General features: G+C 32.9%; 7 protein-coding genes, 3 long non-coding RNA genes and 1 other non-coding gene across 13 annotated transcripts; 6 read left to right on the plus strand and 5 right to left on the minus strand.

Annotated features, from left to right (window-relative positions):
• The first annotated feature begins 18,765 nt into the window (after window positions 1-18,765).
• On the plus strand, window positions 18,766-21,343 carry LOC128280844 (uncharacterized). The gene is made up of 3 exons (XR_008271028.1): window positions 18,766-18,884; window positions 19,357-19,439; window positions 20,882-21,343. It is a non-coding gene; the product is annotated as an uncharacterized LOC128280844 (long non-coding RNA).
• A 36,393-nt stretch (window positions 21,344-57,736) lies between these two features.
• LOC108454815 (nuclear intron maturase 4, mitochondrial) lies at window positions 57,737-61,613 on the plus strand. The gene is made up of 2 exons (XM_017753396.2): window positions 57,737-58,074; window positions 58,361-61,613. Exons 1-2 carry the CDS (start codon window positions 57,975-57,977, stop codon window positions 60,673-60,675), a joined length of 2,415 nt encoding a protein of 804 aa, XP_017608885.1. The 5' UTR covers window positions 57,737-57,974; the 3' UTR covers window positions 60,676-61,613.
• Window positions 61,614-62,306: 693 nt separating this feature from the next.
• On the plus strand, window positions 62,307-67,436 carry LOC108454367 (probable disease resistance protein At1g61300). 2 transcript variants are annotated; one of them, XR_001866715.2, is made up of 3 exons: window positions 62,307-62,616; window positions 63,346-66,610; window positions 67,035-67,436. XR_001866715.2 is itself a non-coding variant. In XM_017752805.2 (2 exons), exon 2 carries the CDS (start codon window positions 63,347-63,349, stop codon window positions 66,353-66,355), a length of 3,009 nt encoding a protein of 1,002 aa, XP_017608294.1. In that variant the 5' UTR covers window positions 62,307-62,616; window position 63,346; the 3' UTR covers window positions 66,356-66,999. The 2 variants fall into 2 exon arrangements, 1 of the variants encoding a protein (XP_017608294.1); XM_017752805.2 differs by lacking the exon at window positions 67,035-67,436 and having other exon boundaries at window positions 63,346-66,999.
• Window positions 67,437-67,929: 493 nt separating this feature from the next.
• On the minus strand, window positions 67,930-74,804 carry LOC128280398 (uncharacterized). Its single transcript, XR_008270571.1, has 3 exons — window positions 74,636-74,804; window positions 73,613-73,684; window positions 67,930-68,294 (listed from the first exon to the last, which is right to left on the minus strand). It is a non-coding gene; the product is annotated as an uncharacterized LOC128280398 (long non-coding RNA).
• Window positions 74,805-84,633: 9,829 nt separating this feature from the next.
• Window positions 84,634-85,406, plus strand: LOC128280843 (uncharacterized). The gene is made up of 2 exons (XR_008271027.1): window positions 84,634-84,746; window positions 85,017-85,406. It is a non-coding gene; the product is annotated as an uncharacterized LOC128280843 (long non-coding RNA).
• Window positions 85,407-90,055: 4,649 nt separating this feature from the next.
• Window positions 90,056-92,488, minus strand: LOC108454398 (40S ribosomal protein S4-like). Its single transcript, XM_017752847.2, has 5 exons — window positions 92,335-92,488; window positions 91,555-91,632; window positions 91,283-91,463; window positions 90,868-90,965; window positions 90,056-90,730 (listed from the first exon to the last, which is right to left on the minus strand). The coding sequence occupies exons 1-5, from the start codon at window positions 92,335-92,337 to the stop codon at window positions 90,302-90,304; spliced, it is 789 nt and encodes a 262-aa protein (XP_017608336.1). The 5' UTR covers window positions 92,338-92,488; the 3' UTR covers window positions 90,056-90,301.
• An 8,008-nt stretch (window positions 92,489-100,496) lies between these two features.
• On the plus strand, window positions 100,497-105,646 carry LOC108457194 (protein IQ-DOMAIN 14-like). Its single transcript, XM_017756106.2, has 6 exons — window positions 100,497-101,023; window positions 102,095-102,269; window positions 102,824-103,303; window positions 103,744-103,968; window positions 104,344-104,472; window positions 104,831-105,646. The coding sequence occupies exons 2-6, from the start codon at window positions 102,195-102,197 to the stop codon at window positions 105,455-105,457; spliced, it is 1,536 nt and encodes a 511-aa protein (XP_017611595.1). The 5' UTR covers window positions 100,497-101,023; window positions 102,095-102,194; the 3' UTR covers window positions 105,458-105,646.
• Window positions 105,647-105,968: 322 nt separating this feature from the next.
• Window positions 105,969-106,098, minus strand: LOC128281325 (small nucleolar RNA snoR86). The gene has a single exon (XR_008271537.1). It is a non-coding gene; the product is annotated as a small nucleolar RNA snoR86 (small nucleolar RNA).
• A 1,587-nt stretch (window positions 106,099-107,685) lies between these two features.
• Window positions 107,686-109,122, minus strand: LOC108456753 (shewanella-like protein phosphatase 2). Its single transcript, XM_017755401.2, has one exon. The coding sequence runs from the start codon at window positions 109,120-109,122 to the stop codon at window positions 107,893-107,895; it is 1,230 nt and encodes a 409-aa protein (XP_017610890.1). The 3' UTR covers window positions 107,686-107,892.
• A 138-nt stretch (window positions 109,123-109,260) lies between these two features.
• LOC108456755 (uncharacterized) lies at window positions 109,261-111,411 on the plus strand. The gene is made up of 3 exons (XM_017755404.2): window positions 109,261-109,524; window positions 109,910-110,047; window positions 111,034-111,411. The coding sequence occupies exons 1-3, from the start codon at window positions 109,396-109,398 to the stop codon at window positions 111,214-111,216; spliced, it is 450 nt and encodes a 149-aa protein (XP_017610893.1). The 5' UTR covers window positions 109,261-109,395; the 3' UTR covers window positions 111,217-111,411.
• A 417-nt stretch (window positions 111,412-111,828) lies between these two features.
• On the minus strand, window positions 111,829-116,838 carry LOC108456754 (cysteine synthase, chloroplastic/chromoplastic-like). 2 transcript variants are annotated; one of them, XM_017755402.2, is made up of 10 exons: window positions 116,409-116,829; window positions 115,025-115,134; window positions 114,576-114,633; window positions 114,208-114,471; window positions 113,994-114,131; window positions 113,707-113,758; window positions 113,494-113,573; window positions 113,250-113,309; window positions 112,786-112,866; window positions 111,829-112,172 (listed from the first exon to the last, which is right to left on the minus strand). In XM_017755402.2, exons 1-10 carry the CDS (start codon window positions 116,679-116,681, stop codon window positions 112,080-112,082), a joined length of 1,209 nt encoding a protein of 402 aa, XP_017610891.1. In that variant the 5' UTR covers window positions 116,682-116,829; the 3' UTR covers window positions 111,829-112,079. The 2 variants fall into 2 exon arrangements, 1 of the variants encoding a protein (XP_017610891.1); XR_008270622.1 differs by lacking the exon at window positions 111,829-112,172 and having other exon boundaries at window positions 112,821-112,866; window positions 113,447-113,573; window positions 116,409-116,838.
• Between the last annotated feature and the right edge of the window lie 5,058 nt (window positions 116,839-121,896).

Below are 121,896 nucleotides of genomic sequence, written 5' to 3' on the forward strand. Positions count from 1 at the left end.
CGTGACATGAAAAGAATAAGACTATGGTTGAAAGATACCATGGCAACATGACAGAAAATGAGTAAGACCATAGTTGAAAGACACTATGGCATCACGTCAAAGATAAATAAGACCGTGGATGGGAGACACTATAACATCTGTTGAACAATTGATATTCAGGTAAAATGTATCAGATGACGAATGGTTATATAAAATGGTTGTGTGAAATGTTTACAAGAACTGGTCATATGGAAATATATGTACAAAAGCGTTGTATGAAATAATTATGAAAATGGATAAACGAAATAAGTATAAGTACATGGAATATAATTTATGTTAAGTTTGATATAAGCTATTACGAATAAATATACATAAAATATATGGAAATGATGAAGCATAAAATATTGATATAATGAAATGAATGATATATGCTTGTGAAGAAAGCGGTAAGAGCATGATATGTTTCATGACATGTACATATATGATTATCTTTGATATGTTGATACAAGGAAATTATGTAATTGAGACTATTATTAAACTCAAGTGCGACATGTCGAGAAAATAGATATATCAATGTTGAATTTATATGAGATATGTGCAAATATACTAACAATGTTGTTGTTTGATGATTATACAAGTGCCAAACTATTGATTGAATGGTAATATATTTATTTTATATGATGCATTGAATCGGTAAGTATTTTAATTTTTTTTAAGTGATCTGCAAATGGTAGTAATGCTCCAAAACCCTGTTCTGGCAGCGGATACGGGTTAGGTGTGCTATAATAGATTAGTGTTTATGATTTTTTTTGGGGTTTAGGGTTTTAGGGGTTATATGACTTTTAGCGGTGTTTTATCGAAAGCGCCGCTAAAAACCAGAGCACTAGCGGCGTTTTACTGAAAGCGCCGCTAATGCTCTGGTTTTTAGTGGCGTTTTACTGAAAGCGCTGCTAATGCTTTGGTTTTTAGCGGCGTTTTTGGTAAAACGCCGCTATTATCTATGTTTTAAAATTTTTGCGGCGTTTTTTCGAAAAACGCTAAAAAAGCTCTATTTTCTGCGATTATGCGCAATCTAAAAACTCTATTGGTAGTGTATCAAATGATTTTCCTAAAAAATTATTGTACATTTCTTTCATTTTATTTTTATATTTAAAATATTAATTAAACTCATTTGTAAAATTAAAAAATTTATTACTAATGTATCAAATAATTACCCATTTTATATTAAACTCGTTATGATTACTAGTGGATTTGATTGCACAATCAACTGGTGAAATCCTACATTGGATGGTCCATTATCCATTAATATTTCAATTATTATTTTTGTAGACAATTTTTTCTTTTTAAAAAAAAGAAAATTTGTAATCAAGATATTATCATATGTTTATAAGTGTTATATATATATATATATATATATATATATATATATATATATATTAAGAAATAATGAAATATGTGATATTTTAAATGTCGTTTATAAAATTTTAAAAAAATTATATTAATGCATGCGATAATATCTTTAAAATGTAAGGGCAAAAAGAAAGGGATTAATATAGAAGATTAATAAGGAGATTAAAATTAGCAAAACAAGCAACTTGTGTAGAAAACGGGAATTCACTATTTGAACTTTATAAGCCACTAAAACTTGGAAAGATGTATGGAATTAAACGTGGAATCACTTCGAAAGCCCCAATATGAAATAATTTCAAGCTACACATCAATTACACTAAAATAAAATAAGATTTTATGTATAAAATTTACTTCAAATCTTGATTTACATTTTAAAACCCATGTCAAAAATCAAATCAAAAGTTAAATTGATAGAAGTTCTGAATCTATTGATTCAAGTTGGATTAATTAACCATAAAAATTAAGTGAGATGGTAAATATTTTTTTTACCTTAATCAGTAGTCGAGGATTCTGTTATCGTTCTGGATATAGAACGACTTTAAAACTCGTTACCAGTATTTACTCCCTTAATTAATTTATAAAATGTGAAGATTTAATTATTACACTAGCTCTGACATATCCTTTAAAAAAAAATTGAATTAATTTATTCAACTAAACTTAACAAATTTAATATTAAATAAGTAATAAAAAAGAATGTACAAATAATTTAATTTGTTTGGGATATTTAGAATTTAAAATGTATAAACGCAGGCCCCAACATTGCCATACCCAAAAGAATTGTCTAAACCAATATTATTAATTTCTGTCCTACGGAACCAAACACTCCCATTTGTTAATAATGCCACCCTATACGAAACCATTTTTCTCATTCTCAAACTAAATTATTATGATTTGAGTGGGTATAGGATGAATATCTTTAATTAATCAGCCATTGAGATTTAATTTGTTGATGTGTATGAAATTAATTTTTTTTTAAAATAAGATATATTCATGTTTGTCGTTTATGAAAATTAATCTTTTTAAGATTTATTATTGTTCCTCTCAATAATATTATCATTAGAGATGGCAATCGGGTGGGATGTTTTTTTGCCCACCTCAACCACAACTCTTAAGAAAAAAAAATCACCCCAAACCTAAACCCAAAATTTAATAGGAGATCTAATTCTGAGCTGACCCAACTCGACTATTTTTCTAATTTCATTCGATATAACCTGCATCGAACTTAATTTTCAAAAATAAAATTCGACAGATCAAGTCAGGTTAAAACCCGTTAAATTCAAGGTTCTTTTGCCATCCGTAACCATCATCAAGGCGAAGACAAAAGGAAAGTAGTGCCTCAAAAAAGAATAATAAATTTATCATTTAAACCCTTTAACATTTAAAAAATTTTAAGTTAATATAATTATAAAAATACATTTTGATCTAAAAAATTTATGACTCAACTCTATACTTTAAAATAATTTTTTGGGTTCACCCTCAAGTCCAACCATTCGTACTGCTTAGTAACATATATTATAGAAGCGTAACAAATTATTTATCTCTCCCATCACTACATGCACATAAGTGCATTCACTATTCCATGCAATATCTCATATGTCACATGCACAATACTTACGAACCAGGACCATCATCTTTTCTATATAAAGGATCCTCCACCTACAAACATTCCACACACAAAACATAATCATGGAATCCTTAAAGAAGATCGTTTTTCTCATCGTTGCTATATCTCTAGTTCTTCAAGCCACGGTGCCTCCAACTGCGTTAGCCGCTCGTAACGAGGTTATGTCCTCGGCCGCTGTATCGAAAGTGGCTAATGATTCCAACGGTTTGGCTAAGGTTTTCGAGAAGGTAGGCCCTGGCTGCAAACCTAAAGGTTCGTTTTGCTTGTTTGACCTACAGAGTTGCTGTAGGCCTTGCGGATGCCTTGCAGGGTGGTGCTATAACATTGATCATGATTGCAATGAGTACACATAATGGTCGCTACTGAGTTAAAAAAAGAAAACAGCTCTGAGTCTAAAACATGGGATTCGATTATAAATGTTCTATATATAACATATGTATTTGAATAAAGAATCTCGTGTTATGTCCCTGTTTGGTTGAGCTCTGCCTTTGTTGTAAGAGTTGATGTTTTTCGTCTTCTCATTGGTGTGTTGGTATTGTGTGTACCCTTGTTATTGGCATATGTAATGATAACTAAGTTCATGAGTATTTACCTATTTTCTTTTATGTATAATAATTTGATACTAATTTTGATTTTTAGAAAACAAACTTTTTTATGCACTTTTAACATGATTTGGTAAATTTTAAAACTTTTTCATAAATAAATTTAATAAATAAATTTTCAAGTAAATAAAAATAATGAATAACCTTTATGAAAATGGATTGCATGAAACTGTAATCATTATACATTTCTAATTGGAGGATGACAAATCAGATGTTACTTTCATTTTTAGTTTTTTCCTCCTAACAAATTTAAATTCAACCAAGAAAACTAAAAATCAAGTGAAAAATCTGATTTATTATTTTTTATTCGAAAAACATAAAAATAATATAAAATCACAGTTTTATACATTCATTTTATAATATTTTTCTAAAAACAATTTGAGCGTCTTACACAATTTTAAATATAAAATATTTATTTTATAAATTAAAATTAATTATTCGATTCGATTCAGGGTTTAGTAGCCTACTAGAGTAGATCCGATTAGCAAATCAACACTAGTTTATACGGGCTTCCTTTTGAACCGCTTCGAAATCAGCTCCAAAAAAGTGCTAGAAGCTCGAGCAACTTAAAAACCTCAAAAAAAAAAAATTATAGAGCTGAAAAGCACAAAAAATGCACCGTTGCAGAGGCAGGTGAGCTGAAAAACCAGCAGCTGAAAGGGACAAACCCGTCACGTGCAGCTCTCCAATAGCAGGTCATGGAGTTCAGTGAAGAAAAACCACAGCAGGCATAAGCAGCACAAAACCAGACACAAACAGCTCAAAAAACAGAGTTGAAACAGTTGATTAGACGCAAACCAGCTCGAATCAGTAGCATCGTTTTCTATATAAAGGGCCGCCTCCACCTACAAACCATTCCACACACAAAACATAATCATGGAGTGGTGCAAGAAGCTCGCTTTTCTGATGGTTGCAATGGCTCTGCTTCTTCAGGCCATGGTGCCCCCGACAGCATTAGCTGCTCGTAACAATGATATAGAATACAATCCATTGGCAAGCGTATTCTCGAGGGAAGGCCCTGGCTGCATCGCAAAAGGCGGGTTTTGCTTGTTTGACCTAACCAGTTGCTGTAGGCCTTGCGGATGCCTTGCAGGGTGGTGCTATAACATTGATCATGATTGCAATGAGTACACATAATGGTCGCTACTAAGTTAAAAAAAAAAAAACAGCTCTGAGTCAAAAAATGACACGGGATTCGATTATAAATGTTCTATATATAACATATGTATTTGAATAAAGAATATCGTGTTATGTCCCTGTTTAGTTGAGCTGTGCCATTGCTGTAAGAGTTGGTGTTTTCCGTCTTCTCGTTGGTGTGTTGGTACTGTGTGTACCCTTGTTAGTGGCATGTCTAAGAATAAATATATATGTCAATGAACTAAGTTTTATCTGCCTTTTTTATCTAATTCATGGACGGATCACATTTTATAAATTGAGCGAGGAGATGTTATTGTCGAGACTTGAATCCTGGACTTTAAATATTAACACATAGCTCTTAACTACTTGCTCAATTACGGTAAATATCATTAATAAATACTAATATCAACACGGATTTTGCCAACCACCACAGTTGGGTTGGGTGAAAATCAATATGGATGGAACGGTTGGGCGAATGACTGATATAGTGGCAGCAGCAGAAGTCATCAGAGATGATAATGTGAAGTGGCTGTGAGGCTGTTATAGCAATTTTGGTTCGTGTTCTGTGCTTCATGCTGAGTTATGGAGTGCTTGGAAGGGTTTCTTTCTGGCATTGAATTGCGGGTTTCGCACGGTGGTTTTAGAAATGGATAATGTAAAAATATTATGTTCTCAGGAGAATAAGGAATACACCGGTTAGCCATGGGAAGTGAAGATACAGCATGCTGTTGGTGAGGGTAATTTTATTCCAGAGGGTCTTGTAAACCTGCGGCTGAATTCGAATCCAGAAACATATGAACTTATCAGTCCACTAGACGAGATCTTGAGAGAATTACATGATGAAGCATGCCAAATTGGGTATGGCAGGGTGTCTTAGTTGTAACTTTGTATAGCTTTTTATTTTACTTCAGAAATTAAAAAATAATATAAAGTCAAGTAACTAAATAATATTGCTTAAAGTGGTATGAACTATGGAATATTGGGGAATTATTATACTTCTTTTTTTTTTTTGAATTATATTTTAAATTCATTATGTTTGTGGCGTCAATTGTTTATATAAAAAGGACTGATGTAATTATGCTGTCACTTTCATTATTGAGATTATCAATTTAGTTCGTTAGTTGACATATATGATTATTAGTTAACGTTAGCTTTTGAAAAAAAATATAAAGTTAGCAAGATTTATGTTATCTTATCAACTATAATATATATATATCATCTTGGTTTAGGGATGGCAACATGATAGGGTGAGATGAATTTTTGCTTGTCCGACTCGAATCTTGATGAATCCGTCTCGACCCCGATTATTAAATAATAATAAAAAAGCCCCAAACTCAAAATTTAATAGGAGATTCACTTTCGGCCCAACTTAAATTTTATTTAATTGTTTTATTTTTTTTAAAGATTAATTATTTTAAGTTTAGGCTTAAAATTTAGTATATACATAATTATATATGAGTGACATTTTTGTAAATATTTAAGAACGGATTAAGCGGATTTACCTCAAACCCAATCCCAACCCTACTATTTTTCTAAATTCATCCAATTTATTTTAAACTCGTTTTTTCAAAAGATATTCCTACCTTAATAAATCAATTCGGATCAAAACTGTAGGATACGGAAATTGTTTACATCCCTAATAAACCCAGTGACTTGTTTTAGTGCGGGGATTTGTTTTGTGTACACACCTCATCCATCCCGAGTCTGCAATCCGCAGGGGGAATTTTAGATCCTGTTACTAATTAGGGCTTTATCAGAAAAATAAGGTCATTGAATCCTTATTCTTAAACACTTGTTCATTTCGTGCCAACCAAATCGACGACACAACAGGTCAGCCACCAATGCCTTGAGGTACCAAACACGTTTCACCAAGTTACACGAAAATAATACTTGATTGGTCTCCTTGCCACACCAATTACACATACTTTGATTAAGATCAAAATGTATACCTCTCTTCATTAAGAATTCCTTAGTGGGGATCCTATTAAGCCGCACTAACCATAAGAAACCTTTTTTAGGTGAACTTTCAGCTTAGCATAGATTTGAATTTATTGAAATGCTTGGAGCAGAAGTCCATTTATTATTGTTACAGTATGCTTTTTTTTGTGCAAAGCTTGCTTTCGGATTGCAAAGAAAATCAATTGGATTTTGATAGGAAGCTTTACCTAGTATCTTTATTTTTGCAATTCCACGTTTATGGATTTGAATTTAATGGTAAAAGTACTAGGAATGTCCTTATATTTATGGGTAGACTGCATTTTAGTTTTTTTATTGAAAAAATAAGTAAATTAGTCTTTATACATTTTGAAACATGTAGATTAATTTATCCATTAAATTTTATCTATTAAATTATTACGTGGAACGTTAATTTAAATGGTTGATTTAAATGGTTGAATTTTATCTATTAAATTATGACGTGGAATGTTAATTTAAATGGTTGATTACTAATTTAATCTCGAACTATAGCTAAAATATCAATTTTTAAAAATTCTTAACAATAATTCTAAAAATTAAAAATTCTTAAAAATAATATAACTTATTAAAAATTATGTTAAAATATTTTAAAAATAAAAATATAAATAAAAATTCTAGAAAAAAACCTATATGTAAATTTTTAAAAAAAATTATCAAACTTTCGAGTCGAAACCTAGAAACCATCGTATTTTTTTACAAGACTTTCTTCCCCATTGTAAAAAACCCAAAAAATCAAAAAGATTTCTCATGCTTGATTGAAGTCATAAATAAATAAATAAAAGGGTAAACTACACCCATGGTCACTTTTGTTTACCTTAAGTTATATTTTAGTCACTTATGTATTGTAACATTTAAGTCACTGAGCTATTAATTGTCGCTAACAGTGTAACAGTAAGTTGACGTGACACGTTAAATCATAATTTTAATTAAAAATTTAGGGTAAATTATACAATCGATCATCACATTTTTTTTCGTTTTGAGCAATTTAATTTTTTTTATGTTCTTTAAATTTTTTATTCTTTATTTTCCATTATCTTATGTTTCTCCCTCTATTTTCTTACCTTCTCCATTTCTTTTAACATATCAAGAAGTCGAATTGATAGTGAAGAAATAAATAGGAAGTCGAAAACCATCATTGCCTATAACCAAAACCAATAAACCCATACCATGCTTTTTTCTTTACTGCCAATTATTCGACTTCCTAATATGTTGAAAGAAATGGAGAAGGTAGGAAAATAGAGGGAGAAGCAGAAGAGAATGGAAAATAATGAAAAAAAAGCTAAAAGAACATAAAAAATTAAATTGCTCAAAATGAAAAAATATCGGCACCAATTGTATAATTTAACCTAATTTTTTATTTGAAATGATGATTTAATGCGCCACATTAGCTTACTGTTATACCGTTAATGATAATTAACTGCTCAGTGACTAAAATGTTACAATACGATAACATAAGTGACTGAAACGTAACATTTCAAATATAAGTAACTAAAACGTAACCTGATGTAAACAAAAGTGACCATGGGTATAATTTAACCTAAATAAAAACTTGATTGAACCCAAGAAAAATTAACTAAAAGTTTTGACTACTCATTTTCAAATTTCTCAACTTTCATAAATATTCATTTAATCTTCATCACCTATCCTTCCAACTAAAATGTATATAAAAATTTATTGCAACGCCCCCTTTACCCGAGACCGTCGCCGGAGTCGAGCACGAGGCATTACTAAACTTATTTGAGCACTTAAACAAATTCAAACAATTTATATCACACTTTCCAGACAAGCTGTCCAACTGCGTTACAGATGAAAAAAAAATTATATCTCAAGTTAAAAAACTCGAAATCCAAATCCGTAAATTTTCCCAAAATCTAGGCTCATATATCTACTTACTAAATTTTTTCTAGAATTTTTGGTTGGGCCAATTAGTACAGTTTATTAGTTGAAGTCTCCCCTGTTTCAGGGTTCAGCTGCTCTGACCCCTGTTCACTACGAACCAAATTTCTCCATGTACAGAATTCAAATAACCAAGCCGTTTATTTTTCTTAAAAATAGACTCAATAAGGAATCCATACATATATCGTATGACTCCTAATTAATTTTTTACAATTTTTAATGATTTTTACAAATCAGAATAGGGGAGTTCAAAATCACTCTGACCTTGTCTCACAGAAATTCAAATATCTCCTGATATGAAAGCCTTTTGCTTACACCGTTTCTTCTATGTGAAACTAGATTCAATAAGATTTAATTTCATATTTTATTCAACCTCTAATTAGATTTTCATGATTTATGGTAAATTTTCAAATTCAAACTACTGCTACTAACCAAAAACTGTTTTAGTACAAAATGTTGTTAACTAGTTTATAACATCTTTACTTCATTTCATTTAAACTCTATACATACCATATAAATCTTCAAACATAAAACAAAAGCTATCGGAATTGATCTGGATAGTGTGCTTTGTTGTGTTGATCCGATCTACCCACTTCACTTCAAGTCAATCTACATAAAAATATTAAACACACACAAGTAAGCTTATTGAAGCTTAGTAAGTTCATAGGTTAAAAGTAATGCTTACCAAACATAATATTTCCAAACAATACCAAAACATTTACTAAAGTTTCCTGCGATTCACAACCATTGTTATAATAACTCACATAGTTGAGCTCAACAGTAACAACTACTCAATCTCTTTCATTTGGATCACTTCTCTTTTATTTCTTATAATCAAATTAGGAAACGGCTTACGAAATTGAGTACGTCGTTGCTCAATGCCACGATTCACAACTCAGTATGGTTTTCCTCATTGAAATACCATACCTTCATTTTTCAACTCGGTATGGGAAATGCCATACCTACATTTTTAACTTCGGTATGGATTTGATAATACCATACCTACATTTCATGACTCAAGATGGATAATACCATACCTACATTTCACAACTCAGTATGGATGATACCATACCTACATTTCACACTTTTCCATGGAGCGACCATGGTCTTATCCGTCAATTCATCACCGTCACGATACAAACGTACTCAATCCTGCGTTTTCCTAATTTGCATTTCCACATTTATTCTTTCATTAACAAAATCTACACAATCCCACAACAAATTAGTATATAATAACACATTATAAAATTCAATCATTCACAAATAAACATCTAATTCCAACCATATGAACTTAAGCGGCTAATTTGTAGAAGATATTGAAATTTAGGGACTATTCATAACTTTTTCTTTTCCTCGTTCTTCTTTGGATTCTTGATCTATAATATAAAATATTTCTACTCATTAGCATTTATTTGATTTCTATTTCACTTCACAATTTATGCTGTTCAAATTTCGAAATTGCACTTTTACCCCAAAATTTATAGTTTTCACAATTTAGTCCTGCTCAATTCACCCATCAATTGAACTAATTTTTCTCAATTAACACTTTATTTTATCATTATAAACTATTTCAAAACCTTTTATATTCTGAATTTCAACAGCAACCTTCAATTCACAATTTTTTCACAATTAGGTCCTAAATATCATTTCCTATCAAAATCACTTAATAAAACCACCTTAATATGAAATTAGAACTTAAATTTCATAATAATTCATCATAAAATTCCCTTATCCATCCAGGGTAACTTCCAATTTCACCCATAAAATCAAAAACTAATGAATTCTACAAGTGGACCTAATTGTAAAAGTCATAAAAACATAAAAATTATCAAGAAAAAGCAAGAATTAAACTCACATGATGTAAAAATATGAAAAACCAGCTTTCTCCAGACCTTCTATGGCGTTTTGGCTGAGAAAATATGAAGAAATGTCTAGATTTTTCAATTACATCATTATTTAACTATTAACTTTTATCTATTTCCAATTTTGCCCCTTGTTCACATTGTTTTCTTGCTTATTTCATACCCAAACCGTCCAGACATTAACCTTTGGGTCTAATTGCTCTTTAAATCCATCTTTTTAAATACTTAAGCTATTTACTCACAATTTAACAAATTTTATGCTATTTTCAATTTAGTCCTTTTTAATTAGTTAGCCATCCAAACGTTAAAATTTTCTAACGAAACTTTAATACTAACTCAATGACACTCCATAAATATTTATAAAAATATTTATAGCTCGATTTTCGACTTTGAGGTCTCGATACTTCATTTTTGACCCGTTTGACCTAATAAATTCTTTTAATTCACTAATTTCACCATTTCACAAATTCTTCTAAATTCTTACTTGACTCATAAATATTAAATTACTATCTTGTTCAATCTTATTTGTCGAATTTAGTGATCTCAAATCACCATTTTCGACACCACTGAAAATTAGGCCGTTACATTTATTTAATGTTTACTTTCTTCTACTTTAGTGAATACGCATTTCTGCATCTCCTGTGTTTTCATATCTCCTAATGATGTGTAATCATGTTATAAAATTTCGATTACTCATTTTCACATTCCCTTAGTTATTACAAACTTTCCTATTTGAAAAATCTTATTGTTTAATACCCTAGAAGCTTTAATCATTAATTTACTGGGTTTAATAATATTTGGTTTTGAATTTTTAATATAAATGTGTGGGTTTTATCTTTAAGTTTTAATCTTGTTCGAAAATTAGCAAAAATAAATACATTAAAAGCAAAAATTTAACTTGCTATCACACCCCGAACCTAAACCTAGAATTTAATAGAAGACTCAACTCTGAACCGATCCAACTCGACTATTTTTCCAATTTCACCCGATGTGACCTACAAAACCGATCAAGTTCACCAGGACGAATACAAGGGGCAAGTAGTGCCAAAAATATATATATATATATATATATATATATATATATATATATATATATCATTTAGACCTTTAACATTTAGGAAATTCTAAATTCATATAATGAGAAAATACATTTTAACATTTTAATCTCAAATATTTATGATTCATCTTTATATCGTTAAAGTATCTTTCTGGGTTCACCCTTATTACTCCAACCATTCATACTGCTTAGTAACAACATATAAACGTAACAAATTATTTATCTCTCCCGTCAGTACTACATGCACATAAGTGCATTCACTATTCCATGCAATATCTCATATGTCACATGCATTACGAACCTGGACCATCATCTTTTCTATATAAAGGACCCTCCACCTAATCATGGAATCCTTCAAGAAGATCGTTTTTCTCATCGTTGCTATATCTCTAGTTCTTCAAGCCACGGTGCCTCCAAACTGCGTTAGCCGCTCGTAACGAGGTTATGTCCTCTGCTGCTGTATCGAAAGTGGCTAACGATTCCAACGGTTTGGCTAAGGTTTTCGAGAAGGTAGGCTCTGGCTGCAAACCTAAAGGTTCGTTTTTCTTGTTTGACCTAACCAGTTGTTGTAGGCCTTGCGGATGCCTTGCAGGGAGGTGCGATATCATTGATCATGATTGCAATGAGTACACATAATGGTCGTTACTGAGTCAAAAAAAAAAACAGCTCTGAGTCAAAAAAACGACATGGGATTCGATTATAAATGTTCCATATATAACATATGTATTTGAATAAAGAATCTCGTGTTATGTCCCTGTTTGGTTGTGTTGTGCCATTGTTGTAAGAGTTGGTGTTTTCCGTCTTCTCATTGGTGTGTTTGTAGCATTTTTCTCAAAAACAAATTAAGTGCCTTTCACAATTTTAAATATAAAATATTTATTTTATTTATAAAAAATTAAAATTAATTATTCGATTCGATTCTGTGTTTTAACTTGAAAGCCAAAACGAGTGAGTAGTAGCCTACTAGGGTAGAATCAAATTAGCAAATCGACACAAGTTTATACGTGGTTCCTTTTGAACCGCTTCGAAATCAGCTCCAAAAAACTGCTAGAGTCTCGAGAAACTTAAAAACCTCAAAAAAGAAGAAAAATTATAGAGCTGAAAAGCACAAAAAATGCACCGTTTCAGAGGCAGGTGAGCTGAAAAACCAGCAGCTGAAAGGGACAAACCCGTCACGTGCAGCTCTCCAATAGCAGGTCATGGAGTTCAGTTAAGAAAAACCACAGCAGGCATAAGCAGCACAAAACCAGACCCAAACAGCTCAAAAAACAGAGTTGAAACAGTTGATTAGACCCAAACCAGCTGGAATCAGTAGCATCGTTTTCTATATAAAGGGCCTCCTCCACCTACAAACCATTCCACGCACAAAACATAATCATGGAGTGGTGCAAGAAGTTCGCTTTTCTGATGGCTGCATCGCAAAAGGCGGGTTTTGCTTGTTTGACCTAACCAGTTGCTGTAGGCCTTGCGGATGCCTTGCAGGGTGATGCTATAACATTGATCATGATTGCAATGAGTACACAGAATGGTCGCTAGTGAGTTAAAAAAAAAAAAAACAGCTTTGAGTCAAAAAATGACACGGGATTCGATTATAAATGTTCTATATATAACATATGTATTTGAATAAAGAATCTCGTATTATGTCCCTGTTTAGTTGAGCTGTGCCATTGTTGTAAGAGTTGGTGTTTTCCGTCTTCTCGTTGGTGTGTTGGTACTGTGTGTACCCTTGTTATTGGCATGTCTAAGAATAAATATATATGTCAATGAACTAAGTTTTACTGCCTTTTTTATCTAATTCATGGACGGATCACATTTTATAAATTGAGCGAGGAGATGTTATTGTCGAGACTTGAATCCTGGACTTTAAATATTAACACACAGCTCTTAACTACTTGCTCAATTACGGTAAATATCATTAATAAATACTAATATCAACACGGATGTTGGCAATCACCACAGTTGGGTTGGGTGAAAATCAATATGGATGGAACGGTTGGGCGAATGACTGATATAGCGGCAGCAGGAGGAGTAATCAGAGATCATAATGTGAAGTGGCTGTGAGGCTGTTATAGCAATCTTGATTCGTGTTCTGTGCTTCATGCTGAGTTATGGAGTGCTTGGAAGGGTTTCTTTCTGGCATTGAATTGCGGGTTCGCAGGGTGGTTTTAGAAATTGATGATGTAAAAATATTGTGTTCTCAGGAGAAAGCAGAGCACAATGCTATAGTCAGGAGAATAAGGAATTTACCGGTTAGCAATGGGAAGTGAAGATACAGCATGTTGTTGGTGAGGGTAATTTTATTCCAGATGGTCTTTAAAACCTGGGGCGGCTGAATTCGAATCCAGAAACATATGAATTACATGATGAAGCATGCCAAATTGGGTATGGTAGGTGTCTACGGAAAAAAATGGTAAATTAATATCTATACATTTCGGAACGTGTAAATTAATTCCCCATTAAATTTTATTTATTAAATGATATATGAAATATTAATTTAAATGGTTGATTCCTAATTCTTTTCTTATTGTAAAAATCTAAAAATCAAAATTAATTCTCATGCTTGATTGAAATCATAAATAAATAAATAAAAACTTGATTGAACCTAAGAAAAATTAACTAAAAATTTTGATTTCTCACTTTCAAATTTCTCATACTTTTGTAAATGTTCATTTAATCTTCATCGCTTATACTTCCAGCTAAAAGGTATAAAAATTTTATTTAATGTTTACTTTTTCTATTTTAGTGAATGCTCATTTTACATCTCTTATGCTTTCATATCTACTTTTGATTACTCATTTTCACATCCCTTAAGTATTACAAATTTTCCTATTTAAAAATTTTATTTTTTAATACCCTAGAAGCTTTAATTTTAAGTTACTGAGTTTTGAATTTTAATATAAATGTATGGATTTTGAACAATTTGAAAATTTTGAAAATAAAATATAAAAAGTGAAATTTTAATTTAAAATAAAATTCCATTGCGATAAATATGTCTCCAAAGGTGGAGAAGGAGTGAAAATAGTTCTTTGTCTTCATCTTATTCTTCTTTGTCAAAAAGATATGCAAAATTGAAAGATTTTGTTTTCTGTAAATGTGTTATTTTTTTAGTTTGATTGTATTTTAACATTAATAAAATCATTATTTTATTAGAATGGGTGTTTTTAGAATTGCCCTGGACAGCATCTTCAACAGATAATATTAGTGTCTCGTTGTATTAGATAGTTCTACTTCTCATCAAATTAATCAAGAATTTTATTGAAAATGAAAATGTTTCCCTAGTATTAAAATAGTGTTCAATTTTTCAAAAAATAAAAATAAAAACACCATAGTTCACCAAAAAGAACTTTTTGAATGTAAGTTTTGCATTAATAAATTTGAGTTTGATTTTATTTTAGCATTTTTTAATATTTTAATATATTTTGATAATTTTATTTATTTTTAAATTTTTAGAGCTATTATTTAAAAAAATTAAAAATCAAAATGATACCTTAACTATATTTCTAGAACCATAATTAATCATTTAAATTAACAGTCTAAATCATATTTTTTCAATAGAATAGCGGAAATGCAATCCACTACTTTTATCAAATTTATTACCTATTAAGATTCATTTTTATTTTAATCTTCAGCTGCACACGAAGGGATCTATTAAAATAATGTTATCCCACTTATTCTAAATTTTAAATTTCACGTAATCTTATGATTTTATAAGTTGTATGATTTAACCTAGACTACAAAGAAAAGAGAGAAATCCAATCACTGCCATGCAAGTCACGTAATTTGTCATGCACTCCACATGCTTATATATGCTTTTTTTTTTCTTTTAATTTTTTGCTAAGCCACTAATATATGTTCAGTATTTCTATTTAAAGCACCTCCATTTATACATTTCCATCAAATTTATGATCAGATTTAACACTAAGAAATGGAGTACCATAAGAGGCTTGCTTTGGTGTTGGCGATGATGGTTGTGGCAGCCACCACAATGGCAACCGCGGCTCGCAACGAGCTGACGGAAACTCTTTCCATCAAAGCAAGTTTGAACTCGAGCTTGACTAACATCATCAAGAAACCCTTGGGCAATATTTTCGACGTTAATGGCGAACCTGTAGTGGAATGCAACCCAGATGATCAAAACTGCATTAAAAAATATGGATTTTGCTTGTTTCAGAACAAGATTTGCTGTGATAACTGCACGTGCTTCGGGTTGTGCGTGCTTTGCGGACAAAAATAAAGACAGTGACTGATCAGGAAGGGATATCAGGAATCAATGTTTTATTGTTTTTCTTTTTATACCTAACTATGGTGCTTGCTGGTACTGTTTTCATGTTTTGTTGATGTTTGCGTACTTAATTATTAAATTATCAATAAGATCGCACTTATTAAAACTGAAGTATTTTTCCTCAGCTATATATATATTTGCTGGGAGAAGGCTTAGTCCGGAACCTCAATGGGTCGGTATGATCTCAAGTCAAGGTTTTTTTTTTTTTTTTTTATTCTGCAAAAAGCTTAAGTGTTTAAGGCATTAGATTCATAGAATCTTATCGAGATGAAACGATATATAGCGCACAGTTACCTATCAAAGAGATATATAAGCATGATATTTTTATTTAAGTTTAACTATATATTATATAAATATTAACATAACTATATATTATATAAATATTAACATTACAAGGCCATATCCAATGTTATCCTATTTAAATCAAAATCATTTTATTGAAAAATATGAAATAATTGAGATATGTGTTGAAACACTGACCGGTTTATTTCTATATTTGTGATATTGATAATTTATTGAATCAGATTTTTAGACTATGCTAATATTGTGGATCGTATTTAGTGCATCAATGACGATCATATCATTTGGGAAAACATATTTGGAGGATCGGATCGGATTTAATTTATCTAATCCCTTATATTAAGGAAATTAGATTGAAATGTTAAAGACTTAAGTTCTAATAGTCATTGTTTACCTTTTTATTATTATTCTATTGTATTCAACTAGTTTATTTATTATTTAATAAGGATTGATATAGATCTTATTATATTAATAAGTCTCGATAAACTCTATATATTTGAGAGACTTGTATAGGTCATTGTAATGATTATTGAGAGCACTTCATCTCTTGAAGTGAGGAACATGCTTTTTGTGTGAATGCATTACATTGTAACACATTAGTGTTGTAGTTTTACAAGCTAAGTTCACAGATGTGAAAGAGTGTATCAGTTTTAAAGGTACAAAAGTAATAAAATTTTAATAGTCTATATATTTATAATTTTAAAGGGCTAAATTAATTTTTATCATTTTGGAAAGTCAAAATGTAATTTTACCATTACTAATTTATAAATTATAAAGAGCCCAAATTAAAATTTTACCATTTTAGAAATAACCAGAACCCTTGGGTCTCCACTACACTTCGACATTGATGTCACATCTCTTAAAAACATAGCAAATAATATGTTATTATTGATAATATTTATCATTGCAACATCGACAATACATGACCACAGTAAGAAGGGCAAATACCAAGTCTTTTTACGACCAACAAAAGGCAATTAACATTTACCGCTTTTGAAATAAGTAATTAGATTATTAAACCAGACATGAAACACAATAAATATCATTATTTAGCTGTAAAAACCATTTGATTAATGACACACCCCCTTCATCATTTTTTCTTATACATTATAAACAATTACATTATACGGGGATGCATAGTCCGAAGCATGTGCAATTACTACAACATTCCTTTTTCGCAAACAAGCAAAACTCATACTTAGGGATGCAATTCGCATCAGGTTTTCCTTTAACGTCGAAAATGTTGGCCAAAGCGGTGGTTGAGCTTGAGTCGACGAGGAGAGCCACTGCCTCTTTGCGAGCGGCGGTTGCCATTGGAGGCAGGGTGGTTGCTAGGACCACTGCCATCGTAACCAAGACGAATCCAAATTTCTTCCACGATTCCATCTTTAATTGTATGTGTAAATTGATAGAAACGGGGTTGCTTTATATAGAAATGCCCAAAATATTTTAGTGGCTTACCAAATAAAAATAAAAATCATATGGATTGCATGACAAATTACGTGACTTGCATGGCTGACAAGCGAATGGAAATTTTGATACACATCCATCATTTCTCTCTCTCTCTTGTTTTTCATAGTTATTCTTAAACATCTAACTTAAAATTTTTAAAAGATTAAAATATAATCTAGGTGCTTGTACTTTTTGCATATTCAAAATTTAATCCATTTTACTTTTCAAATTTAAAAAATGTAAATACAATTGTTGACACAGTTAAAATTCTTCTATTAAATTCAAGTTCATTACAAAATCATTTTTTTGTTACATGGCTATTAAATGAGTATTACTTTTATTTCAAAATGTCATTCTAGAAAATTTAATAGAAGAATGTTAACAGTGTTAACAATTAGATATGAATTTTAAAATTTGAAAAGTAGAATGACTAGATTCTTAGAAAATAAAAGTAGGTGGACTAAATTCCAAATATATGAAAAGCACGAGGACTTGCAGTATATTTTAACCTATCTAAAATTAATTGACAATATGTGAATATATAAATGTAAATAAGACATTAGTTCAATTTGAAAGAAAAAATCTTAAATTTAAGGGTAAATTACATCCAAACTCACTAAATTATTAGTAAGTTCACATTTTGGTCATTCAACTTCAAAAAGTTACAAAACGGCCACTAAACTATTCGAAAGTTTTTATTCAAGTGATCATTGCTTGTCAATTTTTTTTTTAAAGTTTAGCTAGTGACCACCAAGCAACAATTCAACGATCAGTACAGTGGATCAGTACTCATCAATGGGTAGAAGAACATATCTTAAATCTAAGTGGATTTGATGATCAGTGTCAAAAATCTTGTAACAGACCGATTTTAGGCCTAGTCGGAACAGTGGTTTCGGGACCACTATTCCGAGGCCAGAGAAAATTATTTTATTATTATTTTATGTTTTATAGTATGATTTTATAAGTGCATGTTAATTTTGGTATATTAATTTTAGCGATTTCTAGTCCAATTTCGAAAAAAGACTAAATCGCGTAAAAAGTAAAAGTTGTGTTTTAATATCTAAAGGTGTTAAATTGCCTTGTATCTTAAATTAGGGGTCTTTAAAGTGAAATTAGGCCATTTAAAGTGTGATGGCCAGCGGGAGACAAAATAGTTGAAAAGTCAAAATTAGACAAAATAGTTTTATTATTAACAAATAAAAAAAAAAGAAAAGAAAAAGCTATCATTTTTCTCTTCCCCTTCACCGAAATATGCAGCAAAGAAAGGGTTTTGAAGCTGGAAAATTTCAGCAACATATTTCCCTTGCTTGTAAGTAATTTTAATGTCTTTGCTTAATGATTTTTATATTTTTGGAACCCCTAAAGCATAAGCTTTCATATGAGGGGACTTTTGTGTAAGATGATAAAGAGTCTAGGGTTTTGCCATGAATATATATGTGTTGTTTGCTGTGTTTTTATGGAAGATTATAAGTCCTAGTTGTCTAATAAACAACTTTTGTGAAAGAAATTGCATGAAAATACCTTAAAAAGGGCTAAATTGCTAAGTTGTAAAATGAGTTGTAAATGTGTAAAATAGTTGAAAATATGAGTTGCTATAGTTATGAAAATGGTTCATCTAGACTCAAGGAGTAAATAAATGTGATAAAAATTAATTTACGAGCATTGGGGCAAAAGTGCAAATATGCAAAAGTTTAGAGGTCAAAATGAAAATTTGTAAAAATATGATTTTTAGACCCATATGAATATTGTGACTGATTGGTAGGCTAAATGTGATGTTATAGATGATTAAAATTGAGATTTGGACCTAGAACGGAAAGAAATCGATTTATGGACGAGTATGTCTTTTCACCTTTGTGGTATCGAGGTAAGTTCATGTGTAAATAAGGTAGCATAATTGTTATTTTTAAGTTATTGATGTTAAATATATGATATGCTGATTTTTATCATGAAATATATGCTTTGTGGTTATTTTTGAATAAAATGCAAATTCAGTGTATTATTTGTTAAATATAAAGTGCTATCGAGTATTGGTTTCGGTATTTTAAGGAAAATGGCAAGGAGATGTGTTAGAGGAAAATCCCGTTTGAACCTTAGGAATAGATTGGGATACAAGTGACATGTCACTAGGATGGTTGAGCATCCGAACTCGTTGAGTTGAGTCCGAGTTCACTTATGGATGCGAATGTTTGAGCTCGTTGAGTTGAGTCCGAGTTCGTGAGATGTAACTAGGCATCCGAGCTTGTTGAGTTGAGTCCGAGTTCACTTATGGATGCGAACGCCCGAGCTCGTTGAGTTGAGTCCAAGTTCACTTATGGGCCGGTTACATGGTAGCTTGGCTACATATGTGGCACTTCTGTGCAAACTTTCCATGTATCCAAATTATATTCCGATGTGTTCAACGGGTAAAATTCTACTCAAATGGAGGAATACTCGAGATGAAAGGGACGTATTGGTAAATGTTGTGAAATGGATACTTTGAACAGGTATGTACTTAACCCTCGGGTTGAAAACTCGACATAACAACAATATGGTAAGATGGTAAATGAAAATGTGATATGAATGTCTCGGTGATGATTATACAAACGATGTTGTATTAATTTTGTGAACAATAATCATAAATGAGTAATTTAGCCTTGACAGATTTGAGTTACTGCAGTAGTGTAACTTTGAAAATACACTAAAAATAATGGAAAATGAGTTAGAGGCAGAATAAAATATGAGATTAAAGTTCAATGAGTCTATTTTCACATGAAAGAAACAGGGGAAGAAAAAGAATTCCATATTATGTGATATTTGAATTCTTGTGAAACAGAGTCTGAATGAATTCGAGATCCCCTGTTCTAACTTTAGAAATTCATCAAAAATTGTCCAAAAATTATTAAGAGTTATACCTTACATGCATGAATTTCTTATTGAGTCTATTTTTATAGGAAATAAACCGCATAGTCGTTGGAATTTTGTACAGGGAGAAATTCAGTTTGTAGTGCACAGGGGTCAGAGTGGTCATACCCTAAAACAGGGGAGACTTTAACTAATAAACTGTACTATTTGGCTTAACCAAAAATTCTAGAAATTTTATAGAAGAAAGGAAAATAAGTCTAATTTCAGGGAAAATTAACAGAACTTAATTCGGAGTTTCGTAGCTCCAGATATAAATAATTTAGTGACTGTTGCTCAGGAAGACAGCTTGTAGTGAACTTGAGAATATGTTGTAAACATTGATAAAACAAGTTAATGAGTTGCTTATTGTTTTCATATGAACTTACTAAGTGAAAGCTTACCCCCCTTCTTTCCCATGTTTTTTAGAGTTTCCAGGTTAGCTCGGGTTGGAGGCCGTCAGAGATATTATCACCCTATCGAGTTAACGTTATCGGAGTAAGTAAACTCAAGTGATTCGAGTCTATGGCATGTATAGGGTTTTAATGTGAGTATGTAATATTATGATTTAGCCAAAGGCATTGGCTTGTTATTAAGGTAGTATTAGTTATGTAAATTGGCCTATGTCGGCTAATATCGTTATGGGCCCATATGATTATTCTTATGCATTTATATTATTATTTCTTATGATGTGGCTTACAACATGTATGCCTAGAGATTGAATTGAGATTCATTGATGAGCTAGTAACTAATGCAGGATTAAGTGATTGGTAAATAGTTAATAATGCTTCATGAATGGTTTGTGATGTAATGATAGTTATGTCTAGTATGTGGTAATGATATGGGCAAATTCTATAATATTTATTGCATAAGAAAATAACTTGAGCATAACATGTTTGTAGATGTTTAAGAGCTCATTTATGTCACGTTGTATGTTATTGGATAAGTATGTATCTATGCATATGGTGTGAGAGTGATAAAAGGCTTAATAATTAGCCTATTTCTGGCCAAACGGCCTGAGCACATGGGCGTGTGAAGCCTTAACGCAAGAGATTTTTTTTAAGTTTTTCATGAGTTCTCGATTGGGTCCCGAACCACTCCAGATGTATGTTTTGGGCCTCGTAAGCCTGTATATGGGACAGATTGTATGTGAAAATAAAAGTTTTTAACTATTTGAGATTTCATGGCCTTGTTTAGTATGAAAGTATTAGTAAAAGTCAGGTAGCACCTCGAACCCCGTCCCGGCGTCGGATGCGGGCGAAGGGTGTTACAAATCTTAGAAGAAAGTTGTTTGGATTTTGATTTGTAGATTTGTGACGTTCAAAAATGTTGCATGAAAAAAAATTGAATTATAGAAGAGAAAGTGAAAGAAAGCTTTCGATTAGTGCAAGTAATGTAAAAAGAGAATGTCATATACCAACGATTTTAACAACTCAATGACTTAAATGAAAACTTTTGAATAGTGATCATTTTGTAACTGTTTAAAGTTAAGTGACCAAAATAACTTAATAAATGTAGACGTAGTTTACTCTAAGTCTAACTAAATCATTATTAAGTTGAGTATGGAATTAGTTTGCTATTTTTAAAAAATCATAGCCACGAGGCAAACATTGGGAATAAAGTTGTAATTCCCACTAAAGCATTGCGTAGTAGGAGGAGAGATGAGTTTCCTCCCCCAAATTCGGACTCAAATTTTGTAATCCCAACATAGATCACGTTTAACCATTAAATTAACGATTCTCTCAATATTTTTTATACATTTTTAGTGTAATTAATATTAATATATTAAATTTAAATAAGAAAAGACTTTATTATTAAAATATAAATTTAATTTGAGTCAATTAAAATTTATGAAACTTTTATTTTATAATTTTTATAATTTTAAATATATCTAACAAGTGTTAAGTATATATAATGATCAGATAAATTATATTTTAATAAAAGAATGTAAATTTAAAATTATTGAAAAGAAAAATTACAAATGCCAGTAAAATAAGTTTAGAGTACACTACAAATACAAAAGGCATTTAACATTTACGTTTATTGAAACAAGTAATTAAATTATTAAACCGGACATGAAACACAATAAATATCATTATATAGCTCTAAAAACCATATGATTCATGAGACCCCTCCTTCATTTAAGTAATTACGTCGGTGTTGTTCCAATAGGGTTGGAAGCGTGTAAATTATTGTACTAAAAAATCACACAAAGTTCAATTCCCAGGGAAGAGAGGTGGATCACAAGGACCTCTTAAGTACCAAGCCTTTCCTTAGTCAGAATATCCCTTCTATCGTAATTTAATAGTACAATTAAATACTACTGTTATACCCTCAAATATTGAAAGAAAAATAGGACAAGAAAAAACACAAGAGTTTTAACGAGGTTCGGTAAATTATACCTACGTCCTCAGGCACTAACACCAGATGATAACTTTATTATCTCCAAAATATTACAAACAAATAGAATTCCTTAAGAATTTTCAAATGGGAGAAGAGAGAAAACTAAGAGAGAAAGATTGGTTAGGATGGTTGAAATGAAAATGATTAGGCCTATTTATAGTTGAGGTTCAGGGACCAACTTGCAAATGGCCTAAAAAATTAGGGATCAAAATTGCAATTATCCCATTCAACTTTAAACAACTTGCCATCACTTTTTCTTTCGGTGCCAATTGCACCTCCCATTTTTGACTTTTCAACACCTCCTTAATTGACTTTTCAACAATCTCCACATTGAAGATTTGATTAGGATAATCACATCTTCACACACTTCCTTCAACTCCCTATATTCGATAAAGCTATCTTTTGTAGTGCCTCCAAATGCGCTCTCGAGTGCCATACACCTGAAGGTGCTCAAATTCTCAGGATGTTAATCAAGTTCAAACAATGATTAAACTTGATTGTTGTTACCACCTTGGTCATCATATCTGCGGGATTATCTGCATGTCGGAATCTTCAAGTAGAATTTTTCCTTTTCAAAGACTTCCGCAAAGTGATATCTTACATTGATATGCTTGGTTCTTGAATGATAGACTTGATTTTTCGCTAAATGAATAGCGCTCGATTGTCACAATATAGACTAATGTGACTTTGAACAACTCCCAAGTCTTTCAACAATCCATTAAGCCAAATAGCCTCCTTAACGACTTCTAGAATCGCCATATATTACGCCTCAGTAGTAGACACTACTACATGAGATATAAGGTAGACTTCCAACTCATGGGGCTTTCGCAAGAGTAAACAGATACCCGTAGTTGAGCAGCGTTTATCTAAATCACCAAGAAAGTCGGAATCAACATATCCAACTACAAACCCGACCAAGTGCTTCATCCTGTTAAAAATTAAACCAACATCTACGGTTTTTCGAAGATACCGTAGAATCCATTCCTGACTTGCCAATGTCATTTTCGAGGATCATGCATATACCGCTCACAACTCCAACGACTTGTGAAATGTCGGGCCAGCGTACACACCATCGCATACATCAAACTCCCAACTGCATTAGCATATGGGACTTTTGCCATATATTCTCTTTCTTCTTCAGTTTTCGGAGATAATTGAGCACTAAGTTTCAAATGAGAAGTAAGTGGGGTACTTACATGTTTTGTGTTTTCATTTACACCAAAACATTGTAATACCTTTTTCAGATATTGCTTCTGATTCAAACAAAGCTTGCCTCTCTGTCTATCTCTACTTATCTCCATGCCGAGAATCTTTTTGGCCTCACCTAGATCTTTCATCTCGAACTCTTGATTCAACTGAGCCTTCAACTTATCTATCTCTTTTTGGCTCTTCGAAGCGATTAACATATCATCAACATACAAGAGTAGATAAATGAAAGATCCGTCATGCAGTTTCTGCAAATACACACAATTGTCATCTTTGCTTCTTGTGTACTTCTGCCTTCTCATAAAGCTATCAAATCGCTTGTACCACTGCCTCAGGGATTGCTTCAATCCATATAGCTATTTGTTCAGCTTACAAACCCAATTTCTACCACCAGCATCTGTGTATCCTTCGGGCTGAGTCATATAGATCTCCTCTTCTAACTCACCATGCAAGAAAGTCATTTTAACATCAAGTTGAGCTAGCTCCAAATTCAACTGTGCTACTAAGGTCAACAAAATTTTGATGGAGGAATGCTTCACAACAGGGGAAAATACATCATTGTAGTCAATTCCCTCCTTCTGAGCGTAGCCTTTAACTACCAATCTTTCCTTGTAGCGAATATCTTTCTTGCTAGGAGATCCATCTTTCTTTGCGAATATCCACTTGCATCCGATTGCCCTTTTACCTTTCGATAATTGCGCCAACTCCCAAGTATTGTTCTTCTAGAGAGACTGCATTTCTTCATCCATGACGCCTTTCCATTTGTCACTTTCTAAGCTTTGCATTGCTTCTTGATAAGTGACAGGAATATCATCATCAACAACGGGAAGGGCATAGGCTACCATATCAGTAAATCGAGCAGGTTTACAAATTTCTCTCTGTGGCCTTGCAACTGCAACTGGTTCTGGTGTACTTAGTGGTTCTTGGGTCAGAACCTCTTCAACCTCTAATTCTTCCATTGTAGCTGGAGAATTAGACTTATTAATTGGGCAAATCCCCATCTGCTCAAACTCTACCTGTTTTGGAGTACACTCTACCTGCTGTGGAGTATCGCTTGTCTGAATATTTTCATCTGCTACCTTTTTCAATGTGGCAAATTCATCAAAGGTAACATCTCTGCTATAGATCATTTTCTTTGTGTCTAAGTACCAAAGACGAAATCCCTTCACTCCAGAAGTGATTCCCATAAAGAGAGCTTTCTTTGCCCTCGGATTTAACTTTGACTCCTTCACATGATAATATGTAGTGGATCCAAACACATGTAAGGAATCATAATCTGTAGCCAGTTTTCCAGACCATACTTCCATAGGATTTTTTCTTTCTGATGCAGATGATGGCAAACGATTAACAAGATGGCCAGCGTATGTCACAGCCTCAGCCCAAAATTGTTTGCCCAACCAAGCATTGGACAACATACATCGAACTTTCTCCAATAATGTTCGATTTATACGCTCTGCCACTCTATTCTGCTGTGGTGTATCCCTAACTGTGAAGTGTCGAACAATACCATACTCTTGGCACACATCGAAGAACGGATCACTTTTATATTCCCCTCCATTGTCCGTCCTAAGCCGTTTGATTTTCTTGCCAGTCTGGTTTTCGATCATAGTTTTCCATTTAAGAAAAACTCCAAGCACTTCATCCTTAGTTTTCATGGTATACACCCAAACTCTTCTGGAAAAGCCATCAACAAAAGTAACAAAGTAGTGTTTCCTCCCAACGAAGGTGTTTTGGAAGGCCCCTACACATCTGAGTGAACATATTCCAAAATACCTTTTGTATTATGGATAGCAGTGCTGAATTTCACTCTCTTTTGCTTTCCCAAAACACAATGCTCGCAAAATTTTAATTTGCAAGCCTTTGCACCTTTCAACAATCCTTGCTTTGCTAGAATTTGCAAGGATTTTTCACTGGCATGTCCCAACTTCATATGCCACAACTGCATTGAGTCCAATTCTTTGTTACCGGAAGCTACAGCGACTGCTCCAATAACTGTACTACCTTGGTAGTAATACAAGTTATTTTTCCTGATGCCCTTCAATATCACAAGTACGCCAGATGTCACTTTCAAAATCCCATCTCTCATTATAACAACTGAACCATTGGATTCCAAGGCTCCCAATGAGATGAGATTTTTCTTCAAACTGGGCATGTACCGAACATCAGTCAGAACTCTGGTTGATCCATCTTGATTCTTTAATTGGATTGAACCTATTCCAACAGTTTTACAGGTATTGTCATTGCCCATATAAACAACTCCTCCATTTAGTTCTACTAAATCAGAGAACCACTCCCGGTTAAGGGACATATGATAGATACAACCTGAATTCAATATCCACTCATCTGAATGGAACGACGATGATGATGCAACCAGTGATAGTTCAGAGTCACTGGTATCATTCTTTGCAACACAAGCATCTACAGTAGTTTTTCCCTTATTCTTCAGCTTTGGACAATTTTTCTTCCAGTGGTCTTTCTCATGACAAAAGGCACATTCATCTTTTTCGAGCCTGGACTTTGACTTTGATCTCCCTTTCTGAGTTTTCTTCCGAGCGTATGAACGACCTCGGACTACTAAAGCTTCTGTATCTCTGATTAAGTTTTTCTGTTTGTCTTTCTTTCTCTGTTCATAACTGTATAAGGCCGCACAGACTTCGCTCAGAGATATATCACTCCTGCCATGAAGTAGAGTAGTTTCTAAGAGCTCAAACTCCTCAGGAAGTGACCCCTACAGCATCAAAGCCAAATCTTCATCTTTGAATGTCTCATCCGTATTTAGCAAATCAGTGACTAACTGATTAAATTTGGTGATGTGATCATTCATTATGGTACCTGGGACGTAAGTGAAGCGAAACAGTCTTTTCTTCAAGTGGAGTTTATTTTGACTATTTTTCTTCAAAATTTTTTCTTCAAGTGCCACCCACAACTTATTTGCAGAAGTTTTCTTTGAAAAAGCATACCTCTGCTCTCGAGAAAGGCATGATCGAATTGGGTCACATGCCAACCGATTGATCACCTTCCAATCTTTCTCCTGTACATCATCTGGTTTCTCTTCATCAATGGCAATGTCTAGACCCTGCTGAAAAAGGGCATCTAGAACCTTACTTTGCCACATACCAAAATGGCCCGTGCCATCAAAGATTTTCACGGCCAATCTTGCATTTGCAATTGTCAGTCTTGTCCACATGGACGATGTTGAAGCTCCTACACCGACCGTTTTCTCCATAATCTTTCAATATACCTAAGGAAATCTTTTCTGATGTGGAAGATCAGTTTAAACTGCAACCACAGAGCATACTACGATTAACCTTCGGCTCTGATACCACTTATTGTTCCAATAGGGTCGGAAACGTGTAAATACTAAAAAATCACACAAAGTTCAATTCCTAGGGAAGAGAGGTGGATCACAAGGATCTCTTAAGTACCAAGTCTTTCCTTAGTCAGAATATCCCTTTTATCGTAATTTAATAGTACAATTAAATACTACTATTATACCCTCAAATATTGAAAGAAAAATAGGACAAGAAAAAACACAAGAGTTTTAACGAGGTTCGGTAAATTATACCTACGTCCTCGGGCACTAACACCAGATGATAACTTTATTATCTCCAAAATATTACAAACAAATAGAATTCCTTAAGAATTCTCAAATGGGAGAAGAGAGAAAACTAAGATAGAAAGATTGGTTGGGATGGTTGAAATGAAAATGATTAGGCCTATTTATAGTTGAGGTCCAGGGACCAACTTGTAAATGGCCTAAAAATTAGGGACCAAAATTGCAATTATCCCATTCAACTTTAAACAACTTGCCATCACTTTTTCTTTCGGTGCAATTGCACCTCCTATTTTTGACTTTTCGACACCCCCTTAATTGACTTTTCAACAGTCGGGATACACACTCCGTAGCATGTGCAATTACCACAGCATTCCTTTTCTGCAAATAAGCAAAACTCATACTTCGGGACGCATTCGGCATCAGGATTTCCTTTAACGTGGAAATTGACCAAAGCGGTTGTTGAGCTTGAGTCAGCGGGGAGAGTCACCGCCTCTTTGCGAGCGGCGGTTGCCATTCGAGGCATGGTGGCTGTCAGGAGCACCGCCATCGTAACCAAGATGACAGTAAATTTCTTCCAGGACTCCATCTTTAAGTTTGTGTGTAAATTGATGGACACGTTATACAAATGGAGGTGCTTTATATAGAAATGCCCAAAATATATTTTAGTGGTTTGCCAAATAAAAATAACAGAAATCATATTATAAACAAGTGGATTGCATGGCAAATTACGTGACTTGCATGGAAGACTAGTGAATGGAAATTTTGATACACATCCACCATCTCTTTCTCTCTCCCTCTCTTTTACTTTTCTTATAGTTTTTCTTAAACATCTAACTTAAAACTTTTGGGTAAATTAAACAAATAGCCACCAAACTATGCACACGTTCCTATTTTGGTCACCATCTATTAAATTGATAACGATATAATAGGTATAATAACAAATTCAGCCCTCAATAATTACATATTCTATTGATTTGATCCTAATTCTAAATAATTCAATAATTTTAACCCTTTACATTTACAAATGCCATCAATTTGATCCTCAAACTTCCTAACCAAAGCTTTCAGTTTTTAAAACAAAGGCATTCCACATCTATAAATTTGTAAAACCCCCCAAAAAAAGGGAAACAAAACTTCTTTTTGGGTTTTACAAATTTATAGATATGGAAAGCTTTAATTAGAAAGTTTGAGGATCAAATTGATAGAATTTATAAATGTGAAAGGTTAAATTTATTAAATTATTCATAAATAGGATCAAATTGATAGAGTATGTAAATATTGAGGACTAAATATGTTATTATACGAGTCAAATCGCTATCAATTTAATGGTGGGTGACTAAAATAGGAACAAATTCAAACGTTAGAGCCTAAATTAAAATTTTTTAAAGTTGGGTGACAAAAACATGAACGCGTACATAGTTGGGTAACCATTTGTATAGTTTACCCTAAAATTTTTAATAGGTTAAAATATACTTAATGTCCTTGTACTTTTTGCATATTTGAAATTTAGCCCATTTTACTTTTTAGATTAAAAAGTGTAAGTGTAATTGTTGAACCAATTAAAATTCTTCTATTAAATTCAAATTCATTACAATTTTAATAGGTTAAAATATACTTAATGTCCTTGTACTTTTGCATATTTGAAATTTAGCCCATTTTACTTTTTAGATTAAAAAGTGTAAGTGTAATTGTTGAACCAATTAAAATTCTTCTATTAAATTCAAATTCATTACAAAGTCTTTTTTATTATTATTACATGGCTACTAAGTGAGTATTTCTTTTATTTCAAAATGTCACACTAGAAAATTTAATAGAATAATGTTAACAGTGTTAACAATTAGATTTGAATTTTGAAATCTGAAAAGTAGAATGACCAAATTCTTAGAAATAAAACTAGGTGGACTAAATTCTAAATATATGAAAAGCACGAGGACTTGTAGTATAATTTAACCTATCTAAAATTAATTGACAATAAGTGAATATATAAATGTAAATAAGACATTAGTGCTGTAAAATACTCAAGTTCAATTTGAAAGAAAAAAATCTCAAATTTAAGGATAAATCACATCCAAACTCACTAAACTATTAGCAAGTTCACATTTTATCATTCAACTTCAAAAAGTTGGAAAATGATCACTAAACTATTCAAAAGTTTTTATTTAAGTGATTATTGCGCTATAAAATTCTTTTTTTAAAGTTCAGCTAGTGAGCTCCAAGCAACAATTCAACGATCAGTACAGTGGATCAGTACTCATTGCTGAGTAGAAGAACATATATTAGATCCAAGTTGATTTGGCAATCAATATCGGAGATCTTAGAAGAAAGTTGTTTGGATTTTGATTCGTAGATTCATAATGTTTAAAGCTGTTGCATGAAAAAAAACGAACTATAAAAGAGAAATAGAAGGGAAGCTTTCGATTAGTGCAAATAGTGCAAAAAGAGAATGCCATATACCAATGTTTTAACAACCTAAAGACTTAAATGAAAACTTTCGAATAATTTAATAATCATTTTATAATTTTTTAAAATTGAGTGATCAAAATGTAAAATTACTATTTATCTAATAAATTTAGCTATAATTAACCCTAATTTAACTGAATTATTGTTGGATTGAGCTGGAATATGTAATTATTTTGTTATTTAAAAAAATCATAGCCACGAGGCAAACATTGGGAATAGATGAAAAGATCGCATGGGGATATAATAACAATAATAATAAAAGTTGGTTTTTGTGTAATTCCCACTAAAGCATTAATGCGTGGAACCACGAGCGATGAGTTTCCTTTCCCAATTTGGACTCAAATTGTAATCCCAAAACTAACCATGCCATTGCCATGATGTATACCAACATAGATCACGTTTAACCATCCAACATATTTTTTATACAATTTTGGTGTAATTAATATTAATATATTCATGTTGTCAAGTTATTTTTCATATATTAAATTCAAATATAAGAAAAGACTTTATTATTATTATTATTATTAAAATATAAATTTAGTTTGAATTAATTTTAATTTATGAATGTAGGTTCCTACTTTAGAGGATAATGCTTTGACGTTATTCAAATTGCTGTGAGCAGGTATAAACCTGTTGATGAGAAGATTTGGCATTTTTGGAGACGGGGTGATTGTATGTGAAGTCCGGCTATTTGCTTGCTACAAGGTCGTTTTCTCGACTTGACCTTTCGTTTGATTTCGGTCCTTGGTTGAAACTTTGGAATAGTTCTCTTTCCCCAAAGATTAAAGATTTTGTTTGGAGGTGCCTCAAAGACTTTGTTCCGTGTGTATACATAATCGATCACTAAAAGGGTGCCTCTTGATCCCTCTTGTTCTAGATGCGGCTCTTTCGAAAGTCTAGATCATGTGTTTTTCATTGACCTATGGTTGCACTTGTATGGCAACTTAGTGGTATTCAACGAAGAGGTGACAGTGCATGGGAGTTCTTGCTTAATATTTTAGAAAGTGGCGACAATGATCTGATGGAGAAAGGCTGTGCGATAGTTTGAAGTATTTGGTTTTTCAGAAATGCTTATGTTTGGTGCAATCTGAATTCCTCTGTTACGCAGTTGCTAACTTTTGCTTTGAACTATTTACAGGATTGGAAGGATGCAAAGGGGCGGTGGAAACTTATCGCCAGGCAATAAATGGATGCCGCCCGAGGAGGGCTGCTGGAAATGCAACACTGATCTCGCTACCGGACATATGAATAGTGACTGGGGTTTCGGTGCAATTGTGCGGAATGAAAGAGGCGAGTATATCTCAGGGATTTTCGGCCGAATTGAGCCGGTGGAGCAGCCGATGTTGGCGGAAGCCCATGCTAATAAAGAGGTCCTCTCATGGTTAAAGGACTGCGACTTCGACAATGTGATTGTGGAAACTGAGTATCATGCCTTGGTCTCGAGGGAACCCGACAATTAGAGTTTGGTGTTGTAGTTGGTGACTGCATTAGTCTTAATAATCTTTTCAATTATGTGAATTTTAATTGGATGTGCAAAGATGCTAATACAGCGGATTATGAATTGACTAGGATAGCTGTATTTCATGCTCAACTGCATATTTAGAATTTAGTCCCACTTTTTTTAACTCGCATTTTGCTTTATGATTCGGCACTAACAAGGCGGAGCCTCATGGTCCGGGTTAATTTTCCATCTATTACTAGCTGGCTTGCTATGTTATGCTTTCTTTAATCAATACTATTGTCGATTATTTTCAAAAAATTAAATTAAATTTAAATAAGAAAATGATTTTGATATCCTTGAAAGGGCAAGTTTTGCCAACTCCTTTTTCATCTCTCCATAGGTTTATTCTAGTAATTATTGGAAAAATAAAAAGAGAGACTAAAAATGATAATTATATATTTTTTCAGTTAAAATGCAATTATACTATAATATTAATTTATAATTTCATAAAATTTAAATGACAAGCTTACTATTTAAGGGTATATACATTGCGTGCCCCCTATCTACACTTCTGATGTGTAGCATGAATTTTGGTGCAATCTCATGGGAGTTCATTTCTTTTGGATAACCATGTTTAAAGACAAACCTTTATTTTTTTTTAGTACAATACAAGCAATTATATTATAAGGGAAAAGGGGAAGAGTTTACAAACACAGGCATAATCCTAAACATGCACAATTTTCACAGCAAACTCTGGTCGTAAACATGCAAAATTCAAAATTTTTGAGGCATTTCTTATCAGGTTTGTCTTCAACATCTAAAATTTTGGCCAAAGTGGTTGTTGAGCTCAAATCGGCAGGGAGAGTCACCTCCTCTTTGCGAGCGGCGCTTACCGTTGGAGGCATGGTGGCTGCCAGGACTACCGCCATCATAGCCAAGACGAAAGTAAATTTCTTCCAGAACTCCATCCTTAATTTTGAGTGTAAATTGATAGAAACGTTGTACAAATGGAGGTGCATTATATAGAAATGCCCAAAATATTTTAGTGGTCTACCAAAAAATAAAATCATATTATAAACAGGATGATTGCATGACAAATTACGTGACTTGCATGTCAGACTACTTGATGGAAATTTTGATACACATCCACCATTTCTCTTTTCTCTTAGTTTTTCTTAAATATTTTAGTTAATATCTAAAATCAATTCACAATAAGGAAACTAAATAAAGATATTAATACTCGTAAAATACATATATTCAACTTGAAAAAGTAAAAATCTTAAAATTGCATTATTGAGTTGAGCAATTAACTTATTAAATCATGAAATCCATGAAGATAGAACTCTCAAATAAAGCAAAAGATGATTTTGTTTTAATTTATTTGGTAATATCTTAAAAGAAATTACGTAATTCGATAATTTTAATTGATTTCCTCGTCAATGACTTTGATTTAAAGAAAGATTGATGAGTATAATTTAAGATGTTCAACTTTAAGAAATAGTATTATATCTTAAATTATTTTAATTTATGTTTTTTAAAGTAAATTAAATTGACATTTAAAAAGTATTAAGTTACTTCTTTATTATTGTACCAACAACTACTTGGTGCAAGATAGACATGATCATGAGCTGGGTCATCCGTCTAAGCCCAAAGGTTCGCTTGAAAAATTATAGGGTTTAAATAAAAATATAGGCACAAAAAATGAGTTTAGACAAAAAATAATGCATGTTATCTAAACGAGTCGAGCATAGGGTAAGATTTTTTGGCCTAGCCCGAATTTGCCTAATTTTTTTCTTTACTACAATTTATTGTTATTTTGTTGTTATTTTGCTATAATTTTACTCTTATATTGTTATTGTTTTGATATTGTATAACTATTATTTCATTATTAATTTTCTTACTATTTTAGAGACATTTGCTTATTAAGTTATAATTATTTTAGTGTTTATAAAGACTTTTCTTAATATATTTTCAATTTGTTAGAAAATATTTATTTTAATATTTTTAATGTATTTGATGTATTATATTTTTAATTTATTTTTATATAAAAATTTAATTCGGGCGAGCTAGGCTTGAGTTTAGAATTTTTATTTGGGTCAGATTTAGGTAAAATTTTAGGCTAATTTTTTGAGCCGAGTCAAACCCAAACTTAAAAAACTGGCCTAAAATTTTATATCGACCAAACCAATAATCAAGTCTAATGCAAGTTAAAGTAAATTACACTCTTAAAGGAAATAAGTAAATTCAAATCTTAAAAACGATATTATTATAAATGAACCCTAAATATGAATCATAATATAAACTTGAAAAATACAATAAAATGACATTTCACCCCTACATAGAATCAAACACTAAATCCATCCCCGTCCAAAAAAAAAAAAAAAAAGAGTTGGTTTTCGAATAAAATTGAAATTCCCAGTAAAGCATTGCGTAGAATGAGAGATGAGTTTCCCTTCCCAATTTGGATTCCAACTAACCATGCCATTACGATGACCACGTATCCCGTCTACCAACATTGATCACGTTTAACGATTCTTTCAACACCTTTTTTATTTATTTATTATTGATAATATAATCATTTGTGTTATACAATTGATAAACAATCAATTGAATTTTTAAATTTTAGGGTATAATAAAATATTTAAAGAAAAAATACACATGATAATTTTTAAAATTAATTGTGAAAAAATATTATCAATATATCAATATTAACTATCATATTATATACATGTTTTTGTATAACATCTGGATTATGGCATGGTTTTAAACTCGATCATTTTATTTTCTTCTTCAATATTGTAATTCTAAAAGGAATTTGATATAATTTTTATTATTATATTCTGAAGTTATTTTTCAATCATATATTAATAAAAATAAGAAAAAAATTTATTATTATTGGAAATTCTATCACGTCTATACGTGTGTAAACTACGTATTTAGAACATAGAAGTTTATTTAAATAATATAACTAAAAATATTTTTAATAATTTCTCCTACTAAGTTGATGCTTGGTTGACTCGTAACACCAATATCGTCATAAGTTTAAATAATAGTACGTGTATATATATATATATATATATACAATTAATGGAGGTAAAAAGTGTGCATAATAAAATTAGCAAGTATAAATAACATTATATTAAAGCTTTGGTTTAATGCTAAATTTAAAGTTTTATTAATTCAATTGGTATAAGTTCAAATATAATCATATGTATATATTGTCGAAACCGCCCTTTCGGTTTAAAAATTTTAGGTTTAATAGAAAAAACGAGGAATCGACTGTTTGAAAATAAAACATGGGGTCGCCACCGATCCTTTTGTTTGGGTGTGATCGGATCACCTAAGAATTTGATTATTTTAATAAAATATTTTTAGTTTACTAAAACAACGATTCTGGTCTACGAAAATATGAGAAAACGGGCTCGGGAATCGGTTACGTATGAGGAAGGATTAGCACCCTCATTACGCCCAAAATTGGTACCAAATCGATTAAATACCGTCCTTATGTCTAAAATTAAAAATGTTTTTGAAATGCGGTTCTTGTTAATAACATTTGAATAACCCGAGTTGGTTGCCAAAAATCTTCTTGTTTCGACATCCGACAGTTTATAATTTGAAATTAACAAAAGGATGCCCAACTATTTGGTCCAACGAAAAATCGAAACCCAGCACAGTAGGGCACGATTCCTCGAATTTCTGAACATCGAACATTGCCTCACCTTAGAAAATACGAGTGAAATTCTGAAGGGATCTTCGATTGTTTTGAGCGAATGAAAAAGCGCAACCCAGCACGATAGGGCTCGATTCTGAAATCGCCAAACATCGAACATCGCCTTCGTTTTGAACGGTTTTTAATAAACATGAATGAAAACCTAAAGGAATATTCGATTGTTTTGAACAAACGAGAAAACACAACCCAGCATGATAGGGCATGATTCCCAAATTGTCAAACACCGAGTATTACCTTCGTTTTAAAGGATTTCTAGAAGACCTGAGTGAAATTTTGAAGGGATATTTGATTATTTTAAACAAGCGAGAAATTGCAACCCAACACGTTAGGGCACGATTCCACGAATTGCCAAATATCGCATATCGCCTTCGTTTAAGGGATTTTAAAATATATGAGTGAAATTTTGAAGTGATATTCGATTATTTTGAGCAACTGCGAAATTGCAACCCAACACGTTAGGGCACGATTCCGCGAATTGCCAAATATCAAATCTCGTCTTCGTTTTAAAGAATTTTTGAATGAATGATTATAAAGCTAGCTTAAGACGTATTAATTCGATTTGAAATAAGACGAAATTAATCATAAATTTAGGTTTTATAGAACCACATTTCAAAAATCAAGTGAAACGATGATATGTGGTAAAAGGCACATATGATGATACGATGCTTGATGAACAAGAATATTAATCGACTAGCGAGAATAAGCAATTAAAATATAATTAATTTAGAAATTATAGCCTAATTTCAATCATGTATGAATAATAATTGACATATCAACAGGATGAATACCATGCGATGGTAACATATATGCTACAATATAGAACAACCAACAAAATACATGCAAAACAAAATAGAATTTAAAAGTCAAAGTGGTATAGGATTAAAAACTCATGCTATATAAATTGACAAGTTTGAATAAAACTAGGAATATATATATAACTATTGAAATAGATATTAGAAAATGAAAGTTGAATTAAATTGTATGTAAAATAATTTAAACATAAATTCATTTAAAAGTTAACAGAATATATGATAATAAAAATATATGATACAAAAATACATAACAAAATATAATGCCCCAAAATAGATTTATAAGGAATGTACATATAATTTTATAAAAGAATGAGATTAATGATAATGTACATATAATTTTAAGTTGGTCTAAAACCATACATCCTTATATCAAAACATTTAAATAATAGGCTATATAAAACACAAAAAACAATGTAATATAAAGAAACATTAAAAAGATAATAATTTCATAATTAAAAAGTTTCTAAAATTATTTCATATATACATAAAGAAAATATTTGGTAAATCACAAAGTAAAAGGTGTTTTAAAATAAAAATCTATTAAAGTAATAAGTGTATTAATATGTATATATATACATATAAATCTAAAAGTAAATACGTGTAAATTTATATAAAAATGATAATATGTTTAGGTTTAGTAATGTATATGAATCAAATACATATACTAATATAAAAGAATATAAAATAACTTAAATCTTATATAAAATATATATACAAAGCATATTTGAATAGCAAAAATACGTATTAAAGTACAAGGATAAAGTCAAAAGCCATTATATGTATGAAAATACATTAACTTTATTATAATATATACGTAATATGTATAGTAATACAAAGGAAATGAACATTTAAAATGTACAAAATGTGATAATAACACTACAAAAAAAACGAATCTACAAGAATGAAGAAGCAATCATCAAGATTAATTAAAATGTACAAATAAAATAAAATAAAAAGGGGTATAAAACAACAAAAACTTAATTAAAATTAAACTAAAACAAAGGGATAATTCAAAAACAAACAAAAATAAAAAAGGACCAATATTTAATGCGCGAAAACGTCTGGGGACTAAAACTGGCAATATACCAGATCCCAAAACGTCAAGTTTAAGCTCAGGTTAGATTGTAAACGAATATAAATTTTTCGGCCAAATTTAAAAAAGGTAAATAAAACAAATGGGGCGCACTTGAGCACGCATACAAAAAAGGAAGGCTTTGCGCGCAAATAACCCTTCACTGCATAGGTACGCGGGTCCTGAGGGTTAGGAATCGGATCGGGTCAGGTGTACCAATACGACACCGTTTGGAAAGCCATTGGATAAGGCCTAAAACGGTGCCGTTCGTGGTCCTATAAAAAGGCCCCTTTTAGCCCACTCAGCCGAACCCTAGCCTCCATTCTTCTCCTCAGCCATAACCTGTGTTTTCTCCCTCTAAGAGACCAGCCCGCCACAAGGTATGGTGACCGGCACTCGCAGGCTTCGAAACATGGTTTCTTTCAGCCACCGGGTTCCTTGAACCCTGATTTCGACGAAGCAAAAGGGAATCCGCGGCCCAAACTCAAGGTAAGTCCCCTTTTTCTTTTCTTTTTTTGAATGAAAAATGACAAAAATAAAAAAAAAAGGGGAAGAAATAGCAAATAGAACCGAAGAACAAAGATCACCTTATCAAGAAGTGGCTTTCTGATTTTCAAGCAATGTGTATTGCGTATGTATTGTGTGTATTCGTTTATATTGCCTTCGTAACCATTACAAAGATTAAATCGTTGGCTTTATAGCCGAAAAGAAATCAAAAGATAAAAAATACAAACAAATTCCTATTGGCTGTCGTTCTCGCTGCTATTTTTTGTTTCCTTTCGTAGGTACAGGTGCGTGACGTATGTATGAGGTCAGTCTTGGCGTCTGAGCTATTGACGTGGAGGCCCGGCGTTGTCGACGCCTTTGGAGACTGCAGATGAATTCTTCTTGGCATAGCGAGGAGATGACCTAGGGTTTCTGAGGCTGGTAGGGAAGTAGGCCTATAGGGCTTGCTCCGATTTGGGTTCTAACATTAATTTGGGCTTGTAATGGGCATCGGGTTTGTCTTTGGATCATAGGATTGGTCTTTGTAAATAGGCTATGGGCCATATTAATAATTTTTGGACTAATGGACTGTAAAAGGACATTTGGGTTTTATGTTTATTATTTTTGGTTTGTTTTTTATTTTTTTATATGGGTCGGACAAATTTGGCCCACTACAGCTGCCCCTCTTTGCTCATTGTTATGTAACGAGAATAGAGCAAAGACTATAAAAGGACCAAATTTGCCCAGTCTGGCTAAGTCTCAAAATCTTGACCCTCATCTTCCCCAAAGGTATTCTGATGTCTTCAGGAGTGTCAAATTGGCTATCCTCAACTTGCTTCTTGAAAACTCGGGAACACCAATCTGTTATTTTCGATCTGCTCTCTGCCAATACAGAGATGCCAAATCTGCTATCTTCGATCTGCTCTCTGTCAATACAGAGATGCCAAATCTGCTATCTTCGATTTGCCCTCTGACAATACAGAGACGCCAAATCTGCTATCTTCGATCTGCCCTCTGACAATACAGAGACACCAAGTCTGCTATATTCGATCTGCTCCCTGCCAATACAGAGACGCCAAATCTGTTATCTTCGATCTGCTCCAAATCTGTTATCTTCGATCTGCTCCAAATCTGCTATCTTCGATTTGCTCTCCGCCAATACAGAGACGCCAAATCTGCTATCCTTAATCTGCTCTCCGCCAATACAGAGATGTCAAATCTGCTATCTTTGATCTGCTCTCCGCCAATACAGAGACGCCAAATCTGCTATCTTCGATCTGCTCTCCGCCAATGAGAGACCAAATCGCTATCTTGATCGCCTCGACAATACTGAGAGCGCCAAATCTGCTATCTTGATCCGCTCTCCGCTATCTGAGACGCCAAATCTGCTATCTTGATTTGCTCTCCCATGTCTGAGACGCCAAATCGCTATCTTGATCGCTCTCTGTCAACACGGAGATGCCAAATCTGCTATCTTTGATTTGCTCTCCTTAATCTGAGAGGCTTAAATCTGCTATCTTCAATCTGCTCTCTGTCAACACAGAGATGCCAAATCTGCTATCTTTGATTTGCTCTCTGCCAATACAGAGACGTCAAATCTGCTATCTTCGATCTGCCCCCTGCCAATACAGAGACGCCAAATCTGTTATCTTCGATCTCCTCTCTGTCAACACAGAGATGCCAAATCTGCTATCTTCGATCTGCTCTCCGCCAATACAGAGACGCCAAATCTGCAGGATTTGCCAATGTCGCTACATTGTCTTCTAAAGACATGATGTATAGAATGGGTTTCCTGTATCTGTGTATGTCAAATAACTAGGATGCTATGATCGAGATGAATCAAACGTCCCTAACTAGATGTAGTGTTTATGTCAAATAATTAGAATGCTATGATCGAAATGAATCAACTGCTCCTAACTAAATGAATGATTACGAATATAGAAATGTCATGAGAGTGATTCCTTTTTAAACGCTTAAGGTGTCATTGCTCATAATTCACCAAGGTTCTATTATTGATGTACTATCACGCCCTCTTACTTAGCCGTTATCTTCGATAGAAAATTTGAAGAAATAGTCACAATTAGGACTCTTCTTTTTCGAATGTTTCTAACTTTGAACCTGATTAGTCCTAACTAGTGGCCCTGTTTCAGGTTCTTGTACTATTTAGAGACTTTCCAGAGTAATATGCATAACATCTTTTGTGTGAATAGTACATGTCCAAAAATCGCGATTTCAACAAAAATGCTCGCAAGAGATTATCATAATGGACAAATGGAATTTTATTAAGCAAAATTTGACATGAATACATAGGATCACGAATATGATAAGGTGCAAAGAATGAGAAAAAGGTGCCCCAGATATCGCAGCACGAGTTTCACTATTCTAATTTCTCAAAGGCTCATTCGAACCAAATGTATATTCAGGAGATCCTGCGAATTTTGTTGATTCTCCAAGGTGTACTGTTCTTCTGTCTTGCTGATTTCGGGAGGACAAGACAACCATATGCCCCATATTTAAAATTTGAGCTGCCCGTTTTCGGGTTTTCAACTCAAAAGCCCCTTTGGTTCCAAAGTGCCCTTTGCAGGTTTTCACCTTGGCCTCTCCATTTTCTTTTTCAGAGTTCAGAGCGCCCTTTGCGGGTTTTCACTCTAGCCTCTCTTTCTTCAGGTAAAATACTTCTTGACTGAATCCGAGTTTACAGGATTGGGCAAGTTTCTACCATCCATCTCAGCTAGAATCAATACTCCTCCGGAGAAAGTTTTCTTCACCACGTAAGGTTCTTTCCAATTAGGCATCCATTTCCCTCGAAAATCCTTCTGTATGGGGAAGATCTTTTTCAAAACCAGATTTCCCTCGTGGAATTCTCTAGGGCGAACCTTTTTGTCATAAGCCCGCATCATTCGTTTTTGGTATATCTGACCATGACGAATAGCTTTTAGCCTTTTTTCCTCGATCAAGTTCAATTGGTTATATCGAGACTGGACCCACTCTGTTTCATCTAATTTTAGTTCCGACAACACTCGGAAGGATGAGATCTCAATTTCGATGGGCAAAACTGCTTCCATTTCGTAGACCAGGGAGAAAGGCGTTGCCCCAGTTGAGGTTCTGACCGATGTTCGATAAGTAAAGAGGGCAAATGGTAATTTCTCATGCCAATCTTTGTAGGTCTCGGTCATCTTCCCCACGATATTCTTAATATTTTTATTGGCTACTTCCACTGCTCCATTCATCTTCGGGCGATATGGTGACGAGTTGTGATGTCTGATCTTAAATTGACTGCAGACTTCCGCTATCGTACTGTTGTTCAAGTTTAATGCATTGTTAGATATGATCCTCTCCGGCATTCTATATCGACATATGATCTCTTTTTTCAGGAACCTGCTCACTGCTGACTTTGTAACACTAGCATACAAAGCAGCTTCTACCCATTTGGTGAAGTAGTCGATAACCAAAAAGATGAACCGATGCCCATTGAAAGCTTTTGGCGATATTGGTCCAATCACATCCATGCCCCACATAGAGAAAGGCCATGGGGAAACCATGACATGCAGCGGTGAAGGAGGCACATGAATTTTGTCTCTATAAATTTGGCATTTATGACACTTCTTGGTGTAATTGATACAGTTTCCTTCCATAGTGGACCAATAATACCCAAATCTCATAATTTGCCTGGCCATTGTGAAGTCATTAGCGTGTGTCCCACAAACGCCCTCATGGACTTCTTCCAATATTTTCTTAGCTTCTACAGCGTCGACGCATCTTAATAGCACTTGATCCTTTCTTCTTTTGTATAGGATCTCCCCATCTAAGACATAGTTGATAGCCAATCTTCTCAGTGTCCTTTTGTCATTTTTACTTGTCTGGTCGGAGTATTCACGATTCCTCACGTATTGTAATATATCATGATACCAAGGGTGATCATCTTTTTCTTCTTCCTTTTCAATATTATAACAGTGAGCTGGAGTTTCATAAATGCCCATCCGGATGGGTTTGACATCTTCTTGTTTGTTCACTTTGATCAGGGAAGCTAAGGTAGCCAAAGCGTCAGCCATCTGATTTTCATCTCGTGGAAGGTAGTAGAAGGTAATATCATCAAACTCTTTAACCAAATCCAGGACCAGCTTCCGATAATTGATTAACTTGGGGTCTCTGGTCTCCCATTCTCTATTGAGTTGATAAATCACTAGCGCAGAATCTCCATACACCTCTAGCATTTTAATCTTGTGTTCTATGGCTGCACGGACTCCCATGATGCACGCCTCATATTCCACCATGTTATTCGTACAATCAAAATCCAATTTACTAGTGAATGGATAATGATCTCCGTTTGGGGATACCAAGACGGCCCCGATTCCATTGCCCACAGCATTTGATGCCCCGTCGAAGTTCAATTTCCAAGGAAGTTCTTCTAGAGCACCTTCTTCATGGTAGCAACACATATTAGGTCTTCATTCAGAAAGTCGAAGTTCAAAGGCTCGTAGTCTTCCAAAGCTCTACTGGCCAGGAAATCTACTATTGCACTTCCTTTTACCGCTTTCTGGTTCACATAGACTATGTCGAATTCAGAAAGCAAAATCTGCCATCGGGCCATCCTTCCATTCAAGGCTGTTGACTCCATCATGTACTTTAAAGGGTCTAATTTTGATATGAGCCAAGTGGTGTGATACAACATATACTGTCTCAGCCTTCGGGTTGTCCAAATTAGGGCACAACACAACTTCTCTATCGGCGGGTACCTTGTCTCACATTCCGTGAACTTTTTACTAAGATAGTCAATAGCCTTTTCTTTCCTTCCTGACTCATCATGCTAACCCAATACGCATCCCATGGAATTCTCAAATACTGCCAAATACAGTATCAATGGCTTATCGGGGTTAGGTGGCATCAGCACCGGGGCGTTGGATAAGTACTGTTTGACTTTGTCGAAAGCCCTTTGACATTCTTCATCCTATTCACCTGGGTTATGTTTCTTAATGAGGAGAAAGACAGTGTCACATTTCTCGGTCAGTTGTGAAATGAACCGAGCAATGTAATTTAATCTTCCTAGAAAGCCTCGAGCCTCCTTTTGGGTACGCAGCAGAGATAGCTCTTGTATGGCTTTGACTTTGTCTGGATCAATCTCAATCTCTTTTTCACTAACCACAAATCTGATCAACTTTCCAGACTTGGCTCCGAAGGTACATTTGGCTGGGTTGAGTTTTAGCTGAAACTTCCTCAACCTCAAGAACAATTTTCTCAGGACTTGTATGTGCTCCTTCTCTGTTCGAGATTTTGCGATCATATCATCGACATAAACCTCGATTTCTTTATGCATCATGTCGTGGAACAGGGTTACCATGGCTCTTTGATAAGTTGCCCCCGTATTCTTCAGTCCAAACGGCATCACTTTGTAACAGAACATGCCCCACATGGTTACAAATGTAGTCTTCTCCATATCCTCAGGATGCATCTTGATTTGGTTATATCCAGAAAAATTGTCCATGAATGAAAACAGTAAGTGTCCTGCCGTGTTGTCTACTAGGGTATAGATATGAGGCAGCGGGAAATTGTCTTTCGAGCTGGCTTTATTCAAATCTCTGTAGTCCACACACATTTGGATTTTTCTATCTTTCTTAGGGACGGGGACGATGTTAGCTACCCAATCTGAATATTTTACCACCTTCAGAAATCCGGCGTCGAACTACTTTTGAACCTCTTCTTTTATTTTTAGCAAGACATCGGGCCTTATTCTTCGGAGTTTTTGCTGAACTGGCTTACATTCTTCCTTTATGGGGAGTCAGTGTCCAGCACAGGCATATCTTGGTATGACCATGTGAAGACATCTTTGAATTCTTGAAGTAATTCAATGAGGTCTCGCTTCATCTCCGTAGGGATACACGTTCCGATCTTCACCTCTTGTCCTTCTCCTAAGCTCATAATTTCAACTGATTCTTTGTGAGGTAAGATTTGTTTCTCGTCTTGTTCTACCATCCTCAACAAACCAGGAGATGGTTACAGCCTTGGTCATCTTCAAAATCCTGAGAATCCTCCATACACACATCTCGCTCGAAAGGTAATTCTGAGTCGCTAGCAGTGTCACTCGTATCATTAATATCTGGGGACCTGTTATGAGGATGAAGGCAGATACAAAGAATCAAAAGAATTCGAAACTTTTATTTGCATGGTATGATTATGAATGACGAATGAAAGAATATTTAGAAGAATGTTTCAAGAATAAAAGAATCCGAAAGTAATCATTTGTATGGTTATGAATGAAATTGAAAGGACGAGAGAACATTTGCTCAAAAATGATAATAACCGTGCATTTGATTGAAATAACGCTTTTAAATATTAGCCTATTTCACAAAAGATTCTTATTACTCCTAGGCCTAGAGCAATAAGTGTGTTTTGGACATTACTCTGAATCCGTTCTAAAAACTACAGGAATCTCTTCCGCAGTCCAGTTGTCCAGAACACTTCCAGGTGTGTAGGGGCAAATGTCTGACAAATTTTCTCTTTCAGTCTCCTCTTCGTATATGACATTGATGTCTAAGCTTTCCAAAATTTCTTCTATAGCTCCCATCATTGGCGTGTCTCTCTTAGGATAAATGATTCCCTCGGACAAAAATGTTTTCGATATATGGGGGAATATTATTGGTTCTCACTTGATTTTCTCCCCCGTTAACTGTGTTCTCCTTCTCTCTTGCTTCTTTTCTAGTTCCCTTCTCCTTTGTTTCGCATCTAGCTTAAATCCTAGGCCGAAGCGGTCTCTCTTGTCTTTCAATATTGGCGTTTCAATCCTTCATTGTAGATGTCTCCCAAGTCCTCTTTCGGGTAGGGCCCATTTTCCAATCGTCAACTGGAGGCTCATCCTCGTGGTTTTGGACAATTTTGGCACCAAAATTTTACTTCCCTCGGTGATGAACGTCGCATTAACAAATTTTAAAGATCGAAATGAGCATTCGATTGCTTCATCATCTGTCTCCAAATATGGTGCATTATTGCTCACAGTTGCAATGGTATCCTCTTCAGTCTTGATCGTTATCAGCCTCCCCTCTGATACCAGCTTCAATTTTTGATGCAACGAGGAATGCACTGCCCCAGCTGAATGTATCCAGGGCCTCCCCAATAAGCAATTATATGAGGGCTTGATATCCATCACGAGGAAATCCACCTCATATGTGTTTGGCCCGATCTGAAGAGGTACATCAATTCTGCCCATCACCTTCCTCCCCGTGCCGTCGAATGCCTTCACGATGTTCTGGAATTCCTTTATGTGAGAGCTGTCTATAGGTAATCTGTTAAGTGTAGTCAAGGGCAAAATGTTCAAGGCTAAACTATTGTCAATCAGTACGCCTGGCAGCGTATACCCATTACAGCGCGTGGTAATATGCAAAGCTTTAGTCGACCCCATGCCCCCAGGTGGTATCTCATCGTCATTAAAGAAAATAAAATCATCGGCACTGATGTTGCTAACCAAACGGTCCAACTTGTTAGCAGAGATATCATTGGCAACGTACGTTTCATTCAAGACCTTCATTAGCGCGCTACGATGAACTTCTGAGCTTAGAAGTAAGGCCAGCACCGAGATACGAGCTGGTTGTTTACGTAGCTGTTCCACCACACTGTATTCGCTATGCTTTAGGAATTTTAAAAACTCATTGGCCTCCTCTTCGTTAACTGGCTCGTTAACAAGTTCGGTTGCTTTTTCCTTCATTTCCTCGACCACCTGGGTTTTTCCTTTTGTAGGCTATGCCTCCTCATTTGCTGTATCGTAACGTCTCCCGCTACGTGTATAAGAGCCCCTATCTTGGTCCCTCTTGAAGCGTTAACCAGGTTCTCCTTTCCCGGTATCGTCACACTGCACTCATAATTCCATAAGACCTTTTTGCTATCTTTGTAGGGGAAGACTGCAGGTCTTTGGATTATGACCCTCGGTGGCACTTGTACTCTAGCTTCATTATTTTGGGGTCTCAAAATGATCACTACGGGATAGTTAGATGTTCGATTCTGTGCCGTTGATTCTCCCTCCGATGCGTATATATCTCCCTCTACGGGGTTTTTGGCTTCTTCATAAAACTCAATTTCCTTATTGTTCATCATGTTTTGCACTAAGGCTTTGAACTCCACGCAATCTTGGATTTCATGCCCCACCTCGTCGTGAAACTCACAGTAATTTCTCTCTTCTTCGGATTCTTCCCTCGAATCCAACGCGATCAATCCTCTCTTGGCCATCTCCTTCCATACCCGCCTCAACGGGGTCCTGACTTCTGCCACCTCATACTTGGTCTTCTTGTTCCTACCTTCACTTATCTCATTCACTCCTTGGTCAATATGATTGGGGAGTGGGTTTCCTGCTACATTGGGTGTGGCTGGGTCGTCAAATCTCACGATCCCCATCTTAATGAGTCTTTCGAGTACTTTCTTAAACGCAACGCAGTTTTCGATAGAGTGCCTGGTGATTTCTGCGTGGTATTCACATTGGGCGTTTGTGTCATACCATTTGGGATACGGGGGCTGCAGTGGCTTCAGGTAGAAAGGAGACACCACATGAGCTTGAACAGGTTCTGGTACAACTCCCTATACGTCATGGGTATAAGGGTGAATTGTGGCCTTTCTGTGTTCTCCCTCGCGTTGGATTCTTATTTTACAGAGCTTTGCTGATTGGTGGTCACCGTCTTGGGTTGATTTACGGTGAATGACTTGGACTGACCCTTGTTGAATGTGCTCGTGTTGTTCACTTCATTATCTTTTTTCCTCAGGGCTGACTTCCTAGCACTATCCTTGAATTCTATCTTACCGCTCCTTACAGTATTTTCGATAATTTCCCCGTCATCACTATGTCGGAGAAGCTCTTGGTGGCGCTTCCCAACATATGAGTGATAAAAGGGGCTTTCAATGTGTTGATAATGAGCATTGTCGTCTCTTTTTTTAGAAGCGGCGGCTGAACTTGAATGGCCACTTCTCTCCACTTTTGTGCATACTATCTGAAGCGTTTATTTGACTTTTTCTCTATATTCTGAAGAGTGATTCTGTTGGAAGTCATGTCCGTCACGTGGTTGTATTGTTTCATAAAGGCCTGAGCCAGGTCCTTCTATGAGTTAATTTTAGAGCGGCTTAATTGGTTATACAATTTAGACGTCGCCCCGACCAGACTATCTTGAAAGCAATGGATCAATAGCTAGTCGTTGTTAACATATCCCGTCATTCACCTGCAGAACATAGTGATGTGGGCTTCAGGGCAGCTTGTTCTATTGTATTTCTCGAACTCGGGCATTTTGAGTTTGGGGGGAAGGACTAAATCTGGGACCAAATTTATGTCCTTGGCATCAATCCCTTGATGATGATCCGCGCTCTCCATGGCTTTGAATTTCTCCTTAAGCCATCTACATCGTTCTTCCAATAGTTTTTGCGAATCTGCACTCGCCTTTTCTTCTTCAGCAACTTCATCCAAATCGGGAACGGGCGGATAGTTCGAGTTGTTGACAAAGTTAGAGCCTGAGCCGGCTTGGAAGTTATTGCTAGGGTATGATTGTGACAGATGGTTTTTGTAGGTTAATCTCGGGATTCATCAGTATATACATCGGAGTAAAGCTAGGGGGTATTGGAGATCCTCATTAATTTCTTCAACTTTGTCCATGGGGCTCTTTCCCTTATACATTCCTCCCAACAGCAATTTGGATAACTGGGACATCATTTCTCTCTGGGACTCCATCATTTGTTCCTTCATCTCTCGCTGAATCTTGGCTAGTTGCTATTGCATTTAAGACTACATTTGTTCTTGCATGTCCTTTTGCATTTGCTTCAATTTCTCAAGTCTCTTATCTATTGATTTTTTCCTTGTACCGTAAGGGTGCGTGGTTGGTTGGTTTTCGTTGGTTTCCAGGTTACTGAAATAATTTTTAAATAATTAATTAGAAAACTCTTATGGCCATTAATGCATAATGATATGATGTAATGCAAATGCATGAATGTAAATGAGGCATCAATTTTGATTCAATTGCCCTTAGAAATTTTCACTTGAAAATAAAATCTTTTTACATAAAGTTGAGTTACAAATAAAATTTCGCTTTAATACTCAAAGTCCTAATTTTTCTAAGCAACGGGCTAGCTCTTGTCCGCGATCCAATTCCAACTCATACTTCACGCTCAGTGTGTTCGCCTGAACCACTAAATTTTGCAAGTAGTCCGCTACCTCCCGAATCTGGGCTATGGCTTCCCTCATAAGGTAATCTCTATTTCTGACTTGGTCTTGCGCATGGTGAAGCTGCTCTTTCCAACGATCTTCATTTGCCTCGAAAAACTAGATCCGCGTCTCACAGTTTTGCAGTGACACCTCTAACTCTTCTATTTTTCCTTTCATTTCTTCTATCTTGCTCAAGCTTGCTCTCAATTCCATTGCAGTGTTGTGGTTTCGGTACTGATGCAAAGACTTCTCGAGTTCTGCCACTCTAGCCTTTAATTCACCTCGCTCATTTCTGCTATTCGACAGACTATTCTCCAAATTTTTGTTTCGTGTCTAAGCTTCTCGGAATTTTTTTTCCCACCGGTCGGTATTAGCTTTTTCTTCTCGAATTTCATGGCGCCATTGTTCGGAAGTCTTACCTAAACCTGCAGTTCTCATAGATAGGCGTAGCTTTTTCTAGTCCATCTTCAAGCTGTCTAGATCTTCTTCGGCCTTAGTTTTTCCTTTTCTCTACTTCTCAGCCTCTGACCTCTGAACATCAGCATCTAACCTTAAGTGCATCTTCTCTTCCTCCAATTGTTCAATCTTCTTCCCAAGCTCCGAACTCTTCTTTTCGAAGTCTTGTTTTATAATTTCCAATTCTGATAGGGCGACTCATAATTGTTCTTCGATAGGTTGAGAATTCTCCAAGCTTGGCCTAGGAATATTATCATTAACCCTCTTCTTAAACCACTCGTTATACTCAGGCGTTACCATGGAACCGATGGCTAACCTCTTCATCCAACAAGTTTGCTTCCAAGCATCCGATAACTCCCAAACTCTCTTCTTATAGTGAGCACCTTTAAACGAGAAATCACTCTGAGCAAATCCATAGGTCGCGGGTACAAACTACCTCAACTTATATTGCCTCAAGGCTAGCAATGGAATATACCCTGTAGCTCCCCAAATCCCTAACAATGGCACCCAATCTAAGTTACCATATCGGTACATGATCTCGTCAGGAACCATCCAATAAGCTCTCCACTCGATATCCCCCTCCTTGAGGTTCTGAAGAATATCCATCCACTTCTCCTCCAAGATATCCTCTCTCCTTTGTATAGCTACCTCTTCTTTTAACGTAGAATAACCCTCAGAAAAGACCCGATAGAGAACCTTGTCTACCTTCCAAAAGTGCCCGTGAAACCATGCCATCAATAATTGTGCACATCCAATGAACCGTCCTTCACCCATCCTCCGACATGAGCTCAAAGATCTGAATGTTTCTGCCAATATTGCCAGTACCCGTGTGATTCCCTTCTCAAGGCGATCAAATAAATCAATGACTGCTTCGTCCACGTGCCTCAAAGCCTTGGGAAAAATTACCAACCCGTAGAGGCTTAAGGCAAAGAGGTCGACCCTCTTTCTTTCGTCTGGATGCGTCAAGATCAAATCTCACAAATTCTCCCAAGGGATACATTTGCTATCTCCTTTTTGCTAAATCCGTGCGGTGACCCAAGGCTCCCTCGTCCGAGAAATGCTCATCCGAAAGTCTGACTACTAAAAACCCGGGCATAAGTCTTCCGGACCTGAATTTTTGGACACCTGAGCAAAGTAGTGTATTCCTCCATGGTAGGTACCAAATCCACTTCTTCAAAAGTGAAACACTTGTACGCAGAATTCCAAAACTGCACCAAGGCTCAGAACAAATGCTTATCTACTCTAATGTCTAACATGTAGGATATGTCACCATAGCTTTGGTAAAACAACTACTTGATCCCTTCATCCCAACTAGCCCAAATGCCTCTCAACTCTTGCAGCTCATTCTGTACTACGTTGACGCAAGTGAAATCCTACAGCTCCGATACATACCCTTCTGCCAAGCTATCCCCTCTCTCTGATTGTAGCCTTTCTGAACATGCACGAACGGCCGCATTATCCTCGACTTTACTAAGAAATTCATTCTCCATGTCAAACTTTCTAACTTAGTAATTGAATACAGATTAACACCTCCTTTAGTATGCAATGTCATGCAAAAAAAATCAAAACAAAACACAGGTTAGTATCACATGATAATGATAAAATGCAAGCACATAAACGATAATCGCAACGCATATACGGGTAAGTACTAAGGCTCGACGCGGCTCCACCCAAGGATAGCTCCTAAGGTTCACTATATGTGGTTTAGTTCTAGGGATAAGGTACCCGAACCAGCAGATTCCTCAATTCTCACCCATTATAGGCTCATATAGATCGAGTTCAGTTTGGGGGGATACATTTCCCTATGACCATGCGGAGATGAAAATCTCACAAAATCATAGGTACGGATGTACCCCGGAAGTAATCCACTAGCCCATGCGGAGGTGGAAACCTCACGAAAGTGTAGTTTCTTACTCCCACTTAGAAGGTACGACCACAGCGGTCATGCAATGAAATGCAGCATTATTCTACACGATCCAAACCATAATAACCATACAAACAAATGCATTTGTCATTTTAAAAACAAGTTTTCGATTTTTGATAGAAAGACAGTAAATAATCGATTTTTATGGCTCGACTCTCAAAAAGGTCCCCAGCGGAGTCGCCAAGCTGTCGAAACCGTCCTTTCGGTTTAAAAATTTTAGGTTTAATAGAAAAACAAGGAATCGACTGTTTGAAAATAAAACATAGGGTCGCCACCGATCCTTTTGTTTAAGTGTGATCGGATCACCTAAGAATTTGATTATTTTAATAAAACATTTTTAGTTTACTAAAACAACGATTCTGGTCTATGAAAATATGAGAAAAAGGGCTCGGGAATCGGTTACGTATGAGGAAGGATTAACACCCTCATTACGCCCAAAATTGGTACCAAATCGATTAAATACCGTCCTTATGTCTAAAATTAAAAATGTTTTTGAAATGCGGTTCTTGTTAATAACATTTGAATAACCCGAGTTGGTTGCCAAAAATCTTCTTGTTTCGACGTCCAAAAGTTTATAATTTGAAATTAACAAAAGGATGCCCAACTATTTGGTCCAACGAAAAACCGAAACCCAGCACAGTAGGGCATGATTCCTCGAATTTCCGAACATCGAACATTGCCTCACCTTAGAAAATACGAGTGAAATTCGAAGGATCTTGATTGTTTTGAGCGAATGAAAAGCGCAACCCAAAGACGATAGGGCTCGATTCGAAATCGCCAAACATCGAACATCGCCTTCGTTTTGAACGGTTTTTAATAAACATGAATGAAAACCTAAAGGAATATTCGATTGTTTTGAACAAACGAGAAAACACAACCCAGCATGATAGGGCATGATTCCCGAATTGTCAAACACCGAGTATTACCTTCGTTTTAAATGATTTCTAGAAGACCTGAGTGAAATTTTGAAGGGATATTTGATTATTTTAAACAAACGAGAAATTGCAACCCAACACGTTAGGGCACAATTTCACGAATTGCCAAATATCGCATATCGCCTTCGTTTAAGGGATTTCAAAAGATATGAGTGAAATTTTGAAATGATATTCGATTATTTTGAGCAACTGCAAAATTGCAACCCAACACGTTAGGGCACGATTCCGCGAATTGCCAAATATCAAATCTCGTCTTCGTTTTAAAGAATTTTTGAATGAATGATTATAAAGCTAGCTTAAGACGTATTAATTCGATTTGAAATAAGACGAAATTAATCATAAATTTAGGTTTTATAGAACCACATTTCAAAAATCAAGTGAAACGATGATATGTGGTAAAAGGCACATATGATGGTACGATGCTTGATGAACAAGAATATTAATCGACTAGCAGAATAAGCAATTAAAATATAATTAATTTAGAAATTATAGCCTAATTTCAATCATGTATGAATAATAATTGACATATCAACAGGATGAATACCATGCGATGGTAACATATATGCTACAATATAGAACAACCAACAAAATACATGCAAAACAAAATAGAATTTAAAAGTCAAAGTGGTATAGGATTAAAAAACTCATGCTATATAAATTGACAAGTTTGAATAAAAACTAGGAATATATATATAACTATTGAAATAGATATTAGAAAATGAAAGTTGAATTAAATTGTATGTAAAATAATTTAAACATAAATTCATTTAAAAGTTAACGAGAATATATGATAATAAAAATATATGATACAAAAATACATAACAAAATATAATGCCCCAAAATAGATTTATAAGGAATGTACATATAATTTTATAAAAAGAATGAGATTAATGATAATGTACATATAATTTTAAGTTGGTCTAAAAACCATACATCCTTATATCAAAACATTTAAATAATAGGCTATATAAAACACAAAAAACAATGTAATATAAAGAAACATTAAAAAGATAATAATTTCATAATTAAAAAGTTTCTAAAATTATTTCATATATACATAAAGAAAATATTTGGTAAATCACAAAGTAAAAGGTGTTTTAAAATAAAAAATCTATTAAAGTAATAAGTGTATTAATATGTATATATATACATATAAATCTAAAAGTAAATACGTGTAAATTTATATAAAATGATAATATGTTTAGGTTTAGTAATGTATATGAATCAAATACATATACTAATATAAAAGAATATAAAATAACTTAAATCTTATATAAAATATATATACAAAGCATATTTGAATAGCAAAAATACGTATTAAAGTACAAGGATAAAGTCAAAAGCCATTATATGTATGAAAATACATTAACTTTATTATAATATATACGTAATATGTATAGTAATACAAAGGAAATGAACATTTAAAATGTACAAAATGTGATAATAACACTACAAAAAAACGAATCTACAAGAATGAAGAAGCAATCATCAAGATTAATTAAAATGTACAAATAAAATAAAATAAAAGGGGTATAAAACAACAAAAACTTAATTAAAATTAAAGTAAAACAAAGGGATAATTCAAAACAAACAAAAATAAAAAGGACCAATATTTAATGCGCGAAAACGTCGGGGACTAAAGCGGCAATATACGGATCCCAAAACGTCAAGTTTAAGCTCGAGTTAGATTGTAAACGAATATAAATTTTTCGCCAAATTTAAAAAGGTAAATAAAACAAATGGGGCGCACTTGAGCACGCATACAAAAAGGAAGGCTTTATGCAAAATAACCCTTCACCGTGCATAGTACGCTGGTCCCGAGGGTTAGGAATCGGATCGGGTCGGTGTACCAATCGACACCGTTTGGAAAGCCATTGGATAAGGCCTAAAAGCGGTGCGTTCGTGGTCCTATAAAAGGCCCTTTTAGCCCACTCAGTAACCCTAGCCTCCATTCTTCTCCTCACCATAACTGTGTTTTCTCCTCTAAGAGACCAGCCCGCCATAAGGTATGGTGGCCAAGCACTCATGAGCTTGAAACATGGTTTCTTTCAGCCACCGGGTTCCTTTGAACCCTGATTTCGACGAAGCAAAAGGGAATCCGCGGCCCAAACTCAAGGTAAGTCCCCTTTTTCTTTTCTTTTTTTGAATGAAAAATGACAAAAATAAAAAAAAAGGGGAAGAAATAGCAAATAGAACCGAAGAACAAAGATCACCTTATCAAGAAGTGGCTTTCTGATTTTCAAGCAATGTGTATTGCGTATGTATTGTGTGTATTCGTTTATATTGCCTTCGTAACCATTACAAAGATTAAATCGTTGGCTTTATAGCCGAAAAGAAATCAAAAGATAAAAAATACAAACAAATTCCTATTGGCTGTCGTTCTCGCTGCTATTTTTTGTTTCCTTTCGTAGGTACAGGTGCGTGACGTATGTACGAGGTCTGTCTTGGCGTCTGAAACTATTGACGTGGAGGCCCGGCGTTGTCGGCCGCTGGAGACTGCGATGAATTCTTCTTGCATAGCGAGGAGATGACCTAGGGTTTACGAGGTGGTAGGAAGTAGGCCTATAGGGCTTGCTCGATTTGGGTTCTAACATTAATTTGGGCTTGTAATGGGCATCGGGTTTGTCTTTGGATCATAGGATTGGTCTTTGTAAATAGGCTATGGGCCATATTAATAATTTTTGGACTAATGGACTGTAAAAGGACATTTGGGTTTTATGTTTATTATTTTTGGTTTGTTTTTTATTTTTTTATATGGGTCGGACAAATTTGGCCCACTACAGCTGCCCCTCTTTGCTCATTGTTGTGTAACGAGAATAGAGCAAAGACTATAAAAGGACCAAATTTGCCCAGTCTGGCTAAGTCTCAAAATCTTGACCCTCATCTTCCCCAAAGGTATTCTGATGTCTTCAGGAGTGTCAAATTGGCTATCCTCAACTTGCTTATTGAAAACTCGGGAACACCAATCTGTTATTTTCGATCTGCTCTCTGCCAATACAGAGATGCCAAATCTGCTATCTTCGATCTGCTCTCTGTCAATACAGAGATGCCAAATCTGCTATCTTCGATTTGCCCTCTGACAATACAGAGACGCCAAATCTGCTATCTTCGATCGCCTCGACAATACTGAGACACCAAGTCTGCTATATTCGATCTGCTCCCCCTTGTCTGAGACGCCAAATCATTATCTTCGATCTGCTCCAAATCATTATCTTGATCCGCTCCAAATCTGCTATCTTGATTTGCTCTCATATCTGAGACGCCAAATCGCTATCCTTAATCTGCTCTCCGCCTGAGAGATGTCAAATCGCTATCTTTGATCTGCTCTCATGTCTGAGACGCCAAATCTGCTATCTTGATCGCTCTCCGCCAATCTGAGACGCCAAATCGCTATCTTCGATCGCCTCTAACAATACTGAGACGCCAAATCACTATCTTCGATCCGCTCTCCGCTATCTGAGACGCCAAATCTGCTATCTTGATTTGCTCTCCATAATCTGAGACGCCAAATCGCTATCTTGATCGCTCTCTGTCAACACGAGATGCCAAATCTGCTATCTTTGATTTGCTCTCTGCCAATACAGAGACGCTAAATCTGCTATCTTCAATCTGCTCTCTGTCAACACAGAGATGCCAAATCTGCTATCTTTGATTTGCTCTCTGCCAATACAGAGACGTCAAATCTGCTATCTTCGATCGCCCCGCCCTTGTCTGAGACGCCAAATCTGTTATCTTCGATCTCCTCTCTGTCAACACAGAGATTGCCTTCGTAACCATTACAAAGATTAAATCGTTGGCTTTATAGCCGAAAAGAAATCAAAAGATAAAAAATACAAACAAATTCCTATTGGCTGCCGTTCTCATTGCTTTTTTTGTTTCCTTCGCAGTGCAGTGCGTGGCGTGTGTCGAGGTATCTTGGCGTCTGAGTGATGACGTGGAGGCCCGCGTTGCCTGGCGCTGGAGGCTGCGCAGGAGTTCTTCTGCGCATAGCGAAGGAGGTGACCTAGGGTTTCTGAAGCTGTTAGGGAAATGGGCCTATAGGGCTTGCTCCGACTTGGGTTCTAACATTAATTTGGGCTTGTAATAGGCATCGAGTTAGTCTTTGGATCATAGGATTGGTCTTTGTAAATAGGCTATGGGCCATATTAGTAATTTTTGGACTAATGGACCGTAAAAGGACATTTGGGTTTTATGTTTATTATTTTTGGTTTGTTTTTTGTTTTTTTATATGGGTCGGGCAAATTTGGCCCACTACATATATTTTGTTGGTTTTTAAATAATAAGATTAAAATATCCTTAAATAATATAATTTATTTTAAATACGAAAAAAATATTTTCATAAATTTTTAATTGAGTTAATATTTAATTAACTCATAAAATTAACTCAACCGCTACAGCAAAACAAGTTTTTAGCGACGTTTTTTAGGAGTGCCGCTAAAAATATTTTCATGATTTTTTTAATTGAGTTAGTATTTAATTAACTTGTAAAAAATAATTTAATTTTTTGTCATTCTTATCAAAATCTCTTACCCTTAAACCCTAATATGCTAACTCCTAAAACCCTATCTATAAAAACACTAAACCCCGAATTATAAACCCTAAACCATTACCTTTTAAACACAAAACCATAAACCCAAAATAATAAACATTAAACCATAAAACCCTAAACCATAGACTTTAAACATTAAATTCTAAATCCTAAACTTTAAAATAAAATGATTTTTTTGCGGCATTTTTTTCATAAACGCTGCTAATGATTGACCTTTTGCGGCGTATTTCTCATAAACGTCGCTAATGCTTGACCTTTTGCGGCGTTTTTATCATAAATTCTGCTATAGCTCTAACATTTTATGGTGTTTACCTATTAGCGCCACTAATGTATAACTTTTGCAGCATTTTTGGTCCAAATGCCGCTAAAATCAGTTTTACTGTAGTAAACTAAGAGTTTGAATGATAGTATAGATTAAATATAAATTTAATTAAATATAAATTCGGTCACTAATGTTTTTATGTTTTGTTAAAATGGTCCTAATTATATTTTTGAGTTTTTTTTCCGAACAACTTTTATTCTTTTTGTTTTTTCATATTGTTTTTTTTAATGATTTGATGAAAGCATGGTTAAAAAGTTAACGAGGATGATGTGGAATTTTATATGTGAAATATTTTTAATGAGATGTAATCTATTATTTAGATAATCCAATAAGATAAATACACGTGAGAAATAATAAAATAAATAAATCATACATGAAATTTAAAAAATAAACGTAATTATCTAAAAAAGTTTCAAAATGAATGCATGGGTTTATTTAATGAGAGGTTTCAAAAGATAATTAATAAATCAAACAAAAATATTGAATGTGTGCATTCATTTTGAAACTTTTTAGATAATTAAATTATTTTCATTAAATTAAGAGTTATTTTTAACTTCATAAATTATTTATTTTATTCTTTTCACATGTAATTATTTTATTGGGTTATCTAAGTAATAAATTATATCTCATTAAAATATTCTACATATGAGATTCCATATCATCTAGTTAACTTTTTAACGGTATTTTAATCAAATCTATTAAAAAAAGTAATTTGGAAAAAAGAATAAAAGTTGATGGTAAAAAAAAGAAGAAAAAGGCTCAAAAATATAATTCGGTCATTTTGATAAAGCATGTAGCGTTAATAGTCAAATTTATCATGAAGCCAAATATTAGTGAATAGGTATATTTTAGTAACATTTAAAATTATATATAATAGTTGTTGAAAAAAATTATATATAATAAATGAATATTATATATAAAGAATATTTTAATATAAAATATATATTTCTTTAAAGATTAGTATGCTACAAATAACGTTTAACACAAACAAACTTAGGGTAGAGGTGTTCATAGGCGGGCGGGCCAGGTTCGAGTCGGGCTCAACTAAAAAATCATGCCTATTTATTGGGCTCGGGCCAGGCCGGGCCTAAAAAATGGGCCTAAAATTTTGCCCAAGCCCAACCCGGATAAAAATACTAAAACCAGTATGCCGACACCTGCCAGTATTAATTTTTATATTAATTTTTATTATTTTAAATATATATAATACATCAAAATACTAAAAATATCAAAATAAATATTTTCCAACAAATTGAAAATAAATTTTGAAAAATATGTAGACTTAAATAACACTAAGATAAATGCAACTTAACAAGCAAATGATTCTAAAATAATAAAAAATTAACAAATGCCTTTAAAATAATAAAAAAATTAACAATAAAATAAATTTTATACAATATCCAAACAATAACAACAAAATAATAGCAATATAATAGTAAAATGGTAGCAAAATATGGAAAAAAAAATAACATCAAAAATAAAAAAAATATGCAGATTTTTTTTGTCCTTTAATGAATTCGGGCCGGGCCTGGTCGGGCCGGAGCTAAAAATACCTTACCCGAGGCTCGGCCCATTTTTTTAACGGGCCTTATTTTTTTGTCCAAGCTCATTTTTCGGACCCATATTTTTGCCAAAACCCTCCCACATTTCGGTGGGCCATCGGGCCGGGCCGGATAGCCCAGCCCATGCACACCTCTAACTTAGGTACATTACCGGTATTTTTAAAAAATAATCCTTGTTTTAACCATAAAATTCATTTCTAACCATTATCAAGTTTAGATTATTTTGATCCATGAAATTAGACAAAAGTCCAAGAATTTGGGCCTAATATTTGGGTCAAAATAAAAACACTGTTCAATCTTCTCCTTCTTCCCAGCTACGAGGCCTTTCCTCACTTTCGATTATGTTTTAGACCCATAGTCCGTGTCGTGTACCAGACTCGGTGTCTCGTCGGCATCGGCACGCCGGCCATGAACAACTATTCCTTGTAAAAAAGGTCATAATAATGCGGTTTCGGGGTTTGTTTACTGTTTCCATAGGGAAGTTGAAGGGATTTTCCCTTTCTCAACCAATGAACTTAACACCAACTTTTTTCAGAGATGAAGGTATGCTTTTTTACAGCTTTGCGTTTGAATTTTATTTAGTGTTTGATATCGCTACTGTAATTAGTTATTGTCTAGCATTTGAGATTAATGCTTCGTTTGTAGCTTTGAATTTCATTGAGTAATAGATAGGTCAAAAACCATTGATGGGATTTTATGGATTGTATGTTTTTCTTACTATAATCTCATACATGTTTCCTGTGATGTAATAAATTGGCATATTTTTCTAAAAGGATGTTTGGGTTTTTTGTTTATTTGGTTAAATTCTAATAGTTAAACATTTTAATAGGAAAACCAGTTGAAAAGCTTCAAGCTTTGATTTGTTATTCTAGTTTTTCAACCAATGGTGACTTAAAGAAAGGCTATGAGAAGATGATGTTGGCAAAGGACTTGGCATGTCTTGTTGAGGAATCATCTCATAAAGATGAGAGGAACGTTAAGAGCAGGATGGAGCTTAAGAGGTCGATTGAGTTTCGCGTAAAGAAGAGAGTAAAGGAGCAATTCATTGATGGGAAGTTTCGTAACTTAATGGTCAATGTGATTGCCGTTCCAGTTACGCTTCAAGATGCTTATAATTGTATTAAGCTCAACTCAAATGTCAACATATCGGTGAAGGATGATTCTATATGTTTTAATTCCCTTGCAAAAGAGCTCCTTGATGGGAGTTTTGACGTTGGAGGAGATACTGTCTCGTTCTCGACAAGAGGTGTTGCCAAAAAAGTCCTTATCCTTCCAAATCCTAAGATGATAATTGTTCAAGAAGCTATCAGAATGGTTTTGGAAGTTGTTTACAGGCCCCATTTTTCCAAAATTTCACATGGTTGTCGAAGTGGGAGGGGTCATCTGACCGCATTGAGATACATCAAGAAAGAGGTTTCTAATCCAAGTTGGTGGTTCCCATTAATTTTAAACAAAAAGGTTGATGATAATATCATCGCTAAGCTCATTTCGAAATTGGAGGAGAAGATAGAAGACGATCAGTTATATGTTATTATCCGAAGCATGTTTGATGCACAGGTCCTCAATTTTGAGTTTGGTGGTTTCCCAAAAGGCCATGGCCTTCCACAGGAGGGAGTATTATCCCCGATATTAATGAACGTGTATCTTGACTTCTTCGATCAAGAATTTTATAGATTATCCATGAGATATGAGGCCCTTCATCAAGGAGATCATAAGGATGAAGGTAAGTCACATTCCAAGCTACGGAACTGGTTTAGGGGACAGTTAAAGGAAAACGATCTTAAATGCACAACTAATGACAATTCGGGCCCAAGAGTTTATTGTTGTCGTTTTATGGATGAGATATTTTTTGTAGTTTCTGGTTCCAAAGATATTGCTCTTAGTTTCAAGTCTGAGATTGTAGATTTTTTAAAGAATTCTTTGCGCTTGGATGTTGATGACGAGCAAACCGAAGTTCTACCTTGTGATGGGTCTAATGGTAGTCGCTTTTTAGGAGCTTTGGTTAAAAGACGTGTTCAAGAAGGTCCAGCTACAAGTGCTGTGCACAAGTTAAAGGAAAAAGTACGCCTATTTGCTTCTCAAAAACAAGATGCTTGGAATGTCGGGTGTGTTAGAATCGGGAACAAATGGTTGGCTCATGGTTTAAAGAAGGTTAAGGAGTCGGAAATTAAGCATTTAGCAGATAGTGGCTCTACTTTGAGTAAAGTTTCTTGTTTCCGTAAAGCTGGGATGGAGACTGATCATTGGTACAAGGTCTTAATGAAAGTATGGATGCAAGACATTAAAGCCAAAGCAGCAGAGAACGAGGAATCTATCTTGTCTAAGTATGTTGCTGAACCAGCCCTTTCTCATGAACTAAAGGAATCTTATTATGAATTTGTGAAGTGTGCAGATGAATATGTTTCTTCCGAAACAGCTACTACACTTGCTCTTTTACCAAATTCAAGCTCAAAGACTGGATCTGTCACTATCACTGAGATTCTTGCTCCAACTGATGCCATAAAGAAGCGACTGTTCCGATATGGATTGACCACCTCTGAAGGATATCCTCGTGCAGCTTCACTGCTCGTTTTACAAGACAGCATCCAAATAATTGACTGGTTTTCGGGAATTGTCCGTCGATGGCTTCGGTGGTATCAAGATTATGACAACTTCGACGAGGTCAAGCTTTTAATTTCTAGTTTACTGCGGAAATCCTGTGTTCGTACTCTAGCAACAAAATATAGGATTCATGAAAGTGAAATAGAGAAACGATTTGATTCGGAACTATGCCGAATCCCCTCGATAGAAGAGGTGGAGCAAGAGCTGGCATATGAAACATCGTATTCTCACCCATTTGATAATGACGAAGCATTGATGTATGGAATTTCATATAGTGGTTTGTGTCTGCTATCACTGGCAAGAATGGTGAGCCAGTCAAGGCCTTGCAATTGTTTTGTTTTGGGTTGCTTAGTGGCAGCACCTAGTGTTTATACTCTCCATGTTATGGAAAGACAAAAATTTCCGGGTTGGAAGACAGGATTCGCAAGTTGTATTCATCCAAGCTTGAATAAAAGGAGAATCGGATTGTGCAAGAAACATTTAAAGGACTTATATCTTGGTCATATATCACTTCAGTCTATTGATTTTGGGGCATGGAAGTAATGCTGTCAACAAAGCCAAAAAATATCATTTAAACAGTAGACTCTTGAGAAGAAAGGAGAAACCAAATGAATTGCTGAACTGGTTTGTGTGGGTGGTTTGCTGCCTATATTCGCTATTAATGGTAAAATACCTCACAAGGAAAAATGAGCTCGGGAAATGATGTACCAATGGCAAAGAGTGGGAAGAATATTACAGGTCATTTGAACTCATCTATGATGAGCTTTCTGCGAAGTAAGTGTTGTTTTCCTTTACCTAAAGAAACTACTTGAGATCATAGTATTGATGATGAACACATGACATAGCACATATGTAAAGTCCGAAACCGTCATTACTTCATGAAATAGCATGGAAGGTAGGAATCGGCGGTCGTCATCCGTCTCCAGACTGGGAAGCCTCAAAGGGGTCTTCATAGAGAACTGCAGTTGGTTATTACAGCTTCCTCATCGGACAGGGGATCTCTAGAGTCTTGAAAGTTGAGAAGTCTTAAATGTTTGACAGCTTTGTTAGCAGAAGTTGCCAACCAAAATCATGTCACTGCAGGAAAACGATACGACCATTGATTCTGGCAACTGCATTCAGAACAGAAGTCTTGAATCCCAAGGGGATTCTAGCAACCCGTGTCAATCCCGAGCCCCTGCTAGCCTCCCCTAGATCTGTCCCGGCCAGCCCCTTGCAAGTCTCCCTTTTGGTCCGTCCCTGCTTATATATCATGACGTGGTTGTATGATCTGGATTCATTCGGAAGATGGGAGGGAGTGGAATACTGCATTTCTTTTTTCTTTTTCTTGGTCAATTCAGAATATCCGCTGAAATTGCCATGAAAGTGAGCTGCAGGACAAAACCTGTGGATTTGACATTATACTAAAAATTCATGTGACATATACAATTCAATTTGATGCTATAAATTACATGGAAACATGTAAGATCATTTTACGAGAATTTCAAGATATTTTAAAGCAACCGGAATTAACATTCCTCTCAGCAATGTTATTTTAATTTGAAGTTGAATGTGAAATATGGATTTGTTCATATTTTAACTTTTTTATAAACTTAATTAATTATATAGTTAAAATATAAACAAGTGTAAAACATAAGTCAAGAGAGAATGTTTTACTTGTGTAATAGAGTTCTTTTTATCCTTAAACCTATCCCTTAAATTTTTTAAAGGGATGTATTGCTAATTCCTTTAGTGTAATTAAATTAGTAATTAAACTCTAAACATTAAAAATTACAAGATAGTCAATGAACTATTTGTAAATTTTCATTTAAGATATTAGACTTTTAAAATTATTGTTGTATGACAAAGTTTATTTTTTTATGAAACAATTTTGTCACGAATCTGTAAACTAAAATTTCATTAGTTTTTTTTCAATCTGATTGTCAAATTAATTTGAATCTAAAGAAAGATGTAGTCAATGAGTTATACTCCATTTATCAATTGTCACTTAGAATTTACTAGTCGAATATAAAAAAAAACTTTAATAACTAAATAATCTAAATAAAATTTTTTAAATATTTTAATAATTATTTTATAACTTTTTAAAATTAAAAAATATTAATCGAAAAGTTAAAACTTTTCGAAAAAGTATTTTTCTTTATAGAAAAAAAACAAAAATAGGAAAAGTTGTAGGAAATAAAGTGCGGTCGGAACAAGGCTGGCGCCAAGGATGAGTGGGTCCTTATGCTCTCTATCATTTGGTCTGGCTGGCACATTGACTTGCTTACTTTCATTGGGTCTGGCTGGCACATTGACTTGCTTACTTTAAAGCCCTTTTTAAGGTTATTGAGCTTGACACAACTGGCTGGTCTGGTCTGCCTCAGCTCAAGCTCAAGCTCCAGCACAAGTCAGGTCAACTTCTTGGAAGACAGACTAAATCTCAAACCCCAACCCAGTTTTCAGACAGAACACAAAACTGAAGTAAGCAAGATCAAGTGTTTCCAGGTATGCCCACTTTCTTCTCTCTCTTTTTTTTCTTGTCTGAATATGGACTGTGTTGAGTTTGCTGCAAAATGAGCTACAATGTCATATCTTGTTATTGCTTGTAACTAGTAGCTTGGATCTTTACAATTTTGACTTAAATTAAGTGTTTTCTTTCATGTGTATAGCTCTGGTGTTTCTTGGAATCCACGACTTTTTTGGGGTATTCTTTGAATAAGACTTTGTTGAAAGTTGAGAAGTTTCAAAAAAAATGGGTAAATTGCATGTAATTTGTTCATCTTTGGGAAGTTTTACAGATTTTTGTAAAGATTTTGTTACTTCTAAGTTTCTGTTGAAAGTTGGATAAGGTTATCCATTTCAATTTGCTCTTGGTTATTGGATGATAGCAAAGGTTGACTTTGGTAGGGTTGACTCGATTTTAGTTTTAACCAGAGTGACCATAAATGTTGGGAAATAATGCAAAATTTAGCTCTTGAAAGGAACAAAGGATAATGTCCTAATTTATAAACCACCAGCATTGGAGCCTCAAAACTCAATGAGATGAAGTCTTTTTATGTGCTAGATGTAATCCCAATGAGATCCATCTCTGTGTTTTTGCAGTGATATGCAATCGCAACTACCAATTTGTGTGGTCTTACAATTAAGAAAATATGATATATATATATATATATATTTGTTACTGCTTCATAACAAGACATAGTTTCAGTTATACTGATTTACTTGCATTGGCAGCATGGAAGCACTGGCGGTGCAAGCTGGTGGACAAGGTGTTGGTTCACTGGTTACACCTGCGGTTGAAGGTGGAAAGAGTATTTTCAACTGTTTGCGGCACAAATATGCCTACGTGAAGAATATACGAGAGAATTTTGACAAGCTTGTGAAGGAGGAAGTATATTTGTCTAATGTGGATGCGGATGTTAAAACAAAGTTGGAGAGAAACAAATTAACAAAAGAAAAAACGAACAGATGTGAAACCTGGCTCAATGAGGTCGAAAATATGAAACAGGAGATTGAAAACCTTAAGGTTGACTACACAAACACCAGCTCGTATTTTTGCGGACTATGTCCATTTCCGAGTTTGCTAAAGCTTGGCAAGCGTATTGTGAAGAAGACAACAGAGGTAGTTGAGCTGAGGAATCAATTAGGTCAAATAACTATAATGCATGAGAAGCCACCGGCACCACCAGTTCCTGTTATAGAGAAGCATGCTCGGAAAAAAGGTGATGTGCCATCATTTGATTCTCATGTAGAAACACTGGCAGAGTGGCTAGAGGATGAAAACTTGAAAAGAATCTGCATATGGGGACCTCCGGGTGTAGGGAAGACCAAGATAATGGGAATGTTGCATGACAGGGTTGGTAAATCTGGTAAATTTGACATCATCTTTTGGGTGAATGTAACAGCCGAAGGGAGAATAAGAGACATACTGGATGAAATATGGAAGCGTTTAGATATGAAAGTAGACGGCAACTATGGTGCTGATCAAAGAGCAAACATGATATCCGAAGAGCTAAAGGACAAGAGCTATGTATTGTTTCTTGATCTTGATGATATTGTCTCAGAGATTGATCTTAGAAAAGTTGGAATTCATGATGAACACGAGCATGGAAAAGTGGTGTTTGCTTGCAGATACAAGAACAACAATATCTGCGGAGGCACAGATGAAGAGATGAACGTGCAGAGATTATCGGACGAGGATGCTGAAAGCTTTTTTTGGGAAATAGTTGGTTCTGATCTTAAGAGTAATCCCGATATCAAGCCAGTTGCGAAACACATCATCAAAGAATGTGGTGGCATGCCGCTCTTGATCAAGTTAATCGGCAATAGATTGGCAAAAGTGGATGACCCTGCGATATGGCGAGATTTGTTGTCCCAATTAAGGTCACCGACAATGGAACCACAAGAACCACTGGAAGAAGTTTACAAGGCTTTTAAACTTGTTTATGAAAAACTATCAGAAGAGATGAAGCCTTGTTTGCTGTATTGGGCAGTGTTTCCTGCCGGTTACGAAATTTTTCGAGACCATATAATTGATTGTTGGAGAGCGGAGCAGTTCTTTTCAAGCCAAAGAAAACTTCCTAGGACACGTGACAGGGGGCATGCAATATTAGATGAATTTGTGAGGAAGTCTTTACTAGAAAAGGGAAGAAAATGGGGGCATTTCAAGATGTATGAATATTTTCAACGGGTGGCATTAAGGATAGCAAATCTTGAAAAGAACTTCAATTTTTTCGTTACCGAGGATGAAAACATTATAGACGAAGAGTGGGAACGTGCAAGGAGAGTGTCACTTATTCGGGTTCGCCTATCTACTCTACCAAAAAGACCCCAATGTTGTGGGATCTTGACATTGTTACTGCAGGAGAGTTGCTTGGCCGAATTTCCAAGGGAATTCTTCGGCTATATGTGTGGCCTTCAAGTTCTGAACTTGCATGAAATACGAATCACTTCACTTCCATCATCGATATGCAGCTTAACAAATCTGAAAGGGCTGTTTATAAACAACTGTAGTCAATTAGTACAGCTTCCTTCTCAGATCGGGGATCTCCAGCATCTAGAAATCCTTGATATACGTCAGACCGGTCTCTATAGTTTGCCCGTAGAGATTGGAGAATTGTTCAATCTAAAATGTTTGAGAGTTTCATTCACAGAAGATGTTGGCAAGTACAACCATGTCGAAGAAGTGAAGCCGATGATTCCTTCTAACGTGATTGCAAGGCTTTCTAAGTTAGAAGAACTAAGCATTGATGTGAGCCATAGTAGCAGCAGATATCAAAATGCAGCCGAAATTGTCCGTGAAATTTCTGAGTTGGAAGAGTTAACCACACTTTGTTTCTTCTTCCCCGAGTTGGCATCTTTCAACTCTTTCATCCGGAATAGCAAATCATGGAAAGGAAGCAATACAATTTCAGCAGGCAATAGCTTCAGATCATTCAACATCGTTGTTGGTTGCCGGAGAAACAATCCTGCTTCTGAATTTAGAGTCTTCGAATGTTCAGCCGAGAAGCATCTGAGGTTTTATGCAGGAAACGAATTTCCGAATGCTATTTTAGAGGTACTAAAGCAAGCCAAAGCGCTCGAACTGATCGGTCACCAAACTGCTACCAGTTTATCAGGCTTCAGAGCTGATAACTTGCAAGGAGTGGAAGCATGTATTGTCGAGGAATGTAACCAGATGGAGAACATCATAGATAGAGACCAAACAAGTATTGCATTTCAAGATGATGACAACATGGGTGTTGAATTCGAACGCTTGAAAAGCCTACACATTTGCAATCTCCCGAAACTAAAAGGTATCTGGCGGGGCTCGATTGAATCTAAAAGCCTCTGTAGCCTTACATCTCTCTCGTTAAAAGGATGCAACAGCATAGGAGTGCTTTTTTCACAGGGAATGATCATACGACTCTCTCAGCTAGAAAAGCTGGAGGTGAAGGACTGCTGCGTCTTGAAGGAGATTATTGAAGATGGAAGTATAGTCGAATCGCACTCCTTTCCCAAGTTGAAGTATTTGCAGCTCCATGACTTGCCGGAATTATGCGCCATTTCTCATATCTCCTTGCAATGGCCTTCCTTGGAGACAGTATTGATCAAGCCAAGCATGAAGCTAAGAAATTTACCACATACAATTAAAAACGCATCAAAACTAAAAACGATTCACTGCACAGAAGATTGGTGGAATCAACAGGATTGGCCACATGACACTAATAAAGATGATTTCAAAAACTTTCTCAGTTTCATATGATGAGAGGAGCCTCAACTAGGGCCAAGACATCCCAAGCAAAAGGCATTATTGAAGAGACTGTTGAAGATTTAGTGAGAATCAAGAGAAATATAAGCCCGGACCTGACTATATGCAGCTCTCAAGTATTCTTAGCTGAGTTGGCTTATGTGATAGCCGAGCCTGAGTGGGAATTGGTCATTGTTACATTTTTCGTCCTTGAATTTCTCCAAAGATTTTTATTATGTATGGAGATTCACCCAGCCTTCAACCAATGAGGTAAACTCTCTCCTCATAATCATACTCCTACCACAGTAAGATTCTCGATCATGGTTTCTCCTTTATTTTCCATTTGGTATTGGGTGTGATTAGAATAGGACTACCCTCTTCGTTTTGCATGTTTTCCCTCCCTTTGTCTCAGCCAGTTACTATGTGCTTTGTCAAGTTGAAGAAACATTGTGTGCAGCCTGCCAGAGTGGCATTGTCTCCAACAGCGAGACATTGAATCCTTTTTAAGTTAAAAGTCCTATAACACGTAAATATGTGGTTAGCTAAGTTCATGTTGAATTTTCTCAATGATTGTTCTTTTGTTTTTGAGTGAATGCTAGGTTTTCTGTTAGTTCATTGTATACATTAATGGCTGTATTTCAGAATTCTCCGGTTTTAAATTTCTTGATTCATTCTTTGCATGTTTGGTTACAAGTATGAAAATGTGATCGTCCAAAGACCCACCAAATACATGAAAGCAGTTTGTTCAAGCTGGCCGTAGTTATGCTCGAAACGGTATGTCCGATGAAGAGCTTTTAGGTGGGATTCAAGCATTCATCTCATCAGATGTTTCAACAACTACTACATCAAAGACAACTTTTCAAGACATTGCTTCCACATTTTGTAGAACCAGTGACTGCAAAGTCCATTCCCGACAACCTCCAATCACTTCCTCTTTAAAGTAATTCGATATTTGTCATGGTTTGCATTTTGCAACAAAATAAACTTCTAAGTAGAGCAAAATATATTTGCAATAATGTTTTTTAACTAGTTTTTGATATCAAAATACATTTTTTATTATTTAATAAAATGATTTTAATACATATAATTAATATAAGTGATCATTATTAAAATGATTAAAAATATATAATATTCGCAAAGTAAAAGAATTTCAAAATATAACCTAAATTAATTTTATAATATTAAGAAGTATGTATGTATAATGCTGAAAAGATGCACATATTGTTTTTTCTTCAATTTCTACTACTTTTATATCTACAAAATCAATTATCTTAATTCATTATTATTTTTTTAGGAAAATTTTAATTCTTGACTTTAATACTTAATAACTTATCAATATTAATAATAACCTATTTCAGACTCATGTTAAGATAAACTTCTCAAATAAAAGTTATGAAATCATGCATGCATGTCACACGTTACATGACATATCGAATAAAAGATATAGAATTAGTGAAGTCAATTACTCTCTTAAAAGAAACATGTTAGGCAATTTATTAAACCAGAACTGCATAAATAGGTAAAGCAATATCATGTTAGACATTATTAAACAAAAGTTACTAAAGCTATACAAGTCAACTGAAACGATATGTCAAATAAAATTTACAAAATCGATTAAATTATTTATGGGTTACATAACATATGAATACAAGTTGCAAAATCATAAAGATATAATTACAATTTATACATACTATCAAATATAACATAAAAAATTATAATATAATTACAATTTATCGACAAATACATCTAAAGAATCAAATTTTATTAATAAGAGAGTTGAAGTAATTACCTGATGGGTTCTTAACGAATAACGTTAAACAAAGCTGAAAAGCACTGTGTGGAAGCAAAATAAAGGCAAAAATTGAAAGAGCCAAGATCATGGAAACCATGGAAAAACACCTGTAGAACCTCGAAATCTGTGAATCATGCTGGATTTTCAGTGCCGTAAAAGCACCTGTGAATGTAAATATAATAGAAATTACGAAGGCGTGGAATTTACAAGACTGTAATTTGACTTTAATGTGTTTTGACTTTAATGTGCTCCTGTTGCTATTGGAATAAAAGACTGCAATTTGTTTTCACAATTTGCATTTTAGTGACAAAATTTGTATCCATATTTCATCAAAATCGGAGTCTATATACCTGATGATCTCTAGCTGATTAGACCTCTAATATGTGAGCATGTAATCTTTTGTTCTCTGAAAATACCTTATAACCCTCTTGGATGCTATCTAATGGTCCAAACCAGGGTTACTTAAAATATCTGCTTAACATCCCAATAGTGTATACAAGATTCCAGTGTATACAAACCTGAACATACATTAGACTTTCCACTGCTAAAATGTAAAAAATTTAATGCATTTTTGTAATCTTAAATATCATTCTTAGGGCATTGATTGAGGCTATACTTATTATTGACAAGTAGTATGTCTTTAACATATAAAACCAAATATAAAACTTTACTCCCACTAAACTTATGGTATATACGATTATCAACAAAATTCATCTCTAAACCGAATGAGATAATCATTTGGTAAATTTTGTAATATTATTGACGAGAAGTCTACTTAAGCCCATAGATGAAGTTCTTTAATTTGCAAATCATTACTTTTGTATCATCAGACACAAAGTTTTCTAATTGCACCATATAAATGTATGATCAATGTTACCATTGAGAAACCATTAACTTAATATTCATCTGATGTAGCTCAAGGTCAAAATATTCCACTAAAGCCATTATAACCCTTTCTCTAGTGGACCTTTTTAATGACATTCATTCTTGAGGTTGTTGAGTTTGTTCTTCTGGAACAATTACCTCATCTTGAATAGGGAGTTATTTAACATTGTCTTATTGAGGTTTTAGATTCACTTCTTAATCAATGATAGGTATGAGAGTCTAAACATATAGTAGGAACTGAGTTAGAATCCAATTCCTCCTCAAAAGCAATGTTTCTAACCTTATTTCTCCCCCAAACTCAACATTCTCAAAGAATGTTGAATTCTTGTCTCAAAAATATTCCTAATTGTGGGATCATAAAATTCATAGCCCTTAGATTGCTCAGAATTTCCTTAACCCTTAGCTTTACAGACATCAAAGAAGTCATAAGTGATGTTATTTCAACCTTATCGTTTTTAGCAAAACGTTTCTCAATTTCATCAAGGAAACCTTGGCCTAGTAATCTTTTCAGATTCTATGCCCTTAAAGGCTTCTAAATGTTGTGCTTCATGATCATTAGACTCATGCAATTTGAACGATTCCACCTCTCAAAATCCCTTTTAACATAGGGGGTGCTTTCCGCAATGAGAGGTGCGAGTAGTTCTTCCTTTAATACAAGGTCTAAGTTCATATAGCCAAGCACTATAAGTAAATGCCTTTTCCATTCATTGAAATTAGCCCCATTAAGTATGGGTATAGAATTTATATTAGCAGATATTGTGGCAGTAGAATATGAATTAGTTGAATATAGAACAAAAAAAAATAAAAATAAGCTTACATCAATATTCATAGTAAACAATAAATTCAGGATAATGGCTAATCCCATCTCAAGACACCAAACACAACATTAATATCAAGTCTTTAGACAGTAATATTAACAGTAAGCGGTACTCTTGTTGTAGCAATCAAACATTGACAATAAACTATGTCAAACAATGAATTAATCTTTAGACTAACTTATTGCTCACATATAATACCTTATAATTGTCACACATTTATCACCACAGGTGTCGTTGTAATTCTGCCAAATATTAACTTATCTTTGGGTAAATTAATAAACACATGAATCACAAAAACATATAATCATCTTAATATTTCAAATAAACTAATCTACACAAAAGAGGTCACTTTTGCGGCATTTTGTTTCAACTAATTTATTTAAAATATTAGACATCCTTAATTAAAAGCCAAAATCTGAATTTATTTGTTTCAAAATATTTACCTTAATTTCATCTTTCAATCAAATTAAAAGATAATAATAAATATTTATATATATATATATATATTTATCCCAAAACAACATACAATGATGTTGGTAAATATAATAATAGTTGAATAAATCATAAACCATAAACAACTTCACATAAGACTTCAAATTTAAACCAAAATAATTTGAATAAAGGTAAACCTCATCTTAAGATATCGGACACTCCATTAATATTTCATCTTTGGACAAAATATTAATTTGTAAGTGATATCTTGGTGTAGTAATCAAACATTAACAATAAGAGCATGTCGAATAATAAATCTTCCTTTGGGCCAATTTATTACTCACATGTAAAACCGAATAGCCGTCACATGTTTATCACCATAGTTGCACATGTAATATTATTAACCTTCACTTTGGCCAATCAATATTAACATAACTTAAGTTACATGCACACAAACTTTTATATTTTAAAACAAAATAATTTATACAAAAAATCACTTTGGTGACTTTTTGCTTTAATTGATTATTTTAAAATATATATAAACATACTAATATTCAAATTTAAATTTCCCCAATAGTCAAATGTCAAAACTAATTTTTTTTATTGCTTTATAGACTCTGAAATAACCCAAAATAAGTTTGTCTTAATAATGCAATAAAAAAAAACCGAAAACCTTAATTTTTTTGACTATTTCCTTCTTCTTTTTTTGTTCCAAAATCATATATAAAAACCAAACAGAAATAATGTAGTGGTTCAAAGCCAAATAATTAACAAGCACATGTATTCATAATTTTGGCATGGATAAAAATACCAAAACAATTCACGCATATACATGTATTCATAATCAAATAGAAAAGCTTACCCTGAATTTACCATGTAAATCCAAAGTTATATTTATGATTAAGCAGATATTCACATAAATACTTGAAAAATATTTTCAAGCCAATAAATCTCAAAACAACAAAATCATAATATCCCACAATTCATACAATAAACCATATCATCATAATTTAACCAAATATTTAGAACCATAAGATACCAAAACCTAAAATTATATAACCAAATTTAAAACCAAAATATTTAAATATGTATATAGTTGACATGAATTTGCACCAAAGCACCCATAAAATTGTATATATAACCATAACTTAAAAAATTAACTTCAATGATATCCATCAAAACTTAATTTCACCAATTAAACTATAAAATATATCTTATTGAATAATGGTTATAAGCGATACATTCACACAAACTATAATCATGCATTAATCCTCAAAATCATTGATATGCATATAATATATATACACACACAAATATAAAAATAATACTGGCTTGTCTTACATATTTTATGTAAACTCAAACTTATATTCTGTAATGTCCCCTAACCCTATATCGTCACCGGAACAGGGTTACGAGACATTACCAGTCAGTACAGTCCAATTTCGGTCATTAATTAAAATAAATATTCACACACATCCTAGTTTTAAGATGTCGTCCCTTTAATGGACCCTCGCGGTCCAATATGAACAGTAAATTCAATTCGGGACTAATTTAGAATCACTACGAATTTTTAGTAAATTTCAAAATTCATACTACATACCGTTGCCGACCATAATTTACTCATTTCATCAATACTTTTACAACCTAAATGACTCTCATTAAACATCCTAGGTACATGCCACTATCAATACTCAACATACTTTACCTTAATGAATTCGGGATCATCCTGGGATGCTGATTCAACGTACTATCTTTACTTAACTTGCGCACGGAAACAAACCGTACGCTGAGTATGATATACTCAGTGGTATTTCTATAATCCGAACAATTAATAATATAACAAATACTTAATATCATAATAACAATTACAATTATTCAATTATTTATTCATAGATAAATTTCAACTACTTACCATATAAATTTTATACAAATCATATAATAAACACAATAACATAATTGCTAAATTCTTAACTAAATCCATTATTATTACTCCATTCTTTCACTTACTACTCGGTATAGCTTTCCTTAATTTACTCACAATTCAATATCATTAAACTATATTCAACTATACACTTATCAATCATATTCCATTTTAATTCATTTCAATAACAGTCAATTTCATTTATATCATATCAACTTACTATCCCTGATAGCTTTCAGTATATACATATGATTCATATATCTCAAATCACATTTCAATTCATCAAGTGGCATCATATATCATCAATTCGAACTCCAATCATTTCATGAACCCTTGGTTCATATTTTCAATTTCATATCTAAATTTTCAATTCTCAATTCAATTTCTCGTTTCATTTCAATAGCTTGATCAATCAAATTTATTCGATTTATCTTTCACTTATTTACCCTATTAACAAACCCGGACTTTGACGGATATACGGATTCAACTCAAACACACCAGATGCGGCACATTGTGCCTAAAGCGGTACATAGTACTGATCGATATCGACACATAAAGTGCCTAAAAGCGACACACGAGGTGCCGATACGACACACGAGGTGCCTGAAATACGACACATAAAGTGCCTAATTGGTAAAGCCGGCAAATCCGTACACTTTCAGATCCTATGGCATGCCAATTATATCCGACTTAGCCCGACTAGTTAATAGGGTATTTCATTCACTTTCTCAATTTAATAATTCTTTCATCAATATACCATTCGATAATCACATATATTCACCCATTTTCACAATTCATACAATTTCATTCAATTCAACAATATATTTCAATTATTCACATTAATTCATAATTCAATACAATTCAATTCATTTTCAATATCAAATATTCAAATATCACAATCTCATATATTCATATCAATTTCCTCATATTTCTAATCAATATATTTTCAATATAATATTCATTCAATATTCAAATTTCTACATAAATCATATATATTATATAATTTAATCAATATAAATTCAATCAAAATAATTTCAATCAATATAAATTCAATAAAACAGATATTCATAAATCAATTCAATATAAATTTATCATACACTAAATCAATTCATTTCAATTATAAAGACACAATACAAATAATTCTCATATTAATTATTTATCATAATATTTATCCAAAATTCAATTATCATAATTGCATAATATCTCATTCACACACACACACACACACATTTATTTATATATATATATATATATATATTTATAATATATAATTCAATTTAATTCAATCAATATAAATTCATCACATACCAAATTAATCCATTTCCATTATAAACACAATAATTCTCACTTCAACATTTATTAAATGCATTGAATAAAAAAAATATAACAATTAATAACTAGGTTCGAATTATAGAAATACAAACCGTAATTTTCGAGCTAACTCCCGTTGACTTTGTCTTGTCCTTTCTTAGCCGAGATTTCCGGTACCACATTGACTACGAAATTAATACAATTCATAATCATTAATACATTACTAATTCATATCTTGAGTTACAGAATTCTAAATTAAGATCCGCTAATTTTTCCTAAAACTAGACTCACAAATCTTCTTACAATAAAATTTTCAGAATTTTTAGTTTAGCCATTAAGTACAGTTTATTCTTTAAATTCACCCCTATTATGTTGTCTGACAGTTTCGTCCCTTCTTCACTAAAAATTAATTATCTCACAGTACAGAACTCGGATAATATTCCCGTTGATTTCTCCTGAAAATAGACTCATTAGGGATTCTAAAACTATAACTTTAAGCCTCTAATTATTTTTCTTCAATTTTTGGTGATTTTCCAAAGTCAGAATAGGGGAACCCGAATTCATTCTGACCTTGTCTCACAAAATTCATTATATCTCATAATTTACAATTCAATTGCTTATATCATTTCTTCTATAAGAAACTAGACTCAATAAGCTTTAATTTCATATTTTATTCATCTTCTAATTCGATTTCTATAATTTTTTATGATTTTTCAAAGTTAGACTACTGCTGCTGTCTAAAACAGTTTTAGTGCAAAATGTTGATTTACTTTAATTTCAATTTAATCCTAACTAAATTCTCTTACTTTTCTATCTTAATTCATACTTTATTTCTATTCAAATTTTGTCCAAACTCATACTTAACTATTAAATTTCCAGCATATTTTCATAATTTCGAATTTATTTCCATTTAATCCCTAAAACTCAAAACTTATATCTTAGTTTACGATTCAATCCTTTATTCAATTCCAATCAAAATTTCTATCAAATAAACCCCCAATTCCATCATTTTATTCAACATGAAACAAACTTAGAAATCTAATGACTTTCAAAATTTCTACTTAAAACAAGTACTATTTATCTCTAGGATTCCAAAAAACTCAAAAATCATAAGAAAATGAGCTAAATTGACTTACCAAATTAACTTGGAACCTTTAAAACCTTATTTTTCCTTTTTCTTTTCTTTCTTTCTCCCTTGTTTCTTCTCTGTTTCGTTTCCTGCTATTCTGTTTCCTTCCTTCTTTTTATTCTTTTGTTTCTTTCCTTTATTTCCTTTTTATTTACTTTACTTTTAATAATAATAATTTAATATATATTTTAACACATAAAAATCTCAGATTTTTATGTTTATGCCGCCTCACTTAGGACAAATAGCATAATTGTCATTTTGGTCCTCTTTATTTTCTTTTAATCTACAATTTAACTTTCATCCTTTATTCAATTTAGTCCTTTTTCTTAATTACTCTTAATTAAATTAAATTCACTTAATTAAACTCTAATTAACCACTCATTTTACTTCGTAAATATTTTTAATAAATATTTACGAATCCGTTTTTCAGAAATGGAGACCCGAAAATACACTTTTTTGATAGCAGTAAAATTCAGGTCATTATATATTCATGACTAAAAACATTATTATAAAACTTCTTTATACTCACAAATACTTAAAAAATCCATAACCACAAAATATAAAAAGAATCCCAAATTATATAAAAGTCTTTATATGCAACTACTTATGAAAATTCATAGCCATCATATTTTAAAAAAAATAATCCCAAATACTTTAATTTTAGTCAAATTCTATAAAGATTAAAACTTACATAAAATAATTATAAAAGAAACCAAAAGTAATCATTTGTATATATGAATGGTGAATATAATTAATCATAAATAAAGATAAAAGATGATGATTCCATATATATTCAACTACAAACAGAAAATTTAAAACAAATAGTACGAAAAAAATATATCTTATCAAGTGAACAACTTTCAAAGGCATTACCAAAACTTATAAAATAATTGTATGAAAAGAAGAGAAGAAATCTCACAAATGAATTTTTATCAATTGATTATAAATAAATATATAAACCTTCATCTTTCGAATAGCATATGCAAATATTAAACTAGATTGTATTTATAAAACTTTAAAACTTTATTTAAAGAATCAAAACCCAAAAATTTATCAAGAATCTCAAAGATTCAACATAATATATAATTAAAATATCAAATCCATAAAATTAAAAAAAAAAAAAACGAATCAATCCAAAATTAAGAAATAATCAATTCATTCTCAATGATTCAACATGATAAAGTTTGGATGCCACTAGTTAGAATTTATAAAATAAATCTAAAATAAACTTAATAAACTAGGATCTATCATGTCAAATTATCAAGAATAAATAAATAACAGAACTATATGCGGAAGCGTACCTGAATCATAGATTCCTTGAAACTTTCTGGATCTTGGGGATTTGATCTTCCAAATTAGCACACAAGAAATTCAGAGAATATCTGCTCTCTCTTTCCTAATGATGGGATATTAGAAAAGATATCTTGTGTATAATTTGGAGACCATAACCCTAATATTTATAACCTTAGCATATTAGTTCTAATCAAATTCTAATTAGCTCATCATTAATTAGAATTTGATTAGAAGAGTATCTACACGTATTTGACCCATATTTTATTTAATAATTAAAAGCCTAATAAAATTCTAACCAAATTAGATAACTTTTAATTTGGGCTAACCTATCATGATAGTAAATAGTAACATGTAATTATCCTTATTATATATGTGATGTCCAAATTTTCTAACAGAATCATGTTTATAATCAGACCAGCCATGCAGGTAAGTAGAAAGTTGCATTCAGTGAGGGTGGTGGAGTGCTGCAGTGATGAAAATTGCACCATTTTTCTTCTGGATTGAGAGGTTTATTAGAGTTCTTCAGCGGATCATGAGCCAGGCAATCTTTTCTTTGTGAATAGCAATTAGATTATAGTGTTGATTTCTTCTTTGAGGATCCTGCAAGGAAATTTTAAGAGTAAAAAATATGGCACTGACTCTTGACCGTGGAAAAGTCTAGAGAATTTCATTCATGTCATATTCACAATTGATTTGCTTAGTGTTCAATTACCATTTGTTAAGTTGAATCCATGTTGTTTTATTTTCTCTTCATCTGAAACTGAAACTTCATCAGAAATTGTTTCCTTTTGTCCAATTGATCAACAGATACAGAAAAAACACGTTTCTTTTGGTGATGGGTTACTAATCAGCGGATCGGTCCTTTATTGATATCTTGGATCTGATGTATGTTTATACGAAGTACTACTCCCCATACTCTCGCAATAGGTTCGATGGTTATAGGCGTGTAAAACGATCTATTCGTTTACTTACTGGTAGCAACACATTGGGGATTCTTCCTATTTTGGTGTGCTTAGCCGGTCGTGGTCGAGGCGTTACCATCATTCCTCGAGTTCAAGCTAGAATCACTTTGTTTCAACTCAAACACCATGTGATTTCTGTCGATGATAATCAAGTAGGATGGTTTTTGGTACTTTACATCAAACTTGTTCGTGGATGGAATCAGTTTGGGTTGAATCAAGATAAAGCATGGATTATTATTGAGTCTATAAAATACATTAATTATTATAAAATATAATATCATTATAAAATTAATTTTGATTTTGCGCTATCACCGGCCTTAAGTAGTGCTAGGACCAATCGTAGTTTTTGGGAATTCAACCCCTCCTCGACTCTTAAATAGGAGGAAACCTACATCTTCTTGTATTGACAAGAATGCCGATACCAATCGAACTAAAACTCAATATTGTTTCTACCTACTTTACATTTGTTTTGTACCCACTCTCTTTTCCTCAATAATTTCAGTAAACAATTATTATTAAATAATAATAATAACTGAAAAAATTATTTCAATAAAGTTTACCATTGTTTAAATATTAGAAAATATCAGTATTTTAGAAATTTTATACATCTTCCTAAAATTATTTTCTGAAAATAATGCTCGATAAACAACTTGAATCATGCGATTGATTGCTAGTCTTACGATTGCTTATGGCTTTATTGGGCTCATATCGTTGTTCCCCCCTCGCAATTTCATCATGTTGGGCATTGGCGACGGCTGTGCTGGCTTAAGGAACCTGCACACCGATCATCACCAATTAAGATGTGGCTTTGTTGAGATGTTGAAATGCAGCTAAATTTTCCTAAATTCGATGGGGCTCAAAGACATGGATGTTAGATTTATAAAATAAATCTAAAATAAACTTAATAAACCAGGATCTATCATGTCAAATTATCAAGAATAAATAAATAACAGAACTATATGCGGAAGCGTACCTGAATCATAGATTCCTTGAAACTTTCTGGATCTTGGGGATTTGATCTTCCAAATTAGCACACAAGAAATTCAGAAAATATCTGCTCTATCTTTCCTAATGATGGGATATTAGAAAAGATATCTTGTGTATATTTTGAGGACCATAACCCTAATATTTATAACCTGAGCATATTAGTTCTAATTAAATTCTAATTAGCCCATTATTAATTAGAATTTAATTAGAAGAGTATCTACACATATTTGACTCCTACTTTATTTAATAATTAAAAGCTCAATAAAATTCTAACCAAATTAGATCACTTTAATTTGAGCTAACCTATCATGATAGTAAATAATAGCATGTAATTATTCTTATTATATATGTGATGTCTAAATTTTCCAATAACGGAGGATTTTGAAATTAGAGACTCTTGCAATCAATTCATGAAGTTGCCTCGAATCTGATTACATCCACCAGTTAAAAGATTAGGCAACGGGTTTTCTTTTAATTTTCACACACACCAAATCTGCGGAACCCAAACTGTCTGTAAAGCATTTTAACAAACAGATAATGAAAATTACTTTGTCAAGCTTTTTTAACATACAGATAATTCAAAATGTTTCAACAGACATAATTTCTAAGAAGTAGAAGTCGGCTTTACTCCAGGGTAATGACCAGAACTTTACAAGCACTTTAATCCATAAACATGAAAAGTAGTGATATAATCATTAGTAAGTAGTCAGACCAGCAAGATATAGGCCAGACACGACAAAGCTAAAACCATGGCTACAGAAGAATAAAACGTGCAGAACCTTGATATCTTGGAGTTATCACCAATCATCAACGCTGAGAAAAAACCAGTGAATGTAAAGACCACTGAGACTACGCAGGCATAAAAGGCGTATGGATGTCCTTTGAAGAGTGTGTTTTCAGTGGGAAGAAAGCAAAGGATGATACCAGCAACGGAGGAGAAATGAAAATTACATCTGGCAATAGAAGAATTGACGGCGGGATTGAACCCTACTTCTATCTGCTTTCTGATTTTCAGTGCCATCTCTCTTGCGACAGAACAAAAGATTTCAGCACTATTATTAATTGATCATAACTAAGAAAAAGAGATATGAAAGGGGTTTCACTGTGTTGGATTCATCGACAACATTGTTACTATGTTTCTTATTTTATTCAAATAAAATATTAAGACATGACCTACCACCAGTAAGCTACCATGCATTTTTTCTTTGTTTTTAACGTTGATCTGTTTTCAACGTCTTGATCTGCACCGCTCAGCTGCTGCATTGCATTTCTCTCTTTCTTTCTTTTTTTTTTTTTTTCATAATCATGGCTATCAGCGTGAGAGCTCAACCTTTTACTGCTGAGTTCCTTCAACCTGATGACGTTGGATTCGATGCACCCTTTCGTTGTCGTCGTAACCTGCTTGTCATTCCACTCCCTTCACGTAAGCGGATTCACGATCAACGTGATGAGTTTTGTCGGAAATTTAACTCATTATCCCCTCGGCATCATCATAGCTATGCCCTTCGTCACATTAGGGTAATGTTTCGTGAAGATATTGGAAGTCTTGATGTTAAAGGCTTTACTTCTGAAGGGCTATACTACTTGATTCTATCTCACGAGTCCAAGGGAATATCTTTATTAATTCGAGGAGGTACTCTATTCTTGTAATCCTTCAAAGCACTAGCAATAAATATGCTATGTTACTGTATTATCATGAATGAAAGCTTAACCATGATACTGAATTTGATCAGTTGTGTGATTTGGTTGTTCCAGATTCTATACGCTCTCTGATTCAAGACGTCTTTCGTCTGACTTTCTACTCTTCAGAACCATCTGAAGTCTGCTATTGCCGCACTACCCTGAGCCGAAGTCCAACATTTTATCGGTCTGCCCATCTGATCTTGAGTCTAAAGAGTGCAATATTTCGTTATTCAGGTACTGAATTTTCTTTTCTTTTTAATCTTTATTACCTATAAAAATGACTTTAATTTTTTCACATTTTCAGTGGTTTTCATATATTGTGCGTTAAAACGTAAATTCTATGCTATTATCTATGATCAAAGCTTTACATGTATTTATATATATATTGGTGAAAAAAATCATTAAAAAAAATTACTTAAAATATATGTTCAAACCCGCATGGGGTGTTTCAAATAACTGAAGGACTCCTTCGTTATCAATGGTCATTTTAATTAGATTATTGGTTCTTTTGTTATCTTCTCTAAAAACGTGATGAATCGATCAATGCGCAACTTTAGCCAATGAATTTTGAATTCTTCTAACCAATGCAAAATTTGAGACCTTCGCAAAATTATCCTATATAGCTTGTATCGCCTCCAAATTGTTTGATAAAATAATCATATTGTTAAATCTCTATCAAGTGCAATTGCCAAATCTTCTAGAATACCGTATAATTCAGTATCCAAAATAGAGCATGTTCCCAAATATTGATTAAAACCAGGAATCCAACCCCCATTCTTGTCTTGTATTACACCTCTAATTGTGACAACTTCTGTGATTTCTCATTGCCATCATTCTTACCATTGTCATTGTTGTCATTTTCATCTTCCTCATGGTCTCTCCCATCATTGTCTGTATCTTTGGGCTTGGAAGGTTTGAATTTGTCTTTCTTTGGACCAAGTTCAGCAAAGGGTTCTGCCTCGACCATGACAACGATAAATTCAGTTATGCCTTGTCGATGCAATTATTGTTTCACCCAAGGTTTCAACCCGTCTTTAAATTAGTAGAATGCTTCTTTTCACTTGAGCCAAAGATTTGAAGCATTAACTCATTGAAGTCTTTAACATATTCTCGCACAGTGTCTTGTTGCATAAGCTAACGCAACTTAGCTTAAGCTTCCTCCTTGGCATATTGCTAATAAAATTGTTTTTTCAGCTTCTTTAATTTGGAACTCTTCCTGATTCTCAATCACAATCCTACCTCATTTCTCATATGTGGACATGTAACGCCACCATAAGAGAGTGACATCAGTAAAATAAACTGCAATAGTGTTTACATTAGTGGCATCATCCTCAATGTCTATTGCACAAAAGTATTATTCCATCCCTAGCTTAAAGGAAATTATTCACATCCCTCACGAACCTCGTCCCTTGAACTCTTTTGACTTAAGGACATCCATTTTATGCTATTTAGGGATCAAAGTTAGCATCCATTTACCCATGACAACTTTGTAGACAATAAGCTTTCCCTCGAGCTCCTCAATTCTTATCATCATTGCTTCAAATTCCTCCTTAAAAGTCATAATTGAAGCTTCGAGAACATCATTCCTCTTTGTCATCCTTTCGGCCTGATCATCCATAGTGGCATTGAGGTCTCTCTCATCGCATTTCGATTGGAACTAAAAGCCTCTACCACAAAGTCCTTGAGCTGCACTCTCATCAAGTCTAACTCACCGATGCGTCTCTCAACTACTTCGAGTGTTTCCTTGACACCAGCCACGGGTTCTTCGAAATTAGTGACTCGGCTTTTCAAAGCCAACAACATATCCCTCGATTTAATATTTTTCTTAGACCTCCCACGGGTTTCCATCATGACATTTTGTTCATCTTCTCCTTTCATCATCTTAACTGGAGCCTTCGAACATTGGCTCGGATATCAACTGTCACAGAATTGAAATTTTAGTCTCATAATTCGTGTGATCTTAGATGATTTTTTTTATTTCAAATCTACCTAACTCAGTCTAAGTCTCACAAATTGAGAATTTTTAATAGAAATTAAAGCAGAAGAAACTTAAAATGAAATAGCAATAAAAGAACAGAACAGCCACTAGAAAGTAAAAGCACGCCAAATGTTTAAGTAAATACTCTCAACAATATTCAATTACTGTGAAGGATTACAATTGAGTGGTTACAAATGAAGGGAAAGGCCTCTATTTTACTTAAGATCCACCAAATCTAATGATACATATCAAATTACATTGACAGTTGAGATTTGTGTCTATCTACAAAATGAGAGTCCTAAGTCTCTAAAGATTTATAATAATTACCTTAATAACTCTAGTTTTATTGGAGTGTTTCACTAGACTATCAAGACTTCAAGTAGATAAGTTTTTTCATATGTTTCACGAGTCGGGTCAGTTTAAGCGAATTAAATGTTTCATTGGGCGACCAGGACGTTTTGTGTGCAATTGTCACGGGCTTTAATTCACGGTTTATGACATGTATGTGTATATATTTGACTCCCTAATGTTTGTTTTGACTTCTTTCTGGTGATAATGTTACTATCACTACATGAAAATAGGGCTTTAGCGGCGTTTTTAGCGGCGTTTTATCAAAAAATGCCTCAAAAATTGTAAAACACAGAGCAATAGTGGCGTCTTACGAAAAACGTCGTTAAAAATAGAGCAATAGTGGCATTTTACTAAAAACGCCGCTAAAAACAGAGCACTAGCGGCGCTTTTGGCATTAGCGGCGCTTTTGGTAAAACGCCGCAAAAGACCTGAGCATTAGCGGCGCTTTTGGTAAAACGTTGCTAAAGACCCTAGCATTAGCGGCGCTTTTAGTAAAACGCCGCTAAAAGTCATATAACCCCTAAACCCTAAAAAATCATAAACACTAATTTATAATCCCTAAAATAATAATTATTAAAATTTATGGTTATACAATATATTAAATATTTTCTTATATAATCGTAAAAGAGATAGTATTGAATTTAAAATATTAAATTAATTATCATTATAGTTTAAGGTTTATGAGTTAACTATGGTTTAAGATATATAGTTTAGGGTTTAAGTTTAAGAGTTAACTAGTATTTGAAGGTTTATGATGAATTATGGGTTTAGGGATTAATATGATTTAAGGTTTAAGGGTTAGGGTTGGAGTTTAAGGTGTAAGGTTTTGGGGTTAAGGATTTAGTGTTTATGGGATAGGGGTTAAGAGGTTTGGAGTTTAGATAAGCAATAAAATTCCTTTTTAATTATCTTTGTCCCTTGTAATATATATAGGGTTTATGATTTGGAGTTTAGGGTTTGGGGTGTAGGGTTTATGATTTAATTGTTAGGCTTTGGGGATTATGGTTTAGGATTTAGGGTTTAAGGTTTTAAGTGTTTATAGATTAGGGTTAGGGTTTGGGGTTTAAGGTTTAGGCTTTATAATTTAGAGCGCCTTAGAGTACTTTAGTGTTTATGGGATAGGGGTTAAAGGTTTAGGGTTATGATTAAGTAGTGTTTTTTAATTTATATATTAAACGATTTCTTATATAATTGTAAAAGATATAATATTAATTTGAATATTATATTAAAATTATAATTACAGTTTAAATTATTTAAGAGATAATAGTTTATATAAATAAAATGGTTTAAGATTTAATCTAAAAATATTTTGCTATATTAAAATAATTTAATTCAAATTAACTCCTCTACACTTAATTTATTTAAGTGAAATTTAAACTTAAAATTGTCATAGAATATAACAAATAAAAATGAAATATAAAAACTAAGAGATTCTTGGCGTTTATTTAAAAACGCATAAAAAACATATAGCGATTAAAACGGCATCGTTTTAATTGGATATTTAGGAGAGTAGCGGCGTTTTAAAAACGCAAAAAAACATAGCTTGATTTAACAAAACGCAGCGTCGTTTTAATTGGATTTTAGAGAACCTGCGTTTTAAAAAAACATACAAAAAGATTTTATGATGTAGTAAGATTTTATGATTTTTATTTATATGTAATGTTATAATTTTAACATTGGTCATGTTATATAATTTAACTATTGTATATTTACTATTGTTGTTATTTCTTACTAAAATTTTAACTATTTAATGTGTTGCAGGAAAAACGCCTAGAAGAAGATTAAGAGATCTTAGTATTGTACAGAATACTACAAATTCGGAAGAAGTAAGTACTGAACAGCAAACAGTTGTTGAATCTTCAAGCGTGCCGGAGACACTTGACGAGTCTGTGGAATTTCAAAGTAATGTTAAGTTTATTTTACAAATTGTATTAAATTTTATTACTGATTTATTTTTAAATTTCAATATAGTAATAATATATTATTTTTCAGCTGAAAATGGTCGGACGCTAGAGAGGTGGGGGCGTACACTCTAACAGATCTATATAACTTAAATTCAGTCGAGTGTATCAAAGTAACTAGAAATGGCCATGGTCAGCCTGTTGGACAAGAAGCTCGACTTTTAGCAGGCTATTTGGGCATTATAGCACGAAATGCCAATATGTTGCCCATCAACTACGAATCATGGCATAACATGCCTGATAGCAATAAAAGTCAAGCTCTCTCTAATATTAAGGTAACAAAACGTTAATGTAATTTATAATATTTTGGTTTAAGTTTCATTTATATTTAGTTCCTAAACTTGTGTTTTTTAGGAGAGGTTTGCTTTAGAGGTCTCTGATGCCTATATCAAGAAGGCATTGGGTAAAAAATGGAGAGACCATAAAAGCATTTTGAAAAAAGAATATTTTAAAAAACCCATAAGCCTCAAACAAAAATTGCAAAATGTCCCACCGGGAATGCCGAGGTACCAATGGGAAGATACGGTTCGATTTTGGAATTCGAAGAAAGGAGAGGTATTATGTACTTGCAAACTCTTATAAATTTTTTGGTTTATAGTATTTACTATATACGTAATAATAATTTTATTATGTAGGACCGTGAGCGAGTTGGAACAAGCATCGAGCAAAAACAAAAATTTACGCTACCTGCGAGGTCGAAGTTTTGCTTGTGTAGCTCAAGCAGCGGTACTATAGATTTATTAATTCTATCAAGTATTAATGACTTTTTACAATTAAATAATATTTACTACTATATTGTAGGAAGCCTCGTCTGGTCAAAAAGTTGGACGCCTTCAGTTTTTTGACATTATGCGCAGGAAAAAAGATGGAACTCCGATGACATCTGAGGCTGCAGAAATTATGGTATATTTACTTAATAAAATTTGATTCATTATAAATATTTATAATATTTAATTATAATATTTTAATTAAATCGTTTTATTAGTTTAATTTAAATAATGTTATGTTGTATTCCTTTTTATTGTATATTTCGTTTCTAACTCTTTAACTGATTCATTACGAGAAACTAAAAGATAAGAAGGCAGAGTATGAAGCGACTGCTTCGACTGATAGTTCTGTTAATTTTGAGGATATTGATAACAGAATTATTAATGAAGTTTTGGGTCCTGAAAGGTATGGTCGGGTTAGATTTCAAGGATCTGGTGTTAACCCGACCCAATATTTTGGATCCACCTCGCACCAATACATGCCTTCCGGGAGTCAAAGTCAAGCTGAAGTTCAGAGGCTAAAAGATCAGATAGTTCAGATACAAGCTAGCACAGATGAGCAAATTTCTCAACTTAGAGCGGAGGCAGCAGCGCGGGAGGCGGAGGCAGCAGCGAGGGAGGCGGAGCAGAACAGAAAATACAATGAACTCCAGCTACAGCTTCAGTCTATGATGACTATGTTCCAGCAATTTCAAAATCCGCCATCTTAGACATTTGTTTTCTTGTAACTTTTAACATTATTGTAAGAATATTTTGAATATTCATTTACAATTTATATAATATATTTTTCGTATAATTTTGTATTATTTAAATTTACGGGTTTTGGTTGGATTTCATGGTATATTTGCTATTTTTGGTTGAATTTCTTGCAGGAGGGTTGGATATAGGTGCAAAAATACATATTGCAAAACTGGGCAAATTAGCGGCGCCTTTTTCAAAAAAACGCCACTAATTTTACCGGCGTTACATATAGCGATGTTTTTTGCGGCACTTGGGAAAGCGCCGCTAAAGGCAAAAAAAACGCCGCTAAAAGTATGTTTTCTTGTAGTGTATACAGTTAGGGAACCGACGGTTTGGCATTATTATTCTTACCTATTGTACTTATCCCGAAATCTGTGGTTGATGCCGTGGAAGCATGAATCGATGGAAATATTTTCCGACGAGCAATGGAAGCAACGAAAGATGGAAATGGACCAGCTATATCGAAAATCATTACTTAGTAGTATTATTTCACTTGCCTCTACTCTTAATAAGTTAAAACATTTAGTTTTGAACTTTTTGTTGGTTTTGTTGAATGAAACAAATCTTCTATTTGACCCCTAAAGAAAAGCATTTTGGGTTTAAGCTTGATAATCAGGGATAATGCTATTCTTACAATTAAAGGCGGCTCAGATTTTATTTCCTTTAAAATTTTTAAGTAGAAATTACCATTTTATAAATTTTAATATGGATTGCCCCTCTCAACTTAGAGTAAAACTTACAACTTAGATATGCGTCTATTTGTAAAATGAGAGTTTTAACGGATTTAAATTTTATACATCTTTATCCTTAAGTATTTATAATAATTACCTTAATAATTCTAGTTTTACTAAAGTTTCACTAGACCACCAAAACTGCAAGTAGATAGATTTCTTCGTTTGTTACACGAATCGGGTTAATTCAAACAAATTAAATAAGTCTCATTTAATAAGTTGACCTACATGTGACTCTATTTGCAATTGTCACATGCTTTAATCTACAATCCATGGCACTAATATGTATATATTTGACTCCCTAATGTTTGATCTGGCTTCTTTCTGTTCATAATGTTACTATACAGGGAAGGAACTGGAACTTAGGAGAACTTCTTACTTATCCCGGAGGCGGCAGTGGGTTAATGAATTTATAGAAAGATTACGGACCCTGCAGGAGCTTTGTACGAAGCGGCGAATGATGGAATCATCACTTGCCCGTATTATTTCACTTGCCTCTGCTCTTAATAAGTTCAAACATTTCGTTTTGAACTTTTTGCTGGTTTTGCTGAATGAAACAAATCTTCTATTTGACTCCCTAAAAAAAGCATTTTTGGGTTTAAGCTTGATAATCACGGATAGAGCTACTCTTACAATTAAGGGCCGCTCAGATTTTATGTCCTTTCAAATTTTTAAGTAGAAATTATAATTTTATAAATTTTAGTATGGACTGGACCCTCTCAACTTAGACTACAACCTACATTTTTATTACTTTTTAGATCCAATTATGCCAAATTCATTTGCAATTTTTGAACTTATATTTGTTCGTTTAGGAATGAAAAACACTTTAAATTTGTTGACTTCATTTTAGAAACTTCAAAATGTGTGGTGATTCAAAAAAGAACTTATGTGGTTATATTTTATTTTATGTAGATATTATTTAATTTTATATATATATTGCAAGGTTATTTATTTAGATACTACTCTTTAATGCTTTTTAGACCCAATTCGAGCTAAATGTTTGATCTGGCTTCTTTCTGCTGATAATGTTACTGTACAGGTAGGAAACTGATGTTTAGGACTGATTCTGCTAACAGCTTTGTCCGGCAGCATGATGCTGGCTTGTATATTGATGTTGATGGAATCAGTGAAGAATTACTTCCTAAAACTAGAGGAACAGATGCCTATCGCAATATTGGTGCTCCTGGTATTTCCCTTGCCTCTGCTCTTAACAAGTCATTAAACATTTGGTGGAAAGAAATCCTTGACTCCTTCAACGGCAACCCGGAGCTCGCAAGAGATGATCTAACATGGTTTTAAGACTTTAATTGGAATCAATGGCGGTGTAATCACTGCCCTGATTTCCAAGTCCTCTGGCAACAACCCCAAATCACTTCCGACTGAAATAATGGAATCATTTGCTGCATGTTGTGCACTTGTTGGATTCGTCGCTAGCTTAGCAGGCCTGTACCTAACCACCAATAAGCCGAAGAGCTTACCATTTGGCTGTGACCCTGAAGTTTCGACTCAAAAAATGGGAATTGTGGGAGGCCTTGCTAGTGCCTTTGGGTTCATATCGGGTGTGCTCTTGCTCTTGCCAAACAACCTATTCCGAGGGATCACAATGACCATGGCCTTTGCTGCATTCATAGTCCCCATCTTCATCAAGTTGCATCCATTTTCGAGACCACATCCGGACGGTCTGCTTCCGGGAGCTGATACAAACGTTCCATTTTCAGAAGCAGATGCAGACTTGGCGGATTGGGTCTGAAAGTTGAGAACCCTTGGGTTTTGATTATTATTTGGGAAGAATTTGAATTTGCTATCTCTATCGGGTGTATATAGTTAGCTATTTTATTAAGTTTTTCGATGTTCATTAGAGACTAAATTCAAAATCAACACTAAATGATCGGACCAATTGTTTAGAAAATTACAAAAATTATGTTCAAAAGATGTTCGGGGAAATTTCACAACTTTTTCAAGTAGAATTAGTGAAAAAGGAATCTATTAAAAAAAAAAAAAGGCTGCCCAGTCTAGGGGTGAGCGTTCGATCGAATCGAATCGAATCGAATGAAAAAATTTCGAGTTAATCGAGTTGACGAATCATATTTTATCATCCTAATTTGATTTGAAATTTTCTCGAATCGAGTCGAGTGAGATGAAATTCGAATCGAATCGAATCGAATTTATTTGTTCGAGTTAAATTTTAAAAAATAATTTTGGGTCCTTGTAATCACTGTCACCCATCATAATAAAATTTATCCACCTTAATCAAAATTTTTATTAACTTTCATCACCTCATAATTTATTTATTAATCTTTTATATACGGGTTAGCTTATTTGCTTGCTTAGTTTTTTCAATTATCTTTAGATTCTTGTCACTGTGTATTTTGGAATTAAAAATATATTAAATGTAAAAATATGATTTTTAATAAAAGTTATTTTAAAGATAAAATGTGAATACCAATATAAAATTTTAACATGAATATTTAATGGCATAATTAATAATTTAATTTTAATATAAATATTCAATATGACTAAACAATTTAATAATATAAATAATATAAAATGTGAAATTTAATATAATAATATAAATAGTAGATATAAATAAAATTATTACTATTTATGTTTAGTGATTTTTTTGGATAATTTTGATTTTTATTTGAGAGTAAAAGGTGAGAAGTAAAAATTTAGGGGGAAAATAAAAAGTTTTGGGGGATAAAAGTTTGAGGGAAAGTAAATGGGTGGAGTAAAATTTTGGAGGGAAAATATTAAAAAAAAATTTGGGGGGATGGATTTGGGGAAGATGGGAGGTAGGATTGGAAGGAAGTAAATGTTTTAGGGGGAAAGTGGGAGGGAGTAAAAATTATGGGGGAAAATAAAAAATTTTGAGAAAAAGTAAATGGGAGAGTAAAATTTGGTAGGAAATGGATTTTGGGTAGATTGGGGGTTGGGATAGAAGGGGAGTAAAAGTTTTGGGGGGAAAGTAGGAAGGAGTAAAAAATTTGAGGGAAAAGTAAAAAGATTTGGGAGTTTGGGGTAAAAATGTAAAATACTATAGTTTAATATTCGAATTATTCGAATTATTCGAGTTATTCGAATTTGAAAACTCAACTCGATTCGAACTCGAAATTCGAAAAAAAATTCGAGTTGACTCGAGTAACTCGATTCGTTTAACTCGAAATAAAAATTTTTTTTCGATTTTTTCGAGTCGAATCAAGTTTTGCTCACCCCTAGTCCAGACCAATCAATTTTAAATTTTTTTTTTTTTTTTGAATCTACATTCCAATTTCAAATATAAAATCTATTTAAAAATAACTAAATAGAATTTTAATAGGTTGTTGACACCTATAAAAATAAAACCTACTTAAAAATATAAATGAGTAAATAATAGCAAGTAAGGTTGTATCCACAAAGACTGATCATAATTTTATTGGGGGTTAGGAAATCAAAGACTAAATTTAAATTAAACTTAAGGAAGAAAGCAATAAATAGAAGTTAAGTAAAATCAACAAGGAAAAATTACAACCAAAGATAAAATCTCTGTTTGATTCAGTAGATTTAATCATTAATACAAAGATGTCCTTAATATCTTTAGTAAAGTAATCAAGAGGCAATTCATTTGAAATTAATTTCTTGGTCGGTAAATAACTTTATAACTCAATATCCAAAATTAAAATTATAATTTTATGTCTTACCGTTTTTATGATTTTTAATTTTTAAATATTTTCTATTATTTCTATTATTATAATTTTTCTATATTTTAATAATTTTAAAAATATAATTTATTATAGGAAATGTACACTATTAAAATCATTCGCAATTAATCGGTCAACCTGTGCAAATCTGTAAACAGCTAGCTTCTTCCAGAGTTACAAAATTCAAAACCCATTATCACATGTTGAATCTAGACAAATATGCACTTTATTGAAACCATACATTGACCTGGCTTGACCTAAAGACGAAATAAAGGTGAGCCAAGATGTAAAACAGATTTTAGCAAACAAGAACTTTACCATGCTATATAATGGTTTATTAAAAATGTAAAAACTTCCATCAAAAAAACAAATGTAACTTAAACTAAACTACTGCAACTAAATTTCAAGAAGACGATTGGTCCAAAACTGCCGCTCATGAGTTGAAAAGCAGAGGATACAACTTAAAGAAGAACCAACACAAAGTACCAGCCAGCAAGCATCCAACTCATTAATTCTTTGAACTGCTCCAAATATTATCAAATTTACGCGGCGGATTGGGCTGCAAGCCTCTTCCGGGCTTCCTCAATGATCGACAACTTGATACCCTTGCCCTTAGTAAGCAAAACCCACAGCTTTGTCCCCTTACCAATTGTAAACACATTGCCAAGACGGGTTGCAAACTCGTGGCCAGCAGCATCTTGAACATGGATTGTCTCAAAGCTACCCTTATGCTTCTCTCTGTTCTTAATCACTCCAACACGTCCCCTGTTCCTTCCTCCAGTGACCATGACAACATTCCCGACATCAAACTTGATGAAATCGACAATTTTGTTGCTCTCTAAGTCAAGCTTGATGGTGTCATTAGCCTTGATCAATGGATCTGGGTAGCGGATTGTTCGGCCATCATAAGTATTGAGGTATGGAATACCCTTCTGGCCAAACTGGACAGACCGAACTTTACAGAGCTTAAACTGCAGAACCGAAGATGAAAAGAACATGGCCAATCATTAGAATACCATCCACGGGATAAAAAATATGAAGAAAAACTAATGAAATATTAGACAACAGTAACAAGAAATATAACAAATTGAGGTGCATCGATACAAACCTTGGACTCATCACCGATGATGGCATGAAGGCGGAATCGTCCTTTTGTATCATAAAGGAGACGGAAGTCCTCATTTGTCTTTGGAATTGACACAACATCTGGAAGTAGGAAATAAAGAATAACCACCAATACATGATTCAAAGACTTTGAAGCACACAGAAAAGGTACAAAAATAAGCATCATGAAAGGTGAACCATTAAAAAACTCTAGAAAACTAAATTATCTGCTAAAAAAAATTGCCAATTCGCCATGTACTTAAAAACTAGAATGAAAGGAATGACATCAGCCAATTTGCAACAAAATGATTTGAGTAGAAGACATGCAAGATTCAAAGAAATGAAGCTGTACTTCGCATAAGTTTATAATTTGAAAATACAAAAAACTCCGTTTGATCCAGAAATCAAATTCTACATACCCATGAAACCAGCTGGATAAGTCTTATCAGTTCTAACCTTCCCATCTACCATAACATGCCTCTGCATAAGAATAGCAATCACTTCTCTATATGTCAGAGCATATTTTAATCTGTTTCGAAGAATGAGAACTAGTGGTAAGCATTCCCTGGATTTGTGAGGTCCAGATGATGGCTTTGGTGCCTGCATGAACAGAGAAATTATAAGAACACAAAATAGAGGCAGTGAATTGAACTGGTAAGGATGTAAAAGGGTTTTTGAGCTAATAACATACAAATGCACCGCCAAGTTTGTCAAGCATCCAATGCCTAGGAGCATTGAGCCTCTTCAAATGTTTCTTCAACCCTCTAGCCTGCAACAGACAAGGAAAAATATAGCTTTAAATAAAGCCACAATGCATAGACTTTGAAGCACAAGAACTTTCACCAAGGAGAAAATAAGTCAACCCCGAACCAAAACGCAAAGTAGATTTCACACATTTAGAAACTAAATCCTAGATAAAATTGTAACAAACTAGATATAAAGGAACCTCTCATCAATTGAAAACTAATATAAAACACAATTAAAAGTAACCATATGATCTTAACATTCACTTCTGCAACTACACTTCCTATTTCCCCATCATGTGGAACACAATGTAGATTTCACACATTCAAAAACTAAATCATTGTTAAACTTATGGTGAAGCAGATATAAAAGAACCTCCCATCATTTCAAAACTACTATGAAAACACAATTAAAAGCAACCATTTGATCTTAACATTCACTTCAGCAACTACACTTCCTATTTCTCCATCATGAGAAACAATATTAAAAAAAAAAAAGAAAGCGCTGTTGCCATACAAAACCAGATATTAGCTACACAAGAAAAAAAAAAAAAAAGAAAACCCAATTTCATGAACAACCCAAGAATACCCATCCAGCAAAAATCAACAATACATTCATTTTTCTAATAGAGAAATGTTACAAAAAATGTCAAAAAATAGGAAACCCGAGGATTGAAACGATAAGCAAAGAATTAACACAACAGCGAAGAGGAGAACAACGAACTGACCATTTTGGTGGAATGTAGCTGTTAAAGCCTTTACTTTTCCAGGGAAGGTGCGAATAAGAGAGACGAAAAAACCCTAATCTATATACAGTAGCATTTTATGGTTAAAACTTACTAAATTGGGCGACCCGGAAGGAGGCCCAACTCTTCTTTTATCAATAACCTTTTAATTAAATAATAATAATAATATAACATCTGGTACTCAAGTTAACACTTTTTCTAATATTGTATCATTATAGTACTTGTATTTCAGAAAAATTATATATTTTGATATTTAAATATAATAATGTTAATTTTTTTAGTGTTCACTTCAGATTTTAAAAATTATTTAATGGAAGTTAATTGATAATATTTTTCAATTTGAATTTTATGATTTTATTAATAGAATAAATTTAGTGTAAACTGTGAATTTGTTTAATTTATTAAATGTAATATGATAGATGTAATTTTTTGGGGATTTTAAGATTAATTTAATGAAAGTTATTATGAAGTTTCATCAAGTTAATCTTAAAATTCAAATAAAATACTAAAATTAACATCGTTACCTTCAAATATCAATATAAATATAAAATTTATCCAACCTGAGTATCATAAAAAAATACAAATATCTCATTAAAAATCAAATTTGGATACTGAATAATGTAATAAGTGAAAAAATATATTATTATCATTATTTCAGTATGAAAAATAAATTAATATAAAATAGAAAACAACATGAAGAAAAACATAAACAGAACACGATAGAAGTGCTATAATCAATAATACAAATTATATCAGCACAACACATACACGAATTCCCAAGGGTTTCAAAGAGTTTATGTTAAAAATAAAAACAAATATTGATGATATTTGATTTGGATCGAATGTATCGAAAATGAGTTAGGATATCGACTAAATAGTGGTTTTGAATCAATTAATTAGAAATTTGATATAAATGAATTGAATTAGGCAAAAATCAATTAAATAGAACGGTTGAAACGAATTTTTAATTTTTATTATTTTTAATCATTTTTAATTGCATCGGCTTGAAAATTTATTTTAACCCAATAAAAATTAAGTAAACATTTCAGAATAAAGTCATAACCTATATGGAAATATGTATAATTTTTTATAAGATAATACTATTATTAATAAGGAACTAAATAAATTAGTAAAATGTAATGCACAAATGTCATGTTTACGAATAATCATAACAAAAAAAGTTAAGGGCAATATTATCGTGAATACATCATTGGAATAATTCAAAAATAAACTAGAGACATAATAACTTGATCAAATCATTGAAATTTGCATCATATCATTGCCATCATCAAATTAACCTGAAAATGAACATTAATCAACCAATAAAAATTGTCAAAAATCTCAACAAACCTACTACATTAGTGATGCACAAAAGACTAAGTCTCAAATGGTCTATTTTCTCATCATTGTATCAAATATGTCACCATCAATATAATCTATCATGATAAATCCTTTTGAGAACGTTTCTTAATAAATCTGGTGACACACTTATATTGACAAATTTCGAATATACACTAGAGAATGATTACAAATTAAAAGTGAAAATAAAACCACATTTGCTTCAAAGAAAACAAACCGGGCAAAATAAAAGCATAAAATTAATAATAAAACTGTGATAATATGGATTGAAATTAAAAACAAAATAAAACTTAAAAAAAAATGTTGAAAAAACTATAATTAACAACTAGTCTGAAGATTGACAACACGACCATCAAAGTAAAGATTTAGCTTGAAAAGTTGAGTGATTAAGATTTTTTATGAAAAGAAAATAGTCAAAATCAATGTAATATTTGATTACAACAAAATTGGTTATTTAAATATTACATTCGATAAAAAGATTAAAGACCATTTTAATAACTAGGCACAATTCAAAAGTTAATTTGTTAAAACAATATAAATTTGATACAAAATTTAATAAATTAGAATTTGGTATGTCGATCATCAAGACTCAAAATTAGATGTGAAAGTGTATATGAATTTATTGATAAGTTGAAATCTTCAAATTACGTGATTTTGATCTTCCAAATTAATATACAAGTATTTTAAAGATAGTGATTTTTTTGAATATTGAATGTAAAAAAGTTACACACGTGTAATTTAAGAATCATAACCTAATATATAACTTTTGCATATTAATCTTATTTTCTGTTTAGCCCATCATTAATTAAAATTAATTATTAGAGTATCTATACATATTTAATCTATATTTTATTTAATAACTAAAGTGAATAAAATTTAACTAAACTAAATCATTTTTAATTTAGACTAACATTTTATGATAATAAATAACAATATGTAATTAATAAAAATATTTAAAATTAATAAGTTAATTCGATACTTTATAAGAAATTAAGAGATAAATCAAATATAACTTAACTCCGTTCAACCATTAAAAACTTATATCTTCAAAAAAATTATAAGTGCAACTTAAAATTTACTAAAGCTGGTAGAATGAAATCATATAATATTTTACATTAAGTTAAACATTATATGTAAAAATAGAATAACAAATAATTCCATTCAACTTATAGAACTAAAATTAGAAATTTTGACGGATTTGACCCGTTCAAATTTGTTTCAACCTTGAATAAAATCGTTCAAGCAATACGTGTATATATATTATGAAAATGAAACATGGTACACACCTTTTGGCTTGTAATGAAAAACGAATGTCCCATGAATTTGCAAAGATGCAGTTGAAAAAGAAGAAAAATGAAAAAGCAAGTTGACCTATCGTTGACCCAAGTTTTGAATTTGAACATTGACACAAACTTGAGATTTGGTTAAGAATTTATTGTCCCGACACGAGTAAAATACACTATATTTAGTTATTTACCAGGTCAAAACCAATCAAATTTTATTCATAAACAAGAACATCTCATGTTCCACTGTGAAATAGATATATGCTATTATTTAATTCGTTTATTAAGTTTGTTCACGACTAAATTTAACATCAATTCCATTAAGAAAATTATAAAATATTTATTTATAATTAAAAAATTATATTATTCAATAATTTTTAATTTTTATTTTAATAAAATTAATAAAAATCACGCATATTGTAAAATTTAAACTCACATCAATTAGATTGATAAAACTTTAAATTTAACAATCAATAAAAGTTTTATTTTGATATATATTTTTGTACATTTTTTTATTTTAATATGTACAATTTACTATTTTCATTAGTTATACATATTAATCATGTTGTTAATTAAGTTTGTATCATAAATCAACTTAACGTTAACTTACAATTGATAACAACATGATGATAAACAACTATAACGGATTTAGTATTGTTAGTATGATGTATTTATGTATTTAAATTTCATTTTACTTATAATTTAATCTATTTTTAAATTTTAATATCGTATATATTTTAATGTGTTATTATGATTAATTAATTTTAAATAATATGTTTTATTATTTTTGTATGTTATTTTAAACACATATTTGTATTCTATATATATAGTTTCTACACGCATATATGAGTGATATGATTTCTAGTATAAATCAATTCTTTATACACTAAGATAAACAAATATATATATAAGCAATATTATAACATGAAAATTATAATATATATTATATTCGTGGGTGAAATTCTAAAACTTTACAAGTTGGATTAAATGGGTAATACATAATTTATTAAAATAATAAACAATTAATCAATAATTATTAAATATAGTAATTAAGTACATTGTACTTTTAAGAAGGAAACTCAAATTCCAACCTTCAAAATAATAATATTAAAAGGAGCCACTTATTAACCCTAAAACGATAATTTAAAATATAATTTGATATATACAATAAGCATTCATGATTCAAAAGAAAAACTTAATTTGTTAGGCTCTCTTTGAAATGGACATCACTTGTATGGAATTAGGACCCTACCAAAAAAAAAAAAAAAAAAACATAAAATGATGGGAATTTTGAATAAAAACTTTGGGTGTGCTTCTAACTTAGATTCTTTTAATTGAGTTGGCCAAACCCAATCTGCTTTCTAACATAATTTATATTCACAATTGGAACATTTGAGAATTGCAACACCAAACCAAACACTGCCTTTTCCATAAATACTCTTTACATTGTAATTTCATTTTCTTAAGCTGAAATAAAAATATATATAATTTTTAAGCATAATGTTTATAAAAAGTTATTTTAGTCTTTTATTTAAATTTTTATTTTTTATTTTTAATTTTATTTTTTATCAAATCACCCCACAATTGATGAAAAAATTAATGTTTGTTAACATTGCTAACGCTGTAACGCTTGGATGACATTTTTAATTATTTTTTAAATTTTAAAAATATTTTATACTTTTATACATTTTAATAATTTTATTGATTTTAATTTTAAAATAATTTCTATATTTCTTTGAATTTTTAAAATTAAAAATAATTAAATATTTATGTATCATCCATTTGTATGACATGTTAGTAAAGTTAAAAATGTTAACTTTTTCATTCACATTGAAGTGATTTGACAAAAAATATAAATTCAAAGGTTAAAAATAAAAAAATTAAATACAAATTAAAAATTCTTTTATAAAATTAAAGGACCAAATAAATTATTATGCCTTATTTTTATTTATTATTTTTGACTGAGAAGCAGTACCTTGACCCTTAAAACATGTGAAAAATTATATATGATTATAAATAATTAAAATAATTTGTGTATTTAATGTTTATTTATAATAATTACACTTAAAATATTTTATATATTCATATAAATTGTATTACAATAATAATATATAATATATAAAAGGAGAATATTTGATGCATTGTCAATTCATAAATCTCATACATCATTAGTTAGCAGTGAGCGTTTAATCAAATTAAGTCGAATCGAGTAAAAAAATTTCGAGTTAATCGAGCTCACAAATCCTATTTTATCATTCTAACTCAATTTTAATTTTTTTCGAATAGAGTCGAGTGAAATGAAATTTGAGTTGAGTTGAGTTAAATCGAATAAAATTATTCAAGTTAAATTTAACAAATAAACATGTTAAATAAAAATATTATTACAATATAATTAATTTTATATTACAACACACAAATTTAAAATTATACATTATTTTATTATTTACTGATAAAACATAAAAGTTATAAGAATGAAGTTGTATCAAATATCATTCCATATATAAATTGTGATTAATCGTATTCACACTGAAACCGTGTCTAATATTGCAGACAAACATTGTAAAGCATATTTTGACCGTTTCTTATTGGCCCACCTGTTTATTACGTGTAAGATGGTAGGCGTGTGACAAACTTTGAAAATGTGTTCTTACAATATATCATTTTGAAATTGAAAGTTATGCTTTTATTAATTTTGTCTTGGAGTTTTTAAGTTTACGAATAAGGCTAAATAAAATCATATGTATTTGTTTTAATTTATTTTATTTTTAAATATTACTAAAATACTTGACAATATTTTTACCTCTGTTCGTAGAAATTTTAACTTGTGAACTAAATAATTTTCCTTGAATTTATTAGTTTTAATATAATTGATTTTCTATGAAAAACTATTTGGAAAGTTGGTTTTTATATCAAAAATTATAGATTCAAAATTAGAATTAAATTTAAAATTTTTAACTATAATATTTATAAAATTATTAATTAAATTAGTTTCATAAGTTAATTGAATATAAGCTCAATTGCAAAAAAATTAATTAAAAGATACTTGGGTTATTCAATGACTACATATTACATTAAATAACTTAAAGTACAAGTTTAAATGTATTAAAAATTAAGTTGAAAATTTAAAAATGTTTTGGGTGTAGGTTCTATATTGGTGTTAATTTTATATATTTTTATATAATTTTTTACTTCTTTAGAGTGTTATATAATTTATTTTTATATAGTTTATACTTAATATATATAAGATTTTATATTATTCTACATTGACAATAATATTTATGCTAATTTAATTAAATTTCAACTGAGATATATAAACTATTATTAAATAATATTTATGTTATTCCCTTTAATTATTATTTTATAGAAACAAAATATATTACATTATTTAGATTCAGTTCCTAAATTTAAAATAAACTAAAACTTCAAATCAACTAAAGCGTTCTAAAAGAAACTCTTTTGTATTAAAATTGAATTAAGATGCATTAATTAATGATACAAAGTTCTAAAAAATATTTTTTAATGTTAGTCAAAATGATAATTTGGGTTAAATTTTTATATCAAAGATTAAAGGTGATAGCATGATTTTGACTTTCATAAGGCATGTGTCATGTGGTTATATTAAACTCTTTTTTTTTTTTAATCTAAATAATGTAAATGGACCGTCATCTAAATCAATGATCACATCAAAACACATTCAATGAAGCAAAAATATCAATTTCCATGTAAAGTTGCTGGAATGCCATGCGTCCTAGAAAATACTGGTGAATGAAATGGACTGTTATTTATGTAGTAAATAAAAAATGGATATTTATCTAAAGTTTAAATTATATTGTTAGTTCCTGTATTTTAATCAAATTTGAGGTTTAGTTTCTATATTTTTATTTTAAGAGTTTAGTTCCTCTATTTTTTATATTTTAAAATTTAAGTTGAACTATTAATATCATTAAAATTTTTATTAAATTTATTGGTACGATATTTTAAAATAAAAATATTAAATTATTAGCCATGTAATTAAAGAATGATATTGAAATTAACCTGAATTTAACAAAAAATCAACAATGTTAACATTTAAATTAAAATTTTAAAATCTAAAAATAAAAAAATTTAAAATAAAAATATAAGGATTAAATCTTCAATTTTATCAAAGTACATGGACTAATAAAATACTTTAACCTTATCTAAATCAACGATCACGTCAGTCCATTTAATAAAACAAAGTTATTAAATTCAATTTGAATATCATTAAAAACACCTTTTTTTTGTCATTTTCTTAATTTTAGTGTCGTGTAGCCTTCGAAAGAAAAAGTTTTAGTGTGGTGTTATTCTATAATAAAAAAAATTAGTGTTAAATGTTTTCATCTCATTTTTAATAAAATAAAATAAAATTGAGGAGTAAAAGATAAAATAATATTTACATCGTTTGGTACCCATATTCGTACATTTATATATAAAATTAAAGTTTTGTATAAAATATATAGAATTAATTTAGTTAATATTAATATTATTATTAATATAATAGGAGATAAATTTGAGTGGGTAAATTCTTTTTTTATCCTTTATTTTTGTTAACAAAGTATTATTTTATAAACTTTAACAATATATACTACTATGTATAAAAAGAATGTCTTCCATGACACTTATCTTTTTATATGAAAATATAATGTTTAAATTTTGGTTCTAATCTTTGTTTATATAAAAATTATTAAATTTTAATTTTGATCTCCATATTTCACTCAAATTTGAGATTTAATCAATATAATTTAATTTTATATAATTTAATACTTAACTTTTACATCATATTCTTTATTCGATAAACATCTTGATGTAAATTCTTAAGAATTGTTATTAACGTTAAAATTCTCTATTAAATTCTAGTTTATTAGAATGTCAATTTTGTTACATGAATACCAATGGAATTTTTTTTAATTTCAAAATATTACACTAACTTTAATAAAAGAATTTTAACTATGTTAACAAATAAACTTAGATTTTAAATTTAAAAGTAAATAAATTAAATTATTAAAAATAATATTTTAAAATATACGAAGAATATAAGATATTAGAGCATATTATAACCTTTAAGATTTTATTTTATAATTTAATAAAAAATAATTAATGGCTGAAAACCATACTATTATATAATCATTTATGCATCAACTATTTTATTAGGAAAGAATATTGCCTATAATTTGGATATTCTTCGAAAAAAACAATTTGGATGTTCACATTACGTTTAAGTTATTATATTTTTATAATTTTTAGTTATATGAGAAATTACGATAAAAATACATTAGAATCAATCATTATTTTTATGATAAAATTACTATTATTTTTTATGAATTAAAATAATTAAAATATATTATTAATAAAAATTAATAACTAATATGAAAATTGGGATATAGGTAATGAGGAGCCTTAACAACAAAATTTCAATTTTTTATTGTATAAACTTCAAACAATATATATATCATATAATTATATTATACAGAAATCATGGGATCCAAATAGTCATCCCATACAAGTAAAGGGAGTTGAAGTTGGGGGCACATTGAGTGAGAAAGTGGCCAACCCATCTCTATTTCTTATTAATTCTGATATTCTTAATCATCCCCATGATTAGATTGATGAAATTTTTTTTTTTATTAAAAAAACATTTCCAATTCTTAATTCAACAAAAGGTAAAAGGTGGCAAAAGAAAAAAGAAAAGTATTACAATTTCATAGCACCCAAAGCTGCAAAAAGCAAAGAACCTTATTAAAGTTATAGAGATATAAATTAGAAAGAGAAACAGAGATACCCAAGATATTACAAATAGTTGAACAAAAAAAGAAGAGTAGAATATAAAAACCCCCCATGTAATTAAAAAGCAGGGAATGATAATTAAAATAGAAAAAAAAGAGGCTAAAAAGAAAATAAGGGGGTCTTCTATGGCTGGCTGCTACTACCTTTCTTTTCTCTAGCTTCTTATAACTCAGCTTTTTGAAGGGTTTGCTTGCAGAATTTGGGATTTTAGAAGCTCTCCATTTAAGGTACTTACATGATATATGTACGATCTCTTTCAATTTTTTTTTTTTGGGGGGTTAGTATATTTGTTTGTTTAAGGTTTTGGGTTTTTGTGAATTATGTTGTTCATGATGAAGGTAATCTTTCTTTTTTTTTTCTTTTTTTTTTCCTGGATGTGTGTTTATTATGTTCTTGGGGAAGGGGCAAGGAAAGGGTAAATAACTATAATTCTCAAAAAGTGAGCTTTTTTTTTTAAATTTTTTTTACAAGGTTGTTTCTTTATAAGTATTAACCTGTCTTTGGATCTCTTTTCTCTATGTGTCAGATATTTTCTTGGAAAATTGTTTTCTTTTAACCTTTAAACTGCTAAGATTTTTATTTTTTTTCGCTGGTGTTTATTTTATGCCCTCAAAATCATGGATTTTAGGGAAAAAAAGTGGAAAATTCTATACCATTTTGTTGTTGTTGTTTTTTTCTTTGTTCTGCTGAGAGAAGTCTCTTCTGGAAAAGTCCTTTAAGGAAGTTTATGCTAATTGTCAAGGATTCATATATTATCTTTTTTATTATATATAAAAAAAATGACAAATATATCTTTTATGATGTTTAACAAAACAATTTCCTTGGACTTTTCTGCCTGTATTTATTTTCTGCAATTTGGACTGATATATTAATTTTCATCATTGCTTGGAACCTTTATTTAATGGTGTTAAGTGAGAAACTAGAGGCTGTGTTTTTTTGTTTGTTTAACTAGCATGGAAGCCGGTTCGGTTATGAAGATTCCCCTGTTTCTTCTATATACCCTTTGTTCGTAAAGAATTTTTCGATTTTGTATTTGTTTGATTCATTGCTGGTAGTGGATATAACCTTAAATAGAGCTTCTAGCCTGTTAATGGTATGTAACTATGAATTTTGAGTTCCTGGGATTTTCTTGTTGACCTTTCTCTTCTCTATAATCAAGCTAATTTTTAGTTATCGTGTTACATGTCTTGATTCTAGGCAGTTTCATGTGATTTCATGGTCGAGAACTTGAATTCTCGAATCTGTTATTTATGCAGAATTCTCGAATCTGTTATTTATGCATACTTTTATGTCTGCAGATAGAAGTATAGACATTTTGATAATACACGGTTCAGGGCTGCTGATATTTGGTTTTTCTATTTCATCCCATGCTTTGGCTGACACGGTAATGCTGGCAGTATGGGAAAGAAGGGAAGTTGGTTTTCTGCAATTAAAAAAATTTTCTTTCCACACTCCAAGGAAAAGCTAAGTAATGTAAGTTGTTATTCTAACAATGATGCATATGAACTTCACCACTTCATCCGTGCTTTTGTTTCAACTCTACGAATTTATACAATCGTAGATGATATATGGTTGCTTAATTTCGTTCTTTCTCTTGTGTATGAGGTTTAAACATGGCTGTAGGTTGTGCTGGCATGAAAAACAGTTTTATGTTCTCAAACCAGTTTGTGATTACTGAATAGAAGAGCATAAGAACCCGGAATTTTGGAAAAAGGGTCTAAAACACAAGTGGATATAATTAGTTGCCTTTTGATGAACTATAGATGCATCTAATTGGAGTGTGAAATTTCTGATTGAAGTCGATTTTGTTCTATGTTCAGCTATTTAGCTCTATGTATTTGTTTCCGACCTCGTAGCATTAGCAAGCTCTACTGCATATTTTGTGCATACAAAGCAGCATAGTAAATTAGTTCTTTTTCCCTCTCAAAGACATGGTTTGGCATTTTTGGCTTGTAAAGCATGAATTTTTTCTACCTAAATGTTACTGAAAGGATACCTTATATTCACCATGGTTAAATCTTTTTCAGGAATCGGATAAAAGAAGTGATAAAGAAAAGAAGAAAGGCACAGGAAAATTAAGGCATGGAGAAACCAATTCCTTCCTTCCCCTCTTTAGAAAGCCCAGCAGTATCGAGAAAATTCTTGGGGAAGCTGAACGAGAGCATAATCTAATATTCAGGCCTCCCACACCTCCGGAGCAGCCAAGAACACCACCTTTTGTGCCTCATAGACCTGCATCTCCACGGGGTCCATCTCCTAGGGTTGCCTCTCCTAGGGTTGCTTCTCCAAGAGCTGCTTCCCCTCCACGAGCTGCATCCCCTAGAGCTGCTTCTCCACCTCCACCTCCACCCCCACCCCCTCGAGCTGCTTCTCCTCGAGTTGCTTCTCCAAGAGGTGCTTCTCCAAAACCTGCTCCTTCTAGGATTGTTCGTCCTCGACCAGAACCAACTTTAAAGAACCAGCATGCTTCAGCGACCCAAATTCAAGCAGCCTATAGAGGTTATAAGGTAAGTCCTTTATTATTCTAACAGAATATTTCAACTGCAATTTGGGGACAACCGGTTTGAAAAGACAAACAATGAGAAATATTTGGTGGTTGAACTCGATAGAAGTATAGGATAATTAATATGTTCAATACTTCACGGGCAAATACTGGTATGGGAAGTTATTGCTTGCACAAGTGTGGTCTATACCTGGTCACTTTCCCCTCCACTTTTCAACCTGCTTATATTAATAGATTTACTGAAGACCTTTCAATATTAGTGGCTATTACATAGGCTGAAGTAATGACCGAATTTTGCTTGTGCAAAAAGTTAATTACTATGCTACAGGTTGTATGCTGGACTGTGCTATCATGTTGTGTGATGCACGGTAGATTCCTTTAGATTGCCATGTTTTGCAACGATATTTGATTCCCTACTTGATTATCATGAAACTTGGAATACAGGCAAGGAGAAGTTTTAGAGCTTTGAAAGGCCTTGTGAGGCTTCAAGGAGTTGTGAGAGGTCAGCATGTGAAACGCCAAACTACGAATGCCATGAAGTATATGCAGCTTTTGGTGCGAGTTCAGTCTCAGATTCAGTCACGCAGGATCCAGAAGTTAGAAAACCAAGAACGACAACAGGCTCAGTCTAAGGAAGCAGAGAGTACCTTAGGCAAATGGATCAGCCAGGTAGTAAGTCGTCATTTGGTCATTGAATCTTAGTATTTCTTTTAAGTAGCTACAGCTTATCAAATCTTGAGATGCCCCCCTAAATCCAATCATTTGAATCATTGAAAATTTTTATACCAGCGTTCATTTGAACAGTAAAAGCAAAGAATTGCCTGATTTTTTTTCCCATCTTCCTTTGTACTTTCGAAGTAGCGTTGATATATTTCCATTAAAACTGTTGGATAAAGTAATAAATTAATACAATTCTTCCACCTTTAACCTTGATGAATTCTTCGGGTTCACAAGACACTTAGCGAACTTGAAGATCATGTATTCATGTACGTTTACTCTCTTCATAGCTGTTAAAATGTGTAACTTCGTTGAATCTTGGATTAGTCCGAGGCAGGCAACGAAAACTGGGATGACAGTGTGCTAACAAAAGAGGAAAGAGAAGCAAGAATGCAGAGAAAAGTGGAGGCAGTCATCAAGAGAGAAAGAGCCATGGCCTATGCATATTCCAACCAGGTACACTTTTTAAGTTTTACCAGCTGACTCCAATTTCGACTGTACCATAGTGTTGGATGGTTTATGACTATTATTTTTGAGTCTTCATTTTTCCTGGAGTATCCCTATCTATTGCATATCTGGATAATGGTACAAGTATATGGTCATCCAATAACCCTCTAAATCCATGGAAAAGTTAATATGTATTACACATACCCATAAAAACGACAAACAAGTTATTTTTAAGCAGGTCTCTGCTAATTAACTGTAGCTTCTGAGGTGATGGAGAAAACAGTCGGATGGGATTGAGCGCGACTACATATTATCAAATATTTCCTTTATTTGCTCTCTTTATGATTTAAAACCTTTCGTCGTACAGCTATGGAAATCTACTCCGGGATCTGGCATTCGCTCTGGCGGATTTCCATGGTGGTGGAACTGGTTAGATCATCCACTACCGCCCGTCAATGCTCCTGGAAGCCAAGGCACAAAGAGTTTCCAACTCACCCCACCAAGGCCAAATTCCCAACTGAAGCCTAGTTCAAGGCCGCAGTCAAGCGGCAGCAGGCAAAGGCAATTCACCTATGACAACATCATGGAAACTCCTACTCCAAAATCCACAAGGTCCACCATTATCCATGCCACAAGACGGATGCGAACACCGCCTTCAAGTTCAAGACCAAGGGCTAGAGGAGCTGCTTCACCATTCGACTTGCACATAAAGGACGATGATAGCCTTATGAGTTGCCCACCATTTTCTGTTCCAAACTACATGAATCCAACAGTTTCAACCAAAGCCAAAACCAGAGCTAACAGTAATCCAAAGGAGAGGCATGTTGGTACTCCCCAAAGCGAGTCAAATCGGAGGCTTTCGTACCCATTAACACAAGGGATTGGTTCATTTAGGTCGAACAAAGGGTCTGTAGGCAATATGAGTGTTGATTCAACACCATCTACGCCTGCTACTATCACTGGTGGAAGAAAGCCATTTAATAGATTTGTGTGATTTATTTATTTATTTCTTTTTCTCTGATTTAACACTTGATTACTTATTTATTATTTATTGTGGGTGTGTTTTTCTTGATTGAGCGTATGTGTATGGTTATATATGCTGTGAGTTAAAATTTTACTGATGTAAACTACGATATTAGGAAATTATGGTTTGAATATAACAGGATTTTAGGGTTTGGTGAGATATTATCGTCTCTTTCTCTTTCTTGTTTATTATTAATGCAAATGTTTTAGAAATCTAATCCCTGTGCAAGTCATGTTCTTCAAAATAAAGACTACCTCCTCCGTCATCAAGGAAGCTTCTAAAATCCATTGAAATCAGATGGTAATATTCTCTGTTTACCCTTTGGCAACCATGAAAGCAACGAAGAAATCAATTTGCTAAAAAAGTTGACATTTTTGTACGAAAATCAAGGGCGGCACAAAATAAAAAATCCGATTCGTTTTCGTTATCAAACTGAAAAACTTCAAATATCAAATTAAAATTAAAGTGGAAGGTATAAAAAAATGTAGCGACTTGTTCGAGGCCACAATCAAAACGAAAAATTAAAATTTGATGGGCACGGAGAATCGCTTAATGATATCGCCAACCTTCAATGCAAATCACGCCATTTTTTTAACTCGACGCCTTTGCTCTGCAAATTGGCTTTCCTTTAATTTAAGGAAAAATAAAAGTAAAACCGAGCACCGAAAAAGGAAAATTAATCTTAAAAAACAAAAACCTTGAAAGAAAACGGAGAAGATGAAGAACCTAAATAGATTGCAGAGTTAGGTTGAGATAAAGGGCGTTTATATAGGGGGTATAGGAAGTGAGCAGCCAAAACCCTAACCCTAATAATCGGAGAGATTCATTGACTTGAATTACGTCTGAAATGGCTAAACTGCCCTTATATAGTTTTCTTTTTTGAACTTACGGCCCTTGTAAGGTTTTTGGGCTTTTGTTAGACTTGTCTGGTTTATATGTGTATATGTCACTTTAATGGTTAATATTCGAAGTTAACAATTATCTTTTTTAATATTTTCCTCTTCAAAGTTTTAATTATATTTTTAATTTGTGCATGCTCTGTGTTCTTTTTTAAGAATACAATATATTTTTATCATTATACTTAATATTTATTGGTGACTAGTTTATAAACTTTTTGGAATTCGGGGCTACCCTACTAACAATATGTTTCTAAAGACTTCATATAATGTAGCTGTATTATGTTTTTTTAATTATTTCATAATTACATTTTATAATATTTGATACATTAATAATATATCATATAAAATTTAAAACATGTATTTGTTGATATTGTATGATATTATCTTTAATTTTCACGTCATCCGTCTTCCAATTATATTTAAGTGCCACTATTGTAAGGTAACTTCAAAGAGAATGCACTTGTCATATATGTTAAAATTTGGAACCCTCGCCATTATTTTTAAGCTGTAAAAAATTTCTCCAAACTTAGATCGAGTTTTACTTACAAAGTTCAAGCTGAATCCAGGATAAAAATTCCACAACTCCTAAATGAGATAGAACATCCTTTAACAGAAATGTGAGAACTTTTCATTTGGCAGAATCCAATACAAGATTCATGCTGTAAATTGCAAGCAAAGGAACTTTTTGAGACAATGTTTAAACACTAGCAACACCATAAAACCAAACAAACTAGTCAGCATCCAAAATTGCTAAAGGAATTCAGACAAATTCATACATCAATGACTGTACAAGCAAAGATTGCAATTCAAGTTCACATAAAAAAGGTGCACATCCAATGATTAGTTCCTTAAGCATATGAATACATGTGTGCAATAGTTAATGAAGCAAATGTTGCCAATAGCTTAGATACTCAAAAACTCCTGAGCCTTCAACCTGTTCTGGTCCCTTTTCTGAAATCAGCAATCAAGGGCCTTCTTTACTTTGAGCATCTGCCAATAATAACTTGAGGCAATATAAAAAGGGATAAGACAATATTCAGTCTCTGAAATTGGCAACTTTTTTCCAATTTGGTCCCTGAATTTTTTTGTCCATACTAGTCCCTGAACTAGGCATCTTTTCCCAACTTTGGTCCCTGTGATGATGTGACACTCTATGATTTTGCCACTAAAAAAAAATTATATGGACAAAAACTGGTAAGAGTTGCCAAGTTCCAAGACAATGTGGACAAAAGAAAATACCAAATTCAAGGACTAAATATTGCTTTATCCCATATAAAGATGCAGAATGACAAAACAGAATTAGCATATGGGAGAAATTTTCATTTAGCAATTTCCAATACAAGGTACATGCTATGTCTGGCTGCAAGAGAAACACTTCTGAGAATGTTTTAAACACTAACAGCAACATAAAGCCAAAGAAATTTGTCAACAGCCATAGTTTCTAAAGGAATCTTCATATATGTGAAGTAGTTAATGAGGCAACAGCTTTCAGTAGCTTAGATACTGCTAAGCTTTCACTTCGACTTGTTTTGGCCCGTGCTCAGGTATTAACAATCCGAGTCCTTCTTTAGTTTGAGCATATTGATTCTTCTTCTGATACATTGGATTTGAAGTCAACACCCTTAACCCTGAGTTCCTATCAATCTCCAAAACTTCAGGCAATCCATTGATGCAACCTTTCGACATTCCTACATCAATCCTTATTGCCCTATTATCACAAGCACCGTTAATGCCGATCTCTTGAATCGTATGACCCATTATCATCCTTTTTGCACCAGGAATCGTAGCAAGAACATGTTCTAGAAGCGAACAATCACAGTTCTTGGCAAACTCATCCGAAAACTTCCTCAACCAAACAACAGCATTCCTCCCTCTACAATACTCCGGTGCTCGCTGCCCCATCGATCCATTAATCCAATCCCTCACCTCATCATTGATCCTTTGCAAACCATAGTCTACATGTTTCTCTAAAAGGCCACCGTGCACGAAAACTGAGTCTCCAACAACTAAAACAGTCAAATTATTAGCTAAGAACCTACGGGAGATTGGACCATCAGGTCTCAATGCAGCAATTCTGGCTCTAATACTATGAGAGAACTCTTCAGGGACTCTATGAAAAGATGGAGGAATCCCATGAAAAGGGTTCTTAGGGATTTCCAAACCATGACATAAGCTCTTCATTTTGTTCCCTATATCGTACCAATAAGCCCAAACATCAAATTCTTCTAAAGCCTTTTTAGTTACATACCTGAAATCACCTTCAATGTTCATTATCTCATGATTACCATTCAAAGTTATCAACTGCCCACCACTTTTAACAGCTTCACGCTTCAACTTTTCCAAGAAATAAAGGATTTTGAGCTCTTCCCCACCACGGTCAAGCACGTCACCAATCTGAACAACGGTGGTAGACCCACCGCACCAACGATCAGACCCATCAATGAGGCCGGCGAGACGGAAAGCTTGCTTGGATTTCTCGAGATCTCCATGGAGATCCCCAATGGCAACGAGACGGTTTGGGGAAGGGTAATGAGTTTGAAGAGGTTGTTGAGGAATCTGTTGCCGTTGGGGCAAGAAAAGGCCACTGACTGAAAAGTCTACGAATGTGTCGACGAATGAAGAAAGGAATGAAGGAAGGTTTTCGCATGTTAGTGATGATGATTGGTTTTGTCGTTCCATTTTTTGATGATTTGTGCTTCTTTGATGCGTTCGACAATGGGGCATATGTAAGTTCATTGACTAAAAATGGTGAAAGTCTCGCAAACACTGTAAATAGGCTCACAGCGAGCCCAGTGGGTATTGAATTGGATGGTTGGCCTTGAATTTGGACCCAATGACTCTTCATGAGAAAAAATAAGGGGTCGTTGCGCTGCGCCTGCATGAACCAAAGGCTTAAAATAAAACCTTTTATACAGCAACCAGAAACCCTATAAACCCTAACATCTAGTTCTCTCTGTGACTCTGTCCCTTTCTTATATCATATTGACTGAAAAAAAGAAAGAAGAAGAAATGGATCACATAGCAGCAGTAGAACAGCAATTAGTTTCAGAAAGAATGAGGAGGAAACTTAATGAAGTAAATATTGCAGCCCAAGCTCAACTTGCTCCGGTCCAAGACCACATCAATTTCACTCTTCAGGTTTCCCTCTTTTTTACCCAAACTCAGAATTTTACTCATTTTCTTGGGCATGTTTTTATTTTTTTCCAATTTTCCCATTGATAAAATCACCATAACTTCATGTTTTCCATAAAAATATGATTTCTTTGGGCTATTTGATTGCTTCTGGTAAATGAGTTCTGTTTAGTTCTTGCTTCTGAAATGTTAGAATTAAGTTGAGATTTAGAGGCTAAAGCTTTGAACCTGCTAGTTTTCTTAGATATTAAAAGTTTTTACATTTTCTTGGGCATATTATTGCATACCAAGTTTGTTTATTTTTCTGACTAGTTAAGATAATGACTTAAGCTTCTTGGTAGTGTTGACTTTTATTTATTTTGTTTAAATTCGTTGTGATGATTGGTTGCAGCAAGCGTATTTCAAATGTGCATATGAATGCTTTGATAGAACAAGGAAACAAGAGGAGATAAGCAATTGTGTAGAACATTGCAGTGTTCCCGTTGTTAATGCTCAACAGCATTTTGAGAACGAAATGGCCAAGTTTCAAGTACGTTTCATATGTTCTCTAATTTTCATTTCAAGCAAACTACTAGGGCTGCAGTATTCTCTTCAGTGAAAAGCTTTAAATTTTCTTCAATTTTTACTTCACTTTCTTGCTTCCACTCTACTTTTCTTCCTGTCCTTGCACAGTTCCTTTCCTTATGCTTTTTATGCTTATTCTGGAGCTTTATTTAGAAGGGTCTTCTAAAGTCAGCAAATTGAATGCATTGCCTCTCGAATTTCTTCTTTCACTTATAGGCATATTCAGAAAATCTAAGTAGTTGAACAGAGAGAATTTGTGGATTGTATGTGATGGAATGGCAATACTATCCCTTTCTTTGTTGTATCTAGCAAGCTGCCCGTGGTTCTGGTTAATGTTTCAGAAGTGTTCACATTATAAGTGGTGAGGCTGTGATTCTGTGAAGCATCATTGGACTGTTAACCCTCCCTTCTGTTTAATGAATATAGAAATCTACTATAAACTACTGCCGTTGCGCTTCTTTCCTCCTCTTTTTTTCTTCTCTCTTACAGGAAACCATAGTAAATTTGAACTAGTTTCTGGAGAAGTAATTGGCTAGTTTTTACCTTAAATAAAGAGTATTTCCTAGAAAATGCTCAAATGCAGCATATGACATCTTTGAGGTTAGTTTGTAAGTGCAGAAGAATATGCAAATGGGAAATAGTTGAGTGGAATGCAATTCGTAGTTTATATGTGCTGGAACTTAATATCTACCTTAGCATCCTCAATTTGGAGGTTGAAATGGGAAACTTGATGATATGATGAAAGGCCAGGAGAACCGGAATATGCAACAAAGAAGAGGAAACTGAGTTATTTTGAAAAATATTCTATTTCATCACTATTTCCCTGTTGGTATGATGGTAACTTAGAATAATCAATAGGATTCTTGATGTTTATATTCTGCTCTTTTGACCTTTCATCCAGATATTACACCATAATAATTTATTGATGGATAATTGCTCTAATGAATGTAGGAAAGGTTAAATCGATCCTTGATGGTCTGCCAAGACAAGTTTGAATCAGCTAAACTTCAACAAAATAAAGCCGATGCAATCAATGAGTTGGAGTCATGCGTCAACCAGTCAATCGAGGATAACATGAAGACATTGCCACACCTTGTTGGGAGAATGAAGGCTTCTTTCAACATTGGTCATTGAGCCCAGATGAGTATTAGAATATTGGTTGTAACCCATTTCTGTTCACTTATAGATTCTTATCTCAAAGCTTGAGATTTTATGGGAGGTGTCTACCTAACAATGCCCTTAAATTTATGGCCATCTGTGATAAGGCTTCACATATTTTTTACAGTTGAACAAGGTTTCCTCTTACCAGTTGATTTTGGTTTAAAGTAATACTTGAGAAGCTTCCTCCTGATGCTTGTTTCATGCGTTAATTAATAAACCTTGCTCTTTCAGATAATATTCAGATGACTGGAATAGTTAATTTACCATTGCAGTAAATGATAAGTAACTCTATTTTTCTTCCCAGGCCCCTTAGGTTGCAGTCTTGTCTGTACAAGAGAAAAGTATTCGTGTGGTAGGATGTGTAATAAATACATACATATATACATATTCAAGCTTGGGTGCGAATTTTACAAGTATGTGTCTAACATGATTACCTTTAATTTTTTTGAAGTTTATTTCATGTATATGGTGTTATTGTCTGAATGCCAAACATGGGTAGATTTTTGACATGATTATATTCAATTTCTTTTGAGAGTTTCACGTATTTGTAAAGTCTTTGAAAGATGATAGGCAACATACCGGAAATTTAAGAAATTGAGTTGGAACAAATCGCTGAAAACAGTAAAATGAACAATCAAAATGAAGAGTTGGAGCAACATAATTAACAAGTTCGGCAAAATTCCAGTCAAGAACACCCAGTACCGAATTGTCACTAACACTTAAAAGGGCAGCAGAATTCCAGTCAAGAATTTTATTGCTTTTATAACTCATAGTTGAAGAATTTCGAGCAATTGATTGGAAAAACTGTTTTTATTCATCAAAAAATACGGGGGACTTCATGGCTCAGGCTGCATTTTCTCACATTCATCTCGAATAGATTGGAAAAGTACCGAGGAGAGGTATCGCTCGCCAAAGCTTGGAAAGACAACCTGAAAGTATTCAAATACTTAATGAGTCATGCATATTACATGTTTGAAAATAGTACTATTGCTACCAAAAGAGAGAAGAAAAAGTGAACAATAGTTGGTCAAAAGCAAGACAATGTGTTCTAAGAATGGGAACCATGATTTTAGAAATGCTGAGAAGTAAAAGAAAGTGTAAAGAGTGGGAATTATACTTTTAGAGCATCAAAGTGAACAATAAAAGAAGAGGAAGGGGTTAAGGTCTGGAATAAAACACCTAATTAGGCAAGTTCGTTTACATAACATTATAACATTTAGGATTTGGCTTCAGGCTGTTCATATTCAGATGAGATTTCTTAAAGGAAAGACCAAGTGCTGGCTAATTGCTAGCAGACCACCAGCCAACTTCACATGTAACCTTCAATCCAAAGTACACTATTCGGTGTATGGAAGCTTCTATTCACTTCCAACCCCTACATAAGTTCAACCTTTATTTAACTTCTTCACAAGAGTAAAGCTATATTTCATATTTGTTAATAAAATGTATGCCAACTAGCTTCCTAGTTATATTTGATGTTTGTAAGTATTCTTACTTGAAAACTGTAGGTCATGTTCTTAATATATGCAAGAAAATACTTACTGCAATCAGCTGCCCAGCATTCTCCGGTCTTTTCCCCACCTTCATTGCAGCAGCAGCTGCAGCTCCAGAAGATATCCCAACCTGAAATTACATAGTATAATGAATCAAATTAGCAATGAAGGAATATAATAGCACATGCACAACATGATATACAAACAGAATTCAGTCATCGCCTTTTTTTTTCCCTAGGGTTTTGAAAGTCTTAACTCAGACCAGATGGCTTATTTCCTGAATGAACCAAGTCCAAGCAACCTTCCAATTGTTTAAGATTAGGTCAAGATTTTGAGTTACTAAGGTCATATGTAGAAAGAGAAATGACTTCTTCCCATTTGTATTTATTTCCTATTGCTTCTGTCTAAAAAGAAACTGCCTATTGCTTGGACCAACAGTTGGTAAAGGACCATTCATTTTTGCTTTCAGTCCAAACTTCGAAGTCACTTCAAAGTTGAAGAAAAATAACTTACCAACAAGCCTTCCTGAAGGGCTAATTGCTTTGCAGTTTCAACTGCTTCATCACTGGATATCTGTCAATTCAAATCCATCATCAGAAGGTAAAGGACCATATATGACTTCAAGAACTGAAGCCATTAAAGAAACTTAATACAAAGCAAATCTCAACTACCACTTAGTTGATACTAAGGCCGCATAAAAGTTGACTTACAGAAATCACAAAAATTTAGGCAGGAAGAAGGAAAGCAAAACTCAGACCTCTATAACTTCATCAACCACATCTTGGTCCAAATTCCCAGGTATAAAACCAGCTCCAATCCCTTGAATCTTGTGAGGACCTGTATTTTTTTATAAGGGAGAGGTGGGGTGTCAATATAAGATGCACATTCCTAAAAATTGACGCATGAAAATAACCTGTATATTTTTATAAGGGAGAGGTGGGGTGTCAATATAAGAAGTATCTTCTCTCACCAGGCTTTCCACCGGAAAGTATATTGCTTTCTGTAGGTTCCACACCAATAACCTGATACATCCAAAGTCGATACAATCAGTCCACCATTCAGTTGAAAAAAAGGCAAGGCCTGGCCCTTCTTGAAAAAGAATTTCTTTCAAGAAAATCAATAGTAGGAGATACTAAAAATTCAACTTTCTTTTACCATGAAATTTCTAAAAAAATTCTCCAAAATTCGATGCAATGATGTTCAGAAGGGCATGTGAGATAAATGCTATTCAGGGCCCGTTAAAAGCAGAATAATCACCTTAATATTGGGATTTTTTTCTTTAAGGAATCGACCAACTCCAGATATGGTTCCACCAGTTCCAATCCCTCCAACAAAAATGTCCACTTTGCCTCGGGTGTCTTCCCAGATCTCTGGACCAGTTGTCTCATAGTGTATCTACAAAAGGAAACATGAATATCAGTCTATGGCCACAAAAGTCAGCAACGTATAATAAGGAGTGGTCGATACAAACTTTAGGATTTGCTGGATTGTCAAATTGTTGAAGCATGTAGGCGTTGGGTGTGCTTTTCACAATCTCTTCAGCTTTCTGAACAGCCCCCTTCATACCTTTTGCTGAATCAGTTAAAACAAGCTCAGCTCCAAATGCTTTCAGTAGAACTCTCCTCTCCAAACTCATTGATGCTGGCATTGTCAAGATCAGTCGATATCCTTTTGAGGCAGCTATGAAGGCAAGGCCAATGCCTGTGTTTCCACTTGTAGGTTCCACAAGAATACTCTGAAACATTTAAGAAGAAATAGTGAGCATCATACCATAAGTTCCAAATTTAGTTGTTGTACATATACCATAGATACACAGAAGTCCCATCTACGACCCATTACCTTTCCAGGTGTTATAAGTCCTCTTTGCTCAGCATCAGAAATCATACTATACCCTATCCTGAAAACAATTAAAAAAAGGATATTAATCTCCTGGTCTTCCCTATGATTAAAATTTTAATGACGAAACAGATAGTTTCAAGCCTCATCGAAGAGATTCTGGAAATTCAATTAGGATATATGAATAAATTTTGCTTGAGAAGAACTTAATTATCCATGTACACGTGAAATTCTTTAGAACCGAAAATGCCAGATTGAACACACCTTGAAAGATACCCTTTTACCAGCATCCAAAACTATGCAATAATTATAAAGACATCAGCATAGGGTTTGACATATATAAAAGCCATTTTATCCTAGATCTCATGGTAATGTTTTTTAACTATTAGCAAACAATGAGCTTGCTAACTAATGCATACAAGCTACAAGATGCTTATGAAAAGTTTGGCTACCTGTCCTTCACACTGCAACATGGTTCCATGATCTCAAGCTTGGCTGCAATATTTGCAACAGAGCCTTTCACAATATTGTTCAAGTACACCATTGGTGTTTTCCCAATAAGCTGTGTTACAAAACAACCAATAGAGCTAAATAAATAACAGAACAAAACACAACAAGAAATAAAAAGGTGTACTGATTAATAGAAATTCAGTTCTTTACTGATTAATAGAAATTCAGTTCTTTCTCCATTGAGATGGCTTGTCTACAAGCAAAATAGTAATGTGTTTCATATAGAAAAACCAGACTCAGGCAATGTATTTTTATAAATAGAAGCAGTCACCATGCATCAGGTACAGAAGGACAACAGAAGCACTAAATATAGAGAAAGTGAAAAGAGGAAAATTAGCAAACAAAAGAAGCTTGGAAACCTTCAGGCAACCGAATGAAACTACCATCCAAAATCTAGCATATCTCATATGGTATAAAAAAACACCTTTTCTCCTTCCTTAGCTGGTAATAGTATAAAATTATGAATGCACCATTAAGTTTATGTTAGCCAACACGATCAAGAACATATTGCGATCATAATCCTATGTCTCATCTCTTTATTACCTAATAAATGGTGACATAAGAAAAGTGATCAAGGAAAACAAATTCCCTCATATAACACAATAGACCAGCAAAAAATATTTTAGAGTTCCCAATGTGTTTTGATGATATGAATCATTTCTAAACATAAACTGAAGAAATAATCTTTCTAGGTGCTAAAGAAATAGTCTTAACTCACTCAGATATACGACATCCTGATGAAAGGAACAAAGAACTTCAATTGAGCTAATCCTAATACTAATCTAAGACTATTACAGACAGGAAAGCACAAAAGCCTATGACCTTTTCGGTTTTTATCTTCGTTAATTTACACAGTATTCACAAAATTGGAATTGTAGAGCAATTGAAATTGAGAAATTCATAAATAAATAAAAAACAAAAAGAAAACGTCTTACTTGGTGCCAGTTAAAAACACTTTTTTTACCAAAAAGTTTCCTCTAAATGTAAAGACTAATTCTACAAATCCCACAATTCCACCATGGAGAACAAAATTCACTCCTACGCAACAGTACACTAAGATTCTAAAAAGTAAAAATCATACCATCCTCCGTAGAAATTACACCCAATTTCTCAAAATTTAATTCAGAAATATAACAAAAAAGAAAACACATAGTAGCATTAGTATTAAGAACCCAGAAAGCAGAACTTCAAAATTTACAACCACCCATATCAGAAATCTATGCAAAGAACACACTGAAGGTCAATTTTCTGAGAATAAAAGCAACCCATTTCCCAGTCTAAATCAAATTCAAGGAACAAACATCAAATAAAGCATAAGAATGAGACCTGAGTAACATCCTCAGCAATGTTAAGCCCCTCGATCTCGGCGTCAGGCTTAACCGAGACAGCTTTACACACAACAGATAAACCAGAAGAGTATCCTTTCCCATAATTAAGCTTCTTGAATCTCAGAGATGCAGCGGCAGTGTTAGTGGCGTGTCCAAAAAGACCCAGTTTGAGGGTGGAGGCAGAAGGGTCAGAGCAAGGCTTCTTCTTGGAGTTGCAGAGCTGAGTAGTCAACGGATTGAAGAAGATAGTGGAAGAAGAAGCGGCAGCCATGTTTTTCTTTCACTTTTTGGTGTGTTTCTAAAAGCCACAGATAAAATTTGTGCTTTGATTCGTTTCGTCCTCTGGCTTTTATATACGGATACACCTCACAATTACGCAAAATATTTAGCGTGTATATAATCAACCAGATATTTTGTACCAACCAGTGCATCCCCAATCATTCTAAATAAATCTCAAAATTATATATTATATATTAATTTTGATTTAATATATAAATTTTGATTTAATATAGTTGATAAAATTCTAGTTGTGATTCAAATAAATATATTAATTTATTTTTATATTAGATAAATATAATTATTTATATATAATATATAAATATAAAATAATATTATATCAATAATTGTGTTAATAATTTACAAAAATTTGATCAAATTAAAATTTCATGTATAAAATTATACAAATCAAAGTTTATGTATTCAATTATATATTAAACTATAATTCAGGTATAATTTTAAGATTTATCCTAAAATTAATAATAACACTTATAAAAATTATTTTATTTTTGAGGAAAGAAAATACTTTTAAATATATATTAGATTTATACCACTTCATAATGCAAGTAATAAATATTTATGTATATTTTATAAAAATTTTGAAAACGATAATTCTGAATCTTTTAAATTTTAATTTCTTAAGATCAGGTATAACCATTTAAATTATTTAAAATGATAATTTTGAAGTTGATATATATATATATATATATATATATATATATATATATTAAATTGAAGTTCTAAAATAAAATACAATTAAATTTAAGGGTAAGTATTTAGTAAATAATTTACTTTTTTATTATTCTAAAAGCACTTTAGAAAATTAGCATGACCTAATTTTTTAAATATTTATTTTTAAGAAGGTGTATTATAGGTGTAGTAAAAATATAAAAATTAATTACATGACACTTATCACACTTTTAATTCGCTCGTTGAGTCTAAAATATTTTACTAGCAATGTATCAAATAATTATTCTTTTAAATAATCTCCAATCAAAAATTTAAAAACTTTATAGAGAGTGTGTAAAATATTTTCCCAAATTTAAACCAGACCATTATGACTAATTATTATAAAATATTATTTTTATTTGGGATCATATCTTTAATTCTTCTAGGACATACCAAACACTTAAAAAAAAGGGGGATAAATATTAAATTTATACATAAATTTTGGTCTAATATGTAACATGATACATTAATTTTGATTTGGTGCGATTATATATATATAATTTGAATTGTGGTTCATATGTATTAGAGGTGTTCATGGGTCGGGCTACCCGGCCCAACCCAAAGGCCCGCCCGAAATGTGGGACGGTTTGGGCAAAAATATAGGCCCGAAAAATAGGCTTGGACAAAAAAATAAGGGCAGTTTAAAAAAGGGTCAAGTCTCGGGTAAGGTATTTTTAGCCGGGGCCGAGCTGGTCCTAATTCACTAAAGGACAAAAAAAATCTGTATTTTTTTAATGTTATTTTCTTGTTGTTTTCTCCCTATTTTGCTATCATTTTACTATTATGTTCCTACTATTTTATTATTATTGTTTGGATATTATATAAAACTTATTTTATTGTTAATTTTGTTATTATTTTAAAGGCATTTGTTGATTTTTTATTATTATTTTAGAGACATTTGCTTGTTAAATTGCATTTATCTTAGTACTATTTAGGTCTACATATTTTTTAAAATTTATTTTCAATTTATTGGGAAATATTTATTTTAATGTTTTTAGTATTTTGATGTATTATATTATTTAAAAATAATATAAAAATTAATCTGACCGGTCGGGCCGACCCCAATTTTAGTATTTTTATCCGGGTTGGGCTTGGGCAAAATTTTTGGCCCATTTTTTAAGCCTGGCCCAGCCCGGGCCTAATAAATGGGCATGATTTTTTAGTTGAGCCTGGCCCGGCTCATGAACACCTCTAATATGTATACATGAAAGGTTATTTTTATTGAATTGTACGCATTTAAATAAATGAATACATACATTTATTTTTATAGTAGATTAATATAATTATTTGTGTATGCAATATATCAATATAAAATGATGCTAATTCGATAATGTTATTAGTGATTTGTGAAAATTTAGTCAAATTAAAATTTAATGTGTAAATAAATTGTAACGGCCTAATTTTCAGTGGTGTCGGAAATGGTGATTTGAGATCACTAAATCTGAAAAGTAAGATTAAATAATATAGTAATTTAATATTTATGAGTCAAGTAATAATTTAGAAGAATTTGTGAATTGGTGAATTAAAAGAATTTATTAAGTCAAACGGGTCAAAAACGAGGTATCGAGACCTTGAATTTGAAAACCGAGCTATAAATATTTTTATAAATATTTATAGAGTGTCATTTACTTAATATTGAAGTTTGGTTGAGAAATTTTAACGTTCAAGTAGTCAATTAAATAAAAAGGACTAAATTATAACAAAAATAAAAGTTGCTAGAATGATTAAATAGCTCAAGTGTTAAAAGAAAGAGGATTTAAAGGGAAATTAAGCCTAAAAGTGAATATACTGGACGGTAAGAGCAAAAAAATCATCAGAAAAAAAGGGAAATAAGGGCAAAATTAGAAATTTTACAATTTTAACATATAAAATAAGGACAAAATTGAAAAATCTAGAGATCTCTTCATATTTTCTCAGCCAAAACGCCATATAAGGTATGGAGAAAGCTTTTTTTTTTCATATTTTTACATCATGTGAGTTTAATTCTTGCTTTTTCTTGATAATTTTTATGTTTTTATGACTTTTACAATTAGGTCCACTTATAAAATTCATTAGTTTTTGATTTTATGGGTGAAATTGGAAGTTACCCTGGATGGGTAATGGAATTTTATAATGAATTATTATGAAATTTAAGTTCTAATTTCATATTAAGGTGGTTTTATTAAGTGATTTTGATAGAAAGTGGTATTTAGGACCTAATTGTGAAAAAGTTGTGAATTGAAGGTTTGTGTTGAAATTCAGAATATTAAAGGTTTTGAAATAGTTTATAATGATAAAATAAAGTGTTAATTGAAAAAAATTAGTTCAATTGATGGGTGAATTGAGCAGGGACTAAATTGTAAAAACTGTAAATTTTGGGATAAAAGTGCAATTTAGAAAGTTGAAAAACATAAATTATGAAGTGAAATGGAAATCAAATAAATGCTAATGAGTGAAAATATTTTATATTATAGATCAAGAATCCAAAGAAGAACGAGGAAAAGAAAAAGTTGCGGAATAGTCCCTAAATTTCAATATCTTCTACAAATCAGCCGGGTAAGTTCATATGGTTGAATTTAGATGTTTATTTGTGAATGCTTGAATGATTTAATGTGTTATTATATATGAATTTGTTGTGGGATTGTGAAAATTTTGTTAATGAAAGAATAAATGTGGAAATGCAAATTAGGAAAAACGCGGGATTGAGTACGTTCGTATTGTGACATGTGATGAATTGACGAATAAGACCATGGTTGTTCTATGGCAAAGTGTGAAATGTAGGTATTGTATCATCCATCCTGAGTTGTGAAATGTAGGTATGGTATTATCAAATCCATACTGAGTTAAGAAACGTAGGTATGGCATTTCCCATACTGTAACACCCTTCGCCCGTATCCCTCACCGGAACAGGGTTTGAGGTGCTACCAGATTTAAACTCATCCATTTATATAAAACCAGACCGTAAAAATTTTTGATCAATTTTAAACTTTTCATACACACGTATATTATCCTTTAATCGGGCTTACAAGGCCCAAAATATTCATGAGGCATTATTAATTATTTACCAATATCTTAGTCTTGTATCATTTACTTACTCAACTTTACAACCCTATACATGCCATAGACTCGAAACACTAAGATTTACTTACGCCGATAGCGTAGACTTGACAATGTGATAATATCTCTGATGGCCTCCAACCCGATCTAACCCGGCAACCCTAGGGAATATGGGAAAGAAAAGGGGAGTAAGCTTTACGCTTAGTAAGTTCATAAGAAAACAATAAGCAACTCATTAACAAGTTTTATCAATGTTTACAACATAATCACAAATTCACTACAAGTTGTCTTCCTGAGCAATAGTCACCAAATTATTTATAACTGGAGCTACAAAACTCCAAATCAATTTCCGTTAATTTTCCCTGAAAATAGATTCATATTCTTCCATTAAACTTCAAAGCCCTATTATACTCATCAATGGCAAATATCAAACTATTCAATGGTTTTGCAAAACAGTCCCCTCATTAGATAGATTAAGCAACAACGATCCCGAAAATATAAAAATAATTAAAAACGGGACTAGAAATGCCTACCATGCATTAGCTGAAAGTTGGAAGCTTCTTCCATAGCTTCTCAAGCCTTCATATTCAGCTGGTAAAAAGAGAATGAAAAAGATGACACCTTGATTCTTTTATTATATTTATTTTATTATTATTTTTAACCAATTTACAATATTAACCTTTATACACTTTATTTATCACACCAAATGCCAAGCCATCATATCTCACTATCTCTTTAATGGGCTAATAACCAAATAAGGACTTCTACTTTTAAGTTCTACCTTTAGTTATAGAATACAACTTTTGTACTTTACACAATTTAGTCCTTTTTGTTTAATTAACTATCGAAACGATAAAATTTTTCAATGAAACTTTAATACCATCTTATTTCCACTACGTAAATATTTATAAAAATATTTACGACTCGGTTTATAGAAACAAGGTCCCGATACGTCATTTTCTAAACCCGCTTGACCTTAGGGTCATACCACTTGAACTTAATAAATCGCTTATAAAACAAAAATCACAATATCAAAAACATTTTTAAAATCACAATTAACTCGTAAATATTAAATATAATATTTACCAACCTACTCGTTCAAATTTGGTGGCCCCGAAACCACTGTTCCGATCAACTCTAAAAAAAACGGGCTGTTACAACTCTCCCTCCTTAGGGATTTTCGTCCCCGAAAATCTTGCCAGAGAATAAATTAGTGATTTTCTTTCACCAACCTCAACAATTTCTCACCTAGCCTCAGATTTCTCAACTTTTCAATCTCATGAGCTAAGATTATTATCTCGCTCTTTGCTATACATCATAACAAATCGAGTTTCTACTACAGAAGAGATACTATAGATAAAGGATCTTATTTGTATCATCACATCATATATATAAAAAAACACATTACGGGTCTTCTCAAGTTTTGATAATAATCTCATTCAATC

This window comes from Gossypium arboreum, chromosome 9, assembly GCF_025698485.1.
Source record: "Gossypium arboreum isolate Shixiya-1 chromosome 9, ASM2569848v2, whole genome shotgun sequence".
In the NCBI taxonomy this organism is placed as follows: domain Eukaryota; kingdom Viridiplantae; phylum Streptophyta; class Magnoliopsida; order Malvales; family Malvaceae; genus Gossypium; species Gossypium arboreum.

Excerpts from the sequence above, each read along its gene's own strand:
- LOC108456753 (XM_017755401.2), bottom strand. The coding sequence starts at position 109,122 with ATGAACTTACATATGCCCCATTGTCGAACGCATCAAAGAAGCACAAAT.
- LOC108454367 (XM_017752805.2), top strand. The coding sequence starts at position 63,347 with ATGGAAGCACTGGCGGTGCAAGCTGGTGGACAAGGTGTTGGTTCACTG.
- LOC108454398 (XM_017752847.2), bottom strand. Across the intron at positions 91,464-91,554 it reads ACAAACTTGGCGGTGCATTT|GCACCAAAGCCATCATCTGG; the intron begins GTATGTTATTAG and ends CTGTTCATGCAG. Across the intron at positions 90,966-91,282 it reads TTATCCAGCTGGTTTCATGG|ATGTTGTGTCAATTCCAAAG; the intron begins GTATGTAGAATT and ends TCCTACTTCCAG.
- LOC108456755 (XM_017755404.2), top strand. The coding sequence starts at position 109,396 with ATGGATCACATAGCAGCAGTAGAACAGCAATTAGTTTCAGAAAGAATG. Across the intron at positions 109,525-109,909 it reads ACATCAATTTCACTCTTCAG|CAAGCGTATTTCAAATGTGC; the intron begins GTTTCCCTCTTT and ends GATTGGTTGCAG. Across the intron at positions 110,048-111,033 it reads ACGAAATGGCCAAGTTTCAA|GAAAGGTTAAATCGATCCTT; the intron begins GTACGTTTCATA and ends TAATGAATGTAG.
- LOC108454815 (XM_017753396.2), top strand. The coding sequence starts at position 57,975 with ATGCGGTTTCGGGGTTTGTTTACTGTTTCCATAGGGAAGTTGAAGGGA. Across the intron at positions 58,075-58,360 it reads AACTTTTTTCAGAGATGAAG|GAAAACCAGTTGAAAAGCTT; the intron begins GTATGCTTTTTT and ends ACATTTTAATAG.
- LOC108457194 (XM_017756106.2), top strand. The coding sequence starts at position 102,195 with ATGGGAAAGAAGGGAAGTTGGTTTTCTGCAATTAAAAAAATTTTCTTT. Across the intron at positions 103,304-103,743 it reads CAGCCTATAGAGGTTATAAG|GCAAGGAGAAGTTTTAGAGC; the intron begins GTAAGTCCTTTA and ends CTTGGAATACAG. Across the intron at positions 103,969-104,343 it reads TAGGCAAATGGATCAGCCAG|TCCGAGGCAGGCAACGAAAA; the intron begins GTAGTAAGTCGT and ends ATCTTGGATTAG.
- LOC108456754 (XM_017755402.2), bottom strand. The coding sequence starts at position 116,681 with ATGGCTGCCGCTTCTTCTTCCACTATCTTCTTCAATCCGTTGACTACT. Across the intron at positions 114,634-115,024 it reads TGTTGCAGTGTGAAGGACAG|GATAGGGTATAGTATGATTT; the intron begins GTAGCCAAACTT and ends AATTGTTTTCAG. Across the intron at positions 112,867-113,249 it reads CCCTTCAGGAAGGCTTGTTG|GTTGGGATATCTTCTGGAGC; the intron begins GTAAGTTATTTT and ends ATGTAATTTCAG.